This window comes from Zosterops lateralis (assembly GCF_965231275.1).
Source record: "Zosterops lateralis genome assembly, chromosome: 10".
NCBI lineage: Eukaryota > Metazoa > Chordata > Aves > Passeriformes > Zosteropidae > Zosterops > Zosterops lateralis.
This window is the reverse complement of record NC_139770.1, coordinates 15,017,049-15,161,227: the sequence shown is the minus strand read 5'-3', so window position 1 is coordinate 15,161,227 and position 144,179 is coordinate 15,017,049. Positions and strand designations below refer to the sequence as shown.

Sequence of the window (144,179 nt, the reverse complement as noted above, 5' to 3'; positions counted from 1 at the left end):
GGCCAACTACAGTAGCCTAGCTTTATCTTACCACTGCAGTGCAGTCTTACTTTCTTCAATGTTTAATTTTTTTTTGCAAAAATGGGCTGGTTTGTGGGTTTTCTTGTTGGTTTGGTTTGGGTTTTTTGGGGTGGTTTTTTTTATATATTTTTGTTAGGAAAACTACATGGCATCCTAAGATGATACAATCAGTTGCTGTGTAATTGCAGCTTCTTCCTTTATGTCAAATTTGACTTGGATCAAACAATTTTAGTATTCTAATTTAGAAGAAAATGAATCTGATGAGATATAGGTTGGGTTGTGGATTTTTTTGCGTTCATTTGGGTTTAGGGTTTTTTTTTCTCTTTTATGCAACTACAATGTCTGCTTTCAGCTGTACTTGAAGAGACAGATGCATGGACACTCACCTGTTAATCACAACTGCAGGGTTTTTATCTGTGCAAATTATTTATATTAAATAAGAGTTACCTTAAAGTAATGTGAATAAAACAATCAGTTACACACCCTTTTTTGAACTGATCTAATCTCTGCTGCAGTGGCAGGTGGTGCAGTGCTATTTCATCTGCTACTAAAGCTGTAATGAATAATAGAAGCATCAGGTACCAGTGTGACAGCTCCAGGCTGGGTTATCAGTGTGCCTTTTGCCTTCACCTGCTTCAGGGAAATCCCTAAGATTGAACTCTGTATCTTTCTGGGCCATATGCTAGGAAGTAGGGACAGTTCAGCTCTTGAGAGGGCCATGCCTACTTTATTCCATGTGTGCCTTGTCCGTCCTTCAGCTGGGGCTGGATTCAGCCTTTGGTGATCCATGGCTTCGGACCTCCTGCAGCTCTGGCTCTTGGCCATGGGTGGTCACTGCCCCAGGGCCCCCAGCCAGCAGCTGGAAGGAGCTGCAGTTCCTGCAGGGGTCCCTCCCCCAGGGGACGCACGGGATGCCCTGGGACCAGGAGGCAGCTCTGGAGCATTCACAGTTCCCAGGCCTGGCTGAGCCGAGCCCCTGTGGCTGTGTAAAGTGTCGTGTGTTCTCTGTGGAACAGGTGGCACCTAAACTTTGTTTGAGGAGATGGAAGAGAAGACTGAAAACTAACTTGGCTTGTCTGTTTTGACTGGGGTAACTTTCAAGCCACCTTTAATAATAATCAAAAATTTAAAAAATTTTTTTGCTGTGTTTCTATGAGAATAATGCAATCATAGCTTCACTCTGTATTGCATAAAGCTTTGAACTGTTGCTTGAAGTTAAGGTTTTCTGGGTATGCTTTTGGGTATTTTTTCAATTATTTTTTAAGCTTAATTTGCTGAGTGTGGAAAGTGGATCAGTAAAAATCTTTGATTGAAAGTGATTGAACTGCTGATTTTGCTTGTCCTAATCACTTGGGTTTGGTTTGTGAATTGCAGTTATACATTGGGTTGGATTTAATGTTAATTAATGTAATGCTGATTTTGATTACTGGCTTCAAACACAAAGTACCTTCCAGTACGGTGGAATATAAGGGTAACATGAATGTTTCTTTACAGATGATAGACATTTTCCAATTTATGGATATTCGAGTAGGGGTTAAAGTGGTGAAGGAAAAATAAGTTGTTTAGTTCCTAACTTGAACTTTTTCTTTTTAAGGACTTATGATTTCACCAAAGCCAGACACTGCATTGGAATTTTACTTTAACAGGAGTGACAGCCAGTCATACTCAGAATATGTTACTACACTTCAAAACTTCCTTGAATGTAAGTTACAACTGCCCGAGCAATTTAGGAGTCTTAATCTTGAGTAAATTATTTCATTCCTTGCTTGTAGTTACTAATTGCTAATGGAGACTAATGCAAGTTCAGGGTTACTGTAGGTGTGTTCTAAAAGTCTGTACATTACAGAAAAAGTATAATGCTTGTATTGGACAGAGAGCCTTAGTATGAGGAATAGTTCAGTACATAATGGAGAGTTTGGGGTGATGTGGTTAAATATTGTAAGATGTAGAAATTACGTATGCCAAAAGAATTCAATTTAAAATAAGATGGGTCTTGTATTTGATGATATAATAATACTTTGTTAGTATTCAAGACTATCAAGTTCATCAACTTTATCTGATTAGTCTTAATCTGAGGTTATCAAGCCTTATCTGATTAGTCTTAGTCTAAATTATTTGTTAACTGAGTGAGAATACTTCAGTCTGAAGAATTTGAGTGTCTGAAAAATGATGTACAAAAATATGAAATTGCAGTTTATTGATTTTTCACTCTGATACACAGTATCTACACAGAAATATTAAAACACTGAATTTAGAACATGGAGAAAAGGTAACACAGGACAAGTCTAAAGGATGGCAAAATCACTGGTTTGTCATCCCGTATTTTACGTATGTGCCTATATGTATGCTTATTCTTACAATATGGAAATCAACTGAAAATATTAATAAGTTTAAGCCCCCAGAAGTTAAAAGTCAGAATAAAGGTGCTGTGAAATCTCACCTGTGTGCATGAGTTGCTTTGTTAGCTACAGTTATGCTTGAATCTCTCCATATTCATGGTTTTGGAGCCTACTAAAAGCTTCTCTTAGTAGGCTTTTCTTTCAGAGCTGTGCCAAGGGTTCCTGGGAGGAATGCTGCATTTCATGACTACCTGCCTCTCCTGCAGTTCTCTGGGTCTTGCATTGAGGATGAACTTTCCCTTTCTCCATTTTACCTTACTAGCTGGGGTGTAGCGGGGGAGAAGAAACCACAAAGTATCTTAAATGGGTGTAGTTTAGCATTTCTGATAATGGTCTGTGCACTTCAGAAACAAAAGTGAGAAACAACTTGAGACGTTAACATAACATCAGTTATATTACCTGATGTAAGTGTAGAGATAATTTAATACTAATTATTGAAATACTTCTAAGTTGTCATGTGTATTTGTAAAAGAAACATATGCAGAGGGCAAATTGGTTGAGTTTCCAGGTAAAATTTTGATTGTTTGTATTTTAATACATTATTGTCTTAGAATACATATTTAGTTTATGTACAGAAGTTAATGAATTTGTGATTATTGTTACAATTTAAAAAGCAGGAAATTACTAATTCTTTTGTTCAATTTTTCATGAATTTTTCATTCAAATACACTGCTATTTGTCTATAGGCTTTGAAAAAGTGTTTGTTAAGATGGATGTAAGAGACAGTGCTCTGAAAATACTTCTTTGAGAAAACTATTAGGAAAGTAACATGATAATTATTTATATAGGCATCTTCAGGTTTTGGCTACTTATATGTTTTATACCACTGATTTACAAGCTGGTTTTGTTTTATAGCATATAATGATTCAAAGCAGTCCCAAAACATCGAGTGTACCTCAGGAAAGATCTTTGATCAGAGTGAGGCTGCTGTTAAAAAGGCTTGTCGATTTAACCTCTCTGAGCTGGGACAGTGCTCTGGGAAGGAAGATGCAAATTTTGGCTATTCTAAAGGAACTCCCTGTGTGCTTGTGAAAATGAATAGAGTAAGTGCCTACTTATTTTTTAGTTCTTAGTACAAATGCTCCCAACTACTGCTGTATGTAAAAAACTACTGTGGAAAGGACTGAAATATGTGTTCAGTTTGCTACTCAAGATGCTTGCATTTCTTGAACAGTGTAATTTATTGAAACATTGAGCAATTTCAGAGTAGTATGAAATGACCTTTTTGAGCGTTCTAATACAATACAAAGTATTGACTTCGACTACTTGCACAAAAATATCTGAATCCTGTTTTAAGAAGTTATATTGTTCTTTGCTTTTACTTACTGTTCTGTGGAAGAGATTCTAGACCACTCTGCAAAGTGAAGTGTTTTACTTCATGTTTGTGTTCCATAACTCTTAACTTGAATGTAATGCTTTCTATAACTCTTAAACTATGAAAGGTGAAGAAAACTTACAAAGTATTTGACTCTTCAATGATGTTACCTGTTACTTGAATTGCTCTCTGTTTTGAGCTATTAAAGTTACATGCTAAATGTAAAATAAGAAAACAGTACTTTCTGTGACTACTATACCTATTTTGAGTTAGCCTGAGTAAACTATTTAACTTAACAATACTTTAAATCTTAGTCCTAGTTTAAAATTGTGTTCAGATAAAAATGACACTGGGTAGATTTACTCCCTGTATGAATTCATATTTAATGAGGGAAAAGTTCAAATTCAGTCTGTAAGAATGGAAAGGTGGAAAAAACGGTCTGTAAATATTTTAACTTTGTCTCCTTTAGGTAATTGGATTAAAGCCTGAAGGAGAGCCGCATATACAGTGTACCCCTAAGGTCAGTTCAGAATGTAAGAAATAAGTGTGTTGCTTATTTTCCTTGTGACTACAATGAATAATGAAGTAGTTTATTTCACTCTTCCCTTCTTAGAGATTTTGTATTCCTGTTTGTGTTTTTCATCTTACTGTATGTCTAATTTAGTTTTAGTGTCTTTAATTTCTTCATTGTACTTATAGAAACATTTTTTGGTTGTTATTTCCTCTTTAGATGTGTTTGACCTCTCTGACTTTGTTTAGAGTTGAGGAAAATGCATACATGTGTATTTGTGGTCTCGTTTATTTATTTATTGTGAGTTATATTTTGTTTTCCCATTTCATAACCTGTATTTTTATTTTTTCTCCATGCTGCAAGTGCACCTTATACAATTTTATAAATGATGGGTAAGACAACTGTGTGTGGAAACTAATGTTACCGCTCAAGTAAAAGTTGCCTTCAAATCAAGTATAAACTACTTATAATAACAGCTAATCTTTGCATATTTGTTATGTACCAATGGATTTGCACAGAATGTTTTATTGCAATTATAATAATTACTTTGACTTGTGGGTGTTTTTCCTAGACTGCTTGGGGAGCAGTGAAACAGTTGGTAAGTTTGTAGCTTGAGCAAGGGGCAGTCCTGGCTTTTAGCTTCTGGTGACTGATAAAAGTGTAGGCTGGGAAATATCAGCAGTTAATGAGACAAGCACTTGTAAGGGTTTCTGCCTTCATCCTAGATACCTGTGGTAGGCACAGATTTTAATACTTGATTTTTGTGGAGTCTTTGAAAATTTTGATCTCTCCGTCACAGTCCATTGCAAATTAAGGTGATTTGTCCTCTTGCTTGAGACTGATTTCTTTGCTTCTATTCACAAACCTCACATTGTTCTCTTGAATAGAATAAAGCAATTAAGCTCCTTCCACTTCTCTAGTACTCTTTTTTTCTTTGACTTGTCTAATTTATAATTTTTTTTTATTATTTTTGCAATGTGATATCCCAGACTGGACAGTAGTTTGCCTGAGGTATTGTTAATGACAGCATTTCTCCCTTTGTGATCACATTGAAAGCAAGGTGAATTTGCTGTTTGTAATACACCAGCCTTTATTTTAATTGTTTTATTGTTTGAATCATTCTTCTGGTTATTTCCCAGTCTGTATTTGTAGATGTGATTTCGTGAAGTTCACAGCTTTGAGTTTCATAGGGCTATTTTGGCCCCTCCTCTGTCATCTTTTGTGATCATTTTAAAGGGACCGAGTTCTCTGAAGTGCTTTGCACTGCTTAGCTTGGTACCATCAATAAATGAACTTGGGTTTGCATCTCAAGTCTTTGTTGAAACACAGAACGGGATCCAGAGCAGTCATCTTCATTTCCATCAGGAATGCCTTGTGATGTGTTGAGAACTAATCTTCAAGTGATTTATAAAATACTGATGGCAGTCCTATTTTATGATTGTATTTCTTCAGCTTTCTTCTATGGATGCTCTATGAGACAATAGTAAAAATTATACTCAGCAGATGATACTTTTTCTTACTCTCTTAATTGGTTTCACTAGCAAAACAGTAAGTTTGATAACAACTTGGTTCATCATAGTGCCTCTCTTTTTTTGCTATATTTTTACCCTTTGGGACACATAGAAATGATTTGTGTGGGTTTTCTTGCATCCTCTTTCTATAAGTACAAAGTTCTGCTACCATATCCACTTAAAATTTTTGTGATCTAAATGTGATGGTTTTGAATTTTAAAATTGCTAATCTTACTAGTTCTTTACTGACTTCCAGGGAAGTATTTGTCAGGCTTTGCTACTTTGAATGCATCTAATTTATTAGCCTAGCCTAGCTTAGCTCGTCCTAGCTCATAATAATTTACTTGCTTCAGAAAGGTTTACTTGCTTAGGAATTCATCCTGGAGATTTACTGTTCAGTGATTTTTTATTTCCCTTTCATCTCTGTTTTTAAATATTTCTTAGCATTAAGAATCGTAGAGTGGATAAGGTTGGAAGGGACCGTAGTGCTTACCTGGTCCCACCTCCCTACTCAAGCAGGGTCATCCCAGGGCTCATGGCACAGGGTTGTGTCCAGACAGTTCTGGAATATCTCCCTTGAGGAGACTCCACACCCTCTCTGGGCGATCTGTTCCAGTGCCCAGTCACTGCACAGGAAGAAGGTTCCTCCTCATGCTCAGATGGAACTTCTGTGCATCAATCCTACATATATTGAGAGGGATTTGTAGAAGTATCTGCCTGGAGTGAACACACCATCTGACTTTTAAATGGTATTCTTGCTTTTACAAGTCTCTGAAATACAAAATGAGCTTAGTAGCTTCTGTCTGCACATCCTGCTAGTCTTGGCCACCTGAAATATCGTTTTAAGGTTTTCAGTGTGGAATTTATGTTCTTCGGATATTCTCCTGTGAGGTGATTCTTCTTTGTTCTCCCTGCACTTTTTATATGGGACTTTTTAAAATGGAAAAAATTTAGATAGATGGTTTATTTCAGAGTCAGCACACTTACAGCTGGGAATGCTTCCCCCTCTGCCCTCATGCAGTTGTACTGTCATCACTGTAGATGAGGGAAGTGAGTATTTGCAGTGTCAGACACTCATTACAGCTGGTTCTTCATACTAGACCATCTAGGAACTAACCTGCTACAGTCTTGAGAATCTGCACAAAGAGAAACAAACCAGCAAAAGATTCTGTCTTCAAGCAGTTTGAAGATCAGCATTTTGAGTCTTTAGTTTGGGGCCAGAGTTGTGCAGTTTCACATGTGCTAGAAGATCTTGCAGCAATATTTCTTTCAAGTTAAAACAACTTTTATTGAAAACTGGTAAATTTGATTTTTTTTTTTTTTTTTTTTTTTTTTTTTTTTTTTTTTTTTTTTTTTTCGTTTTTAACTAGAGGGAAGGAAAAGAGCCTTAATTCCAAAATACATTTGGAATGTATTTTCTTTTTCTGCTGTTTATTGACCATCTTGACTTTGTTAGGTATCACTTTCGAATTGACAAGAATGAAGAATAGCTATATGAATGACACTCCATGTGCCTTGCTTCTGTCAGCACACTCAGAATCTGAGTTAACTTGCTTTTTGTGACAGCAATGTGTTGGTTTACAGTTTCTACTTATGAATGCTGCTCTTTATCCTCTCAGTTTCTTCTTCTCAAGTGATTATAGACCATCCCTGCCCAAATTCTTTTCTTTGGGTCTCTGTATATTGTTTCACCACCTGGTAAATTTCTTCTTTCTAAAGTACAGTGTTAATTAAGACCCAGTTAGTGAGGTGGAAGTCTGTCTGTCCAGCTAAGTTGTCCAATTTTTAGATTTGCTGACTGTCAGCAGCTCTTTGTGGAAACTTAATGATAAGCAGAAAAAGTGACGCTCACTAATGGACTTACTCTTGAAGTTCTTCAGCAAATGCGGCTTGTTTAGGTGTTTTTTGGTTGTTTTTATTTGTGTAGGGATATTAATTAGGCTTGTTTAGTCAAGAAGATCTGGAACTCCCCTGGCAGTTGCACTAGATAGAGGCAGCTGCATGTCCCAGAGCCTCCCTGCTACTGCACTGATAGCCTAATGCATATATTTAGTGTATAGTGATGACTGCATGCATGCCTTGAATTTAGCTGCTCCAGAAAGCACTACTCCTATTTACTTTGCCTATGTCATTCCTTATGCTGATTATTTAACCATTATTTCAGCAACACACTTGAAAAGTATTTTCAGCTGCATGAGCTTTAAATAAAATAAAAAATAATGGTGAAAATCAACATATTCCTTCTTAATAGTTGTATATGCAAGCTCAAGGTCCAAAATACTTTATAAACATTTATTAATTATTGCAGTAATTTAGACTGCAAAAGAATGAGAATGTGGCCATATCCTAAAAAAATATTGTATGTTCTTTTGAGGAGGTAAAAAGAAGGTAACCTTGAGCCATGCCTTGTTCTTAATTATGTTTTGATCTTCCTGCAGTTGTCTTTTGAACTTTGTAGGGTATCCGTTTAAAATTACAGCTGTTTTATATGGTAACAGGGAAAAACAATGAAACTTGCTAGTACACTTTGAACTTGTGAATTAAATGGAACAAGCAGTGATGTTCTGAACTTATATTTGGCATTTTGGAGGGGTTGTTTTAGTGAAATTTCCCTTGGTTGTGGCAATATATTTCATTTATTACAGAAAGGCACATTAGATGTGGGCTTTTCCTAGTGGTTGGAACTTGCAGTAGTTTGATATTTTGCCAGGATATGCGGTCTCGAAGAGTGTTGTATATAGGGAGAGGTGTTTGTGTATTGCTATATTGATGGCCTGTGTCTGGATACCTCAATCATCCGTACATATTTTGTGTATTTTATGGATTGAGTGACTCCTTAATCAGAAATTAGGCAGCAGCTTTGTAGGTAGCTGCTTCTTACTCTAGGATTTGGGGTTGCAGGGGCCAGTTGGGTGATAAGGCCTGCATCTGTATATACTGTTCCTCAGAGGTGGTGGTATAACTCCAGCAACATCACCATTTTAACCATTTGGATTTTCTCTTATCTGGCCTGTATTTGAAGGATAGAGGGCACCTTGTGTTTGGGATGACACTGTTACAGAGGGGTATCTGTGGTTCGTTGTGAAGGCTTGTATCATTACAGGCTTGAGAGGCTTAAAAACCTGGCTTTTAACAGCACATGGTTCACCAAAATACACAGGCTTGCTTGGGGGTACTTGGGATTTTAATTATATATGAGTGGGTTTGGGTTGTTAATTACTCATTAAAATGAACACACTCTTATGAGTCAAACACACTTTGACTCATAACTATGAAGGCAAGCTGTCTTTGACTTGACTGCTGAGTTAAGTCGCACTGCTAATCCTGGCTGCAGCAGATGTGTGCAGCATGTGACTGTTTGCCAAAAGAAATCTCATTTGAACTATTCCATGAGTTTGTAAGTCAGTTGCCCCTTTTTAGCTATTTTGCACTTTATCACTGGATTATCATTTTAACTTTGTGTTCATTTTTATGCAAGCAAATGTTAATTTCTCCTTTTGTTGCTGTCTGCAACAGGAAGAAGGCATGGTTAACATAAATTATTTTCCTCCTAATGGCGCGATGGACTTGAAGTACTTCCCATACTATGGGAAAAGCTTGCATGTAAGTATCCCTTAATGATGGTCTTCAGTTTCAATGTTTTGTTTCTGTGTGCATTTACAGCTGCTGGTAGCAGATTCATTCTGAAGTTTGAACTTTGTACTGAGGTACTGCTAAGGAGCAATGCAGATGCAGATGCTGCACAGCGCTCGGTGAGGCTGGAGATGTGCTTTGGCAGATGTGAACAAACTGGGCATTGCCCTGATGGAGGAATGGCTGTACACAGCAGTCTGAAGAGGGGCTGCTCTTTTTTGTTCATTGAAATCTTTTGGAGTCTTTCTGAATGCAGGGAAAGGCAGGAGAAGTAAACTGGGTCTTCATATTACAGTACACTTTCTAATTGTTAACCCTTGGTGTTTCTATATAGGATATTAAGTTTGTAAGTCCTTATGGTGTTGTTAATTATATTTCTTTGTGGATCTGCATGTCATGTTTTCTGTTTGCCCCATTTTATGAAGGACTTCAAAGTTGCAGGTAGGTTTGGGTTTTTTTTAATTATTGTTGTAAAAACCCCAAACTCAGAACTTTATGAACTTTATGTACTTTATGAACACAGAATACATAGAAGTAAAGCTCCATTCTTTGAAACTCCAGTCTTTTGAAACTTGAATTTAGTTAGTTTTTTTTATTTTCTTGCATCAATTTGTGATCACTGTATGCAGAAAATATTTACCTTCTATAAAACAGAAAATTAAATTGCCTCTTACTATTATTTAGTCTAATAAACATTGTTCACCATTGAAGACAGAGATACTTTTAAAAATATAAATCTATTAGATCCATAGTGTACCATCGTGGGTGATTGTAATCTCACCAAAGTTATTTTTGTATTAAATTACTCCTTTGTCAGTTAATTTTCCAGCATACTCTATACTTGCAGCAGTTCCATAATTTTATCTTCCCATGGCTTTTACTAATGAGGAAGGAGTTTGTTTTTCTTCAGCATTTGCTTTCGTATTACTTCTGGGTGGTTCTGTATTTTGCATTTTGTTGCCATGTTGGGAATTGGTATCCCATCTATTCACTTAGGCATGCAAATTAAAAAGAGGTTGCCTGTGCTTCCAACAGCTGGAGTCAGTACAGACTCTGTCCTTCTCTTGGTATGAAACAATAGGGAAGGAGAGCACTGGTTCCCTAAGAAATGCAAAATACAGCACCTGTGGACCTTGACATGTCAAAACCCAGTTTGTAGCAAGGATGGGATGAAGAACTTTACTAACAAAATTCCCATCTTGCTGATGGAATATGAAAGACTGTGAAAAGACACTAATAAAGATCAGCAGAACACAGTGCTATTCCTTGCTTGAATTAGGTGATTTAGAAAAAACTTTATTTTTCACCTCCCACCCCCAAGTTTTTAGTTCATTGTCATTTCATGTTCACTTTGTCATGTGGAACAGGCTCTGTGGTTTTAGGGATTCTTGTGTATGTGAGGCCTAATTCTCCTAACATTAGTATAGTGAGAAAAAGAAGAGGCAGTAAGAATTGTGAAAAGTTTTGAGTATTTTACAAGGTATCAAGGGTATGGATTGATTTCTTGGCTATGCAACAGAATTATGTTATATCAGTGTGGAACTGTTAAATTACTTTATTCTGCAAAGGAGTTAAGATGATTTGAATAAACTTGCTGCTCTTGTTCAGGTAGGAGCCAGAAAAGTACTAATATCTACAATTTTGTGGTCCAGGATAGTTCTTTGTCTTTTGCTGCTTAGTACAATAAGCCCAGCTCTCTGACTTTGGAGAATGCTCCCTTTAGATGATCTGACATTGTTAATGAGGATGCTGCCTCTCTTCCCTCTTCCTCCTCCAAATTTTGTACTGAATAAAAGTTCTGGTATCATCTCTTTTCAAAACATCATAGAAATTTGTGGACCCCTTTGGAAAAATCTTAATGGTCAGAAGACTTCTCTCCCTGAAGAAACATAGGAATTTTAGTTCTGATTTTTAGAAAACTTGAAATGTGGGATCACCCTTATAACTGGAAAGTTTTGAGGGAGCCTTGCCTAGCTCCATTTCCTCCCTTCCAGTCTGAAGTTTATGGGAGCACATGAAAATTTCTCATCTAGAACCACTATTCAATGAAAGCAGCTATTTCAATCTACTTCTTACTAGAACTTCATATTAAAGATTTTAGCACATCTACTTCCATGATATAATCCTTTGTAAATGAGACTTTGAATACTCTCTAGTGCTCTTTGGTAGAGAAAATAGTCTAAAACCAAGAGAAATGTATTGAAGAGTCTTTGAAGTTAATGAGGAGGGAAAAAGACTTAACACAAAATTTTATCCAATTAAAATCTAAGTTTTTTACTTACATAATACTGTAGTGTTGTATTTAGTACACTGACTTACGTGAATTTTTACCTGGAAGAGACTTTTGCTTAATCAGCAATCAGCAGTACTGACCTAAAAATATTAATAAAGTATGTAAATGCTTCATGAACATTGCATAAAATTGCCTTAAAAGTGTGTAATAAGCTCCTATTTAATTCATAGGCACTTTACAAGAGAATGCAAGTTGTTTTTACTGAATTGGATGTCAGGTACAATATTGGGTTGACAAAAGAAAGGAATTTGATTCTACTTTCATTCTTAAATTTTAATTTTGTAGTAGTCACCAACTGATATTGTTCCACTGAGAATGACTGACCAGGAAGGATACTGTCAGGATGGTCAAGGAAAGGTTTCTGTGTACAGCTATTAAACAGATAACACCTTTCAGAGTGGTTTGTTGCTGATGAAGTAAATGGAATAGAGGAGAAGGGTATCAGATTTATTAGTATTTGTTAAGTCATGCTTTTGGGAAAGAAAAAAAAAAAAAAAAAAACACCCCAAAAACACACCCCCCCCAAAAAAAACCCACCAAAAAAGCCACAAACAAACAAAAAAAACCACTTTAAACCCTACTAGTAAAGTTGTTTTCTGTAGCAGATTACATACACGATGCCAAACCAAACTCAAAACATGCAGAAGAGTCAATAGAACAGGTTGCAAGACATTAATTTCTGAGGTTCTTTCATTGAAGGTTTCTAGAAGAATTTGACATAATAAAATAGAAAGGATTAAACTCATGTGCCTCTTGAAGATACTGTCTGTGACTCTAATTATGTTGAATATATTAGTTAAGAAATAGTATGAAGAATGTATTTCTAACCTGGGGAAAAAAAGTGTCTTACCTGAATCAGATTGGGCTTTGAAAAGTTGGGTTCTTAATTAGCTTTTTTCTACCTGTTCTGATTGATTAAATGTTAATTTAATGCTAACTTATTCTGGTGTCTCAAATATTTTCCCCATCTTTCTGTTTACTAGGCTCACTATTTGCAGCCCCTAGTGGCTGTCCAACTAGCAATTACCCCCAACGGTACCAAAGAAGAAATAGCAATTGAGTGTAAGATCCTGGGCTCACCTAATTTAAAAAATCAAGATGAACGTGACAAGTTTCTGGGACGAATTGCCTTCAAAGTTCTGATGTCTGAATAGCTGGAGTGAAAACTCTCCACAAAGTAAATGTTGTGTTGTCTGTTTTGTATCAGCTGGACATGCCATTCTAGGATATGAGACCACCTTGAAGAATGTTAAGGTGGTTTATGGCGTTCAGGGTAGCATAATAATATGCTTCCAAATTGTATGTTTAAATTCCCCTAAAATAAATGCCTATCCTGCTTTTTGCCTGCCCCGTTGGAACAGTGTACAGACTATAGTTATGTCATAGGGACCTGTAAATAGCTGTTTTCAAACACATAATGGTGACCTTTGTCCTGCTCTAAAATGTGGTTTTATCCTCCAAGTGAGTGTCTCAAGCTTAATGTGCTGTGCTCTGTAAATATTGTATTGATTTAACACTGGTTTAACTGTCATATCTCAATGCTGACACGGTTAGAGGGATAAATAATAAATGGTACCTGATTGACATAGTGATTTCTTTGTAAGAGTAAACACCTCCAGCAGAAATTGTGTGTGTGGGAGTGGGTGGGTCAGTGGATGGATGGCTGTGTGGAGATGCCTTAAATTGTGGACTGGGTGGCGTGGGAGAATTGGATTTTAAGAGTTGGTATGGATATCTGAAAGTAAGTGCTTAACTAGTACTTCCTTGTGCTTGTCACTGTGCAAGTATTGTGTACATGTAATACTTGGTATAGAGTTTGGTGTTCTAGCTGAGGAATTGAACCTTTCTTTGTGTTGTTAATTGCTTGTAATATGTGGAGCACAAATAAAACCTATACAATATTTTGAAACTTTTTAGTTCAGAAATATCAATAGAAAACAATTTAAGTAATGTAGGATCCTGGTAACAGTTGTACAACAGAGCTGCTTGAAAGAAGTGGCCTCACTATTGTGGGAATAGGCTTTGATTTTCCAACTAAAAAATTCTGGAAGAACTTCTGTTTAAGAAAAAAAAAGGAAAAAGAAAGGATTGTCTTGATTAAACATTTTTGTTTAATTTATACATCTGTTTTGTCGCATCATTTTAACATCTCACATCTTCATCTGATCTTTCATCTTGGACTTTCTGTGTATTTCATCACCATCCATTTAGAAAATTGGTGTCATCAACTGCTTTATAGAAATACTTTACTTGGGATTAATTACTTACACTGTAACTTAAAGTGCAGCTGCTAAAATGACTACAGCCAGCCTGGTTTACTTGTGACTGCCGCTCACTTTGAACCAGGCTGAGCCATGCTCTTGGGCTGACTTGGGCAGTTGAGCTGACATGCAATTTGTATTACTCTTCCCCAAGGTTTTTGTGTCTTTCAGTCTTGGGGGGTTGGGCTTCAGCACGTGGTTCACATTCTGGTGTCTTCCCAATATTAAAGACCACAGCAAATCTGCATTTGTGTAAATACCTGTATGTTGTGCTAGTTAGGCCCAAATTTGTTACTTAACAACTTTTATACTTAATTATTACAGTGGATTTTAATGTTTTATTTAAACCAATGAAGGATTTCTAGAATTCAAGATCCAGTTTTAAAGCCCTGCTTTAAGTTTGGGGCTAGTCTAAGCCACATTAGTGAAAAACTTTTAACAGCTGTGCAAGCCTACACTAATGCACAGTTGGAGAAAGCTGCTCTTAATGGGACTTGAACAGTGTCTTAAACCTCATTAAAAATAGATTTATATTGATCTGATACCATTCAGCATGCTTTTTGTTGTCTACAAAAGAAAGTTGTTGTTCCTACAATATGCAATGAATATTTTTGTAATAATGGCATGCATTAATACTGAATGAGATGTTCTTTCAAAATATTCCATTACTAATGTTTTAAATGATGCACTTTTAGAGCTGGGATACCTGGCTTCTTGAAAATATGACTAATTGCTTCTCCGTGTATTAATACTGCCTGAAAGTATTTTAATAGTTGTGAGGGACCTTAAGTGTAGATGTTGCATCTGGTAATGAAAAGGACTAGCTTCATGTAAAAACTTCTCACATTTGTGTTCGCTTAGGAATGGTAAGAAGTTCTGGAGAAACACTCAGTTTTCAAATGAGCTTGTTTTTTGCAACAATTTCTCTTTTGACTTGTCTATAGACAAAGCATGAAATGGCAACTTTTCACCAGCACTTTTCAGACAGGTAAAACTCAATAAACTCCTGTTCTCCCTAGATTCTGTACAATGTTGTTTTTCTTGTTGTTTTTTTTTTAATTGAATCATGTAAGGATTATCAGTTGTGGGGACGGGGTGGGAGGATGGAGAAAGAAAAAAAACCACAGCTTTTGGGAGGGTTCAGCTATCAAAGTATGCATGTAAAATGTATGTGGGTAGTAAGTCTAGTGTTTAGCTATTTAATTAAACTGAACTATTTCTCATTTTTATTTCAGTGTCTTGAGTAGATAAAGGATACAGCAATTATACAATTACATCTATAAATGGGTGTACCGACTATTAGGATAGGATAAAATTACTGTTTTCCTTCATATGAACTTTAGAGTAAAGGTTTCTTAGCCTTCACTTTAGATTACGAGTAAAGATTTAAATTTACCATGTTACCAGAAACCTGAGATGTTTAACTTTTATACTAGTAAATTCTTACTATGTAAACTTTTAGTGCCTTCAAATCTAGAACAAGGACTTTAAATTTCAAACGTGTAAAATTGCCAGTGTGTGTCCAAACCAGCTGAGGTGCTTTCTCCTTGCCATGCCCCACTCCCCACAGACTCAGGGTTACAGGGGAAGCTGAGGAGAAGCTTGTCAAGAGACAAAATGAGCTGAGGGGTTTATTTACATCCCTCATGCAGTAGATAAGATGATTCCTTGAGGACTGATGACATTTAGCACTGACTGGCAATTAGTTCCAGCTGGGGATGATGCTGCTTGTAGAACAGTAGTAAAGAAAACTCTTTCCTTTTGTGCTGAAATGTCTGCTGTAGTAGTTCCCCAGCAGCAGAGAGAAAATCTGGATGCAAATGAAGAGTAGAAGGAAGAGTTGTAGACTAAAGGAGTTGTGAATCAGTATGGAAAAAAAACCAAGAGTGGGGAGGGTGGGTATTGTTTTTTGTGTTTTTAATCCCCTGCACCCTGCCTCTTTCTCAGTAGGAGATTTGGAAAGGGAAAATGTATTTCTCAGCACCAAGTCCTGCTGAATGATTTCTTACATTTTTTTTCAAATGCAGTGTTCTCAGGAACCTAGCACTGAACCTGGATTTGCCCTATTTAAGTCTGCCTCTCTGTGAAGCTTATTCATCATTACTTTTGGAGAGATTGAGTTAAATAGAGCTTGAAGCTGAACAAGAACTTTGCATCACAAGGTACACTTTGGTCTTCTAAAAAAATAAGATGGGAAATGGAGAAAACGGCATAATTTAAGGTTTTCTGGAAAAATCCTAGATGCTAAGAGGATGTGGGCAGCTCTGAGTATAGATTTCAAAACCTCAGAATGCTCAAGGCTTTAATTTTAAAAGATTTTTGCAAGTGTTCAGAGCTTTGACTTCCCTGCCAGGGGAAGTGCTATCATCATCTTGCTAGTTGGACACTGTTAAAACACCTCAGCATTCACACCAAGTCTGCCATCTAATTACTGAAGCCTTCTAATAAATTTAGGTTTACAGTTTGTGTTAGTATACCTGGAAACTAGTGCTTTTTTTCTTACAGAAAAAAACATTCTGTTACTGTCATCTACCATGAAAAATTCTTTCATTTAGACAGATTTTTTTTTAATTGTATTAATAGAATATGCGAGGCATAAATATGTTCAGAAACTACAGTTTAGTTTTGCCTGTAGGTCAGATCTAGATCTGTACCTGCTCGGAAGAGAAAATCTTCACCTGCAGTGGGCAGAACTCTGGTCTCCCTTTGCTCCAGGCTGTTGAAATGTGGAAATGGCCTGAGGTCATAGTGTGTTCTGCCCATGTACACTGGGGAAACAGAATTATTTCATTTAACACGAGGGTTACTAGAAGCTTGAATGTCACTATGTGGTTTGAATCAAATAGCTCCAATAATTCATGACAAAAAGTAAGACTTTTTTTGTCTCTTAAAATCTTAGGCAAGTACCTAAGCAAGCCAGTAAAGGGAATTTCAAAGTTTTGTTTACTAGCATGTACTTGAGTCTTTTTATGTGGTCTGAACAGTAAGTATTACATGGAGCTGTGGAAGCAGTGCCTCATCTTGATTTTTGCATTACCTGAAGGGAATTGTTAAAAGAGTTTCATGTGGATTTGGTGTCAGGTCCTGTAAAAAGCTGATGGTTATCAATGTATTTGGAACAACAAAAAAAAAATCAAGTATAGGAAGTTTACTTAGCTGTGTATATTGTGTAGTAGAGAGGATTATCTTCTTTTGAATTTGCTTTACAGTTGTATAGAATAAAAATGTGTCCTTCCAAGTACCCAAATGTTATGTGACTTGAAAGCATACTATGCTATTTCTATTTTTCTGACACAAGAGAGCCCCTACAAGTGATAAGTCCTCTAGGGTTTATTGTCCCTGACAAGGTCTCCTAAACCTCCTGGGCGGCAGATTCTAACTTCAGAAACTACCACTTCACTCTTAATTACAAATGGGACAGATGCACTAAACACTATAAATATTTTAATTGGCTCTTATTTAGTACCAAGGTGTCTTAACATTTTAGTGTTCTTGTGAATGCGAAAAAGCATAATACATCAGAGCTTGGGTGAGGTTTAGTGTAAGGAATTGGGGTTTTGCTTAACACCTCACTTTTTTTTAATGCTTCTTTTGACTTTCAATTTTCAGGAGAGGTTAGAACATAATTAGCACAGCACCTGTAATTCTGCAAGTTCCTCTCTAAATTTGTGTGGAGAAATTACTTGATTTAAATATTACTTACAAGTGGTTGTAAATTTCAGACCAGTCGATTTAAATCTTCGTTTAAAACAAATCCACAGATAACATTACAAAACTAAATGTGCTCTTGAGAAAAGTTGCAGCAATGGCACTGCCTTCTTTTGAGAGCAGCTCATTATTTTGTCCTCTAAGTTGCATAGTAACTTCTTTGTTGGGTATAAGGGAGCTTTTTTTTTTTTAAAGCTGATAGCATAGAAGGGTTTGCCCTGAGGTTCAAGGTAATGTATTAACCTACAGGTGAAGCTTCTTGCTTTTATTATCTTAAGGGACATAAAACAAGAATTCAGTGAATAACAACATTACATAAAACCTCTTTCATTTGACAAAGAAAGTAATTGACCCCAAAGCAAAAGTATACTAAAATGCTTGTAGTTTTCAGTAGTACTAATATCCTCACCTGAGGCATTACAGGAAAACAGTGAAAGAAGGATCATTGAGGCACTGTAGTAGTAAGGTACAAATTGGACTGTAATGGCAAGGGAAGAGTGAAAACTGTCCATTAAAGAAACCAGCTAAAGCAGCTGTTGGTGAATAATGCTGGATGTCATTTGGCCATAATTATTTTGTCTGCATGATGGTGTGTATGGTCTTTGCTTCAGCTATGCTTAGAACTTCCCTTAATAACACAACTTGGGGACGGAAAAAAACCAACCTTTCCAGCATTATTCTGAAGATCTATACTACTCTGTAGATTTTGAACTTCAATATAGTTTGCAGTGACAACTGTCTGCTGGTTCACTCAAACAACTGTGGCCAGACACCTTAATCAAATTATAAATTTGAAATTTCGACGCTGCCCAGTGAAATGTGCTGGAGTCCTGTTTCTCACGGGGAGAAAGAAGGGAGAGTAATCCAAATTTCTCCTGATTACTTCTCCCCTTTAAGGCTTAGTTCTAATTAATGCTAGGGATGAATTTATATGCTCTCTTTCCTTTAGTAGTGTTAGGTCCCTGTTAGTAGTTGGGTTCACATTTGGTAGTGGAATTAATAAAAGTGTGTCAAAGATTCTCTGATAAAACTTCTAGTTCTCAGAGATTTTCCATTTACTGCTGGAGTTTGGGAGGATGTGTAGCAGACACCTTTCTTCTAAACACAGCTGGCTGTTGGGAGAAGAGATGCCTGTATACTGCTAACCAGGTCATGGTTTATCATCAGTCACACGAGCTCTCATTTGAGGTGTTCTTCAGGTAACTGCAGCCTAGAAGGGCTGAGAAAGCGCTCGCAGGTCAGTGCCTGTGTAAGAGCTTACTGCCTTGACCTTTTGATCTTTTTGAAATAATGTGCTTGGTCTCTAGCTGAAAATAATATGCATGATGATTGATCTGGATTCTCCTAATGGCTTGACAAATACCTTGAAAATTATAGTCTGTCACCTGTATTTCAGTGGATCCATGTGTTTTGTCTAGAGACTTGCTCTTCCTGCTGCAGTGTCATGCTGTCAAGCAGAAAGCTGCTGCAGCGGATCTCATGTTTCCAAATGCCCCAATGTTATAAAGTAGGTCAGAAATTGCATAAGATGCCATTACTGGAAACTGCTGTAGGCTGACTTGCATATGAAAACTCAGCAGTGCAACTGGCAAATGCACTCTGACAAAGAGAAATGCAGCCATGGCTTAAAACATGACAAGAGAGCTCTCTGAAATCTCCCTAGGATATGAATGGCTGTTGGAATTGTGAGATGTCTTTGCCCCTTCAGTTCATGTTCCTGCTATCTGCCGAGCCAGACTGCCTGCCTGGCTTGTCAGGGGACTCACATTGTTCTTATCTGCAGGGAACTCAGGCACACGGCTCCTTAACTCCTTCTGCACCACAAAAAAAACCATTTTCTGTGTTCCCCTGCTTGCCCAGCTCCTTGAGAGCACACACAGTACACAGTGCACTGCCAGTCATGGAAAAGGCAAAATTCTGTAGTGGCTCTTCCACTGACTGAGTGGTTGCTGGTGGTCAGTAAAGGCCAGTGAGAATGGGGGTAAGTGCACAAGTCTCTGCAGTTTCCCTTGTTAGTTTAACACCACCAAGCCCAGGGAGCACAGAGCAGGGTACAGCATGTGCATTTTCTCTCCTCCATGGCCCTGTATAAGAGCTTCACTACATTTTACTTTCAGGTTTTTTATCTTTGAAGAATATGAACACTGGAAAGGACAGTCTCCTGTTTCATTGTGGAGAAACAAGAGAACTCCCAGTTGGGGGGATTATATCCATTAGTAATCAGAGTGGGGTATATTTGGCTGCAATAATATTTTAAAATTATTACTATATTTTAAAATTATCTTTTAGTTCAATGCATTTTTTAACTGTCAGTTGTCCATTAGTCAGAAAATACACTGCTCAGTGATACATTTTCCAAAGGTTTGAAATATGGGCACTCCTCCATGAAATGAATGAATTTGCAGTTATTTCTGAAAAATCTTCACTGTCCAGGACTGCTTTATTTCCTGGAATTGTTGCATCTCTGGTGGTGTATGTGCCCATTTGTCATCACGCCAGTCTCCCATTTCCTACAGATAAATAGATGGGTCAGTATGAGCCATCTCAGGAACACACACACACAGTTGTACAGTTGATGTGCTGAAAGGGTCTGCAGTTAATGAACAAACCTTAGCAGCTCTCTGCAGTGCAAAAGCTTCTGCTCCTCATTTCGCTGCTCGAGGGCCAACAATTAGTGGTCTGATAAATGCTCTGATACAGCTGACTCAGTCATTTGGCGATGGCCTCTAGACAGAGCAGCCCTATCACATCTAATCTTTATTTAAAAGACTTAATACATTGCCTGATGACAGAAAACGGTAGGTAGGAGCTTGGCAGAACATTAAATACAAGTCTGAAAGCCTAGACAGAATGGTTAGAACTTGGCTTTAGTCATGATAATGAGATGATGAGGAAATATCAAAAGGTGAGAAGGTTTAAAAGTAACAACAATAAACCCCTGGGTTTTCCCGGGGCCTACATCAGCCTGGCCACCTGATTGCAGAGCGCCAGCAGCTGTGTTAGCCCACCCCTTGTTGGCAACAGTTACAGCAGCTTTTCTAGAAATTGGTCAATTTAGTATTAGTAATATTAATGGCTTGATTATGGCAATGTGGAAGTGTTATCTTAGTGTTAGGATGCTAATTCCCAACTCTTCAGGAATGTTTATAAAAGGGCAGATTTAGGAGCAGTAGTCCCGGGTTCGCAGCGCGCGGGGCCCTCGAGGAGTGAGCCGGGAGCGCGCACGGCCGTTAGCGGGGGGCGCGGGGGCGCGCGGGCCCTCAGGGGACGGAGCGGCGGGAGGAGGGCAGGGACAGGGCCGGGACAGGGTACGGAGAGCACCAGGGCAGGGGCAACGCCAGGGCCGGGGCCGGGGCCGGGACAGCGGCAGGGTACGGACAGCACCAGGGCAGGGCCAGGGCCGGGGCAGAGGCAGCAGTCCGCTTGGGGCCGTTGGCGGAGCGGGTGCGGTGCCCGTGTCCCGGGCCCAAACGCCCTCGGCCCGCGGGCGCTGTGGCGGGTCCCGGGGCGGGTCCCGGCCTGTGGGCGCCCCCGGGGCCGGGGAGGGGTCGGGGCCGAGCACAGGCTCTGCCATCGCCCGGGGCGGGCCGGGGAGCGCAGGTGCCCCAGCGCTGGAGCACACGGGGAGGACACGGAACTCGGTACATACAGGCCGGGCCTCAGGTCAGGGATGCAGTTTGTTGGAAAGGAGAGTAGTGCGGGTGTTGTGGTGAAAAGCTGTCATTCCAACACAGTAAAGCACAAGAACTGCCTCCTAACGAAACACATGAACGTGCAAACACCTCTTTTTCTGATGCTTAACTAAGGTGCGGCCTTAAAACACGCTGGCAGTGGTGGAGGCTCCACGGGTTTGTTTTTCACCCCCCTAAGGAATAACTCTCCCCGTTACCCGGAGCGGGCGGGTGCGCTGTGTGGGTCTGCGGGCGCTCACACCCGCCTTGCCTTGCAGCGACTTGTTCTCCATGGGCTCAGCCCGGTCCTGTCACTGGAGCTCTGCTTGACGCTTCAATTTCACCCTGCAGAGCCGGAGGCTTGAATTGTACACAGGTCAATGCTGGGACATTTTCGTGGGGTTTTCTCATTTGAAATGTTTCTTAACTTCTAAATGTGCCAAGACACATATGTCCTTGTGGTGCTTATTTATTAAAAATAACTATTGTGATTATGCCAAGAGCTGCTGTAAAATGCAGTTTTGCTGCTTTTTACGTAATATGGTGTTAAATGTAATTTTTGTTATTTAATATTTGAAAAATAATGTTCGGTTAATGGTGGCAGATTAATTGAGTGTAATATTTATATGTAATGCTGTAATTGCTGCATAACCTGGACTTTAATGTCAGGATGATGAAAACTTGGGTGAGCACAGGTCATTTGAACCAAGGGGGAGTATTGGCTGTGTGGTTTCATGTGTTGTACATGAATGGTACTTAGATAATTTTGCCTTTTTTGTAGCTCTGTTTGCCGCCTTATGCTGGAAGAACACAAACCCTTCTGTTTGCTTACTTCTTCCTTTTGATGTCATCTCATTGTTGCAGGCTTTTCTATTGCTTCCTGCGTGGCTTTGCCTGGGACAGTGGTTTTCAGGGTTTTAATGGGTCTGTGAGTTCTCTGCGGGGCTAGTGAGGGATTCTTGAAATGTGACAAACCTGAGCCTGCAATGAGTTGTCCAGGGGGCAGCTGTAAGAACCAGTGGGCAGCAGGGCCTTCAACAGCTTGGGACTTTCAGTCCGACAGACTTGATTTAACCTTTGTGACAGATGGGAAGTTCTGTGAAATAGATAGAACAGCTTGTTCTGTTTTGTCACCTCTGAACTTGGTTCAGCCAGGAGAAGTCCCAGTGCCATTAGGTTTTTCAGCCTTCTGAATGATCTCAGTCGGAGGAGCAGAGCAGATTCGGTATCAGGCGGGCCCTCCCCCGGCACAGGGACCGGCCCCGCAGCTCAGCTGAGCCTCCCCAGGAGCGGCGACCTACACACGGGTCACACGGCCCGGGGCACTCGTGACAGGCCCTCGGACACTGAGCCTTTGTTCACATTTATCTCCTATCCTACACTTGGGCTTGAGACAGAGGTTAATGAATAATAAACCTACACAAATTGGGGGGTTTTCTGGTTTTCCTGAATGTTTTCAGATATTTTTGCTTTCTAACAGAATGTGCGGAATTCAACAAGATACAGTTTTAAATGCTGTTATTTTTAACCAAAGACAATATTCGTTGTTGTCTTAATGTTTCCATTATTAACACAGAACACCTTAATCCTGCAGCAGTTTCCATTGCTTGGTTCCTTTTTTAAAGAAACATACAGATTTACTTATGTGAAGAAAAACATAAGCTAGTTTATATGATGGTATCTGGTTGGACAGTCAGAGAAACTCTAACCAAAAGTATTTGTAATTTCAGAGAGCATTATTTGCAGACCTCTTACAGATCCATGCTGAGTACCTCTTAGAAAAGATGAAATGGGCTTTTATGCTTTCATATTTCCTCAGTTGCTTTGTTGGGTTCTTGGGGAGGAGATCCCGGCTGAAAACAGCACAAAGAACTAAGGATTCTTTAGAGGACAGTATTTATTCCAACCAAGTTCACCATCAGCTAAATGTTTCAGAATCATTCTGATAGCAACTTATGGAGCACTGACACAAACAAAGGTAAGGATTTTTAGACCCTTTTTTTTTTTTTAAGAAGCATAAATAAGCCCTAAATATCTTTATTGCTGGTATAAAGGCTATACCCTCTCCTCTCACTTCTGCAGTCCTGTTTCTTGCCCATAAAAAGGACATTGCAAGAGTTTTTAGGTGGTTATTTGCCAAATCTGTTAGTGAAAATGCCTTCCCAAATATGCCATTGCATATTCATCTAAAGATGAAAGGTGTTGATGTTAGTTTCTGTTTATTACACAAGAATGAACTCACAGTTTTGTAACTCTTCTGCTATTGTCTTTAACCTTTATTTTAGCTGGTTTGAAATTAAAAATAGTGAGTTGTGGGTCTTCTGTGCTTGTGGAGAAAAGCAAAGCACCATGACATTACTTGGTGTTTTTGTTGGAAAACCAGCACAGAGGATGAAGAGGGACTGCATCTAATGCTGCCTAAATTCTTGTCATTTGGATTCTTGCTGCCAAGATGGGAGGAAGGGGTTTGGAGGGGTTGTGTTCTCAAAGTCTATGGGTGTTTGAAGGGTGTTCAACAGAACAGATCTAGCATGAAACCAGGAGAACACCCTGTTTCTGGGGCCTTCTCTTACATATTGATTATGTGTTTATCTTGAATGGATAGGACAATAACATCCCTAAACATTTTGTCAGTTATCAAAATGTAACAGTTCCAGAGGTCCAGCATCTCTCCCTGGATAATGACAGAGGAGGTTTCTCTCAGTGACCAGCCAACGAGGATGCAGTTGCTAGATATTTTCAAGACCCAAAGGATGCAATATTTCCCATGTAAAGCAGGGCAGGTCCTTGTTTTCCTCTCAAGCTGTGCAGACTGGCAGTGTTAACCTTGAGCAACCTTTGCTCTGCAGTGTTCTTCTCAAAGACAAGCTCGGTCCTGTTGCCTTGAAATTCTTTTATTCAATTCTTCTACATTTAAGGTTTACATTTCAGTTCACATAAAACTGGATGTTCTTCTCCAAAGCATACAGAGCTTTCACCTCAGTCAGACTGTCTGCTCCCCACCCCCATTTGCAATGTACAATTCCCACTTGCAGCATTTTCAGTAAACATGGGATCGAGTATACAGAAAAAGCTTCTATAAAATTTCCATTAAAAAAATAACAAGTTTTTATTTACAAAGTGTTTGCTACTACAAAGTAATATTTCCTATTGGTTCAAATATACTATTTGCTAATGCCAGTGTTCCTATTAGGAAAGTAAAACTTTGTATATGCACTTTTCTTTATATCTTTGTCAGTGTTTAAAGCACATAAAATACTACCACATTCTTTTTTACACTACTCCTAGCCACGTACAATGTGGTAGTGGAAATTAACACTATTTGATCAGGACAAAAAATCAGCATAGCTTAATAGCAGACTTTCTGCAAAAATAAAACTTTAGTTTTTAACTTATAGGTATTTGGAAAGAAAGAAATCTGTGGAGAAATTCAAAAATATGCAGCAAATGAAGATGAATGGGAAACTTGGGCTTTCTTGAAGATACAAGAGTTTAGCAGAAGAAAAGGGAGAAAAATTTCCACTAAAGTGTTTGTGTGATGCTTTGTACCAATACACATATTAGGAGAGCAAGATGAGTAGATTAAAAAAATTATTTAAAACTTCAAATCCCATATAATTAGCATACCTGTAATTGGATTTGTCTCTTCCCACCCACCATGTTTACAAAACCCTGCTTTGAGTTCAGTGTTAGAGGTCATTAATAGCTTTGTCCATGACTGGCCTTGTTCTTAAAAAAAAAAAAAAAAAAAAGTTTAATTTAAAAGTTAATGGACTTTCAAGTGGTTTCTGCACTTTAAATATAAAAAGGAAGTGTCTCTATAATTACTTCCATATAGAATCTAGTGGATATTAAGAAGTGCTGCTGTAAGGGGGGATGGAGGGCTGGATCTGCCTTTTCTACCCCTTGCTGCATGTTGCAGCACCTTCAGATCATGGGCTGATGGCACATCAGCATTAAGAGTTCAGCATCAGCCCTCCTTGCCAAGGACTCATTCACTGCCAGATCATCCCCCAGGTGCCAACAAGCAAGTCCTGGTGTAAAACTCTGCCTGTGCTTGCTGGCCAGTTTCTCCTGATGCCGTGTAGGATATGCAAACACAAAGGCTGTGCCTTGGTCCCGGGGCAAGGTTTGCAGTCAGGGCCTGAGGACAGGCTCACATCCTACTTCTTATAGGTTTGTTCAAAGTAGGGTTCATTTTTTTACAGTAGGTGCTTGTGAGATACAGTGTCATAACGTTTGCATACGCTTCTCTGAAGTATTTTTCATGTATACAGCATGGCCTTTAAGACAAGGGAATGTTTCAGAAACTTGTGTGATGGATTGTGATTCAGCTGGTGTTTTCCTGGGGAAATTCTGTGAGATACACTTAATCCCTGCATTGCTACAACCAAATCCACTAATTGTTAAAGTTACAATAGCAATTTAACCAACCCACCAAAACCCCTGGAGACTGGTTTTGTGGACTTCACCTTTTCTGATCATTTTAACTTCTGCAGCCATTCAGAGTAGTTGTATGTGACCTGAAAATGTCAACAGAAAGGGCTGTGGATATGTGGTGGTTTTCCATCTCTGGCTGCCTGGCTCACGTGGGTGGGCAGCATGGGCAGCACAGGAACCAGGCAGTGTGAGGGACAAGTGTTCCACTCGGCCTGGAGAGGAGAATGGGCTAAAACCAACTCACCAGTAAAGATTCATTTTGTCTTGGAAAAAGTTTCTGCATAGATGAGTTGGATTTGCATCTACAACTGGACTTTGACATTGCTGTATCCTGCTATCCCATGGTGTCCATGTATCTAAAGTACCTATGCCTGGAGAGTGTTGAGTACTTAAGAATGGCATTTAGAGAAATCAGATTTAAGTGATTACACTTTTCTAGCTAATATAGAAGAAGAGATGCATGTTTGAGCTACTGGGAAGTTCCTGTATCTGCTTGGAATTATCATGGTTGTTACAGATACTGATGTGACCCAGGTCAGTCTGCTTTTCTTCTTAGATAAATGCAGAAGTATTTATTTTATCCATATTGTTCCCAAGCAGGAAGATTTCCCTTGGGATTTGGATGGTTAGATCTGAGCTGTTACTTCTGCCCAATTCTGAGCAGGGATTTTAGCCACCTGCAGTTTAGGTGGCTATCCTAAATGTTCGATTCTTTGGTACTGTCAAAAACATGGAAGCAGAAAGAAAGCATTTTGGTTTTGTCTGATCTCTGGGTGGGCAGACAAGGTATTAAAGGTGGAGAGTGACTACAGAATCTCCAAACAGCTGCAGTAAACAGCCCCTTCAGTTGCTACTGCCAGACTGCTTTAATGAGCATTCCCTCCCTCCCTGTCAGTGCCAGCTGGGGAGGGATCCACCAATGCCACCTCAGGCAATCAGATTGAAGGAGCTGTTGGGTTCTTGCACAAGCAGCTCTGCAGTGACTTGAAAGGACAGTAATCCTTTGCAAATGGAATGAACAACTGGAGTAGTGTTGATTATGAGTATTTTTTGGCAATATACTTGGATTGGGGGAAGAAGGGTTACTCACAGGCCCTTAAAATACCAGACAAAAATTCTAACAGCTAAACAGGGAAGAGATCATCTGATTCGGGAACTTTGTTAAGGAATGAGTTTCATGAAGTTTTATGGTATCAGGATCAGTTGTGTGAACTGCCAGCAGAAAATTAAGTATTTAGAGCTGTTTGTGTGCTGAGGTTGGTGTGTGTTGTCCACAAATTAACAAATGATTCATTGGTGCATTAGCTTTCAGACGGAGGCCAGAGTTCAAGAAGTGGCACATTTTAAAGAACAAATCGCCATAAACAGGTCCTTGGCCTCTCCCTGCTGTGCTCATCTCTAATGCTGCAAGAGGCACCACTGCCCAGTGCTGACACCTGAGACACCTTCAGCTTCAGAGTGACCCAACTGCAGCAGAAGGATGTCACCTCACAGTATGGCTATTATAGAATTTTTTAAATCACAAATTAAAAAAGCACATATAGTCTTTCCCCAGATCATTACATCTGATTATTTAATATCATGATGTTCCTGAGAGATTCCTGGAATGAAAATATATAAATGAGGTGGGTCAGGCAGAAGATAGCTTGCTTTGGTTTGTTTTCTCTATAACATACCCTATGGTACTGGCTTTGTTTTTAAATGAATCCAAAACATCTCAAACATCTTTAACTTCTTAAAAGGAAAGTCTTTACAATCAACTGCCTGGATTATTTTGTGCTGAAAAGGGCCAGTTAATTACAAAAAAGGAATATTGTCCAGATTTCAAATACGGTTAGGTTTCAGCCATGCTCTTCAATTAAAATGGTGGATTTGGTCAAAAGAAAGAGCACTTGACCTTTTAAACCTTAACTGTGGAATTCTAAATTCAAGCATCATTTCATGTATGAATGTGAACTTGAAGGCCTCATTTTTCTTTAAAAAACCAAAAGGATTAAATTTTGGTTATTAGGCCTTTTTACATAATTTTACTTCAGGCTGACATAGTTCATCAGCAGAAACCCTTCTGTGGGAATTCTGTATCCTCAGCAATTTTCAGCTACTCAAAAAGATGTAGGGGTATTTGTAAACTGTACTTAAAAAATTAAAACTTCTTAACCAAAATGGAAACACCCACAGCAGGGCTTGTATTGGGTTTAATGGTGTTAAAGTCTTACCTTCAGTTGAACTGGTCTTATTTGCTAGATACACACACTTTCTGAGATAAGGTGGATTGTTACAATTAATTCCAGTGTGGAAATGAGAAGACTGGTGTACTTTAATAAAATTTTAAATATCAAAATCCACAAACATTATGTCAGATTTCAACATAATAGAAAACTGCTGTCTCCCACTTGTAGTTTTTCATCTAGATAGTGGAGCTGACAAGTTTTTCTAACTCAAATTTAGATTTGTCAAGCACCACAAAGTTAGTCCAAAACCCAAGTTGTTTACTGCACTATAGCTATAAAGGCATTTACATACAGCATTACATTGCTTGCAGTCAAGTTCCCCCTGAAAGTATAACCAAGAGAGAGTGTTCCAAGACACAAAAACATCACTTAAATTTATCTTAAATATACATTGCATGAAAATTTAAATGTTAACTTTTTCTTACACAAAGTATGATATAGTACCAGTTGTGCTTGATTCCTGTCAATGAATATCAGGGATATTGCATGAGACAAGAGATGAGGACAGGAACAGAATAGAAAATGGGAAAACCATTCTTGGTCTTGACTATTTTATTGTGGAAAGTGTTTGCTGGCTTTCAGCAGGAGGGAGGGCCTGTGTGCGGAAGCAGCTCAGCACAAGCACTGCCATGAGCTTAGTGGGAGCTCTGTGGTTTAATATTCTCAACCCCCTTACTCACAATTTGCAGCAGCTGCTTTTAGTGAGGTCTTGCATTTACCTGTTTTGGTTTGTGGTTTTTGTGTGTGTTTGTTGTTTCTTTTTAAAATATGGCTGCTAAGATCACCAGGAATGATTGAAAGGTTTGTCTGGGATCATACACAAGTGACTGTGGCTGGATAAGGCCCCAAATTCTCCTAGTTCCCAGACTTTAGTGTAGCCACAAAACCACTGTGCTTCAGTTGAACTTCATCCTCAGCTGGTACTTGGCACAAAGAAGCCCAAGGAAAGAATTTACTTTTGAAGTCTCTTCTAAATGTTCTAACTTGTTTTGTCCTTTGTATTCAACTAGTCCAGGGAAAATAACTTTTAAATTCAACTGTCAAATAAATGTTATGTGCTCCCATATTTTTTATCTTTAAACTTGATAGTTTGATGTTTGCCAGAAAGCTGTGCAGGCTGCAGCTTTGAAGGGCACAGACATCAGTGGAGGAAAGGTGTCACTGAAGATCTTTCCCCTTTAAAGCAGAAAGCCCACTCACTGCTAATAAAGTACATTCTGTTTCTGGGCTGGAAGCCTTTTTTTGCCAGGTTCTTATAGTTCAAAGTGCTGGTCTTAAGGAACCGATTACTGTTTTGCTAGATTTTCTTTTTACACAGATCTTGAGTGAGAAGTGTGAAGAAAGTGTAAAGTTAAATGTGTCCCTAATGTATTGTTGGGAGAGGGAGGTATAACTACTTTGGAAGATATTTCCCTCTTAAAGAATTCCTTATGATCATGCATATATAAGTTATCTTTGATCAGCCCTCTCCAATGAAGCAGGGCAGTTTTTGAAAAAGCAGTGGGGTTTTTTTTAAGAATGAAAGTGATGATCTGTTTAAATGAAATGTCAGTTATGAAGCTGACAACTCCATAGTAATATGTGTGGAGTAGCTGTTCCCTTCTCCCCCCATTTCAAAAGTGAGCCACTTGGCTCAATGCCCTGACTCCCTCAGCAAGAATATTCTTTTGTGTCTGTAAAGCTTTTCTGGTATGGAGGTAGTGTTACAGACTCGGTGGAAGTGAGGAGGGGTGTAAAGCCCTTGGTCTGCTGTTATCTGTGAGCCATGAGCACAGGATAGTCTTAACAGTCTTGCCCAAGGGTGAATACCATGGTAGGCATTTTAGTTTGGGCATTTGCCATTCAATTGTGAAAAACAGACAGCTCAGTCAAGAGTCATATTTATACACTGGTGCTGCCCTCACAGTACTCCTCACCAGCTGGAGTCTGAACTATCTGTGAGAAGTTTCTATCTGATGTTTGTAATGTAAACATGTGGCTGGTGCTTGTCTACCCCTCACAGTTTTACCTGTCTTGTGAACAGCCAGCCCTGTGCTAACTCCTGCACACAGCCAGGCAGCTCTTGAGCTGGAGCCTCATTTCCTCTCTGTAGCTGAGGCTTGGTGCTTTTGGATCTTGCAGGCCTGAGAGAGTGCAGGTTTGGCTGTGTAGATGATCAGGACACAGCCCAGGCTGTGAGAGATGCTGCCAGCAGCCCAGGGGAAACTGCTGCCATTGCTCAGATGAGCAACAGCACAAGCTGCCTCATCCCCCAGCACAGGAACAGAGCCAGGACAGCTGCCCCAGAGAGCTGAGACATGGAGCAACCACCTACAGACAGTGCAGAAACTGGAAAGATTTACCTCATGAAAAATAGTTAACTTAGAGGCTAGGCAAAGTCCTAGATACTGGAACACCATGGGAAGAGCACATCTACAGCGTATTCTGCATTGATATATTCAAGTTGGCTTTTTTTTCAAGGTGTTTATGATTGGATGTGATGTTAGCCATGAAGAACACAGCCTCCTGCTGCAAGTCTAATTTAACAGTTCACATGGAATATGTGTTAAGTAACTTGAGCAACAGATTAAGTGGTTTGATACAACTTTCAAAGGTACATCAAGGTGAGTGCAACCAAAGTTACTGATAAGAAAGTCTGTCAGAATCCAGGCTGACCGGAATGCAAAACATGAAGTGATGTATTGCTGACATTTTATTTTCTTTTCCTAAGAACCTCAGCCTATGACTTTAAAAGTTATGTGACCTGCCCACCCCAAATTTGAAAAGACTGCCTTGAAAACACGCTGAGATCCTTAACATGGTGGGAGGTCTTTTTTTTTTAAAACAAGACATGCTCTAACATCAAAGGGATTATATAAAGTTAGAACAGTAAAGGAGAAGCTACACTGAATACGCTGTAATCTAGAAATACAAATTTTTTTACATATTTTCCTTGAAAAAAGCTGGTGCAGAGAATACTGTTGGTTTCCTGTTTTAATAATGGCTAAGAATAATCACTTATAATAAATTAGGCCTGCAATATAAATGAACATATGAACCTTTTATACTAAAGTTACTTTTAGAGTATCTAAAATGGATATAAGCTATTTCAAGATTCATTTAATCACTTGCAATTTATATTACTTTAAGAATCTTCTATACAGCAAGTTGAACAGAAAAAAAAGCAAACATTTTAACAGCCCCTTTTCCCTATAACCACTTTCATACAAGATAGTTTTAAATAACGATTTTACACACACGTCTGTGTGTGCTCACTCCCCCTTTTTCTAAAGGCAGCACAGCCAAAAGACAATGCAGGGATTGGCTTTTACTGACTGACTGTTTTCTTCTCCATCTGAAAAAGACAAGGGGAAGACAGACAGCCCCAAAATGGAAAAGATGAACTTAAGGTTTACTTTGCCAAATCTCCCGGGACTTTGTTCTTTTCCTTGTTTATAGTTTATAAAACCCACTTTGCTCTGCCGCTGCATGTCAGTCTGTGTTCAGTTACACAGTTCTTCAATTTCACCTATGGATAAACTTGTTTTGAAGCTTCCATTTTGGTTCACCGAACACAGTGAACACCAAGGCAAGAAACCAGTAAAATCCAAACAGGAACTCCCTTTAAGAATATCTGAGCAGCATTTTGTGTATTCCATTTTCTACTATCCTCATTCTGGGGAGGAAGAATCCTCATCTTCATCCTCTTCATCCTCCTCATTGAAGGAGCAGGGCGTCTCCCCCCGGGACGCTGCACTGCTGGACTGCTGACTGCTCGGGCCCAGGAGCTGCCCAGTTGCTAAGGCCACTTCAGCATCCAGACACAACCCTGGATTCTCACTAGCAAAACAACAAAAAGGGTAAAGTTTAGAGAGTTTCTCATGAGGTTTTAAGCTTTTGCTTTTTGGCCTCAGCTTTTCCTTTAGTCAAAAAAATGCTACCAACAAGGAAAAATCCCAAAGTGTTACAGCAAACACAGCTATTAGATAGGAGAGATGATGAAATCACGGAAAAGCTGCATCAAAAAGATTATTGGGTGACTTCTTTTTTTTCATAAACAACTAGTAGAATTGCTTATGCTGAAGAAAAAAAAGGGAAATCCATCACAGTTTCATTAATAGATAGAAATGCTTGCAATATAAAATGAAGCTATTAAATGCTATCGGAAAGAACATGCTCCAAAATAATAATCCCTATAATAATCCCTATTTCCATTTTTTATGGTACAGGTAACCTCTAAGCAAAGTCCAGCTGCTGAGATGTATTTTAGGTTGGAGTTTTGCACGTGGTGTTTTTTTGTTTGATTGTTAGTTTTTAATTTTAAATTTTTATTAAGCTGTGTGGACTAAACTTTTTTCATGACAGCTTAAAGAGTAGTGCATTTAGAGAGCAGACATTCTTATGCATTCTTTAGAATTATTACCAGGCTTTTATCCACATGTAATTATCTATTTGTAGTCCATGCCCAGGCAGGAATTTAAGGTTAATCAGGAAAAGGGGCTTGAAAGTGATTCTATTCTTATGAAACATAGGTACAAAATAGCTGGTATGTTCAACATTCAAAGCATGTTGATTTGACCTTTCAAATATAATTATCCTTCAAGAAAGACAGAATTAGAGACTTTTTCACAATCAAAATCAACCATGATAGGAAAATATCTCAATTCCTGCATGCAAATGGTATGAAATAGCAAGGTTACTAAAGTAGCACAAGCATATATAACAATCCTTGAATAAAAAATTATTTACCTTGATTTAGCATCATAAGTGCCTCCAGCTGCCTCGAAATGGGAAACTGCTTGTGCTGAACTTGAAAGTAACCCTTGGTTTATCCATGAAAATCCAGCAGACATATCTAGATGAAAGCATAACTATTTATGTTACTTACATTTTTTCTTCCTTTTACAATTTTAAACTTTGCATTCTCTTTGCAGTTACGATCCCTTAATTTAATTTAGAAGGTACCAGTAGCTTGAGTTTTCTACTGTAGATGTGTCCTGTTTAATCAAAATGAAATTATATCCTGTCTTTGTGGATGCACTTAAGCCTTTCACTCAGCTTTTCCCTCTGTGAAGAAGATTCACCTGGCTGGTGGCTGTATGCAATCACAGGTATCTGAAATAAGAGCTCTGGAGTCCTTCATGGAAACTTACTGCCACAGCCTAACACTGTGAAACGTTCCTGCAGCTCCAAGTGCCTTGGCTGCCCCACTTGGTGAAGGCACAAAAGGAATTGTATTGAGTTGAGTTTGAGGTAGTGCAGTGAAGCCACCCAAGCAGACTCTGTGTGTGTGTCCTGGTGGTCAAAGGCAGTTTCAGGCTGGCTGTGGGGCAGCCTCCTCATCCACTCTGCCACCAGCCAGAGCTGTGTGGACATGCACAAAGCATGGCAAAGGGCTGGTGCCAAGAATGAAAGAGAGAGCCTGTTGTACACTGCATGAGAGACATGTAAGGCACTCTCCTCCCTAGGGACAGGAAATGGGGGGAAGGTAAGACCATTAAAATGGTCTGGCAGTAATGCTGGGTTTCTTGAAGTAGTTTGTTAAAAGTCCCCTAAGGGATGTGAAGAGGTTACTTACAACCCCCATAGTAGTTGTTTTCAAATTCCCTAACAAGTTATGCCTGTCAGTTGTTTCCAGTTACGCACATTTTTGCTAAGAGAATCAGCAAAACAAGTCCACTGACCCAATTACATTTATGGGAATTTTTTTGTGTGTGTGTTTTTAATTTGTTTCTTAGATAAGGCATTTCTATTCACCTACACAAATTCCATCTTGACACAAAATTAACATCAAAACCAAGTTATCAAGATTGTCTAGTTCTTTACCATGATATTTATATGTGGCTCCAGCTAGATGAATTAAATCAGAAGTTAGGGTTTTTACTGTTAAATTCTATGCCTAGCCAAGCCTCTGCTTTAGACAGTACCATGGCAGTAACTGGGACTGTACTACTGATAACTATCTAGGACTGTTCTATAGCAGCAGGTAAGAGGAATAACTGTGTTTGTTACATACACATTCTCATTTGTCCTTCTGCATTCTTGTCAAACTTTGGTTCCTCTAGATTTGGCAGTGCTGCCTAGCACAGGGACTGTTTTAAGCAGGTTGACACAGCCATGTAAACTGGCTCACCATCCACTGGGATGGATCCACAGGCTACCTTGGTTTGTGCTGTGGAAAGCTGTTGCAGCAAGGTACTTAAATGTCACATTACAAAGTAAGGCTAGCAAGGGTGGTGTTCCTGGCAGCAGTCCTTGGAACATGACAGCAAATGTTAATAAGTGGCAGTTTTAAGGTGATCTCTGAAGACAGATTAGATGAGAGCAGTTAAATCTGGATGGAGCTGGATGTCTTTCATCAAGATTGCCCTAAATGAAGGTTTTGTGTTACAGAGAGCATGTTCCAACAGCGTCCTCCTGTCTGTGCAGGAGAAGGCTAAACTATTTGGAACGACTGCATTGTATTTAGATTAATAGAGCTGTACCATAGTGTTGTTCCCTGGTATTTTGAAGGAGTGTACCTGTGTGTACATGTTTAATATTCCAGAAGAATAACAAGACACCACTAATAATCTTGTGGTTTATTAACATTTCTGGATAATAGCTTGTTAGTTTTCTTTTTGAAGAGCAAGGTAGAAGCATGGCAGAAAGGTGGTTCATAAATGCATATCCCTGCCTTGTATTTTCATTGCCTTATATTTCTAAATTCAATTTTCCAGTGGGCTCTGAGGAGCAAGGGATAAGTTTGTGAAAGATGGGGAGTTGAAGCCATTTCCAGTATGGCAAAGTCTGTCAAAACAGAAGTGTGCCTACAATGAAGAGACTTATTTATTCTGGCAGTGTAGCTCAATTACTAGTAGCTACACTTAAAACCAGGGAAAGCAGTTTGCATAAACTTTCCCAAGGTGGTGCAGTCCAATCTAATAGTGGCATTGTTATGTACTAGCCATATCTTGTAGCAGATACACTTGGCAGAAATTTATACTTTTTTTGAGAAGGCTCTAAATCAATACCCTCAATAGCTTTAGCAGTTAATATACAAATGCTGCATGGAAGTGTTGTTGACATCTGAACAAACTTGCTTAGGCAGTGGGTACTCCTTAGCTCATTAGTTTCAACTCCAGCCCATTTTCTAGTCCTGACTATACAGGTAAACAGCAGAGCACTTCTTCACACAGGGTAAAAAAAAAAGCAAAACAACAAAACAAGTCCTAAACGGCACCGTGTCTGCCCACTGCCTTAGTGGGATACATAAGATGAGCTGTTGTTACCCCAACTGTTAGTGCCTCAGAATTTTTATTTCCTGCCTTTTTTTTTTTTTTTTTTTTTTTTTTTTTTTTTTTTTTTTTTTAAATCTGTAGCCTCATTTCTAGTAGTCAGGACTCAGCTAACAAAGGTGGGATTTGGTTTTGTGTTAAGTGCCTGTAGGATGTGCACAGTCCAAAAGACAGAGGTGGTACTCTGGCTGCTGTTCTGCAAGTTTATGCTTGTCCGGGGCAGTGGAATATTTCTGCTCCCCCAGTAACCTCACTCCCCCCGTTTCCACTTGAGCTGTTCTGGTTGGAGCCCTTTGCTACATAGCTCTACTTGTTTAATTGTTGCAAACTCCTCTGCCAGACAAAGCCTGCGGTTTAGTACCTGGAACCAGCTCAGGGAGAGCACACAGGAAAGCACTTGGATCAAAATGCAGAAATAGGCAGGAATGTATAATTAGGATTGTGTCCTCGGAATGTCCTCTTAAGCTGGTGCAAGCGTCATGTTTTAGACATTGTCAGTTATGACAGTCAAGCAACAGAAAAGTGTGTTACAAAAATAATTTAAGATACACAGAATATTCTTTCTCTATGAGGTCAGTATGCCTTAGCTTCTGCTGATTTCAGTGGCAGTCATACCTGGGGATCACACCAATGTAGTATTTAGAATGCATATTACAAAAATATTTATTTTTAAAAACATTATGAAACTAGCAAACCTTGAAGACACTACTTTTATCAAATTTGGGCACTTTAAAAATGGCTAAAACACATGATCCTCTTCAAAAGAAAATCCACCAATAAAGCTTTGATGGGCACATCATCAGTTCAGCAGTTCCAAGCAATTTATGTGGCTATTTAATGCAAATAGAAAGTTTTTGCTTTTCAAAGCTGAGATTGTCCAACATTTTTTGTCAAGTTAAAGTTCCTTTAATTGAACTGGTTTAGACTTAGGATTCTTCCAGTTGCTTCTCTAGTCCTACTAGTAAGCATTATAGTACAAACTATTGTTAGTGTTTGGAAGTCGGGAACTACCTGAAAAAAATTACCAGGCTAAGGTCAAACTAACATTGTACAGGAAATAATTCACCTACTTGGACATATAATAACAGGACTGGTTTCTGGAGCAGTTGTCCATGGAGTCAGTTACTGGGATCATAATGAATCTTGATTGCAGTGAATAAATTGACTCAGTGAATAAATAAGAGACCTGAATCTGTTTTTCCTGTATAGCAGTAACTGAAGTCATTGTTCTTGAAAGAGTCATCATGACAATGTGGAAGTAACCATGAATTCTAGAAACCAGTGATGACCCTTTTATTTCCCTACTCTTGCTGTGTAAGAAAATGTCTAAAGACTCCCAAGGTTAATGAAGGAAGAAACCAAAAATATATAATGAGGCAAATGCTGGCTTTTTAAATATTGTGCAAAACATTTAAATCTGTTTCCTTTATTAGTCACTTACTGCAATTAGAAACCACCACTACGCAAGTCATACTCTTAACTGTAGATTTGTATAGCACAATTAAGTAATATGCAACAGATACAATAAACCTTTAAAATTAATACATGTACTGATATGTAAATTAAAGTACATTTTTGAAAAAATACGTGTTCTAGTAGGAATACTTCTGAGCTAATTTTTACAGAGGCTGAAACAGCTGAATGTAACTCATGTATGAAGAGTACATTACTTGCCTTAATGATTTCTGAATAAAAAATAAAATCAATGCATTTCCTATGATTAAAACTCTTCCAGGCTGCTGGTTTGCTGCTAGGGAAGTACTCAGCAAATAGTGTCATGACACAGGGTTTTTTGCAAATATAAGGAACCCCTGTTCTCTGGAGGTAAATTAATGCAGGCTTAAAATTAAAAAGAAATTTTAGTTTAATATTCCACATATGGTAGCAATTAAGTAACTTCAACATTGCAACACTATTAAAAGATATAGGTTCTGCTCCTTTCCCCTTTTTACATTGGTGATAAATCACATGGTAAATAATGTTGAGCTGAATGAACCTGTGAGGAACAAAGATTTCTTTCAACTTCTCTTTTTGTTGTGCCATCTTATAAAGACTTCAGGTGTAATTTCAAAATTGACCAAAAATAAAATATGAAATCTTAGTTTTAAAACACACAGGACAAGAGGACCAGGAAAACACAAGTAAGTGTTAATAAATATAAGCACATTTGATGTAGTTTGAAATGTTAAGCCATTTAAAATGTACTACTTTTATCAAATGTAACTGAATTATACATAATTTACACATAGCAGTAGAGAAATTAGGGCAAGAGCTTTGTTCCCTTTCCTCAAAAACAAAGGTATGTGTGCAGTAATTAATTGGGTAACACTTCCTTTACAGTTAAAATCCCTCCAGAAACTTGAGAAAATGCTGGGCTATGTTTAAGCTGTGAGTACAGCAAGAAGAACACACTGACAATAACCATAGGAAGTGATAGCAAATTTTGGCAGCTCTAGTCCAGTGATGCAACACTGAAGGAGTTCTAGTTTTGTGTCTAAGCACAAACAGGGGAGGTAAAAGCCTGAAGTCTTTGGAGCCTCTTGCTTTATTTAGAGAAGCTTAGTTCTCAGGTGGCACCTGCTGGCTCCTGAGGGATTACACCAACCAGTTCAAAATGCTCATATGTTACATACGTAAGTTAATATAATTATATTTGCTTCAGTTAAGTTAGGTTATGGATTTGATCAGGAACAATATTTAACTTACCTGTGATGTAGCCTTCTAAAGCTTTTGGCACCAGTGATTTTGCAGTTCTTAGGTCCTCAGCTGAGCATTTGCCTGCTTCGAGCCCAAAGGACATTCCCATTCTCTTCAGCACCTCACTGTCGTCATGAATCTCGAAAGTATTATCGAAATTAAAGAGGTATTCAAATCTGCATGTAAAAAGTTAAAAGTGAGATGATTCTGAAAAGAGCACAGCTGTGCCCTTCTTGCCTATTCTTTCTCTGGTGGTTTTGGCATGCACTGAGGTAAGTGTCTACAGTCCTGATTTTCTGTAAAGAGTCCTTAAGGAAAGAGAAGTGCAAGAAATGCTTTCTCTTTTCTGTGACTGGCATGCCTACAGCTTTAAAATTGCACATTCTCAATTAAAGTAACTTCACCAGTGCAGGAACAAAGTTTAACATTTTCTACCTCATTGGGTAGATTCAAAGGGGAAGAGGGAGGCCTTATTAAACATGAACCTTCACTTGCACTAAAGCCAATAAGGTCACCTGAAGCCCTGTCACCAAAACAACTATTTTGTTTTTCTGCTTTTACATTTCACTTTCTGTTCTAATGTGCAACACTCCTCCTGTGAACTGACCTATTTACTTTGGTATAATTTTTCTTTTTTGGATGCAGCTAGAAAAGCTGTCTGTTCAGAGTCCTGTGTGTTCACAACCCACTGTTTCAGCTGCTGGACTCTCAAAATGTTTTAAACTGCATTTAAAAGTGGAAATTGAGATATAAACATCAGACAGATTTAAGAAATGCAGGGGCATTTAGGCTGGCCTTACACTGTCATCACAGGTATTAAAAGCCTGGACAGTTCTGGTCTGTAAAATAAGACTTAGTTCCCAGTACCTCCTTTTTTGCTGACAAAACCCTTATCCTTGGAAAAGCAACCCATCTGTGAGATACAGTTTCTAAAAAATAACTCACTGGTGTGTCTTCCACTATCTCTCCAAGCTCATGTTACCTGTCAATTTTCTTGCTAGGTTGTTTTTTAATACTTATTTTCTTATACCTGAACCAGGAAGTTTGAAAGCCTTACAGCTCTTGAATTTATACATAGAATTTTCAATTGGTAATTTAATGCTTTGTGCTGGGTGTAATTGTCAGTTACACACAGCCTTTCTTCTGTGGTTCATACCATATTACTTGTAAAACCTATTGTTTATGCACCTTTATTTACTCCAGCATAATCACATTATGAGGGAAAATAAGATGTGTTGTTATAATTTTAACTAGTACAATTACATTGCTGCTGCCTAAACTGGCACAGCTTGGTGTCACACCAAGCTACTACCAGCAAGCTGTAATTAGTGACTCATAACTGAATTCCAATTTATGGCACAGGATCAAAAGCTGCATTTATTGATAGCTCTGCATGTCTTCTCCCATGTGCTGTGGCCAAATACTGAATGTTAAAAAGGAAGGTAACTTATTTTCTTTTCCCAGCAAGTTTCCAAACCTGAAATTTACAGTCGTCAGTATTTTTCCAGTTTAGTCTCTAGCAGCCTGCAGTCACTGATACAGGAAATCTCTACACATCTGTTTTGCTGTTAGCAGCTATTGGAGGATTTTCTTTCAGGTACTTGACATGACTCCCTTCTAAACATATGTAAACTCTTGGCATGAACAAAATCAAATATTATAATTTGCATAAACTGTTACAAAACATTCTTTTTGTCATCACCTGGTATCTTCTCTTAATATCTCTTAATTTAATAAGCAACTGTGTGCAGCTGTTCTCTATGCATGTTCACCATATCACCAGTGATTTTTGAGACACCTTGGAATCCACTGTCCTCTCCTTTCTAGGCCAAAGAGCCCATCTGTTCTTCTGTCAAAGCCTTTCCATAGCCTCAGTCCTTGCTGCCCTCCTGTGTCTCTCTTGGTTAAACCATACTTTTTCCAAGAACATGAGAGTGTTTAGTATTCCACATAGAAAGCACTATATGCATCTAGTTTTATATTGTAGTCCTTACTGTTCTTCCTAATAATTCCCAGTATGATTTCAGCTGTTATTGAGAAATCAACTTCTGTTCTCACAGAATGATCTACTGGGCTGCCATGTTATTATTCAGTATCTTAAGCCAGGTTCAGAGGCTGTTAATACTCTGTATACAAAATTTAGGTACACTTCCTGTCCCTTTCCCATGGTAAGTGCAAATTTGATCACCAGTGATTTTAATCTGGATTTTCTGCTGCCACAGGCAATTCTTTCTGTAAGGGTACAAGAGGCCACTTCCTACACATTCTCTCTAATGTACAGCATTGTATCTCCAATGCTGTACAAATTCTTCTGCATTTCCCTTAGAGATGTTCTAATTTTCCAAGTTTCTGGTACATCTGTTGTGTCTGAATCCTTGTTTAAAACAAGGTACTCTGGTTACTTTTCCTTCCTTTTTCCTAAAACCAACAGCATTTATACAGAAGTACCATATTAAATGGGACTTACTTATTTAAGTGCCTCATCCTTAAAATTAGTTCTTAACTACTTTCTTTTTACCTGAAGACTTTGTTTTTCCTACTCCAACTTCAGAAATGCCATTCCCAGTATGCTGCTTGGCACCCATCTACCTTCTCAAACGCTAAACAAAACTTGCCCAATAACCTCTCTTTTTTTATTTGAGAGAAATTTCATTCTGTTTTGGCTATTCTTGCATAGGAAAAAAACCTTAGAGGATACAAACCAATTTTTCTTTTGATACTAAATCACTCTTATATGTATAACATTTCCAAGCAATTACTTTCCTTTAGAAGTTCCTCTGTGAATACAATTTTGAGTAGCTAATGCTGTGAGCTTAGCTCTTCTCTGGACTTACTAACATCATTACTTTATATAAATGTTACTTGGAGAAGAAAGGAAAACATAAGCACTTTAAAAAGTGGCTTTCAGTGTGGAACCAAGCGCAGAGCAAGCACTCAGGCTGACCCATGATGGAGTCAGACAGCACAAACACTCTCCAATAAACTCTACAGATTGGGAGTTCTCCAAACCAAGTCGGCACCTTTGCTAACTGCCTTATTTAGCAGATCAGTGTAACACTGGTTAAAACAGAGCAGTTCCTGGCACTGTTTACCTATTGCTGCTGCCACTAATTAGTTGCACAAATAATAACCACAGTGAAAAGCTGGCTTAATTTGGGTTGTACACTTAATGACCTCCAGGTGACATACTACCAGAGCTGAGTTACATAAATTGAAATATCAACAGCTTCAATAATTTTGGCATACTCATGTTTAGCAGGAGTGTTTTTACATAGTTGGAGAGTGTAGAAGCGTGTCACGCTGCTCTGGATCCCAAATGCCAGATTAATCTCTGACAACTCAAAGCAGCAGTTCTGAAGTTTTGGTATGAAATTGTTCAACTTTTTAACAACTTCAAACCTAAATGTAGACTCCTGTTTAAAAGAGCAGGAAGACCTCTGTAGTGTGACTACAGAATAAGGGTATAATTATGCTAAATCAAAAATGATCTTAAAATTCCCAACTTGCTGAACCGCAGTGCTCATGAGAGTATTCCACAAATTTTGTCACAGAATATATTTGACATCATTCTAATTTTCTACAAAAATTCAACTTTTCATAGTATTTTTGCATGCTGATGGGTTACTAGAGCCTGTCTATTTTTGCTGTGTGATTGACTTGAAGTTCAGTACAGGATTTGCATACCACAGAGTGAAATCTATAATCTACAGTATTAGAGCAAAGCCAGCTATTTTCAGCTAATAAACTGATTGTGAGCCGATTACCAATTAACGTAACAGCACCTCAAACTTCAGCCATATTTTCACAGGATGAAGAGCACAAGCACTCACAATTATGTAACTAGAAGATTTTCAGATTAATGTGAATGCAACTGTAGCAGTTTGCTTACAAAGACAGTATTACAATCTTTTCCTTTCAGAGAAAACTTTCTGCTGTTAAAAACCACTTTTAAAGTTGTTATCACCACCTGGAGTATGTTACTTTTGCGTCACATGGATAACCTTGTGTTTCTGACTGTGTACATTTTTATGGCATTAAGAGTAAGAATTCACATGGCTGCTTTAAAAGGTAGTGCTGTCCTAGTAAATAGTTTCATTCAGTTATTTCTTCCGTGCAGGGAATGCTCCTTGAATGTCAGCTGAAGTGCCTTTTACAACACTGAAATTCTGCCTGGTTTAACTAGAGACTGTAAAGCAGTGTTAATAAACTCATTCATATTATTACTGCAGTTGCATTAAATATTAAAAAAAGCAACAAGCAACCCCCTGAAGTGACAGTTGCAAACATAAATACAATAATTACTTCTAGTAAGCTAGAAAAATTTCCCTCACTTGTTTGAGGAAAAATTCCAGTCCACAAGGAAAGTAAAAATATAAAAATGAATTCCATATACACTCACTTATCACTTGATATGCTGCAATCTATAACTGTTCTTTTGCTAGTGTTGACTATTAAGAAAGGCAGCTGTATTGTGGAGGTCAAAGATGGAGGGCCTTGATTTTGCTGTTCATTTTGCTGATTTCTTTGTACCAAGTTTTTAAATGCTATTTGCTGTAAAACAAAAGAAAAAAAAAAAGATCACTGACAATAAAAGAGCAGACATCAGTGTTTCCAGGAAATGAAACCTCATAGGTCTTATTTATCAACACTCAATACCTTCAGTAATTTTTTGTCAAAAAGTGAGTTGTGGCCTGACTTTCTCTTGGCACTAGTAAAGTTCACCAGGAGCAGAAGTTAAACCAAATTTTTGCACACATGTACTATTGACTCTGTCCCCCTCACACTCCCTGAAGAAACAAGGAAGGAGCAATAAGGCTTGCTGCAGACTGCTTCCCCAATCCCTTTGAAATGGCTTTGGAGTCAGAGGTTTTCTCTGGTACTTTTTATGTGTAATTGCCTCAGGGTAGGAGACAGTTAAAGTGAAACAAAAACTCCTCCACTTCCCATTTCTGTATTTTTATTCTCTTTCCTTTCTCATCCATCACCACCTTCTCTCAAAAGAATTAGTCTGGAAATTCTCCTCTGGAAGTTATTAAGCAGTTGCTGTTTGTGACGCCACTCGCTGCCTGCTGGTTTCTTATATCTGACTGCACATGTATGAAAATGAGTGGATTTAGGAAATGTTATTTGAGGGACTGGAAGTCAGTGTACTTACCCACCTGAGACCCTGCTTATTCCATTTAAGGGGAAAAAGATGGATAGCCAGAATCCCAAAGGACTGATAAACCCTTTGGCTAACAACACAACAAGGGCAATAATGACAGTTGTGGACAGTAAGGGACTCAACTCTGTCAATATTTGGACTAAAAAGTTAAGAGGGCCTGAGTTGCCTTATTTTCACCAGTGTAATTTCATGTTACTGTTGGAGGAATTGCTGATATATTGGGTTAGACAGATAGAATCCCAACTGTACCCTAAGCAGAGAAACAGCTTTTGGTGACAAACGAAGAAGAAGCATCAGATACTTGAAAGTTTCAGCGAATATCATGAAAACTGTATCAGTGTAGTTGAACCAGGAAAAAAATACAGCCTTATTGCCTGTAATCTCATAAAATCATTTGATTACATTAAAATTACTAAAAGTCTCCACAGACTAGAACTTACGGAATGCTCATAACTGTGTTTATAAGATGTTACCTTATAAACAAGATGCATTTGAAATATATTTCAGCAATTAAAGCCAAAAGTCATCTCAAAGGTATGTGACTGAAAGTAAAGGTGTTGGATTTGCCAGCCTTCCACTCTTAAAATCCAGAAATATCTATATCCCTCCAAACAACTCTGCAGACATTTACACAAGTTCTGTTGTGAACTTCATAGCTTAGGTCAAAGAGAAAATGTGAAGAATGACTCAGGGTAGCTCTGGGGGAACTTAGAGTCAACAAAGGGGACTTGTGAGTTGTTCCCATTCCTACTGAGGTTGGCAGAGCTTCAGCAGAACACTTAAAGCTTGTGGCACACAGATGGAGCGTGCTGGTTTAGAGCAGGCAAAACTGAACCACAAAGTATCGGCAAGAGGTCCCCATACCAGAATCCAGAAAGGTCACAAGGGTCAAACTTTCCTCCTTAGTATGCCACAGCTGTTACTTAAATCTAGAAAGAACTCCAAAAGGTCTAACATGCTGGATTTGCACTCAGTATTTTCATTTATGGGGAAAAAAATTAAATTAATTATACCTGCAGTAGTAGTTCTTGCAGTTGGGCTCGCTTCTGTTTTATTCTTTCAATCCGCTTCTGTTTTTCTACCTTAAAAGATAAATGTAAATGCATCAAGATACTTTGTTACCCTGTCCATTCCCTAGTGCCAAACTGAGCAGGCTTTCTTTATAAATGGGGCAAATTGTATGGGCATAAGAGTTTCTCCATTAAACAGGTCTGGCAGAATGCAATGTCTTTCTCTGTCAACAATTTTAACTCCAGTAAGGATTTAATTATTACAAGAGACTATTATGTTCCCCCCCCATTCTGCCTCTTCTGTCTTGCACTGAGTGCCAATTGGCACCAAATCAAAAACTTGCTCGAGGGGATGCTTTGGGGTTTTTTTTTCCCTTCTGCCTTCCACTCTTTTGGAATTGTGCATGTCCCACTGTTCTCCTAGCTGCAAGCTACTAGACATAAATATATGGAGGCTGGGCTTATGATCACCTATATCTTACCAGGGACCTCCAGTTTTTCTTTTCAGACTTGATTAAACTGACAAGACTGCAGCAACAACAAGAGCTAGAGGTTCCATTTTCTAGAGGAGCACAGCTCTGGCAGCAGTTTAGTTACTGATGTGGCAAGCAGCCAGGACAGACAGAGCTGGGACAGGGCAGTGCTGACCCTGCAGCTACAGCAGTGTTTGGAAGTGTCCTCTGGGGCAATGCTGAAGAACAGGATAACAGTCATTGGGGCTGAAAGGGGTGTTTGCTGATCATCCTCTTGGTGCCAGCATGCATCACTGGCTCCCCAAAACACTAAACTCTTAAATTACATTTTAATTCAAGTGTTGAAACTAAATGATGTGTTCTTTTAAAACTTAGCTGGCCCAAACTCCTCTATCTTATTTATAAGGTTGCTTTGTAGTGATTCCCTCCTCACACACTTTAATGTTTAAAATAAATCTTTCAGATGGCTTTCTGTGCTAGGACTCTTAAAACCAGTAAGCAATACAGGTATCATTCAGGCATGGTTTCTATACAACAAGCTCTTTTGCACTGATTTTTGTACTGGTAATGTTATTATGGACTTACTCTGTAAGAACAGCTGCCACTTTATACAGCTTTAAAAGCAAAATTCTGATTTCCACACCATGGAAATGCAGCTTTGTTTTACATTCTTTTCTATTATGTCAGAGGAACCAACAGTTTTTGAAAAATATGACTGGCTTCCATTTTGTGCGTGTGTAATTAAAGTCTGAAACTGTGAATTGCATATGATTATTGAAGATGAGACAATGAAATTCAAGTTCCATATCTTTAGCAATAACCTGTACTGGAGACAATGCATTCACATGAATGCATGCAAAATGTAGATTTATCCAGTATTAAAAAAAACCCAACAACATCCTGGAGCATTATGATTGAACACAGGCATTCTCCTTGGGTGGATGTATTTTTCAAGTTGCTGTAATGGACAAGGACAGTAAAAGCTTTTCTCTCACCATATCTAGAAAGATAATTGATGTAAATGACCCTGCACAAAAAGAACTGTTCTGCACTGGAGAGGCACCCACCCACCTTTTAAGATACCTAATGCCCAAGTGTCACAAACTGAGATGTATTTGCAGACAGCCATTACAGCACGCTGCAGTAAATACAGTGACTTGTTCTTTTTATTTATAGCACATTTGGCCTGAAGGACAGGCAACATTTGTGCATATAAATTCTGGCATCCCTGCAGAAAACACTGTAACTCTTAGCCTGCTGAAAAAGTAATGGAAATAACCATTAAGTAAAATTTCTTTTTGCCTTCTCTGGCAGTTCATAACTAGTATTTGACATCCCAGCCAGATCCCAGACATCCCAGAATTATTTTACAATTTAATTTCCTTTGAAATAAAAATATTTCCAAGTACAGACATTAATAAAGAATTTGTCTCATTTTAAATATAAGCCATTTTGTGAGCATAACTGAACTGTAAATTCTTTTAACTTTCTTCCGATTCAAGGTACTACAGACGTCAATCTTAAAAATAATCCCTGATTTAATCAATGCCCATTCTTGTAAGGTAAAGAGCTTGGCTTTTTTAAAAAACTAAATATAATGTATACTAAAATAAACTGAACTAAGCATATACAAACATATTTTTTCTGTTTATTCTAATATCAAAATTTATATTTTCATAGTGCACAGACATCAAAACCAATCAGGTTCAAACTGAGGAAAAAAATCCCTCTTCTAAAGAAGAGCAACTCAGTTATCACAACATGTGAACAAAACAGAATTTCCCATGTACCTCCCTTTACCTCTAGATTCTGACATTCCTGAGCTGAGTTTGTAGGAAGGCCAATCCACCGGATCTCCTTCTTCTCCTTTGAAATGATGTTCATTGCCATCAGGACGTTGAGGGCATCGTAAACTCTCCGTCTAATGTTTTTCTGATCATAAGCCTGCTAAGAAAGCAATACACTAATTACAACAAAATAATTGGATTCAAAAAGGAAAAACAATTGAATACCTGCTCCATAGACATGGAGATCAAATGCCAAAATGGCAGTTCTGGTGTTAAACTTCATCTGTGACACCCCTTGGATACCACATGAGTATCCTTGATTGCAAATGGAAGCTTCAGGCCTTCCTGAAGCATCTCTGCAGGAAATACCATCATGGCAAGTCTGGCACAGTTGAAAAGCCTGACAAGACCACATATACAAGAGTAGCCCTTTCTTAAAGTTAGTTATTTTGGTGGATTCCTCTATTTTGTTGATAATTTAGAGGGAGTTCAATTCTTCATCTTAATTCTGTATTTTTAGATTTCAAAAAGTAAGTCTTTATATTTGAGAACTGGTTGAGTGAAGAAGAGTATGGACTGTGGCAGGACAGTAGAGTAGCACAATTACATGATAAAACAGATAAATCTCTATTGGTGTAACAAAATTCAACACATATTTGCTTACTGAATCTGTTGGTAGGTGGCTGTTAGAATTTGTGAATTCTGATACGAGCTCATCAGCTACTTCGTTGTATGAAGTTGTTCCTTTACGTTGAACTTTTTCACAAACTTTCATTGAAAAATGCCTCAGACCCTTCCCATTTTTATCTCCTTTCTTGCTTCTCTTACTGAAAAGAGAAAAGTATTATTTTAATACATTGAATGTTAATAAGCTACTTTGTTACACAGCAAAAGGTCTACCTTTTGCAACAGAAATCTGGACTATGTAAATGAAAAATAAAACTTTTACACCAGTTTCTTTTTTCTTACAAGTTTACAAGGAAGTGCACTAGAGCCCCTACCCCTTCCCTGACTATTTCTACATTGAAAGTATTTGAACACATGCTGCTGGGAAGATACTTAAAATGGATTTGTAATTCATCTCCAGGTAGTTTCACAAAAGAACAACCAAAGAAAAGAGGAAAATCTCCCAGGGTGCTTATGTGCCTGGAAGCCAGGTTTATTTGGATCTCTTATGTGTGTGCCTAAAATAGAAAGGCTCAGACATCCCTGTTTAAAATACAGCAGGAGATACTAAACTTGGTCATTAGGGGAATTAAGGTGTGTCCACCATAGAATATATCCATATATATACATCAGAGTATATATATATATATATATACACACATCTTTTCTATGATGTGTCCATCATAGAACAGATTCAAGAATCTCTTTTGTCGAGAGTAAGTACATATTCATTGGGTTTTAAGGTGCCAAATTAAGAACTGGCAAACTGTCAGGGTTATTTTCCATTCACCTTCTTCCAGAGAAGCGAGAGCTTAGGTAATGATAATTGAAAAAACAGGAGCAGTTGTTTTTATCACACAAACAAGATCTGGATGGGTAATTCAATAGAAGCCTTAAAAAAGTTCAGCTGTGTTGGGTTTGGGTTTTGTTGTTTTTTTTTTTAAATTAGTGTCATGATTTCGTTTGACAATGTGTTCCAGGGAGAGCTGTTCTTTTACAGAAAAAGGTCCCCCATCAGCAGTAAAAAGCTAAAGAAGCTATTTAAAAAAACAAGAATTGTTTTCAAAATTGTGATTTTATTTAAGAAAACAGAATACAGGTAAAAGAAACAAAAAAGAGTAAAAAGGAGCATCAGCAGACTAAACAAAAAACCCCAACACAGCTTTGATGTGAAGGAGTGAAAACTGCTGAAAGCAGGAACTGGACAGTTGTCTTTCTGAAAGGCGAATCTGAAGTAAACTAAGTACGACTCTGTACATAAAATACACATTCAGTAACACTCACCTTTCTGAAAAATCTGACTCTATAATTTCTTGACTCCGTTTTCGCTCCCTAAGACAAGACAATTCAAACTTAAGTTGAAAATAACATTGTATCTGTAGACCACTAAAATCATTGTATATGGAGCCTAGCTGGTTCTAGGGTTTGCTCTTACATGTTACTGAAAGGGAAAAATACAACACACAGAGATTGACAAAATTTGAGGGAGGGTAGTTAGGACTTGTGGAGGAAGTTGTCCGAACTCACTGCCAGACAAAATCTGTTCCAAATTTTACCATGCTTTGCCCACAGGAATTGAGGGAAGTCACTTCACCTGAAACTACAGGAAGTGCTGGTGTGAGCTAGATGTCCAAAGCCCATCAAAAAGGAGAAGCTGGGCACCTTTGAAAATTCTTATTTAAAATTCCTCCATGTGGAAGAAAAATGTCTTTAAACAGTTTGTAAGATACATCCTGTATTTTCAAGCCAGTGAATGTTCAGGAATCTTTAAATGAAACCCCAAGGTAAAACACTAAACGTTCCTGTTAGAGCTGATGCATACAGAGCTGAAGACTGACTCTGAAGAAGCAGCTGCCATGAATTTTGAAGAGCAGCAGCAGTCTGCAATCACTGGCCATTCCTTATCATCCTGTTAATTCCCCACAGCAGGCAGGAGCTGTTTTCCAGAGCTGCCTTTTCCTAGTGCAGCTGACCCAAGGCAGGGCCTGAGAGCTGTGCTGAGCTGGGGAATGTTTTCTCCCCACGGTTTCCAAAGCAGGGCTCCCAGCACAGACAGACACACCTGACACTGCTGGGAAGGGAGCTGAACAACAATGATGGGTTTGAAAACCTGTGCTTGAAAGCCAGCACACTTTGGTTGTGTGATCCAGAATGCACAACCAGGCCTCTCCCTCAGCAGCACCGAAGGGATTTCTGTCCATGGTGCTTAACTGGGGGCTGAGCAGCTGGGCTGGGGCTGCCCTGGAGCGGCAGTGAGTGAGAGCTGTGCCCTGCTCTGCACACCAGGCTGCCACAGCCTCTGCCCAGCCCTGCCACTGAACCTGCTCCTCTCATTTTAGAAATAATTTAGAGTCTGTGAAGTAAACAATGGGTAAAGCAAGCAGTCTTCTGAAGTGTCTTCAGCAAGGGCTCCCTGCCTCAGTTCAGGAATACCACAGACCCTTCCTTAGCTCTGTTCCTCAACTGAAAATATGGCCTATTGTATGGACTTGTGCACAGATCACTGTTGGTCTGTCTGGAGTCACCTCGAGCCTTTTTATGGATGAAGCAAAAGATAAAGCTCACTGGAAATCCAGTGTCTCAACTTGGACAGTACACAAACAGAAGGATGGTGCTTCTTGGTGGTGGTGGGTGATGCACTGCCACAAGGCTGCTCTGGGAATCCCCATCACTGGATGACACTTTGGAAAGTGAGGCACGTTGATTCTTTGGTTTAGCAAGCTGTGACCAGATAGGAGGTTTGTCCCTCTTCTAAATACTGAAGGAATATCTGCTTGGCCTCCACATTTCACAAAATTTGCAGAAAAAAGTAATCTTTGACAACTCCTTTCTCAAATAAAATCAGAACTAAGTACATTCAAAAGGCATTTCAGGAAATGAACATATACTCAGCAAAAAAATATTCAGCTTAAAAACTGTGTGGCTAGGCTTGCAGTTTATTGACTCTTGGGGGGGAATACAGTAACTGGGAAGTACAACCTGTAACAGACCTTGCTTACACAGTAAAATGGAGAAAGTCAACGTACAAACATGGAACTCTCATTTCTGTTCTTTCCTAGATGCTCCATTTCCCACCTCTATTGTTGAAAAGGTAATACTGACATTCATTACTGATTAAAAAAATTAATCTAGATGCAGAAATATATTACTTTTTCAGAGGCAAAGCACTACATCTCTTCTGAGACAGCTAAGCTCAGCAGTACTGATATTAAAGCAAAATGCCAAGAAACACTGTAAAGACCAGATTTAATTAGAAGAGATAAAGAAAGTCATGTTTGGCTGGAGCACCTCAGAACCCCATGAAACTTGTTGTTAATGTAGAATAGTAATATAAATACCACACTGATTATATTCAAAGTTTTCTGTTAGAGTTTATTCTTAAATGTCTGTTGAAGTGTTTTTGACAGTCTCTCCCCCTATAGGCACTTGCTGCTGTGCTCAGTAGCAGTGCTACATGGATATACCATGAACTTATGGAAAAAATAAAAGCTTCTTTTAACAGGAGTCATTGTGACTCTCCATTTTCACCAAGAAACAGACACTGTCAGAAACCACAATTAAAGCCAACAGTGAAGTAACTGGTGCTTCTAATTTGTGTCCACATGCTCCAGACATCAGAAGTGCCTCCCAGTCTAAAAAGCACATGCCATACTCCATTTAGTTGTGCAAGAACTATAAACTGTAAGTCAGTGTAGAGATTCAACAGTATAAGTAAAGAAAAAGATAAGAAGAGATGCTCAGACATCTTTAAACAAGCCAAAAGCCTTACCCTGGGACCCAGCCGGACGCTTCTGTGATGTGTGTCTGTGTGACCATTGTTGGAGCTGGGTTATATGGACTCCCAATCAGAACACTCCCTGAACTTGTCAGTCTTTGTGGTGTGCTTATGATCTGGAAAATTTAGCAACAAAAACCAAAGCTCTCTTAAGAAAACAGAGGTTACTACAGCCCAAAATTCATACTAAGCATTACACTAAGAAAAGTAATAATAATTCTGTACCAGAAGCAGTCATAATTTACAGAAGAGATGGCATCAGATCATTTTCACACAGCAAAGCCATTACAGCGCTAAGTTTCCTATTAATTGTACCATATTACTGTATTATTCAAATGACAAGAACCAGACAAATGATTCCAGGTAATTCCTAGGTATGGCAGATAGGAGCTATACCTATAGACACCCAATTGTTTCTTCATGAGTACATCTAAACAACTTCTTGATCAATGCAATCAATACAGCCTTCTTTCTTTCCAATGGATTTGTCTCTTGGAATTGTCTATACAAGAGACAACCTGAGCTGCAGGCAAAGCCCTGCAGTTTCTAGCATTCACAAGATCCCAAGGCACTCAGGCAACTATTTGTACCTACAGAATTCAATGTAAAGTCTTTACAGTATAGACAAAATCTACATTTATGCAAACCTGGTGAAATTGAAGGTACACTGGTAAACACCAAGACACTCAGTCTCGACTTTTTAAATCACATCCAAGCTCCTTTTTCAAAGCAGGTCACCAGAATAATTTAAATAATATTTTAAAATGACACAGTATTGATTAGCTAATCTTTAAAACAAACCACATGTAATTATTTTGATTCCATTATGGTAAGATTCATATCAAAGCTTCTTGGACAGTGCTTTTTACTTATACCTTGGCTAATTTTTTGAAACTTTGTTTTACTTTGCTCCATTTATTAGTGACATTTTGGGTAGTGACTGTACTAAACTTTGTAGTTTCCTTTACTGTTTAACTTACCCAACACCCATGTAAGCATCCCAAGGCACTCTGGTAACTAACTGTTGTAGGTGTATGCTGTAAGTATACAGCAGATATATAGGTACTGCAAGTGTGTATATATATATATATGCATATATAGACAAACTATAGATAAGTATACAGCATTTGTTTGGTATCCATCATTATTGTTTAGACAAGTAGAAAAATGGTATGTGAAGAATTCCCCATTTCCTTAGCTCATTGAGCATTACTTCACATCCCCCGGTACAACATTGTGACTACATAGATGTCTTTTTTTGTCTTAAAGACATAAATTTATCTCATTTATTGTTTGCAAATGTGCAGCCTGACAGAACCAACGGAAAAGAGAATTTTAGAGAAACCAAAACACAGGTAGAGAGGCACAGGTTATGTATTTATTTCCTGATACCGGAGAACCAAAGGCGCCTGGCTTTACCCATGGCAGGCGCAGGAAAGGTGTCACTGCTGTCACCGAGTGCTGCCCGGCCGGAGGCACAAAGGGGTCAGGGCTGATGGGCCCCGGGCCGAGTGCCACCTAGCGGCGCCCGCCCGCTCCTGCAGCCCCACCGCGGCCCGGCCTCTGCGCTGCTCCGAAGGACCCGGAGCGGCCCCAGGCGATGGAACACACAGGGTAAATAAGGTCTAAATTAATTATTAATTAATTAATCAATCAAACAGGGTGTTGCTGACACAGGCAGATCTGAGGGAGCGCTCACATTGCCACTACTGAGAGCTCGTGAGCATCCGCTTTTAAACAGCCTGGCACAACACAGCTGTATGCTGGGTGTCTTATAAAGCCTGCATTAAGGCCTATTTATTAGGAAAATGTCTTCTGAATATAGATCTATCCTTGCAAAGCAACAGAATTAAATAAATAAATAAATAAATAAGAATAAAAATTCCATGTCTCACAGCACACAGTAGCTTTTGCAACTTCTACCTGCTGTAGAACCTAACCTGCAAGCAGGACTCACTGAAACCAAAAGCACGGCTTGAGAAGTCAGTTGTAACAGTAGGAACTGCATAAAGTGAGTGCTCACTCTGTTGAGGGCTATTTATTGCACTGCCAGGACACATCCTCAGTGGCAGGGCTGTTCCAGTGCAGGGCCACTGGGCACGGGCTGCGCACTAAGCTGTTCTGGCAGGCAGCCCCTGGCCAGGGCTGGGGCAGAGCTCTGCGACCAGGGAGTGCCCCGGGAGTGCCTGTGATGTGTGTGCCCCTCTGCCCAGCTGGACAAACCCCCCGAGGAACAGCAGCACTGCCCATGTGAAAAAGGCCCAACACCATTTTTATGAAACACATCAAATGGTTCTGTACTCAGGCTAAGTGCTCGGCAAGGAGGTATTGGGTTACTAGAAACTGTTCACAGTATTGCCTGTTTAGCTCTCTGGCCATCAGAAAAATCTAAATTTTTTCTCAAAACTAGATCCAAAATCCCTGGAACATCAATGTACATATACAGTTATCACGGACAGGAAAAGAGAGTTTAAAAGAAGAGTAGTTTCAACAAGTTTAGAATTTCTACCAACACATCAAAGACACCCTCTGACAATGCTGGAGATTTACTGGTGAGAACATGACTTAAAACATTCAAAGAGTATCAATAATGAGGAGGTTTTCTTAACACACTTTTGAGTAATAGTTAAAATGTCAGCTGGTAAAGCTGTTTCAATTTCCACTCAAAGCCAGGAAGATAGGTACTCCCTCCCTAAGGGCACACACAAGAGCATTGCTGTGAGTGGCAGTTCTGGCGTGGCAGGCCTGCTGTGCCCCAGGTCACCACCCTCCCGTCCCGGTGGGGCACTTTGTGGCTGAGGCAGGAGACAGCAAGTTCCTGGCGTGTTCCTGTCTTGCACCACCAGGAAGTCACAGCCAGTTACACAATGCCCCACTGGCATTACTGGGGTTGCAAAACTTACCATTTGGGGTCCAACATTCACATTGATTGGTCCCAAGGTTTTTGGCAAAATCTTAGTCGGAGAGTTGGTGCTGGAAACTGGCAATGTGATTACTGAAATATTACCTAAAAAGTGTGTTAAAAGAAGAAGTGTTAAATTACTTCCTTAGTAACCTGTGAAAAACACTTCGGCAAATTCTCACACCACTCTAACACTTTGCAGTCAGGTTGGCTTTGTTTGTCTCATTTGCTGAGAACACACCCTCACATAACCTCCAGACCTCTCAGCAGTTGTCACAGGGACATCTCATAAAACTACACCTTCACTATTTTACTTTTTAAATTACATTTTATTTCCAAAAACAATTCATTCTTGCTTAAGACAAAGAGCACACAGACTGACATTCCTCAACATTAGAACTGAAAATTATGAGAATACTTGTAAAAGCCAACAATATAAATAAATCCTACTTACAGTCATAATCATGTATACAAAATATGCATCCATAAACCTTCAAAGCCTTAACCATTCCTCATCTGGCTGTCCCAGAGCTGTCATTACACAGTCATTGCTGATGTAAGCCAACCACAGCCTGCCACTGTACAGATGGAGTAAGTGATGCCTTTACAACTCACCTAAACTCACAAAGCAGGCACCTGGATGTCACAATAAAGTCTCCAGGCCATCTCCAAGGCAGCGTGTTCTCATCCCAAGATGTTTATTGTTTTTGTGTTCCCAAACCAGTTATGGATCTAAGTCATCCTGTCTTCCACAGAGAAGGGCAGCTCTGTGCTGACAGCCCCAAAATACTGTTACTCCTCCTCTATCCCAAATTGCATCTTGTATCTCGATTATTTGGAATTAACGTTTAAATCAAAACTGTTGCAGCACCACTGCTACCCCTCCAGTGTTCAAACTGTTGTGCACAAGCCTCTGCAAGCCCTGAGCACACAGGCTTATCCACAGACACTGTGGTGACAGCAGCTCCTTTCCCTGTGACAGCTTCAAAGCAGGAGAGCTGGGAACTGATCAATGAGCACCGGCCCCCGTTCCTACACACAGCCTGATCCCGCCTGGGGAGGGGTGGGCTCTGAGGAACAACCAAATATAAGGAAGAGCTGCCACTGCCTGGTAATCCAGAGTCAGCCTGGGTCTAGCTGGGGTCATGAGGACAAGGATTGGTTCCTGGAGAGCTGCTAATGTTCTCTGGCACTGCAGACAGCAGCTGAAGGCATCTGAGGTGACAGGTCCCTTCAGAGCAGTGCAGGCACCAGCCCTCCTGCACAGCAGCCAGCCAACACTCAGCTTAGCCCACATGGCCCAAGATGACTCAGTGCTGTTATTACACATCCCTGTTCCCCTCTCTTTTCTCATATCACCTGTTCACCTCCACTACCCAATTTTCTTTTCTCACTTGGTCCTGAATCATGGTCTCTTTTTTTTACATTTTATTTTAGTATACCTATGTTTTTCATGAGGTTACTGAAAAATGATAAATTCAACGAAGTACCTTCTCTGCGACAGGAAGCAGAAGCAACACAACTGAGAGAAAAAAGGATCTTATCTTCTGTAGTTACAGCACAAAAGTAGAAAAGATGTAGACTTATGCCAAGTCTCACCTTCATAAGAAATCTTCAACAGATATATGAGAAATACAAACTAATTGAGACTAAGATGTTCTAATGTTCTGTGTAGATTCTTTTGGCATCTGGAGCAATACTACTACTTAATTTTACAAAAGCCCAATCTGTATCTGAAAAGATCTTCAGAAGCAGCTCGCATCTCTACTCAAAATGAATAAATTATTCAGTCATGTAACTCACCTAGAAAAACAAATATAAACCTCTCACACTTGCAAATCCACCTTCCCAGTAAATCTGCTCTGTTATGAAACATCTTTTGTGAGATAGTGCCAGAGAGCACAAGACAGTAATTTGTGATTTACATACACTGTGTTCCCATGTTGAGCTCAAAATAGTTCTCTCACTTGCCAGTTTTACTTTTGCTAGAGGATTTTGCCCAGGATTTCCCAAGCTGTGCCAGCACAGTCCATCAAAACCTAGTCTCTTCCCTCATTCCAGGCTGTTGCCATCAATGACGTGTCACTTCCCAGTATTGCTGTAGGAATTTTCCTCTTTTCTGCTGCAACTGAAACTTTTAACTCCATTATCTCCAAGTTCAGCTCTCATACTATTTATCCTTGTCCCTTTTCTTACCAGGGAAAAGAAATAAATTACTTTCTCTGGTGCCAACAGCATAAGGTCACACGGCCAAATGCAGTAAAATTGTGAAATGTCGGTTTTGGCTCCCAGTTCTTTTACCACAGGGCTACACCACAGAGTTGTCTCCAGCTGCACTTCCCAGCCTGCAAGAGGCACTGGGGTGTCATGTTTGTGTGTGCCAGAGGGGCCAGGTGGGCTCACGGCTCTGGACCATGAGCACAGCAGCACAGGCAATGCACACGGGCACCCCCACACCCAGCACTGGGCACAGCTTGTTTCTTTCTCAGCAGGCACCGCACAGACTGGGATCCGTGGGATCCGTGTGCTCCATGGGATCCAGCTGCACCTGGGATTGCTTTGAACATTTGTATGGATGTACTTCCCTCACACACATGCAGACCCATGGCCAAAGCCACACAGACCCACCAGATTTACTGAGCAGCCCTGGAAAAACCACGAATAAACCACTAATTAGCAGCTACTGCTGCACTGTGCCTTCATTTACAAGGATCCTTGGATAAAGGAACATGGGCACCATTGGGGTAGCTTCAGTAAATACAAAGGTCATTCAAATGACTTGATTTTAAAAAGACATTTGCTTACATATGGTGGGTGTTTAAATGTCTTTTTGACCAGAGTTACTGTCAATAAAAAAGATTTTCATCTTCTAATCCCTACACAAATCCCTCATTTGGCAGCAGTACTGTCAAAACAATCTTCAGAGTTGACCAAGTTTTCAAAGAAATGTTTCCCTGCCCTTGTTCTTATTTTGAATTTTCTTCATTGGCAAATATAAATACGTGAACATGTGTAGATTTTTAAATACAGATAGAACGAAAAAGAACCAGTATGAGTGAGGTATTTCTTATCCACAGTGGCCAGAAAGAAAGAAAAACCAAATTTTTCACAGGACGAGGCTGCTCTTTGTGTTTGTCAGCAGTTGAAGAAATAGTAAACAGAAAGTTTTATCAATTACAACTAAAATATCCCTCCCTTCCATTTCCTTTTTTATCAAATAGCATCATGGTCCAGATACTCATGTAACCTCAATTGCTTCAAATATTATTATTATATCATATCATTATACTAGTATATTTGGAAGGAAGTAGATGTGAGAAAACATTCAACAGATTTCTGTGTTCAACTGAAAGCAGAAATATCATCAAAGTAACTATATATACTATCACAGAGCAACTGCAAAGGCTTTAAACACAACCAAATTCTAAATAAATGCCAAGTCTTAATAACACCCATCATTTGGGGACAAAAAAAGAATATACTGATTTATGTCCTGGGGCACAAGAGCAGTGAGTACAGTGATAAGCTGAACACAATGAGACCCATCAGCCTTGAGTCACGGTAATCTCACTGCATGGACGGAAAAGGTCAGCACAGATGGATCAAACTGGAATGATTTGTATAATAATACTCAATTCTTATATAATGTTTCTCAGCAGTACTTTCAAGGCACAAAGGAGGTCAGCGTCATTATTCCCATTTACCTATGGAAAACCAGGCACATGGGAAAGAAACCCACTTAGAACTCTCATAGCGGGGCTTTAACTGCAGTACACAGAAAGCCATCCCAAACTGAGCTTCCTTGGCACTGAAGCAAATTCAGAATAAGAATCTGCCAGTGGATATATGTATGTTTCTCTCAGAACAAAAGCACTTTACTTCTCCATAAATTATTTTTACATCCTTCAGTCACCGCTATTGTTTTTTAGGGAGAGAAACCAGTGTTGCTGTAATTTCGTACTTTAAAAAAAGTCATTGCTACATAACTATTATTCTTCCTGGCATTTGTGTAATGATTTTACTGGTGTACAAAAAATAAAATTCAATTTAAATGATCTTCAGTTTCAAGCAGTCATAGATGACATGTATGCTCACCAAATCAGTTTAAATCATTACGTGCCACCCTAAATAGCTTAATTTCACATAAACAACATGCACTCCTATACAAATATGAAGCTAAAGAGATTTCAGTGGTTTTTTTCCCTGTATAACTAAATGTGTTAGCTCTGCAGCTTAGTTGCAAAGATAATCAGAAACAATGTCAACTGGAGAATCTATAGAATCTGTCACAGCCAGTTTGAAGGGGACCATGGCTGATGGAAAGCACAGCCCAACCAGCTGGGGTTACACACAATGCATACATCAACAAAAAAAGCCATTGAATTTTCAAACAAAACACCAAGGAAGTGTTGGTAATTTGGATTTCATATTCAGAGCTCTAAACAAATGTTCACTTTTTAAAAGTGTCTCAATGAACAGCCATTTTTAATAACACAACCTACAGCTTGATGATGATGGCAAAAACCCCAGCTCAGAGCTGTGAGATATCAGCAGCCCATTAGGATATTTTGCAATAACATATATTATGTGTCCTCAAGCTCCTCTATTACACTAAGATATTTGCTGATCTCCAAGATCAGTATTATAAAAGCATACAGAAAAATTGAATTATCATCACATTATTAGTATGCAACTATTTTCTTGGTACATTTCTTCATTTGTGCATTGCACAAAATTACTGGGCTACAAACCTAACTTTAAAAATTCCATAGAGATGAAATCAAAGAGATCTGTAGAAAAGAAAAAATAAAATGGGACAGAGAGTTTTTCAATGTACTTCAGGCTTATAGAGTAGCACAATTTCAGTCTTTTACTGTTCAGTTTGAGACAAATCTACAGGAGTAAACAGCTGTATGAATCTGAAAGTACCAGGCACAGGCCTATGGATAACTGCTTCTGATGTCTTGGTCATTTTGGCAGATCTCTTCAAACATACAATTAAGTACTTCTATTACAGCAGCCCTGTGCATTAAGTTTTTAGAACACCAGCCCTGGCAGGACTTAGTAAAAGATAGGTACTGTGTAATAGAAGGATGCATTGAAACAAAGTTCATTGTGAAGTTGTATTAGAAGTGAAGATTCCCACCCAAAGCAAGCTTATTATTCACCATCAAGGCATGAAAGGAAGGGGTTATTTTAGCCTCTTACTATTTTTACTACACCTTTTCCTCTCTGAAATTCTGAAGACCTTCCCATCTTTGCTACTGACACTTACATGTTGGCATTAAACAACTACCAATGCAGATGTATGAAATATATTCTAAACATTTAAATTCTGAGTATCCCAAATGTGAACCAACCATATGCAGTGAAATAAATTTTAATGTATGTATTGAATAGAATTCTCTTACCTTTTGTTGGACTCTGGTTCTGATCTATAAATCCTTTCAAGTCTCCATTTGTGGAAGTCACACCAACCTGAACAAAACATTTTTGAAGTCTTAAAATATGATAAACCTTTCTATGTTTTCTAATATGCAACTAATAATATTATGAAAGCAACTTTCTGCATTATGAAGCATCATAATCCTACAGACAATAGAGTCTAATAAGAGCATGAGACTCAAGGCAAGGTATCCAGGACATTTACCATGTATATATGAAGACAAACTCTACTTTTAATAAGTTGTTATTTAAAAAACACCCTGAGTATTCTGACTATGTACTACATATGATGCAAGCAGCCCATTCTGGCTATTATGGTGTAAAGGCACCGACCCCTCCAAGTCAGAGGGAGCAGCTGCCACCAATACCACAGCAGAAATCTGCCCATGTCCAGTTGCCTCAGTACTAAGCTGCACAGTCTACAGGTCTGAGATGTGACTATTGATGCATTCTAAATACATTCCCTGGTCTTCAGAGATACACTGATTTACTGAGGGTAAGTTACTGGAGACATGGAAGACTTGAATATTATACAGAATAGTGCAACTCAGACTTTGGGCATGCACACAAAGCATAGGAAAGTGTAGTTTGTACAGAAAAATACAAGATCACTGCTCCTGGACGAAGAAGGGAATAAACAGGAAGTCCCTCATATCTCAACTTCTTTTTAAAATATTATAAAATTTGAGTACTTCCATAAATCATTGGGACAAAGGGTTCCACTATCCAAGTTAAAAGAAGGCAATCATATGATGGAGGATCAAACATTTTGCTTAATTTTACAGATGTATGTAGCAATAATGGAACCTATGCTAGGGCCACTTGAAGAGATTTAATACACTCAAGCTGAAGCATCGTTTAATTTTAGGTAAACAGTAGTAACTTAACTAATATAAACTAAACAAGACAAAAGAATACCTACTATAAGCATTTCAGTCGCTCAATTCTGATTAGAGACCTTGTATTCAGCAAATAATTTTTGTAGGGGAAGATCTGCACATAGCATTGTGACAGACTCTTGAAAATACTTCTCCTAAGATTTCTTCCCCATCAGGAGACACGTAAGAAGACCAACTGTTCCTGCACTACTCTGATTGTAAACCACTGCCCAAATGAGCTCAGTTATGTGCTTCTACAAACAAGCCCTTCGAGATGCTCAGTACAGCTCCTCAGTTTATCTCAGACATTGTCAGTATGGGACTGGCTCTTTCCTGCCCTTCCTGGCACACCCAGCTAGACGCCCCCACACCCCCGGGCTGTCGCGGTGTCCCCGGGGCTGTGTCCAGAGAGGGCTGTCCCATGTCCCGGCCGGTCCCGGGCTGTCCCCCAGCAGGTGGCGGCGGTGCAGCAGCGATGCAGCAGGGCTGGGGACGGCCCCAGCAGGAACGCCCAGACTGGAGTCGGGCGAAGGGAGGAAGACATAAAAACAAACAAAAACCTCTCCTGAGCAGGGTTTGGTAGCAGATCCCTACGGGAAAGAGCAGCACTCCAGGATCTCTTGTGCTTGGGCACAAGGAACACTCATGTGCTAAGAGGCCACTGTGGTTCCTTACAGTGAGGATGTGGTTTTGAAATGTTTAACCAGAGGCTGGCACGGTGGAAGCTGCACGGTGTAAAGCATTGCAAGGCCATTCCAGGGCCCAGCCAAGGGGAAGAGGCTGCACTGCTGGCTCACACCTCTGCTCCTTCACACAAACAACAGTGTCAGCCTCTCCCAGGACCCCTGCCTGCCTCTGCAGCAACTAGAACAACACAAATGGGAGAAAATTTAAATTCAGGGAAAGAATAGGGGTCCACAGGGATAAATAACATGTTAGATTATGGGCCTCAACTCATTCCAAGAGAATGGATTACAAGGAACATCTTCAAACACAGCACTAAAATTTGTTCACAATTGAATGTTCAGCTTTAGATCTACCACTGTACATTTCCTTATCAATTCAGATCAGTTTTTTAATCAAACATGAAGTTGACATACATATATAGTGTAGAATGAAAATTCTAACCTTTACATTTAATTCTCTGAAAGATTTAGAAGGAAATGCAACAAAGTACTTGAGAGGTTTTTTTGTGTGTATGTTGTATTTCAGTGATCCAAATGACAAAAAATTACAGAACTTCAGTTTGCACAGAAATATGTTGTTTTCATTACAATGGTCCTGGTAGTATTTATAAAGAGCAGCACTTTTCTCAATTTTATAATCCTTGTATCTAAGTTTAGAAGAGCTTGAAAACAAACTTGAATTTCATGAGAACTGAAGTGAGAAATGTCGCAGATCGAAAGGAATTTGTTTCTCTTGCAGAGGAATGATCCTAACTAAGCCCTCAAAAGAACCAACGTGTGATGCAACATTATGTTACTGCTGCTGCACAGCAAGACCTTTCTAGGATTCCATCTCAGTGTTCAGGAGGTTCCAGGCCACGTTATTATCTGAGACAGACCACACACTGCTTTTGGGAATCTTGTACTGTTACAACTCCTAAACTGAAACCAGCAAACAATCCAACGCTTAACTGGTATAATTTGTTACTTTCTGTACTGCTCTTCTGATATTTCTACTTTATATCACTGGCCCAGAGTGTCTGGATTACTGGGGATGGCAGGAGCTGGACTCCTGCTCCTGTTCATCTGCTGTACAAGAAATCCATGAAGGATTCCATCTTCCATCTTGGATCTTCCATGATGGAAGATGAAGAAAGGACTTGGCAGGCCTTTGCAGACTACTAAATACCTTTGAGGTTTGTCTTTCCTGTTAGGTGACTAAGTTTCAAAACAGAGTGAGGGGAGAGGAAAAAAAGTCACAGCCAGAGTCTTGGATGGGGCCAACTGCCACGAGCAGCTCTTGTACCTTGCCTTGTAGTCCAGCCTTCTCTACTGCCTGGGTGGGCAAGTCTCTGTGACCAACCTCAGCAGTTAAACTTTCTTCCATGCTGACATGTGAAAGGAGAATATCACAGCCATTTAACTGACTCATCTATGGCAAAACAGCCACCCTATGAGAAGCACTGACAAATAATTTTACAATCAAAACTAACCGTCTTATTCAAAAAACCGGCTGAAGTTGTATCACTCATTTGTTTGAGTGCTGAAACTAAAAATTTATTTGAGTAAACTAAACTAAAAATAAATTTACCATGAGTATTTGCTCTTTGTTTTCTCCATTTGTTCACACTGTTTTGGTGTCTTTTTACCTGAAGGACCAGGATGGGAAAGGAGATACAAAACAGGCAAGACAGAAGAGATTTTCTCATATAAGTAAAGAATGAAATAACCCAGTTGGAGAGGGTGATTTGAATTACATTTGGATACAATGTATATGGTAAGCACATAAACATCTCTTTCCCAAGAGAACCTGAAACTTTTATTCAACATTTTTTTTTCATAGCTTCTTTGGTAGGATTACTATTCTGAGGAAGGTCAAATTACCCACCAACAATATTCCACAAGCAGATACAAGGAAGGGTCCTGCACTTATAAAGAAAATGAGCAGTGAGCCCAGCCTGGATGATTTTCTCACCACACACTCAAGGAGTTAGGAAGGAAAAACACTGATGGGGAGGGTTATTTATTCATCTTGCACACACATTAAATCTACAGAACATTCTGGGATGTGCATGAAGCACAAGCTGCCTTGGACAGAAGGTTGTTCAACACAGCTTCTTGCAGGGTGAAAAGCCTTTCCAGCCATAACTCACTGCACGGGGCTGTGATGCAGCAGGAGCACAGACATGCCCAGCTGAGGGCAGTGAGAGAAGAATGCAGAGGTGGCAGCTTCCTGCTGTGCACATTTAACTGAAGATACATGCCCTTCAAGAGTTTCCTGGAAGATGTCCAAATTCCAGTAGTTTAAAATTTCCTTTCCTTGATGCTTCAACATAAAGGAAAATGATGGAAGTAGTCTCACAAAGAAACTCTCTCCCTCAAGTCATTCTGCAGATCACTAAACCATTTCTGACACTGTAACAAATACTAAACTTATATTTAAAACAGGTTTTGAGCTGCAGAAACCCCCAGGCATATACAGATCTAAACCCTGCAACTTTGCAAATTCAGAAGCATTATTGTCTCCTAACAGCATCAGGAAACACCAGGGCTGACACTATTGCCCTGAGTGTGCAATCCTGAGTAACCAAGGCTGGGAAAACCCAAGAAGTGCTACCAATAAGGACACAAAGTATATGACCTCCATATGAACAGGGAAACATGAAATCTGAGTCCTACATTCATCTGCACCACAGTAGCTGATTTTTTAAAAAATAAACCCATCAATATTAGGTACTTGACTAGGTTTGCACGAGTTTGATATGCAAAATTTCAAAGCATGCATACCAATAAAATATTTCTTCTCTAAAGTACCCATAGCATTGTGCTGAAGTAGACAACAAAATTATATTTCTATATTCAACACAAGAGTAGGTTACCCAGACTGAATGTCACGTCTGTCCTCGGAGATTTTCAAAACCCAAAGCCCTGATGGAGCTCTGAACAAAGCACCAAGCAACTGAGTTCCAATGCCAAAGAGCTTTACAGAAAGCATCAGAGTAGATGGCTCCTGAAATCCCTTCCAACCCATACCACTGTATGCCTATTACACAACACTCCATGGATTTTATTGGGATTGGTATTTATCCTTTGACTGCATCAAACAAAAGGTCAAAGCCACAAATGACCTGGATTTGTGCAGCTGTCCCACATACATCAGTAGAATTACTTATTTCTACTAGAGTTGAATATGACCTATGAAACAATAAGCAAAGGGCTTTGAATATACACATCAGTTTATTTTATGTCTTGGTAAGCTTGAATCAAAAAGTGAGATATAAGACACCTCAAAGCCTGGATCTACACACCAAATGAAGCCATTAATAAAGCCAACAAAAAAATCCAACACCTGAGAATTAATTTAACCAAACTATATCATTGGCACCAATCTAACCCAATATGCACAAAAGCTTTTGCATTTACTGAGCAGAGCACAAAACTAGGCTACCTGCACTTTTATTGTGGGGCACTTCTTTGGTGGCGTTGGTTCCTAAACCCACTCAGATTTAACTAGAATGCAGGATGTCAACAGTCAAGTTGCCCAGGGCCCAAAGTCATACTCAATTCACTGATCACCAGGATTAATCAGAACTGCTCTCTATACAAGCTGTGTACCTCAAGAAGCACAGCTAATTAGGCAGAAAATTAAGGTCAGGGTGCTAATACTTTTCATAAGCTTCCTCAGAACTTGGGATAGAGGAGTCAAATATAGAGCTTGGAGACACCACTACAGGCTGGTTAATGAGCAAGCACAGAAACAAGAAGGCCTTCAGTCTTCTAGAAACCAAGAGTGTACCAACAGTAGCAAAATAATATGCAGGCTTTCTATACTTCCTTGAGATCTGAGACTCAGATTCAGCAGAAGGATTTTACAGAGGTGCAAAGGTGAGAAGATTCAACAAAAACATGCAGCCTTCACGTAAGTTTGAAGAAATGTTAGAGAAATCACAGAATGTCTTAAGTTGGAAGGGACCTGCAGGGAACAATATGAAAACAGCATAAAGCATTGCCTCAGTTATCAACCTGACCCACAGCTGAGTAAACTCCACATACTTAAATAAATTTATCAAAGATGATGGGGTACATATTTGTAGTACACAAAACCAGACAAGATTTCTGAATGTGAAGGTCTTTTTGATTGATTTCTTATATTTGTCTACACAGTTCCTAAAGTCAGAAGTGACTGGCAGAATGCCAGTATGAAAAGTAACACATTGAAGAGTTAGACTTACATTTTTTGCCGTCATGTCAGACAGTATTCCTTTATATTTCATAAAGCCATAAGATATTTCTTTTCATCTTCACAGAATCTTTAAAACGAACATCCTGTAAGAAAAGTTAATGAAATATCTTAGTTGAAACCCAAGCTTCTAATAAAATAATCATCACAATAGTCAGGTTCTGCAGAGATACCAAAATGTTCACTGCTTGGAACAGGCAGAGATGAAATACAAAGGCCCAACTTACATAAAGGCCTGACTACATTAATGTGGTAGCAAAACCATGTAATATTGTTACTAGAGTTTTCTAATTAAAACCATTAAAATCTTTTGCATTTAATGCAGATTGGCTTTAAAAATGGAAATTAATTACTTCTCTCCACTGTTTCTTTAACCACCAGCAACAGAGAAGGCTTTTAATGAAATGCGTACATACAGAAAACATTCAGAATTTTTAGGAAACATGCAAGAAAAAAACCATTCACCTCTAACTCATCTTTTAAATATTTTCATGCTTTTTTATTAAACTTGCGTAGTAAGAGTTATACTAGAATTCCAGGAAAAGACAAAAATTTTGGTATACCAAAAAATAGTTTAAAGTGACTTATTTTTAAAATGAAAGCTTCCAGAAGTATTACAAAAAAAAAAAAAAAAAACAACCAGAAGAAAAGTTACAAATCAATGTTGTCAGCACAAATCATTTTAAAGATAGAATTAACTTGACAAAGTGTTTAGGTACCTTACATGTACTTTAAAAGTGCTACTTACAGTTGAAAAATGGACTACAAAAGACATTTGAATTGCATTTGGATGAATAAGGGAAAGAGAACTGTTCACACTTTGAAGTGTGGAATCAATTCCATAAAATTAGGGAGATACCTAAACTACTTATCAAAGAAGAGTCATGACCATTTACAGCAGAAGTCACCAGCTACAAAAATAGGGTGCAGTTCATGCCATTTCCCCTGTATTTTAACCTATGTGAAGTTTGTCTTCACCTCCCTTCAGGAAAGTGCCAGGGCTTGTTTCAGTAGTGTGTGTAAGTAATGAGGAACTCTACCATCACATCCCACCACTGCTTTAGTAGTTTTGGATGACCCAGGAGAATTTTAAATTCCAGGCTGTTTCTATAAATTTTTTGGTTAATTCTGACATCATACCAATTAAATAGTTAGTGGAAAACCATTTTATTGAACCTAGAGATGTCCTCCACTTCCTGTTGACTGAATTGTACTTATCTTCCTTAGTGATTCCCTTTATTGCAGCCATAGTTGAGCAGTTACTCCAGAATGTGAACACCAAACAATTCTACTAAGACATTCCCCTGTGAAAATCTGTACATTTTAGTTTCACCACAAAACATCCAAGAAAATAATACCAATTTTTCTCTGGCTTCAGAGAAGATACTATGAAGAGGTATCTGCTGCCACCCTGGGGAAAGGGGTGACTGGATCTGTAACCTGAAGCCATAAAGCTGCAGAGGTCATGGCGAAGAGCAAATACTGAATCCTTGCGATGCATCTGAAAATTATGATCTTTGTGCCTCTCCTTTGTTGACATTTCTGACCCTTGCAGACAAACTCTCCAAATACCTCATCCAGAGCTCTGGCCAAAATTCATGTTGCAGTCTGATTGCCCTCTCTTTATTTAAGAGGCTTTACAAGTAATTTACTCAAATAAAACATAGTTAAGAACATAATTGCTAAGCAGTTTTAAGTCATTTACAGATAAGCAAACTACATTCATCTTTGACAAGTTATTTGCTGCCAAGCTTAGTGATCCAGAAGGTATTGTCCATAAACTATTACAATCCTTTGCCACAGTGCTCTTCAGCCAGTATGAACAGTTGGTATTCTTCCAGCTTTATGAACACATTTTGTCAAGGCCCAGAAGCCAGACTTTGTGACCCCACCATCTGCCATGACCTCTTGTCAGGTTCAGACAAAAGAACCGACACAGATGGCCTCAAAATGGAGATTTTCTTCATGCCCAGTTGCTGCATGTGCTTGCACCACACAGACAGAAAAACATAAAACTCAACTTTTTTTCTTCTTTAGCTGGGTTCTAATGAAATGAAGCTGCATAAAGACAGGTTCAGGGCCCAGAGCACATGAGACACAAAAAATTGCTTTATTTGAACTATGTTTGTCCCTTCATAAGCTAAGCCTTGGTTTATAATCCACTCCCATAAATTTGCCTTTTGGTCACATATTGTACAGTACAAGGAGCCAACCAAACTGACTTTGTAAACTCTGACTTGTAGTTTCTTCTAGAACATACTTCCTAATCACTTATGCCACTGACATTAAAAAGCCAGTTTGAGCATTAAATTTACAAAAGCCCAGGTAATCACACCCTAGTTACAACAAAACATACAGGAGTTTTATCTGTACCTATTCTCACTACGAGCTAAAAGCCAGATCTATTCTGAAGCTTTGGTGATTTTGAAGCTGAATCTTCACCACTGCAACAAACAGTGCAAAACAGAAAACGGTTATCTGCAGAATAACACCGCATTCCTTCTTATGTTAATTTTCTATCTATTGTCCAAAGTCTTATTTTTAAATTATCCCTATAAGACAATATAAAAGTCTATTCTCTGCTTTACCAAACTTACCCTGGTTTCCCTTCTTAAATTTTATCAGTACTTCAAGTCACACCTTCACCTAGACCAGCACCAAGCAAAGATCCTCCTCAGTGCCAGAGGCCAGTTCCCAATAGAAAGTCATTTATGTAATATTACATCAGTACTAAACATCTACAAACAAAGACAACTATTGGACAATCAACTAAATTGTTATAATGAAAAGTCTTTTATGGAACACATGAAAAATAAAAAAGAGATATTTTAGTACACTAGAATGATTTTTATCACCACTAAGAAGTGCTTTTTTCATTTACTTGATAAATAGTATTGCAAAGTGAAAATTATTCCAGGTAACTGTGTCCGCTAAGAGGAAAGTGTGATGAGTTCCAAGAAAAAGAAACCTGTATAACACCAGCCTTTCCACAAGAAAGCAATTTATACTCTTCACATCCCTCTCCATAGTACTGACTTTCAACTATTACAAGACTGATTTCAGAAGACAGCAGTAACAAAAAGACTCCTTATTAATCAGTACAGACTCAGATTTAAACCACTAATTTATGCACAGCATCTACATAGCTTAGACCACCTGTTACACATATGCTGCTTCAGTGTGTCTCGGTTTTTAGATCAGTAAAATTTCAAAATTATTAAGTACTTTTCAGAAATCCACCTGCTCTCAGGAAGTGTTTCTCCAGCTTGCTCCTAAAAAATGTTTCAATATCTAATTCCTTTCTGAAAAAACTGAGATGAAAAAAAAAACCAAAACAGGAATGCTATATAACATCCAGCTCGTCACTCATGAAGCTCTTCAAAAAAGCCAACCAAGGTATTTATTTGACAAGTCACATAGGATGAGAAATAAGTCACCACTTTCAGCTGTCATACAGTAAATTTATTTTGAAAATAATGTTAGAAAGTACCTCTAAGAAAGCATTTGAAAGTAACTCCCACCATGACAAATATGATAAAGGTCGGGCATGTATAACAAATTATTTTTCCAGCTTTTACCATGAGCAACTGTATGCCTTCAAAAAAGTCCTAGTAGATAATAGACAAAGTGATTAGAGAGACTGAACAAAAGAAATTAGGTACCTTGACCACTGAATGAGATTATGAGTTTTTTACAAAATAAAATAATTTGAGAAGAGCATTCAGTTTAAAAGTGTCATTGTTTAATCACCTTTACTTGACTTAAAAGGCTGCAGCCAACAAATCCAAAGTACAGAAGTTCTCCCAACTATACGACACAAAAAGGAAATGAGGATAACTGCGTAAAACCAAGATGCAAACGAAAGATAAAACTATCTGAACCTAATTTCAAAGAGAAAATCTCATCATGTAGTTACCATAGAGCAAAATGTCAATGTATCATCAGAAAAAATTAACTGACACCTCCTGGCAACAGCAGTAATTATGACTCAAGTTTACACACCATAAAGAACCTGGAAAAACAGACTAGACATTTGTGCAAGTTCAATGTGCAAGTTCTCCCTTCTTCTCCATGAGGGAGAACCACCAACTTGTGTGGTTTGCTAAAAGCAAATCTGGCCTCAAGGACTTTGTGTAGCAAATACTGAGGCAACAAATGAATTGGATCCCATTCAGCACTCTTGGACTCAATCCCAAATGCTGCATCCCCATTACTCCCACTATTAGCTGTATTTACTCACTACTACCAATGTACATATTATATGACTGTACATGTCTGCATGACTAGCAACAGCACTGCTGATGGAGGTACTGAATATCCCGAATCCCAGGGATGAAGACAGCTCTGAGTGAGAACAACACATGACATGCGAAGAAAATCCAAAGTTGGATTCAAAGTCTCTCCTAGATGAAAGTGCTCAAAGTCTCACTTTCACTTGATTGCTCTGCTGACCCACATGTTCTGCTGCTTGTCCAGTCCTGACAGTGCTGGGTCCCCAATTCCAGCAGCCTGGGACTGGATTCTCCTTCCCTCAAGGGACTCTGTTTCTTAGGCATGTTCTTAGACATGCTCCATGTCAGTACCAGCAGTAAACTACGTGGCTAAGAATAGGGGCAGCACTCATGGCTTCTCTCAGAATCAATGAGGTGAAGCATGTCTCTAATTGTTCAAATAAGGAGAACTTCACATTAAACATGTGGAATAATTCCCAAGCACTTGAACTTTTGAAGGCTCTTTTAATTCCCCAAACCAGCTTACTGTCATTCACCTGACATCAGAACAGTGGCTAACATTCATGCAGCACTTAAAGCTCTGTAAACTCATTTTTTGTTCTCTCGCTGGGTTTCTAGCCCATAGCTGACTCCTACACAGAGCACAACATTTGGGAGTCCGCTGCTTCAGCAGTAAGAGGCAGGTACAACTTCCTTTCAGAGTAAACAGCACACTGTATATTCACAAATGCATTTTTGCCCTAAGAAATTTCATTTTCACAATGGATTGACAAAATTTTAGTGATCTACGTGATGACTGTAAAATACCTTGGTAAGATGGTCTTTGTGCCTTGCCAAGACAATACTGGCTCCTCTTTCAACCAAGCTCAGCTGAAAACAGCTTCTTTTTGGCTACTGAGACTTGACACCAGCTCATACACTGTATGATACATCACAGAATTCTCTAGATATTAATCTGGTCTTGTAAGATTTAATTTTGAGATTTCAAAATTTCCAGAATTATCAGTGCATTGCCAAATACATGGAAAAGTTTAACCACACTGTTGAGATACACTTCTGGCTACACCTCACAGCTGGAAGGATCTTAACATCCAATGAACTGAAGATAATTTTACATTTGCATTTTACTAAAGATCATCAAGTTATATTGCAACAAAAACTTGATGATGAAGACTTGGTAGCTATTTCTTCCATTTTCCTTATAGTTTGCTGGAAGCTTTGCTCTAGTTTAATGCCATTATTTGACTCTGTTCTTGCATGGGTTGAAGATTATGACAGCATTCACCAAAGGGTGAAGGTTACAAGAAATTTCATACTTTTCTAATTATAATTTGTGTAAAGACAAAAAAGGATTTTTCTGGTGATGCACAAGCTCACAAATACCAATTACAGCACATAGAAATACCTGAAGAGCACAGTGCCACAAAATACATTGCACTGCTCTGAGATCCCACCCCTGCTAAGATTGCTAAAAGGGATCTTCCACTTTTACCCACTTCTTCCACTTTCCACTCCTTCCCATTGCTGCACACTCTGAACAGCTCCCATTCCTACCTGATCCTCAGTGACCCAGTTCAGTTCTAACACTGTCAGGATTCCAGCAGTGGGGCTGAAGGGGGTAGAAGAAGGTTTTCCACCTGCTGCCCCCCCTGACAGCTCCAAGGGCCTCCAGGCCTGTGCACAGGACAGGACTGACCCTCAGATTTGATCTCTGACTGACCAGCTCAGTCTGGTTTTCAGAATCACACCATGATTCCATTTCTGAAAAACAAGCATTCATGATCCCTCAAAATTTACTTATGGATTGAAATGTGACAAAAGGCTTGATATGGATTGTTCATATGAAGACTACTGCATGTTCTTGAAGAGTTTACTGGGGTTTGTACACCCTTCAAAAATCCATTAGGAAGGGGGATATTTATCACAGCTTTCTCAAGTTCTTATACAGCAAGAAGCAGGATGAATAATTTGCTTTTGACAGAGAGCAGAAGTCTGCTATTATACCAAATCAATACACAGCTTGAAATTGTATCAGTTGTATGTATGAAGTTATTGATCTAAAAAAATGTTTGAATGTATTTGCAATTTTAAGTTGAATTTTAAATAAACTGAAGGTTACAATAAACTGATTGCACCTTTAAGAGAACGAAATATATTTTCACATTTCTCAAATCTCAAGGTCAAGTTTATAACAAAAGGAAGTTACCTAACTCCTTCCTTCCAAGCAATGCAGAGGCCATGCACACACAGGTTTCTTATTTCATTCTGAGGACATAAGCTCACTTTCACTCGCAGTTTCTAATCTCATCCATAATTACTGCTCACGTTACCACCACACATTCTTGGATGACCACTACAGTTCACAAGTGACTTTCAGTATGTCAATGCATTGGCATTCACAAGCCTTATTGAGCAACTACTGATATATTGGCTTTAATTCCCACAAATAGCATTATAATAGCTGCTACCAAGTTGAAGAATTCATCTATACAACTAAAAATTCACAGTCTTAAAGACAGTGGGTACCTGTTGCAACTTGCTAATTTCTTTCTGACCTTATTTTTCTTTTTTCCCTCCCAGAAATTTGCAATAAGAAAACAGTAAATGAAAATGGTCCCTTATTCACACAGAAAACATTTGCTTACACTACCCATGGGTAAATGGATTATGAATTCCTATCAAATTAACCTTCCCATACAGATGTCACAGTCACCCAACAGAGGTCAGTGAGGGACTCTGTTGAACAAAAGTATTAAAGAGGTTGTAAACCACAACTGAATCATTTGCTCTTCCCACCCAAACCAACACAAATCTGGCAGCAACAGGAACCTGATGGAACAGGAGAAACCTGCCTTGCCAAACAGAGGAGCATACTCTAAGCTCCACAGGAAAAAAAATAAATAAATTAGGCTGCAAGACCAGAATTACATTCACAAATGGATTTTGATCTATAGATGTCAACAAAAATTCCATGTTTTGGACACAGGCACTCCATTCATTGTTAGCCAAGAATGGAGGAACAGAAGTACAGCCTCAGCTACCATCATTGCCTTCTCTGAGCACTGTTTGTGTAAAACCTGGGGGTCAGGGCACATCCCACTGACTGAAGTAACACAAAACGAGACAAAATATCACCTTTATAAAGTGGATTATTTCTACAAGTCATGTTAACTAACAGCAGGTTCAGAAGTTTTGTGAAAAACCTGGCAGGTTTTTTTATGTCAGTCAAATATCCTACAGACTATAAACCAGGAAGATCCCAGTGCTGTGACAATTCTGGATAATGCCTTCAAAGATACCTCTAAAGAAACCCCTTCTAGGATTTGTGCTTAAATGATTTGGGAAGTTACCAAAAATCAAATTGTCTTCTCTTTAAACACTATCAAGTCAGAAAGAATGAAACTGTGCCAACACCTGAATTGCTGCAGTTCACAACCAAGCACTCTAACAAAACCAAACACTCATCTTTTCCCAGCTTAGTTCCAGGCTCCATAGTGACAGCCAATACTGGATGTGAGCTGGCTAAAGCATTATTTTTCACCAAGTCAGTGCTACAAAAATCTAGAAGTTACTTCAGGTTTAAGTAAAGACAAATATCCTCAAAAGCCTCCTGGCTTCACAGTAGGCTGTGGAAAAAACATGCAAACCATGTTCTGAAAGGCAGAGTTTCTTCAACAGTACTAAGTGAATAACTGGACCTTGAATTATCTTCAAACATCATCCTTTTTCATTTAATTACTGTTCTGTATTTCACTAGAACTATGATATTTTAAAATGCTGTGCTTTTGTTACAGTTCCAATAATGTATATGACAATATATTAACATATATAATGGTGTTGCAAACTGAACTATTGTAGCCTGCAGTTTGACTTGCTTAGATTGATTTTTATGCTATAAATATAGAAAAGCATAAAAGTAAGGTTGAACGGTCTGTAAAGGCCTTTATTGGAAACTATCACTGTACACAGGAAATCAGATCAAGGAGCAAAGGAGTTCCTTTAAGGAAACTATGAAAGTAAGATCACTTACAACTGCCTCAGATCCTTGCAGAAGAGTCATAGTCTACAAATCAAATAATGGAGGGGGGAAAATAATTCATTTCCTTCTAATACTGGATGTTACAAAACACACACGAAGAATAAACCCAGAAAATTGTTACAAAACTGTCACTCCCTACCACACCTGCACCGTTTACAGTATTTCTTTGCATATCCCTGGTTTCTCAGATCCTGCCACAGGCATTTGTGCTCTCAGCTCCACCATGGTATGTGCACTATTACCACACCAAGACATTGGGATTGTTTTTCACCTAATACCTAAAGTTTTGTGATAAACCCATCTGATTCCAGTAGTTTCCTGGCTTTATGCACAAAAAATCCACAAGTGCATTTCCTTGCAGCAGACCAGACAGCTGATTTTCCCTATTTTAAGATTCACTGTTGGTTCATTAAGAGTCATGTAGAGAGTGAATGTAACTGGAAAGGTAGTGGAGAAGGTCTTAAACCATTACATTCAAAAAATGAAAAAGCAAACAATTAAAAAAATTATCACATATCAGAGACAGCCCTAAGAACATTATTTTAAGGTAGCACATTACAAGAAATGCAATTCCAAGAAATGATATAGTGGCTATAACTAGAACTCATGCTGCTCCACATTACGATGCAGAAATTTAAATATTTCTGTCTATATGGGATGGGCTGCAACAGCTTTCCCCTCATACCATGCAAGTCACTATTCTTATATTGCATTTAGAGATTCAATTCAGCTTTCAAAGGCACAGTGACAAGGCCTGCACATCTAAACCAAGAAACATCATATACTCTTAAAGAGGATGTAATGCTGGAGTTTTGTTTCCTGTTTCTTCACTAAACTTATAACAATTTTAGCCAAAGCTACTGAAAGATCTTCACTGGGAGGGTGCTCACAACTGCTCAGGAAGTGTGTCCAGATACACCAGAGGTCTCTACAGTTCTGTCCAACATAGACAAGAGTAGACAAAGATAAGAAATTCCCTTGTACTACTGACCTCCCCTGCTAAACAGCACTGCTGCTGCCCAGCTGGATTTGCTTGGCTTGTGTCTTTTACACTGGAGAGCGGCTGCCAAGATGCTGCTCTGAAAACTCTACCTTCCCACTCTGTAAAGTGGGGCTGCCAGTCAGAACCCTCTGCAGCAGTTAAGAGCATTCCTCTCACTGGTGTGTTTTCTGTAAAATTAATTATATTAAGACAGTACAAGTCAAATGGTTTCTTTCTCCTATGCTGCAGTAGTGATTTTTGTTCAAAGGGGAAGCAGTTAAAAGAAAGCCAAATAATTTCACAGTAATATAAGATCACTCCTAAATTCACCCATGAGATGATCTTATTAATATTTAATAATTTTCATTTTTTCCCCTAGTAAAGAACTACATCATTTGATCTGTTACTCTGTCCTCTTCTAGAGGCACTAGACTCACTTCACAGTAAGAAACTTTTCAAAGGAGAACTCGAATTTTTTCCTCTTGACCACCTCTCCTGCCAAGTTTTTTCTTTTCTATAATGTAAACTTGTCCTTAGTCCTCCATGTTTTTTTCAAAGTGCTATATTTAACATCTTACATGCTACTTTCAACTGAAATTCCTGAAATTCAGTACTTCACTGTACAAAAAACACCAGTCAGTATACACAGCACTGGCATAAATATGGGCTGTGAAATAGCTCTGCATTTGCCCTGTAACACTGGTCCTCTTGGTCTTTGCCTCACTTATACAGATCCTTTTTTGTGCATGACAGGATATAATATAATCAAAAGAACTGAAATTAATTTGGGAAGGGTAAAGGAATAGAGAAAATTTATTAATTTCTTCTTTAACAGCATCCATTTTTACTAGCACAACATTATTTTTGAATCAAAGACTGTATCAAGTTGCAATTTGCTACAGCACCACACAACCTCCAACATTTTACTATCTTCTGTCAACATAACTAAGCCACACCAGTGATAGAAGTTGAAAAAAAAGTCTCTGTGACCCACATTAATGAAGAGTCAAAATATAATTGAACTGCTTTCAGAATTATGAAAACTGACCAAGAAATATTTTGTAAAAATTTTTTTACCCAGTCTACTACATCATATCAATGAAAACTATTCATTTTCTCTGTGAAATCAAGAATTTACAGAGAAAATAAACTCCAAAGTCCTTTCTCCATAGGAGAACAGCTTAAGCTGTGACAGGCAGCTCGGCATCCCCCCTTTACTCAGTGAGGGAGCAGCTCTCATCTGCGGTTTTCCTCCGCATTTCAAGGAAGTTTCCTTATTCTGTATTTTCCTCCCATTGTTTGTATTTTCAGCTCCAACACGCGTTGTTTACACCGGGTTCCCTCCGCCGCGGAGCCGCTTACAGCTGGGAGCCCGGGCAGGCCTGTAACTCCCAGGAAGAGGCAGGCGGGGAAGTTTTGTGGTTGTTGTGCCGGGCTGACCCTCTCCCGATAAGAGCGGCGGTGAGAACCGCCCCGACACGAAGTTCAAGCCCCGCCGAGCAGGGCCGGGAGCTGGGCCGGAGCCTCCCCCGGGCCGGGCCCCGCCGCCCGCACAGCCCGCGCGGCCCGGGCCCGCAATGGAGGAGGCGCCCGGCTGTCACCGCCGCCCGGGCCCGCCGCAGGTGCCGGGCACCGCTCCCGCCCTCCGGGGCGCCCGCCCGGCCTGAGGCCCCGCGGGGACAGGACGGGCCGAGCCCGCGCTGCCCGGGGCACGGGGAGGGGGCGGCGGAGCCGGGGGACCGCGCTGCCCGGGGCAAAGGGGGGGCGGCGGCCGCTGATCGCTGAAGAAAGGGGCTGCCCTCCCCCGCACGGCCCCCCGCACCCGCCCCCCGCTCCCCGCTCACCCGCGGGCCCGGCCAGGGACGGAAGGTACGGCGGGCGCGGCGCGGGCCGGGCCCAGACAGCGGCGCTGAGGCGACGAGACGGCGACGGTCCCTTGGCAGCCACCGCGGCGAGGAGCGATCCGGCCGCGCCGACGACGCCTCTGGGCCGGGCGGGCGCCGCGCGCTCGGCTGTGGCGAGGAGGCCCCGGAGCCGGGAGCCCCCGCAGCCCGGAGCGTGGCGGCAGCAGCGCCCCCGGCCCGGCCCCGCCGCCCCCCCGCGCCGCCCCGCGCCCGGCGCTGCCCGGTCCTGCTCCCCCGCACAAGCTTGGCGGCGTCTGCCGGCCGGGAGCGCCCATTGGCCGCCGCGCCGCGTGACGTCCGGTGCCCTCCCCGCGCCATTGGCTCGGCCCCGTGTGTGTACACACACCGCCCGCCAATCCGCGGGGTCGCGGCGGGGAGGGCGGGGCGGAAGGGCGTGGCCGGCCGGGACCCGCGGCCGCCGCCTCTCCCTCGCGGCGCGCGCCGGCCGCTGTCAGCTCGGGGACCCGGGTTCGATCCCCGCCTCGGCTCCGGGCGGCCGCACCTGTCCCGGCGGCGCCCAGGTGCTGCGGGCGGAACGAAGCGTGTAAATACACAAACACATAAATATATATAGGCCTGTATTTACACACAGCGCGCGGCGCCGCGCTGGCTGCGGCCGCCGGCCGTGCCGCTTATCTGCGAGGCGCTGGTGGGGCTGCCTTCCGGGATGCAAAGTTCAGCCCCGCCGCGGGCCCGGCGTAGGAGCGGGCGGCAGAACGAGCCCAGGGTGGCCTCTGCACCGGGCCCGGGCCCGGCTCGTTCCCCCTGCCAACAAAGGCTGCCGGGCCAACAAAGCGGCGGGGCCGGGGAGCGGCGACCCGCCCTGGCACCTCCGCCCTGCCCTGAGCCCCGGGCCCTCCCCGCAGCCGCCACTGCCCGGGGCCCGCGCGGCGCCTGCAGAAAGGCCCTAAGAACTGTTTAACATTTCCTTACCCCTTTAAAAAGCTGTTTCGACAAAGCAGGGTTACCTATTCTTATAGAGACCATATAAATAGAAAGCCTTCCTGGGAGCAAAAAAATTATCTCTGCACTAGTTCCATTGAAAGCAGCGATGCAACAGTGGTTAAGTCTTCCTCAGTGCGGCCAGGCACATCCAAGGGTGCAGTTACCCATCCTGCACATTCCTCTAGCACAACTTCAGCTTAATGCCACTGAGCAAAACAAGGTTTATGGGGACACTAACTCTATTTACGTGCTTTAGCTCCCTTGCAGATCATACATACATTACTAGATTAAATATGATAAACTTTCATTCTTCTTGCATTACAGACATTAAAAATGCTCTAGAAAGATGGGGTTTTTTTGATCCTGTCCACAAAAAAAAGAGGAAGGAACATCAAGAAAACAGGTGTTCAGCCTATAAAATCGAGTTCCTGAATCCTGAGTCAGTCTAAGGAAACTATTAGCAAACAAGACCTTTATATTTACTTCAGTGGGGCAGTTTACAACTGAAAATCTTGCATGTGCATAAGAATTTCCAGATTGTGGTTTTAATTTCTTTTCATCCTCTATAAAACACTCCCATGACATGGAACAAGACCTTTTATCAATATTGGCAGTGTTATGCAAGATACATTCACAAAAGCAACAGAAATACACAAACTATTGTGTATTCTCTTGGAGCCCCCTCTAACAGGTACAACCACAGCCACTGAACATGACACACACCCTGACAGAAATGCAGAAGGCACACACTACCTTAAAAAAAGAGGCAAACCAGAGGCAACCAGGCTGGCTGGTTTACTGCACTATTATTAGTTACCACAGCTAAACAAATACTTGAACCCAACCTCAATAAAGACACTTGGGCTTCACACATCTTTTTTTGGTTCATTGGTTTATTTACGTTTTTGCAAGAAACACTGATGAATTGAAGTCAGATACTGGAACTGATTATGAACATGAAAAATAACCATTTTAATCCCCAAGGAGAGAAACAGAAGGAAGGTCACTGCTGTAGTTTGCATTTGCTTTCAGCAGCAAATTGCAGACTAACTATATACCCGCTATTGGAGTTTGAAGGTGGTGAAACTATTAATTTGCATGAATGTAAATACACTCCCGATGTAACATTCTAAACCAATCTTTCAGAACTTTCACAAATCCCAAATTTTACCCCAGAATGAAGGCTGCATTGAAAAAAATAAACTTAGAATTGGGGTTTTTAGACATGCTGAGGTGTGGGTTGAACAGCTACACCCGCCCTGCAGGAAGCTCTCATGTCTCCCTCCAGAACCCATCTGGTGTCCCAGTGGCTTCACCACTTTCCTGCCAGCCCACAGCCCTTGCTGTGATCCTGCACAAACATTAACCCCAAACAGGCTCTCCCTCCACTACCTCCCCTTCTCTCCTGCTGAACCTGCCCTAACTCCCCATAAAGCCCTAAACTAACACACTGCCCACCTGCTGGGTCACAGCACTGCCATATTCCCCAACTCACCTGCAGGACTCTCACCTCTTTGTTTCAAGAGGGGCTCACACCTTTGTACTCTTTGGCTCAGCCCAGTAACACAACCCCTGGACTGGCAGGAAATGGTTCTTACCTCTTTCCACAAGGCCTCTCTTCAGCTGGTGAGCCTCTTGTGCTGTGCCCTGATCCTGGAAATACTAGGACTAATTGAAGGCTCTTGCTACAGAGATTATGTCAGTAGAAGGTAGCAGACTTTCAGCAACTCAGTATTTCACTTTTTTTTACTTTCTCCTGACAGGAAAGCAAGTCTACATGCTCTTCTTAAAAACAAGTGAGAGCAACAGGATTAATTTAACATAAAATTAGCTGTTAGAGTAGAGCAGAAAATACTGCTTAGAAGAAAACAGTACTCAAAAATCTTGGTCAAGTTCATTACAGTAAGATTTTAAACATAGCTGACTTGACTTTTTTTAGCTACATAACAAAATTCATACAGCTGCTCAGTATTTTCAACTATCTGAAGACATTTTCATCTGCCCTTTCTCTTGATATACAACAATTATTCCAATAGTAGCGAGATTCCTCCAACAATAGAGGGATTATTATGAGGCATTATTTTTCATGCCCATAGTCCCCACATATTGAAAAGGATTGTATGTTATGAATGATCCAACTGCCAAACTGATATGACATTATCTACTATCAGCAGTGTGGGATCTGTGAAGGCAGAATGCCCAGAGATCATTAACACATCTCAACTGAATTGCCAATCTTCATATCCCAATGAGCTGCATTACTGTCCAATCTCAAGTAAAACATTAAATCTCAACTGAATATCTTAAAATTACAAAACTACAAACTAGTTAATATTCGTGATTTTGTATTGATCTTTACTATCAAATTCAGCTGATAGAAAATGTAAAATTGCATATACTTACCAAACTGATGAAAACAACCTTGAGACAAAAAAATTAAACACAAGTGAAAATTAATAGCAGTAAAAGCTGTCATATTTTAAATAAAAGTTAGTATGAGTGAGGTTCTAAAATGGCTTTAATGCTCTTCTGTGTAGTAAAAATTGAGACACCACAGCACCTATAAAATATACCTAAAGCTTATTTCAAATCCATTATCAATTAACAGGTACCACTTTTAGATATCATCACATTAAAGCTTTCCTGGCAAGATAAAATCAAATTCTCTTGTGAAAGATCAGTATGCTTTGATCAGTAACCAGATTTCTTCAAAATGTCTATTAGTTTGCTCAGTCTTTGGGCAACTTCATGTCACAAGCTGTGGCAAATACTCAGATCTCTAAAGGTTGCACTATTATCCTGGGAGGCTTTCAGACACCCATCTTTGTTTCAGAGCCTTACTCCCTACTTCGAACCTCTCCACGACAGAACTCACAACTCTGCAAGCCATTTGAAAGGTTCAGCTGGTAAATACACCAAGGCCTTTGTGCATCCTTAATTTGTAGTGAAGTTTCTCTCCTGCAGATTTGAGGCTAGTGAAAGGAAAACAGCTTAAATTCCTGCTTCAAATTAAACAGTGACAGTGGTAAAATGGTTATCCAGAGTGTGTCCTCTAGGACACCACCTAGAGCAACAGGACTACATAACGTCTTGGGTATCTTCTCTCTCTAGCTGTGCCATTGCCAGAGTGAAAACCACCACCACATAAAGGTGCAGTATCAGGCACTCGGTGCAGAGTTGCCTTCAGCAGAGTGATTTGAACAGAATCAGGTTCAACTCCCGTTAGAGCTCTGTCTGGGAGCACTGCAACCTTGCCTTCTCAGCCCAACAAAACCTCCAGGCTATTGAGAGAACCTAAGTCAAGGAGTCTTCAACAAAAGGGCACTAGGTGGACATTATACCCAGGCAGATGTTGATGAAACTAAACTCCCTCAGTAAGAACAAAGTGTAGAATACCAGTGTCTGAGGCACAAACTTCTGCCCAGAGTGCCAGACAAAGCCTTTCTGCTTGGCCTTGGAGAGAGAACCTTCTTGCTAAATGAGCATTTTCTTTACCAGTGACTTTGTGATGACAGAGGAAAATCCCAAGCTGAATACAGGTGTTAAAGCAAAGCAATTGTTTCACATATCCTGTAACTGCAGAATCTTACCTTACAGCAGGAGGAGTGGAGGGAACCTCATGGAGGGACTTTATATTGGAGTCCTGGCACTACAGCCTGGCGTATTACTAGAATTCAGAAGACACACTTGCTTCTGCACTTCATTTAAGGATTCACATTAAAGAAAGTTAAGGAGAATTGGAAAGATACCCAGAGAAAAGAAAATTGGCAAGATGTAGCTCAGGTTGAAGGGCAGAATGTAACAGAAGAATAAGAAAAATGGCATGTTAAGCTAGGGCTGACAAGGAAATGAGATGGAGTCTGAACACAGCTAGAGGAGATGCTCTAACTCAAGAGTACATGATTGAAGGAAAATGAGGAAATTGTGTATGATTTGATCTTCTGTGTATCAGCACAAGAAAATGAATTATAGTTCTTCAGCCCTCTTTCAATGATGTTAAATCTATAAACATTTCTTATCTCCAGCGTCTGTGGAATACAAATCACCCACAGCTTGAACTTGATATTATTCCGAAATTAAAATGTTTAATCATTTTACATTTTGGAAGCTGATTTACACAATCCCAAGAAAATTACAATAATTTAATATTAGAAATAAGCGAATATATAAGAATAATAACCTACACATTTCTTTAATTACAATTTATTTGTTTAAAAAATACAAAAGTTATTTATAGCTTCAAAAATAGACTTTTTACTCCCTTTTAGATAATAATAATAATAGGATTTAAAAATGGCCTTGAAGATACTAAGAGTTCAGATTTTTACAAGTTAGATAACATACTTGGAACTACTTTTAATGTATCTGTGCTGGCCACACCAGATAAAATTACTTTTGGTCTTTATAAAAATTTTAAAAATTGAGCTACAAGCTAGCTACAACGTATCAGCTACAAAAATCCTGGATTTTTTAAACGGAGTGTTGAAAGCCTATTTGCTTTTGTATTTCATCTTGATCTAGTGCACAGATAATGTGATCACAGCACCTAATGTCAACCAAAAGGTGGTAAACAGGCTACTACCAAAACAATGACTTTGTACACAATTGAATTCCTCACAACACAGCCCCAACAATCATTTTGTTTCTTACCAATGCCTAGGGGAGTAAATGTGCCTTTTACCCTTCCTTGATGATTAACATGATTTTTAAGAAGCGAAGGGAGGCGAGCTGCTCAGCAGAAAACCCATCGCAGCTCATGTGCAGTACATGGTAGGATTTGAGCAGCTGGGCCACCCAAAGGAGGTCACTGAAGGGACACAAATGCTGCAGCTGGACCACAGCTGCCACAGGGATGATGGGAAGGTTCATTACAGTATGGTAAGTAATCCAGCAGCAGGGGGGGGAACTGAAATACCACACAACTTATAATATACCATCACAAATTCCAGTTATGGTTTTTTACTATCCTGTTAATGTCCAGATGTTATAAAATATGAATTAAACCGTTTCAATTCTTCTGAAATTAAAATGCCAGTTTCTACCAGTGTGGTGAGTGCTTCATTGCTTGCAGCCATGCATCCATAGCAGGTCTGTATTCCTCTGAATCCTTTTGGGGCTCAAACACTGCTTCTATTTGTCTTAGCTTCTTTAGTTGTTTTTTGTCAGTCCAAAATCCTATAAACAGAAAATTCATTCTCCAGCTCAACTGCAAATATGTTATTTTTGAGCTGTTTTAATCTATTTCCAAGAGATCCAAAGCAGAAACACAGTAAGAAATAATGACAGCTTTTCTTTACTCTACCAACAACTTTCTCAGAGGGAAGCATATTTTTAATATTGTGAAAATCCTTTCCAATAGGATCCGCTTGTTTGGAATCCTGACAACAGCGCATCTGCTGAACTGGGATGGTTTCCAAGGAACAGCTCTGGTACACTGAAGTTCCCTTAGGTTTCATCCACAAAGTGCTTTTGGTTGCAGGTCCTTCTCAATGAAGAAGGGCCACAGAAACCAAGACTTAGCTGCTTTCCTACTGTCTTAAAAAACTGTATAAATGGCAAGAAAGAGCTGGGGTGTTACAGATTCCTATTAATTTATGTTATTAAATCATCCTTGTCTGTCAAGGGTCTCAACTTTCTTGCACTTTCAACTGCTGAATAAGTCTTATCCAAGCATACAGTTTTGATTTTCATTTGTGTTATTTACATCAATGCACTTCAACAAAAACATGTTTTGTAGGTGCGTATTAAGCAAAACCATCAACAGTTTGTAGCTTTCAGTCTGGTTAAACAATATGAAACAATTCTGTGTGAGTAGAGCTGTTTTTCCTGTTAATAATTGATTTTGTACTTCCATTCCTGTGAAAGTCTCTAAGGATAAAGGCTGTGTTCACAGGCCACAGGACAGGACAGGACACAGTCTCAGTGGCAGTGACAGTGCTGCAGGAGAGCACGGTGGCTCCTGGCCATGTGGTCCATCCCCAGCCAGCACCACTCAGGCAGCACCAGTATGGGAATGGACAGGAGTGCCTGAGTCAAGGGACAGGAGGCTGCAAAGGCAGGATTCACCTTTCTTCTCTACTAATACATCCTTCTAATTGTATTGTACAGAGAAATATAAACACTATTTACCTTAGATTCATACAAAAATGGCTAAAATAATCCTTTGGGGGGGGGGTGGTAGGGGTGGTTACAACTATTTGAAGTTATGCCCTTTTTTTGTTTGATCTCTTTTCAGTTGTATTTACAACATGCTCTACAAAGGGGGGAAAAGCAATTTTTATTGTTTACGTACCTGAAGCAAGGCCTGCTAGAAAAGCTGCACCAAGACTAGACATGTCCACATTTGCAGGTTTTTCTATTTTCTTATTAATTAAATCTGATGTCATCTGCATAACAAAACTATTATTACTGACACCTCCATCAGCCCTATAGGGAGAAGGGAAGGAGTAGTTAAAAAAAATGTGTTAAGTGCTTATTGCCAGCATTTCAGAAAACAACGTTTGGTATTTCACACTTATGCATAAATCTTCCTGTCACTCATGCACAAATGCATTTCCATTTTATGGGTAAATTTAGAGGACAGAACAAGGTGCCAAAAAAAAAGAAAAAGAAGAAAAGAGTTTATAAACTCGGAGAGGAATGGTAGACATATGAGGACACAGGACACGATCAAAAGCTCGGAAAGTTCTGTCTTTTAAAACTATCTTGGCTGAAATGTTAGGGTTTATAACAGAATCTTTACATAGTTACCACCACAATATGACAACAGTCAAAACCATTACACTAAACAAACTCTTTCACGTGTTCTCAGATCTGGAAAAATTCCTATTTCCTTACTACCAAATCTTTGTATTAGTTAGCTAAAATGCCTTCACAGTTCCTTCTTTTTAAGAGGAAGTTCAGAATGAGGTTTCCATCTATTTTCTTAATTTGAGACCAATTTAATGGAGAAAACCAGAACTTATCAGTGCTGATCTTTAATCATCTGAGATTTCAAAGTAACTACTCTTGCAAACAAAATAACTGTAACAAAAACCAATCTTTGAAATGTCCTAGATAGATTCATTATGCTCTTGTACTCCAATACCAGCTATGTATGGAGCTGTTGATCTGTCAAATGTGGTGCAGAGAAGACATCTAGTGTTTATTGCTACAGAAAGTGTTGGGTAATAAAACTCATTAGTTGTAGGACATGTGGACTAAAGCTGAGGGCTCTTTCTCTGTGCTTTCCTTGATGGTGTTGAGACAAGCAAAGAGAAGTAATAGGAATCTATAGAGGACTAATGAAAAGAATGCCCAGAGACCACAAAGGAAGGAATATAACAACTAAAGAAAGGAACAAATGAATTTATGGTATAAAAAAAAAAAAAAAAAACAAAAAAAAATCAAAGGTAATTGACAGATACGTAAGATGTGCAGACATAAGGATGGCAGAGCACTTTGCAACCTTACTGAGAACCCCACTGAGTGTCTCATTATGTTTTAACATTTAATCCACAAGCTGAATTGCTACTGATTTTATTTAAGTAATACAGACACTATATAGAACTGCAATTTTATATCCATAAATAAAAAATAACATGATCATGCAATTTAAAGTTTATGTTGCAATATAAATGGAATCAGAATTCCAATGCTCCCTAGGCTGTATTTCCACACTTCCCATATTTTAAGAGTTTTTAAAGAGTTTGCACTTTTAATGTTACTTTTTAAATTTTGGATGTAATTTTCTATGTTAAAAAGCTTCCTAAGTAATCAAAGTTCTGGCACTTTTCATCTTTTCATTAAACCCTAATAACCCCGGCTGTTTCTTCACCTTTGCCTACTCTCTCCCAATATGTGATGGAAAGCAGAAACTTTAACCTCCTCCCTTTTCTGTATTCTTGCTTTTTTTCCACTGAGAGTTGATTTCTGTCTACATGCCTGGAAGTCCATTATTCCTCTGCAGAGGCTCAGGAGTGATGGAAATGCTCACCTCTGCTCCTGGCAGCAGTGCCATGCTGACCCCTGGCTGCCCGAGGGAGGAATTTTGTTGCTGAGCTTTCTAAGCCTCTGAGGGCTGGAGCTTCTGACAAGTAGTGTGCTCAAAGAAGGTCCCTACCAAAATGTGAAATGTGGTCTTCCAGCAATGTTTAATTCAACTAAATGTTGTGCTAAATATTATAGGAATTACAGTTACCTCACTAAATTTGATATGGTTCTTCAAGGATTAAAGCAAAGCCAATGTCTTAACAATTGAATTGTAAAACTAACCTCTCTTTCCCTCACAAATAGATCCAGTTTTAACCAAGGTCTTCAAAAAATTGTCAATGAAGGACCCAGCACAGAAAATGTCAGTATGAAAGAATGATGACAAAGGGTAGAATGATCTTTGTGGTGGGCATTGCTATATGCACTCTAGTGCTACCTGAAAACATGGATATGCCTTCTTTTTAATTTCTGTTTTAATAATTAGAGCATTTAATTACTGCCCTACTAACAATCATCAATGCCAATAGCTGTGAGTAGACTCTACTCTGCTTAAGTTACATTAACATTTGACTTGGAAATAATCTACTTATAAACAGCAGCATTTTTACAGAAAGATAAAATGCATAATAAAGCTCAAACCTGTTTAAAAATCAAATTCTATATATCAAATTTAAAAGTTATGAGGAACTTACCGAATAGTTCGAAGAGGAATGTTCACCTTCTCCACAATGATATCATAAAGCAGTTTGTTTCTTATAAAAAAAAATTAGTTGAATTATGCATTATATATTCCATAAAGTGTTTTCAGTGTCTACATAGTCAGAAAATAAATGCAAGGCAAGAAAAGCCTCAGTTCTGCTAGAACTGTTGCAATAGCCAAAAAGTTTCTAGAATGCATAAATGAAAAGCCCAAACCCACTGAAACTGGTGTTTGGTTTCTGTCACTGTTACAAAGGCACAACTATAAGCAAAATCATGGCCCATTCTATAGCAAGTCATTGTAGAAGGTTCATTTTTCCCACTGAAAGTTCCTGATAGGTTTCTAGAGATGCAATTGTTGATGCAACAAGTGGCTTAGAGTGAGGAAAGTAGGCCAACAGTGCTAATTGGAGTTTATCCAGCTATTCTGTAAGGAAAATATCTGAAGCCTTTAAGTTTGACTTTTTCTTGAAACCATTTCATTTAAAGGGAGAAAATCTAAACACAAAGGCTATCTACTTTATTCTAGTTATTTGTATGCAATATTTGAATGAGATGGATGAATTCTTAACATCCCTTAACATCCTTTTCAAGACACCCATATGTCTGTTCAGAAATGACTGCCTCTCATGTTCAGGCTTACAGTGCAGAAGGAAAATGCTTTAAAAACCAGCTGCAGCAATTCAGAATGTTGCCCTCCTCCAGACATCTTTTCTGAGCTCTTTGCAGGAGGTTTCTATGCCCAAAGCAAAGCTGTTGACTACATGGAAGGAATCACATCAGTGCTCCCTAACTGGCCTCAGTGCAGTGTGAGCTGGCTCAATCCATACTCAGCTCCAGTTTGAGGCATGTTGGGGGTTGGCAAAGCAGTGAGATACTGGTGTGCTGTCAGCAGTGACATCTTTAGCCTTCACACGTCTGGAAGCTGCTGTCCATTCTCATCTTTAAGATGTTTAAGAGGCCTGTTATTTGTTTTATAAAACACCAAAATTTCAGACTTTAAACAAAAGCTAACATAAAACTTCCAGCTTCACGGATATTTTAAACACAGCTGGAGAGGACTACAGCTTCTGACAAAACACTGTCAGGAGAGGAAGGAAAAACTCCAAACAGAAAACACTTTTAAAACATGTAGAAATCAACATCATTTAAGAATCATTATATGGTTACTTAATGACAAAACTCTGAACTAACAAATATACATATATTTATATGTAAAGTGTTAAAAAAAGGAAGTAGCTAAAACTCCTTTCCAGTGTAACTGTAGTGTATTGTAAAAGTCCATGTATTCATTTAAAACTGTGAATCTAAATAAAAGCAAACATAAGAAAACATAAGTCAGATCATTTAGGAAGCAGTACCTGAAAGCTACGGATTCCAGTATAGCTCGAACAAGATGGTTTCTGTTAGTGGAAGGATTCAGCCCCATGAAAGAGGCACATAAATATGGGTCATCCCCAGAAACCTGCAGAAAAGATGTCACCATGAGTTCAGTGAATTGCATTTGTAAGCTTTTGTGAAAGAAGTTAAAGAGTAAGAAAAAATAACTTACGACAATTACAGGCAGCATAGTGAAAGAAGAAAATGGAGAACAACATGTAAGAGGTATATAGTGTTATTTCTTACTCAGTGAACAGTCTAAACTGCTTCTTTCAACAGCAAAACATTTAAGTGACTTCCTCCAATTCAGACAAACTAAAAAATACTAATACATAATTTCCCTTTAAAATACACTGAAAGTGTACACTAAGTGTCTAGGACAGGGCACACTCATATTACTGATATTACTTTTCTCTAACAAGATTTCACGCACGCCCCCTCCTGAACTCCTGAAAAAAAATGAATTGACTTTCAAAAGTAATACTGAAAAGGACAATATTACTTTTTATTGATGTATACAACAGCTGTTATCAGTGACACGGAAGGAAGCTGGGCTATCTGGAGAAGAAATTAAATTCTTCTTTGCTTTTTTTCATTAGCATACACAACTTAGACAAAGGTAAGGTAAGATGTTAAGTTTCTTCATAAAAAACCACTAGTCCTGGGAATGATCAAACTGAGTATGGCTAACTCAAACTTTTAGCAACACACCAAGAGATGGGCTCGTATCACTGAAGCCAAACAGTTACTAAGACTTCAAAGAGAGAAGTGTATTATACTGAGTTTGATCATTCCCAGGAGAAGTGCTTCAGTATTATCTTTGCTTTTCATAACACCAGGACTTGCAATCTTGCTAATATTTACATACTTTTAAATATTCTGATGAATTATAACCTGCACCTTGAAAAAAGGCAGAATAAAATGAATTATTTTAGAACAGTGATTAGAAGTGTTGTCTCAATGAAAGCTCTGCACTTCACAGCAGGAAAGCTTGTGACATTGGTTTGTCTCTCTGCAGGCATTGTCTGTGTTCCAGGGGCAAATAATTCAGTTTATTTGTTCATCACTAATTTTCCTATTTGTTAGGGTTTTTCTCAATGGGAGGGAATGGCATTTAATTATTCTGATATGACAATGGCCTTCATGCATCATGATGAGCAACAGACAATAAGAACCACAACAGTACAGAATAAATACTGTGATAAGATGTAAATTATTACCTTTTAAAATTTAAAAGTTAATTTTAATTGAGTTATTAGAATATATTCTTGATTTTATTATTAATAATAATTTTACCTGCAAACCAGGAATGAAACAAACACCTTGAGAATCAGCAACACTCTTTGCCATTTCTGCCGTTTCATCTACATTGGTGAGAAGTTCTGTAAAGATATATAGGTTGTACAATGTTATTATTTCCTTCAAGGTCTTCATTTTGTGTCACTAAGAGAAAAAAATTTAGAGTCAAGACTGCTCCTTTTGTAATATTTTCAAACTACATGTTCTAAGGGAAACCATTTCTTCTGTATTTCATGTCCATCAGTCACATCAATAATCCCAAACCATTCAGATGAAGGCTAAACTCAAAAGGAACTCTCCTATCTGCTGTGCTATAGCCTTTTAATCTTCAAGACATAAATGGGAATTAAGAATGATAATGGCACCCTAAGAGTACTAAAACCTTAGATTCCTGGAACATACTTTTCCCCCCTATGTTGTTACTGTCAGTCCAACCACTTAACAGCTACAGAGAAAGTCCATATTTTACCAGCACCCTTAGTATCTCTGCAAGTGACATATAAGGTAAAAGATCATCTCATATTGCAGTAATACCTCTTGGATAGACACTGCTTTTATTCTCTGTCCAGACAGATGACTCCTTTCATAACTCTACAGACATTCCTCTTTAGCTTGTTCTTCATCCACATGCAACTCATGTACTAACATCCATCTTCCACAGTTGTAACTAATGACGTCCTTATGTGGCCACATAACATGATTTTACAGAAGACTAGAGGTCTCCTGTGCATAGGAGCTGTTGCTTTTTCTTGTCTAAAAAAGTGAAATTTTCCTATTAAAGGTAAATTAGTTTAATCTAGCTCAACTTGCCTTTGAAAAGCCTATCTTAGTAACTTACCAAGAGTTTCACTTTACCTTTGTAACCTTTATGAATTTGTGGAGAAACTATGGATTCTACTGTGCTCAGACTAATAAACCTAAATCATGTTTTTTCCTTCTTGCTGTCTTTGCTATTACTGAATTCTACACATAGTACCTCTACACCAGGACAGAAAATCAAAAATTAACTAAGACTGACTTCATGAGGAAATTCCACATACTACTACTTCTTCAAATTTTAGAAGCTGTATGATTCCACTAAAAGAAGCCCACTAAACTAAGTTTGCCTTGCTGCAGAAATTACTACTTCCAAACCTTTACCACTATTGTGTCTCATCTTCATCCATGTTGAGCCTCACCACCCTTATTGAGGACATTAGCTGACCTTGTGTTTTGGCCCAATTCCTTCTGTAGAGCTAAAGTTTTTCCATTCTCTAAAACTGATCAAAATTTCTGAATTCTGCTTCTCTGCAACAATATCTTCAGAAAATAAAGGCCTTACTTGTTACAGAGTTTAAAGTAGCTTGCCTTTTATTTATCCCATCTATAAAACATCCCTCCCCCCCTTTTTTTTTCCCTATGGTAGCAACTGCAGGTCACGATCATTTTACTACTGACTAGTTAAAAATCCTTTATAATTCTGCATATACCAATGATATGCATTTTAAGTACAGATAAATTCCATATGAATAATTACCCATTTTAATAATGGAATCTGAAGTAGCAAGCTTATAGCACTGACACTTGAGCCTGCAGCACTGAACTGTGTATTGAACTGAGTCATTTCCTCCAAAGCCTAGTGGCTGTTACTCTCTTTGCTTAGTCAAATGTTGGATGAAGATGTGAGGACCAATCTGAGTCATACTTAACCCTTAGGGACATCTAAGCACATACATGTACACATGCACCTAAAGCTGACAGCTTCAAGAAGTGTGGAATTTTGTGATGAGTCACACTTGAGGAAAAGCCTTCCCGGACAGTCCAAAGTTTGACACACTAATTACATTTTTCTCATCTTAGTAAAAATGTACTAAATTTCTAAGTAAGCCAAGTAAATTCTGAAGTTCTAATTAGAACGCTGAGAACAGTTGTCCTATTAACAGTCAGTGGGTTTGAACATCAGCTACTACACAGGTAGTATTTTCTTAATCTGTCATTAAACTGGAATGCAAAACCTTTCATTACGAAATAGTAACAACAGCCAAAAGGCACATTACTTCCATGTGAAGCAACTTACTGTTACTTGCAATATTCTTCATGTTATTTTCATATAAATCAAACCTGTTATTAGTTATGAGATGTACAGCTCAAGACCTCTCAAAAGCAAGTGAGGAGTAAAATGTTTCAGGAAAATAAAGGCTAGTTAGGCAGGATGGTCTGAGGCAGAGACTGAAGAAGAGATGATTGTGCAAACCAAACTCCCTGGAGCAAACACACTCAGCAGAGTGTCTACTAAAAACTCTGTGCATTTCTGCTGTCCAAAGCATGTTGTCTACTTCCTTCAATTATGAACAATAAAATCAAATCCAGTGACATAACTCTGAACCCATAAAACAGATTCTTAAGCAGTTATATATTTCACCCTCTATAAAGAACTTACCTATATCCTGAGCCCATTTTATGGCAGTGCCAATGTCTGATATAGAGCCTTCAGTTAAGTAAACAACTTCTTCTCCAATCTTCCAACCAATCAGTGGATAAAGACCTTAATTATTTTCCATGAAACAAAACACTCAGTTAAATTAAATGTTTCCAGAAAAACACATACAAAAATTTCTAACAATAAATTCACCTAAAATACATGTATTAACTTTATTCAATTCCTTTGTAGAATCCTAGCTAAAGCAGTAACTGGTAGGGGTTAAATGTTTTGTTTAAAACTTTAGTGATGGGATTACAAGAGAACTGAGAAACAGGTTGTTAGACCAAATTTAACCTAAAAAACTGCTACCAAATTACAAAAAAAACCCAAACAACAAAACCTTTAAACTGAAGAACTATCTGTGCCTAGTTTTATTTTTTATATAAGAGATTGTGCATACCTAAAATTTTATTAATGTTTTTCTATTTAAGTCTATCCAACTTTCCCCAATGGTTTCTAAAAAGTAAGAGTGTTTTTCCCCAAAACATAAACCATGAAAGCTTGTCTCTCAGATGGGAAACACAAAACTGAAACAGACATATACACACAAAAAAAGTAACAGGAACTTAGAGCACAGATCTTATTCACAGAAGAGGATGAAAGTGATCTACTTTTTAATTCGCTCTTTAATATGCAATGCTTCCTCATACAGAAAGTATAAAAGAAAACAAAATTCACCTGCACTGCAGCTAGAGAAATGGCTTTTCAGGTCACTAGATGAGAACCCAAGCAGTCAGTGTCACTGCAACAACTTCACCCAATCACAGTAACTGCTGGAGTGAAGAAAGCACCCAGACTTCATGGAAGCCTGCTGAGGACTCAGAGATCATGGGTAATGCAACCAAGGTAAACAAGTCCCTGTGCACCTTTACAAGGACCAGAAAAACATCAGAAGGATCCAGGGGTTCTCTCTGTTTTCCCAAAGTGACTTTACTGATGTATATGCTCCTCACACAATCATCTCCAGTTTGCTTGCCTATGTCCAAATGAGTTGTGTGGGAGTCCCAGTGCAATTGCAGAAATGTGTTAGTGCTAGAGGCACTCTGCTGCTTACAATATAAAGCCATCAGCAGCACTGATTGAAGTCTGTATTTGTCTCTTGAAAGGGAAATGTAATATTTATAATTCCAGATCATCTGTGCAGGAGTCCCTTGAAATCATTGGTTTTTACCAAATATAAAGCCATAAAGAAAAAAAGCCCAAAAGATCAACTGAGCCACAGATCCTAAAGAAGAGCAGCTAATTAGGGACAGAGACATCCATCCATCACATGGCCTCCCTAAAGATGCCCACACCAGAGTCTCTAGCAATGTAACGTAAACCTACCTCTAGAAGGGATCCCCATGACACTTGGCATGACCACAGGTATTAAGAACCCTCAGACTACCAGAGGTAGCTTTTAAACCTATACAACATAATTCCATCACTGAATTGTGAGGCAGCCTGCTCTTGAAGGAACCACTTTATTTTTTCTTTTTTTCAAACTGTTATATGTAGGAGCGAAATGCAGACCAGAAACTAGAACAGCAGTTAATGAATAGCTTGCACAAGGATGCTGCAGGGATTCATCTTTCAGTCTTAAATACATATGTCAGCTTTAAAGATTGAACACATTACATTTCATGCCCAGGGCACTGAGAAAGCCAGGCACTTAACTTCTCCCACTAACCATACCTCACAACAGCCAAAGAACATAGGGAAAGTAATTTTAACATAAATAAAAGCCTAAAGCAGTAGAAGTTTCACAGCACTGCCTTAGAAGATTTTACTTCCTATCAGAATACAGTATCTAAATTGAGAAAGTTTACAGCCTGTTTTTGCTATTATATTTTAACATATGTATTATTACCTAAGTAAAAATATCATAATAATGACAAAATTAATTAGCATAAAAAGCATTTGCATTCATAGGGAATTCAATATCTATGCTATTCAGCTCTGACACATCTCATGTATTTGCCAAGGGTCCTTCAAGACTTGAGCTGGTAAAATTCTCTCTAGCATACTCTGTCCTCCTTCCCAGCCCCACCTCATCTTAAGCAGTAGACATCCTGAAATTAGTAACTTGTTAAAAATACAACAAAGAGAGACTGTGTAGGCAAGTTTACTTCAGTACCATCTTCAGTGTTGCTCCCTTGACAAATAGCTATCTCTGACAAATTAACAAGTTTGACAGACCACAGATGTTCAGAATGACAAAGTTTTAAGCATTAGAAACACACTGGGGAGCCCATTTTGAAAGAGAGCTAGTAACTTCTAACCCTGCATTATCTCATAGCAGGTGCTTCAATGCATAAGGGCTCAAGGGGAGGAACTTGCAATCATTCACTGCAACATTTTGATGTGAGAAGCCAGAGGACCAATCCCTTTTTTTTCTCCAATCCTGTACAATCCTGCTATGAAGAACATGTGAAGGAAAAAACAAAACAGGAGGGATGCAGGTAGCAGATATAATTACTAATGATGCTACTTAAGTTCTTTTCCTGAGAAGCTCACTTTAGGATAACCAAAATTTACATTGCTAATTAAAATTTTCCACAGTCTTCCCTTCTGAAAGAACTCCCAAGCTGTTTTTCTACGCCTACAGACAGAAGGAAAAGCACAGCCCTGTTTTATTCTTTTGTGCACTTTCAGCATTAACAGCTATCAAGGAACAGCTGAAAGAATAAAATCCCTTAAAACCAAAACTTCACTTACTTCCCCGTGATGCAAAGAGATGCTCTCCAGTATTGACATTCCAGAAACCACCTGTTCCCATTGTCAGTTTAACATCTCCTGGGTGAAAGCAGCATTCTCCAAACATAGCTGACTGCTGATCAGCTACCTGTCAATGCAACAAAAACAATGGGACAAGTTAGCTACTGACTACCGACCTGCAGTGTTGGGTTTGAAAACATCTCTGTAAACAATTTGGAGTTCTGAATACAAGCAACCACTCAGCAACTGAGAATTCAGTGAGAACTCATTTAGGATTTTTAAAGTATTTGCAGGGCATTTCAACAGTCAGAATTATTACTGGCATCAAATTACACCAGGTTTAGACACAAGGTGAATGTCTGTAGTACTTCTTGCAACACTGAAAAACATTATGGAAACAAAAGAAGTATTTTGTGGTTTAATATTTAACAAGGATAAAGGGTGCATCTACAATCCCAGGGAGCAGAACAGAGTAGCTTGGCCTGAATTCTTTTTTCTCCAAAAAGAAAGTTGAAGTTCTGAGATCTTCCCTTTCTTTTTCCTTGATACCCCTCCTGTACCAAATTATTCCATGCTCCATTTTTCAACAATGAGGATGGTTATTAAATGTATTTACTTATGTTTCTGCATTGGTGAAACAGTAAGTTTACAGATAGATTTAGTCCACAGTTCTTTAAAACAAGACAAATTCATTTTAACTAGGGCACAGTTTATTTCATTTAGCTCAATTCAAGCAGATTTTGCTCCAAATCATCATTTTAGGTTTTCTTATCCTAATGCTAACTACTGAGGAAAGAACATGTTATTTGCCATTTATTTTTAGTGAAAAATAAAAAAGGGACAAAAGGTACCACAAGTGGATCTATTAACAAATACTTTTACAGTTGTTTACTGAAGTCAAGCCAGAATGGACTCTTTTATAGCTTTATACAGAACAACTGATTTTAAGCCAGACAAACACATTACCAGAGTTTAGTCCTACATTCAGTACTGAATCGTTTGATCACACAACCTTGATGGACCTCAGCCTCTAGAAATCCCTTCTTGATCCTTTCTCCTCCTTTCCCCTAAGGTTGTAGACTGAGTTTTTGGAGAAAAATTCAACAATCAATTCCACTGTAGTTAAGCCACAGAGAATGAACAGAGAATACTAACAAAAGAAGCAAGAACTAAATCACAGCCAAATAAATAGAGTATAAACACACAGATTAAAGAAAATATTTTCACTTACCACTGCCATTATTGGAATAGGTATCCCAAATATTTCAGAGTCAGTTGATCCAAAGTTGAAGCTTAAAACAAATCACATTAAAATGACCTTTTTGTTAAAATGAAATCTAGGTACATACAGCCTGGGTCTGGATCACACATAAAAGGTAGTGCTACTGATTTATTTTTAAGAAAATATTAAAACTGTAACTTTAAGAAACACAGTAAAAAAGTTTTTGACTTCATATACTTTTATATAAGGCATAACTGCATATAATTTTTTTTTGCGCACCTGTGTGTTATTTGGCCTGTGCAAAATATTTTGTATTTCTTAATTAATCATAATTAATTTAGCAATTAATTTAACAGTTATTATATTCTTTTAGTTATGCCTTTATAGTTACCTTGTGTCTTTCACTGGTGGAAAAATAGACATTGGAATAGAAAGTAGATTACACAAAGTGGGACTCCAACATTTCTGAAATGAAATGGGAAACGCACAAAACGTGAGCAACTCTCTGAGAAGCACAATGAATAACAACAACATTCTTTGTGAACAGCACATACCGTAAAGGGTTCAAAAATGCCAGTAGAACTTGCATTTGAGTAATCTGTAGCATACACAGAACCTAGCATGAAAAGAAATAGAACAAAGTAAGATTTTCAGATATGCAAATGCTTAAAGAGTTCTCTTTAAACATCTCATTGGCTGCCATGAAATATAAATCAAGTGTGTACGAGCAAAATCAATGATACAATGAGCAGAGAGATTTCACCTGCTGCTCACTGTAATGTGCACACATTAATTACCTATTTCCTCTCACAACCGTGTCTAGAACAGCCAACAGCACCACACCAACTGCATCACAGTCATAATCTGACTCCTCAGGCATTAGTCCTCAGGACAGAAACCTGTCATTCTTCCACATTTGCAACCATTTTTTGTTCTTTTCCTTTCACAGGTACTTTTCTTCAATCAACACCAATTAGCTGTTAGTCCTCTCTAAATCTTATACTCTTAGAAGGCTGATTACGCTGAATAAATATTTCCCTTCCAGGCAGGCCCAAGAATAATTCCTAAGCTTTTGTAACAGTAAATACATTACAATTTTTACTGAATATACAAAACACAAATTGCAAAAAAAGTATCTGAATTCTAGGATATAGAAATAACAAGTAATGAACATAATTTCTTAGATTCCAGAGTGTTTTACTGATATCTAAGAGGAACTGTAATGTTCACCTTTAGTCAACCTGTACAGTAACCACGTGTCAACTGTTCCAAAGCAGCAGTTGTTTTTTTTGGCAGCTTCTTCAGCCTGGGAAAAAAAAATACAGATTAAAAAAAAAGTATTTACAACTGGGTACAATAAGAGAAGCGTATTTATTGATTTCTTTTATTATTTTCTTCATGATTAATCAGAATGTCCTCAGAAAATAAGTCTCTGATTGTAAACTTTTCTTCTAAAAAAGGCTGAGTTGGCTATTTAACTAGTATTATCCTACGAGTTCATGCTCCTAGCAGAAAATAAGAACACTTTCTTACAGCTGTTGCTAAGGAAAGAAAAGTAGCTGATCTTCTACTCTAGGGGCATCATAGCCTTATGAAAAGAAACTTACAGTCACAATTATAACAGTGATGAAAGAGCGGTGGATAAAGAAAATAAGATCCTACATGGTGAGAATTAGAGCAATGAATATGGCAACACATAGCTCAGGGCTCATTAGTGCACTAGATTAATCCAGCACAACTTATTCCATGCATTTTCAAATTCACAAAAATGCAAAATGAATTGTACAGTATGGTATTATTTGTGAAACTGCAAAACACTGGAATAATGCAGAGTGGAAAGGTAAGAGGTCTCATTAAAAATAAATAAAATCATCATGCAAAACCAGAGTGCAAACAGCTTTAAAACAAAGTACAATCACTAACTGTATAAATGTGTGAAGTGAAATAAGATGATTTTCTTATGTTGCTTCTATATGAAGAAAGCTTTTTACTACTACACATTTCCAGAATGGGAGAAAAAATTCCTACAAATGTAAATCACTATTTAGGTAGACAGGCTTTGAACATTAACACAGAACACGTTCTTCCTGGTTTTTCTGAGAAGAACAAGCAAGACAAAATTGAAGCAGTTATAGCCAATAGTCACAGAGCCATGGAATGGCCAGGACTGAAAGGGACCTGAAAGAGCCCCATCCAGCCTGGCCCTGAACACCTCCAAGTCACAAGCCATCTTTATGACTTAAGAAACCTACTGTTCTTCCCTTTCCAGCTTACCTCATGTATGTTTTTAAAAACCCATGACAACTTCATAGAAGCCCGATGTGTTGAAAAAGTAAGAAAACTGGGAGCCAAATATCGATCACTCCCAGTCAAGAAATGAAGCACTGTAAAAATAACATGGATTACCTGTTTCAAAAGAAAACAGTTACTTAATTTTAAATCTTGCTGTTTAAAAGTTACTGATCAATTACCTTTAAAGGATGACAACACAGATGAAAGCTGTTGACATGAGATTAGATTCAGAAAGCTAAAATTCCTTTAGAGGATCCTTCTGTAGGATTATGTAAGGATCTTCATACTAAGAGACAGCCTTCCTGCAACACATACCACAGGAAAGAGCAGCTGCTCTAAGCAAGGCTGCTGAGCATATTCTGCTGGAGCACTGACAGCCACTGCTCTGCACTGCCAACACTGGTCACCTCTGTGAGCACAATGCAGCATGTGGCGGACAGCATTACATACTGTTACTCCAATGGAAGTTCTCTTAGTTGACAGGCTCACTCATTACTTAATAGATTTACCAAAATTTAATCATTAATCAAGTTTTCACAAAAGAAGTAACTGAAAAACCTAAGAATTTAATTTCTTATTGTGACTGTGCTGGTTAGTTTCCACTTAGAGGAAAAGCAACTTCTGTTTTTGCACTTAGAGCAGATCTTTCTCATCTAAAGGTATGAAGCACAAGCCACAAATAGCATAAAATGTACCTCCTATAGATAATCTGAGCAAAGGGTACATAAAAAAACAAAGCAAGAAACCAAAAGCCCAAACTACTTCCAGCCCAGACCTACCTACATCCAAAATCTACGCTGTAATGGTGTTAACATGCAACATTTTAATATAATAGGCTAAAAAGTAACAAAATCAGTCTTAGACATACAGGTATCTTTTTCCATAATTACTTTAGGCTACCAGTACCAAACTTTTTTCTTGGTACTATCTTCCATACTAATATGTTAAATGTTTTTAGGCCACAGCACATCACATCACCATGCGAACAGGACACTTGCAGTATTCCATATACTGCCTTTACTTGTCATAGAAGTTAAACAGCTCTAATATATCCAAGCAGTATCTGGATTAGCACAGTCTTACCTTCAGCAGAAGGGACTTATTCCAGGAATTCACAAGTTCAGCACTTCTTAAATCTTGCCAACTTATGAAATTATGAAAGGGTTTCCCTGTCTTCCTAAAAAACAGTATTTGAATGTTTAAAGCTAGAGAATACAAATTGCCCAAAACATTCAACATTTCCAGTCCAGAAAATAAACACTAGGTCAGTTCCTATAATAACTGCACATCCTCCTGGTGGATTTGAGGAATTACTAAATCAGCACACAGAGTTTTGGAGTGTCAGACTTCTCACCAGAATTAAAAATATGTCTGCGTTCACCTGTTTCAACGTACAAAGAACAAAAAGGCCACATAGAGTCTGTTCTGAATTACCCTAAGGTGTGGCTGTGCAAACACAAGAGAACACAAGTGACTTGACAGTTTTACTTTTGAGTTCAACACCTCTACAGCCTGCTTCCACCCAGTCTGTAAATACAAATGAATATAAATTCATTTTAAAGAACACACAACATACATACTTGTGCCATGTAATGAAAGTTACTCTCTGGGTAGAGATGCCAAGACCAGCAATTTGCCTCATGTGAAGCCCTGCAGCTAAAAACCGGAAAAAAATGACAATCACAAAAAAAGCATTTATTTGGAGAAAAAACCAAAAATATTACTTCTTCAATATAACTATAAAGCCTATGGAATACTTAGGAAAATAATAATTTATGAGAATGTAAATCTCTACAAAATGTCCAACTAAGTGTTCAGAGCAGTGAAAATAGAGACCTCTGAGTCATACAATTCGTTCTAAAGCAGATAAACAAATTTATGTATTTTCCAAAAGCACAGTTGTGGCACACTGACCCTTTCCACCCTCTGAAAGGCCTGTTGATACTTAATATGAACAATCCCAGAGACAGGCAGGCAGATTATACATGGGCACGTAAATAATTAAAATGTGTATTTCATATGGATGAATGTGAATGAAAGCACCAATGAAAGTACCTTCACAAACTTATGGAAAGAATTCCTAATAAGAAACAAAACTAGATCAATCTTGGAGGCAGTAAACAGACAAATGTGAATATGCCATGACTTTTTGCATCACTTTGATAATGACATGTCTAACTTCAAATAGTTCTTAAGGAATGTTTCAAAATTCCTAAGAATTCATTTACTTAAACCAGGTACCACTGAATGCAACAAAGTATACTTTAAAGTCAGAAGTACAAATATGTATTTGGAAGTACAAATATGTATTTGGACATATACCAATTTTGTTGTTAAACCTTACCTTCAAATAACTGTTACAGAACATTTTTTCTAATGTAAGTGTAAATAATTAAGTATGTCCACAGCTATTTTCAAAGCAACTCTGGTCAGCTTACTAATTACCTCCAGCCATATTTACAGAAGCAAAACTACATGAAGAAAATACATATTAAAAAATTTCCACTTAAATGACAGACTACCCACCCCGTCTTAAGAACTGTTACTCTGAAGGGCTTTCAATCCAGCTCCCTGAACAAATCAAGGTTAAGTAGGTCTTGCTCATACACATTCTCATGTTCATTTTCTCATGCAAAGTTGCTCATTTGTGTGAGCATGTCCTGCAGACTCTTCACCCAGCACCCTGTGTGACAATTACAGAAGGGATTTCACAGAGAAAGCGCTGTGCTGACCAGCTCTATGTGTGCTTCTGCACCTCCCATTAAACTGGGTGCTTGCACTCCTTCCAGCACTGCTATCAATTCCTCAATCAGCTGAAAATTAAACCAGTGCTTTCACAAGGCAACCTGCTCCACCTGCCTGCACAAGTGCTGGTAGCAGGAATGTACAGGAGGAGGACCTGGGAGGAGGTGGCCTGAGAACAGCATTATTTATTTTTCTGGCAAAGCCATACAAGCGCTTCCACAGCTCACTAAGGACTACTGGCATGTGTTACTCTTCCCATCTCCACAATCTGCAGTCCCACCACTTTCCTTGTGTCAGCTGTCATGTTCTCCAGACACCCACATAAGTGGGGCTAACTTCCACTGCAGACAAAAACAAACCTAGAGACAAACATGGATATTTTTCACTTAAGCTGTCTTTTGGATGGAGTGCCACAGTAAGAGATTGAGTGCAGCCAGAAGTTTCCACCTTTAGCTAGTACTGAACTACAGCAGCACATACACACGTGCATGGAATCACAGGTTTAGCTCTGCAAGCCCTGCAAACCCAAGTGTCACTGTGCTCCTTCTGCTTCCAGACAGCCATTCCTGCCCCTGCTACCACATCCTCTCTTGCGTCAGCACAAACATTGGTGAAGCTCTGCTGGCATAAACAATCGGACAGTGATTCGCCTCAGGAAGCTGCCCTAGACTGAAAACAACTCTGTAAAAAAGGGGTGGCACTGCTTCTTTTGACAGCACTGTGAGTTATGCTTGCTTACACACCCACTTAAAAATGACTTGCCAACAATGCGCGCAGCTTGGCTACAAGGAAATCTTCCCTTTTTAAAACTAGTCTTGCTTCCCGATTTGTCCCACAGAATGGAAATGAAGGAAGACAGTGAGGTTTTTGGGGGTTGAGGTGGCATTGCTGTTCTTGTGACCAAACAGTTGTGGCTGCTGACAAAATAAACCAAGAGCCCAAAATAATCAGCTTCAGCTTACACCTGGTGATATTTACTTTCCTTGCTCCTTAGGCAGCCTTCCAAAGGAAGGGACAAGCATGAGCCATTTTTGAAGGCAGAGCAACACTGGAGACCAAGCAAGAGGGGCTGAACAGGGGGAACTGAATGAATTGAATGAAAGAGTGCAATGTACACACACAGACCAAGGAGGCTGGGGCACTGTAGGAAGACAAGCTGGGGTCCAGTTGACAGGTTCACAGCACCAACATGGCACAGAAGGGGATCCAGGATGGAGGTGGATTAATATGAAAGCTGTGAGAGTTGTGGAGAGTAAGAACTAGGTTAGAACAGCATCCAGAAAAGCAGGGGAAAAAATCCATCATAGGCTTGTCAGAAAAGAGAGTTGTATGTATTTAGTGTGTGGAGTACTAGGAATTTTTAGGCTAAAGTACAAATAGAAAAGAACAGTAATACAGGAAGAGGACAGTAAGAACCACTGACAGTTTGAAAGGGAAAAGCAGGAATATCAGGTTGCAGTGCTGTGAGCACAGCTCTGCAGTGTCCCGCACTGATTCCCTCACACACACACACACACACACACAGAGTGGCACTAGAACAACGGGGCACTGGCAGGGAACAGCCTGCTCTCTGTTCCTGCACACAGGAACTGCAGGAACACACACTGGGGAAGGATGATACACAGAGAGCTGGAGCAACAAAGCGCTGGCACTGATGCGGAAATCAAGTATTCACATTGATTCTGCTTCAAGCCTAATCCGGCCCCAGTGAAAGGAAAAAGGTAATTAAGTGTCCTATTATATATAATGATTGAATAGGCCTTAAAGCATGTTGTAGACCCATGCCCAGGTTTTCAGTACTAGGTAAAAATAGTTTTATTATCCAAGTATCTAACTTTACTAATTTTCATAAATAAATAGCTTCTCAAAGTTTGAGCCCTTACCTTGTACAGTCTCTTTTATTACAGCTATAAATTGACTCCATAGCACTTCAGGATCTAATTCAACCCATCCAGGATGAGGATAAAGTGATTCTACCTGTTCGGGAAATACAAATAGCATTATTATGATCCCTAGTTTACAGAAACCAGCAAATACATTTGAGTTTGGGTTGTTTTGTTTTGTTCTTCATTTTGTGAAACTCCTCTAAGAGCAGAAACAACAGTGTAACTTCAAAACATTGTTCAACATGGGTGTGTGATCTCTAGAAGACCTCCTCTGTTCAGGGGAAATGAAGAAGCTCAAACCTCTTGAAATAAAGAAGTCCAAACCTCTTGGAATAAAAGAACCTGTAAACCCCCTTTTAGAGCTGCAAACAGGAAAGCAGGTGTCTCAGAAAGCCCTTTCTGCTGCACTGCTTAATTCAGACTTGGATGCCTCTGAGCCTCTCAGGGCAGCACAGCAGGCCAGAGACCACCTGTCAGACGAGCCTCCAGTGACAGGGAGGGTCAGCTCCACCGGGAGCAGCCCCTTCCATCTCTGAAATCCATCAGATTTCTTACACTGCTCCTCGCAATAGGTAACGGTAAAAAAGTTAATTCTGGAGATTGCCTTGATCCTAAAATCACGAGCCGTACGAACCAAACGCAGCCTGAAATTCCTGCTCTAAAGCTGACACTTTTTCACACGGCGCTGTTACATGATGGGAGGCGTGTGAACCCAAGTCCTACGCAAATCTCAGCTGTGTCCTACTAACAAAAGCGGGTTTGTTCAGACAGAGATTAGCCGATAAGCAACCAAAGGTAAGGTAACGGGGAAAGGTGGGAGGGGGTGAGTGCTATGGCTGTGCCGCGGGGGTCGCTGTGAGTTTCCCTGCACCCCTCGGGAGGGGGAGCCGCTCCTGTCCGCCCGGCCTCGGGGATGTCCGCGCCCCGGGACCAGCCGGGCCGGGGAGAGCCGCTCCTGCCCGCCCTGCCCAGCCCCGACGGGCAATCCCCGCAGCCCCTCGGGGGCCCGCAGGCCGGAGCCGCTCGGGGCAGAGCGAACCGCGGCCGGCCCCGCCCGGCTCCCGAGACAGGTGCTGCCCCCGGCCGCGCTCGGCCCGGCCCCGCACCGGGCACTCACCTTCCTGCAGCTGGAGCCCCTGACGGCGGCCGCCCTGTCGTAGACGTGGCACTTGACCACCGTGCTGCCCACGTCCACCCCCAGCACGTAGCGCGGCGGGGCGGCCCCGCTGTCGGGCTGCCCGCACGGCATCGCCCGGCGCGGAGCGGGGACTGAGGGCGGCCGGGCGGCCGTGCCCGCCTCACCCGGCGGGGCGGGGCGGGGCTCCTGCGGCCTGTGGGGCCGGGCCGGCAGCGGGGCCGCCGCGCGGGCAGGGGGCGCCCCACGGGACAACGGGGCGGGACAGGCCGCGGCCTGGGAGAGCACCGCCCGGGGGGCACAGCAACAGCACCAAAACAAAGCCTCGCGTTTCCTCTGTGCGGGCTCTGATTAAATCTACCACATGCACGTAAAAAAACGCCTTTAGTTAAACACTAAATGTTACGGCTTTTCTAAAAGGCTGAGTTGAGCGAGCCCCTGGGAGAGGTGCCCACGGTGCTGATCCCCGGTGGCCTGTGCCTGACCCCAGCTTATCCTGACAGTAACCGAGGGGTGTTTGCTCCTGGGCTTTTCCCTGAAGGCACTCAGTATCTATGAACAAATTGCACGTAGTTACACAAAGTCATGAGCTGCAGCAACTCTCTGGTCCCATCATTTTGCTTTATAGAGGGAAAGGCATCTAAAATTACTGTTGAAACAGAGTTAGTGACAGAGATGTTCCCATATTGCCCTTAGATAGCCTGGTAATTTTAAAACAGAATCAACCAGAAATATTCACAGTAAACCAATAAAATTCAGAATGCTCATCCCCAAACTATTATCAGTAGAATTTAGTTTTAACTCAGATGTAATCGGAAGGGTTAATTAGTTTTAACTCATTTAATTAGAGCAGAAAAAGCAGAAGAACACATTGAAAATATTTCCCCCTGACACTTCTGGTTTGGCCTCTCAGAAAAAAACTGCACTATGAACAATGTGAAAAACAAGGAAACAACAAAACAGTATTATGAGAGGTTAGTCTGACATTACTGGACCTTTAAACCAGGAATGCCACTGACAGTGAAAGCCACATTAAGAAGAGGCTTCTCACCTCACGTGGGCAGTCGAAGAGGTCACTGGGACAAAGGTGCGGATCAGGGCAAGTGAAGGCACATGAAAGAGAAAGCCAAGAAATGACTGCTTTACCTCTCCTTCCTAAGGAACAACACATTAAAAAGTCACAATCTCTTAGACTATCTCTTGACATACAGCTAACAGATGTATGTCAGAAAGGTACCGAGTACTTCAGTATCTGACAAAGAGTACTTTCCTTCAAACTAATTTATAAAAAGTAACAGCATTATAACAGTAATTAATTAAAACTTCAGATGAAAGCTCCCTCAGTAAGATTCAACATGTGTAACTTTTACCAAAGGCTAAAACCTCTCCAAACATTCAAAAATTAAGAAGCCTTAAGAAAAAGGCATCTAGATATCCTTTGTATTCTTACAGTATCAATACAAACAGGGCCTGCCTCGTGCAAGATTAAGCAAAACTTCAAAAAGAAAATGGATGAAGGTTACTTTCTTCTTTCACAAGCTCTTAATATAATAAATACATACCATTTTGATTGCATGGAAGTGACCATGTAAAGTCATTTTTTTCTTGCAGATCTTAAATTCTGTTTAATATATTAACAAAGAACTTAGATGTATGGAAAAAGGTAACCTGAACCAACCTGCAAAGTATCAATGCATACATAACCTGTATGAAAGAGCATGTATTAAAATTGCTTAATTTATGAGAGGCTTATGAAATACAAAATTTTTATTATTGTTTTGTTTGTAACTTCATAAAAGTGATGCAATAAAAGAGTCAACGTGCTTTGATATATGCAGAGCATGTCCATACATGACTCATCTGGCATTCATATTGTTCTGTCATAAATAATATCATTTCCACACATGCACTTTTTGTCTGTCCAAAACCTCTGTCACCCTCAGAAAAAAAATCTTCTTGTCAATGTGCTCAAAAGCCGCAAGTTCATCTTAGCATAGGCAAGAAACATTCAATTTGAAGTGAAAACATATGGACACTTTCCTGCTAACAAGCCTCCATAACCCATACCAGGACCCTGAGTCCTGTTTGGGTGAGAGCATTGGGTGCCATGTCACTGCTCACAGAGGAGCTAGCACACCTGGGGTCACATACCAAGTACCTCAGCAGCCATGTCCTGTACTTCTGCATCTTCTCTGCTGAAATCCTCAGTTTATTTCTCTCTGGAAAGCATGGCTGGTCTTATTTTTTACTGGGTTATCAAACCAAAGGAAGGAGTGGTGGCACTCCAGGGACCTGTACAACAATGCTGTAGCAAAGGAAAGAGTTACTAAGTAAAAGTAAACAAATGGCAGAACATCTGGATCATGAAGATCCTATACTGCTAGCAGGGACAGCAAAACCTCTATCATGAGTAATTTATATTGAATATTTCTAAGCAATGTCATCACACTCAGCATGTTTCAGTCAGCAAGAAATGCACTTGATATGATGATTCCAAGCAAGAGACCTTGAGAGATGGAACAGCTACAAACCCAGCAGACCTAATTCCCAGAAAGAAAACATGATCTGATAGTGTCAACTATCTTGATATTTTCTAGGACCAGATTATTAAATACAATTTCCAAATTACCTGTATTTTGAATAGTTAATTTGCCTTTTTCTTTTTTTTTTTTTTTAATTAAATAAAGTATTCTGGGGTGCATTTCTGTTGTGTGACTGATACACTGGAGCATCTTAATTCACCCAAAGCTTCCAGTATGAATCAAACTTGCCACCGGCTCTGCTAACAGGATTCCACACACTGAAATCTTGTAGAGTAAGACCTAAAATTTGTAATGCATGGGGTTTTTTTCTTCTCTTCCTTAGCAGCTTTTTCTGTCAAGGTGCATCTATCCTCCTACTCTCTCGTCAAACTGTGAGGAGTTTGAGGAAACAGTAGACCCACTTACTTAGCTCTAGCTTTTTAACAAGTTCTAACATTATGAAAGCATTGACCTGGGGCTCTTCATCAATTGGCACATCAACAAGAAAGAGCTCACTAATTCCTGTTGCTCCATTGGCTGGTGCAGCCCACATCCATCATTCATTAAGATTCACTTGAAAACTTAACAGATGTACCAAAATGAAAATTATGATCTTCACACAAATGTTGCTGCAATAATTTACCATATGACCCTTTCTCATCAGTTCCTCCTATACTCCTGCCAGAAGTTACCACTCTCCTTGCGGTCAACAGACAGAACCACATGCAGTGACATCACTTGATGAATCATGATAGATTTGTGGGTCATTTGAGCTTTAGGCAGCCATGGGATGTTTCTTAGGGAGTTCCATTCTTGCTAAATCATCCCACCCTCACACTACAAACAGCAGTTCTTGGGGCTCCATGATGAACTATTATGAAAGATAACACAGGGAGAGTGCCAATCAGATTAATTCCTTGATAAGGTTCATAAGGTGGCAACACAGTTTGGCAGGACCCAGAGAGAGCAAGTAATAGGAGACTGGTTATTACAGGATTATCACTAGAGTATTGCACATCAAATCTGTGCCCACATTCAAGAGGTTTTGCACTGCACCTGAGGCACAGAGAGCACTCTTCCTGTCAGCTCTGCCACACAAGTAAACTTTGACAGGAAATGAGGTGGACTTTAGGACAATCAAGTTGTAACCAAGAATTTATCTACCAAAACAAGGGAAAACTGTACTTAATGTACTGTACTTAATAATGAAACATTAACAGAATACTTACTCTGTTTATGTTTCATTATTTGCCTGTCATTTTTATTTGGCCTAAGGAATATCTGCATTTGGAGAAGAGCAATGTATATTATCAAGAGAGTGTTGATCATCCTCTGGAATTATTGTGTGGCCTGAAAATGACGTAACTATGAATAATATTAAGAAAATGAGTGATTGAGTACCTATATATATGTGTGTGTGTGTAAATGTATATGATGAATGGTCATGTGTACCTAGAAAATTCAGGGCTGAATAACTCTTTAAAAGAACATTTATTTCAAGTCTAGAAATTAACAACAACAACAAAAAATTAAAAAGACAGAAAAATGGCCATCAATGAGGCTTAATTAGAACAAGAGAATGGCTATACTAGAAGCTAAATGGATGAAAAAGCACTTAAGAACTGATGTTTCAGTAAGACCTAACCATTAAAAATAACTGCAATTACACAAGATACAGGACTAAGTGTGATTATCAACTTTCATAAAGCACTGCCAATGCACAGATGGCTTTACTGACCAAGTTTTACCTGAAAAAGTTTCAATGAAAAATGTTTCTGTCCTTTCAAATAATAGGAATCAAGTTTTCTATATGCACTGGATGGCATTGTGACCATTCCTTTGATTTGTATGGTATTTCAAAGCAGAAATGAAACAGGAAATTTGTAAATTATAGAAAAATAAGAGTAAACACCCACTCAAATATTAACAGCAATAAGGAACTGTTGTTGGAATCATGGATTCTTTTAACAAAGAACAGCCACTTACCTCATATCATCAGATTCTTCAAAACATTTATCAGTTACAGTCTCAATATTCAAGGGTCCTCATGCACCTGAATTTGAATTCTTTTGGCCAAGAGTGTGTATTCAGACTGCCCTTATGCCCTTGATGTCACTGTGTCCCCTTTCCAGATACAGAAAGAGAAGAACATAACTGTCTCTCAATAGTAAGGAAGGCTGATTATGGAATACATAAGGAGATCACATTGTAAATAGAATTTAAAAACATCCTTACTGTAAGTAACAATTACTTCTTTGAGATTCCTCACTGTTGGGGTCGTCTAAATAGTAGTTTAGATCACCTCAATTAAATTGAACAAAAGTCTTGTAATTTTTGAATGGGAGTGCTCATACAAGATTTACTCTGCAATAACTGATATATTTTTAAGTTATCCCATCATTTAATTTGCTTGAATTCTCTTCAGTGCTATATATTGAGATGGCAGAACTCACCATCAGGGTAACAGCAGTTAAGATTTCATTGCATTTGAAAGCAGTTTATGAAATGCAAGATTTTATCTTGGTGTCTTTAAGTTGGGCAACATGACCTGAACTGTTTACACCAACCAGACTTGTTCAATAGAGAGAGACCAAGTTGCATACATAGTTACACCAAGTTGCAGCAGCTGGTCATGCTAAGAATTCACTCCATTCTTTATGCTGGTTGCTTTAAACAAGCAACTTCACACTAAAATGTGTAAGAAAGACATTAACATTCTGCTTCTCAGCCACCAGCTGGTTCTCCACCTCATTAACAATCACTAGGACTGAGCTTGCTGGAAAATAATCTTTTTGACTTTTCTATGGGGTTCATTTTTTAAAATCTAATTGGTGACAAGGCCAAAAAAATTTTGGAAGATCAGTATCATGCTAAATGCTTTTAATTGCAAGGTGACCAACAGCGTTTTGGAAAAAATAACTTTGTATTTTGATCTCGGTTACAGTTGAAAGCCATAAAGAAACAGTCTGGAGGGCAGGTCCTGCATCTGAGAATCACAGAAACTGAGTTTCATGAGATTTAATTCATATAGTAAACTTCTGGGTTGGAGCATACACAAGTTCCCATGTAGCATTTGGAAATAAAACAGTGAAAATAGGTAATGTTTCTTGTTTCAATATTTAATCCAAGCAGACACAGACACAGTTTATAAAATTACTCTATTGCATTAGAGTTCTATATAGCATTTAAGTTTTATGAATGTTTTTCCTTCAGTGTAGCATATATTCATATTCCAAAATATCTTTGCACAGTCTTTGTGCAACTACATGCTAAAAATCTGCAAATGCACACTTAACACTAAACAGCACAAAAAATACATTCTGTATCCATTCATATGCAAATTTAAAACATTTCACTTGGCAGATAAACAATGAAAAGTTATTTTAAAAAAATCAGAAACTACAAAAATGCGCACATAAAAGTCTTCCCTTTTGGATTTTTAGTAAAATACTGCTCTGTATAAGATCTAATGAAAAACTCCAGTGCTTAGAAAATACTTTATATCTATGGGAAAAAGAAATGCTTAAATTTGTATCTGTATGAGTTAAACATAATGACCTGGTTAAAATATAAAAATGAAATCAAAGGGGACAAAGATCAATGCAGATGTCACATCTACCAGGACATGTAAAACTGTAATTAACTGGGCACCAGGCAGTCACTTTCATAGAATAGAAAAACTAAAAATCAGGTTCTAATACAATATGCAGCAGCTACAGAATAAAGGGTTTAATCACCTAAATATACTACACATAGCAATTCCACTTGAAGAGGGACCAGAAATCTTAGTTTGAAGTAGAATAATTAATAAAAATTGCTGTGTTCACTGGTACATATGAGTATAGCATCCTCCATAGCTTGCTTTCTCAAAAATCTCCATAAATTGGCTGTATAGACACATCAAAATTCTGTGATCCAAGAGCCAACATCGCCTCATCTCTGCCACGGCAATTTTCAAACAGGTATTTTCTCTTATGATCAGATCATCCAGATAGATACAGTGGACTAATTAAATGTCACATAACCACTGGTAAAATATTGGCATGGCAGCATAATATCAGTCTTATGTTGCTAATAAGAATAAAAGAACCAAAAAATACAACTTTCCCTTCACAGAATATGGCTTTGAATCTCTTGAGACTAGATCACTATTAAGAGAACAACAAAATCAATGTAATTTTAGACTATATGTAAACTATTCCACAGGTTTTGTGATACTAAGTAAAATAAAATTTCTCAATCTTGTTTTTACCTCTGTGATCCTTTTATAGGGCTTGCTGCTATTCTACAAATACTGCTGAGACAACAACTGTTTTAGGGAAATGAAAATTTAAAAAACACTATAGCACAGTAATAGTGTGAAACTTCATATTACACCAAAAAATGGAGGCAAAAAACCAAATGAAAAAGTCTAAGGACTTGCAGATCCAGAATGAAACCTGTTCAGAAGCAATAAAATCAATCAATCAAGTTTGCTTTATTTCTGGTTCCTGGGCCTTAGAAGAAAAATACTTCTTTTTCTAAAACAGATGAAAAATGAAATTTAATGAATGCCAGTAAGCAGCACCAACAGAGGTTTTCAAATTTTTTCTTAGACTAAAAATTTCATATTAATGTCCATAAGAATGGTACATGTGGGTTAAAAACAGCACAAAGACCTTCTTTTTTTCCTATATGAACAAAGAATCCCATGGTTCTGTCCAAAAATTCAAGTCAGATTTTTGTCTGAATATTCTTGAAGAAAATAGCAACATTTCCTGATAATTTAATTTTGCAACACAGAAATTCTCTCACAAACTAAAAAAATAAATATTAAAAAGTCACTAGTACCAAAAAATAACCTACTATAGAGAAGGTTTCAGGACACAGACTATTAGAGGAAGAAACGGACTCTAAGTAAACATATCTTTGACAGTGATCCAGCAAAATGGGGCGTCTTTAAGCTCTGGCCATTTTTATAGTTTAGAAAAAAATCAGGATATCACAGGCATTAGGAGGCTATGCACACCTTTAGTAGATAACTTTGTTATTTTATCATCAGAAAACAGTTACATTGGTAGATTAAAAAAAGTTAAATGCACTTGACCAAAGGGGCCTCTGCTTTGTGAATATTTTTTTTTACTCAATACATCCTATAAATTAATTTCCTGGAACAGATTGTGCAAGAGCAACCACTTTTTGCCACTCCAGTACCAGACACAAAATAATACCTATGTTCTGAAAGTTCTAAAGCTGTTGCCCTCTAGTACAAAACCTAACAGTTTGTGCTTAGAGTGGATTTGGCAATTTCTTTGTAGTCAGCTTTTACTTACACTGATTCAACTCAGATGGACCTGGAGTGCCAATACAAAAGCTGCATTTAAATAATTTTTACTTTCTGTCTTATTACACTATTTAAAATCAAGCTAGAGTACAAAATGTCACGCTGAACACTGTTAGATGCCCAACTTATTACTGTTCCACATTCCTTCCAAAAAGCACATCCAACCTGAGTTAAGGTTGCCACTGTTATTGCTGCTTACCCGATATTGTCTGTAAGCCACTGTGTAGAAACCTAGGCACAAGGGATGGCATGGCAACCCTAACTTAGTATTTCCTGGCTTTTGGTAATTTAAGTGAAAATAAAATAAAGTTTTAACATAATTTTTATGGTTTTAATGACAACCTGAAAATCATAGCAAATAAAATGTACTTCCTTCTATACTATACTTAAAGTGGCTGGTCTTTTTCATAGAGATTTCTGATTTTTTTAAATGATAGAACATAGCAGTGGGGAAAGAGTTCAAGATAAAATACACCTAGCTACCAGGTTTATTCTGAAGATTTTGGTGCGCCAAAATTGACAGCCAGTTTTCTTGGCTTTCGCTTGCTGGAAGTGTTTGGTGTTGATTTGTTATGAGGAACACTTGGAGTAGCCACATTGTCTTGAAATGAAACAGTGGATTGAGCAGCTTGAGGAGATTTTAAAGGAGCTGAAGAACTATCTTGCTGAATGTGGTCAGAAGACATTGGCTGTTCATTCTTTAGTGGTGCAGCTTGAGGGGAACTCTGAAACTCCTTGAGTTCATTTTTTTTCTTGCTAGCAGCCCTTTTTTTAGTTACCTTTAAATTAAATAAATATTATTTAACAGAATGCATTCTCAAAAAACTGCAAATATTCCACTTCCAGAAAACATGCATACATATCTTAACAATAATTTTCTAATACTAAATAGTACTTCACATTGGGGGTGTTTCTGTATTCATCTTGTAGTCACATTTTTTTACAAAAACACCATATTAAGACAAACTTGCTGCTCTTACCTGCAGAGGTATAAACTGGTTGTGAGAACCAACTGGTATAGTTCCTGCAACAGACACATTTCCTGGATAGGAGCCAGGATAATAATGCTTAGGCACTGGAGTTCCCCAGGACACTGGACCAAACATGTGAGATGACGGAGGCATCATATTAGCTACAAAAACAAGAAGCTTTTAGGTCTCTCCTCAAAACAAAGATACCAATTCCTCAAAAGCCCAGGATTACCCCAACTACATCTGTCTGCATGTTGTTCTTCTTTCCAGCAAAGCCTCACATGCTTCATTTTTACCTCAAAATAGCTAAGTATTTATTTATTATCAAAAGCCCTCAAACAAACAGACTTACACCTAGATGACAGCACAACTGAGAACACTGAAGTCATGGTATCTGCATTCCAGAGTGCACATAATGTGGTATCTCCCCATCCACAGATGAGCCAACTGTATTAGCAGAAAGCTGCAAGCTTAGGCCATCATTTTGGAACACAGCAACAACAGAGAAACTCCATGGAAAAGAGATTTAGCAGCTGCTGTGTGAGTTTCTAGGATGCTACAACAGTGCTGACTCATTAATTCCTATCTGTGAGTGGGAACATCAGTAGAATACAACACAACTGGGAGTCAAATACAGCACCAGGACTTTTAGCAATTTTTGGGGGGTTACTTACCATGCTCATGTTTGGCAGAGTACAAGAGGATTGTGATGTGGCACTTCAGTGAAAGTTGGTTATAGACAAATAAAAACAGCATTGCATGGAGAAACATTAACTAAATGGGATGGGGGGGGAAAAATCCATGTTAAAAATCAAGGAAGCTATTTCTTACAAATTCTGGACTGAGACTATCTGCTTTCAAATTAATACTGCTGTTTTAAAGAAAAAATAAACGGAAAAAGCACCTAAGACTGAATGGATAAAAACATTCTTGAGAAAAAGAAACAATTAATAGAGATGATTCTTTATACTGAATTAATCTGCACATTGATGTGACAATGGTCATGAACTGTTTTCAAAACTGTTCAGACATACAAGTACACAGATGAAGACCAAAAAACGAGGCTTTCTGGAAAGCATTCATTTTCATATAAAACCCACCACAATTAGAGGATATATTGATATGATCTGAAATGTATACTAGTCAAACACCTACCAGGGGGCTGTGCAAATACTGGAGGAATTGATGCAGGTGGTACAGGAACTCCTAGTGGCTGGTAATTTGGAAACACTGGGGGAGGCAGAGGTGGAGGCGAAGCGAAGTTTACTCCTATGGAACCCTATGAAGAAGGAAACAGAGGTTTACCAACAGCTGCAGCGCAGAGAGACAAAGATTCGAAGAGATCTTTTAAATCCTCACCAAGCGCTGTAAAGCAAAAAGCGCGGCTTTCTCCTTTGCCTCAGCTTCGGAATGACACTGCGGCCCGTGAACCAGTAAACCATTTGAGAGCTTTATGTGGCAAACTGTCATGGTCTAGAAAAACAGAGAGAAAAGAGTTTTGAGGGAATTTGTATTGCTAACAAAGTGTGAGACAAAAACAGAGGTTTGTTTTTTTGTTTGAAAAAAAGGCAACAAAGGGAGCTAAGCTTTATTCTCAGATTTCAGCGGTCAGTCCAAATATTTAATATAGAACAGCTGATAGAAAATTGAGAACTTGTACTTTTGCAGAAAAAACATTTTACCTGTGGTGTTTTTAGGAAAGAGAAATCTGGTTGTGACATTCCAAGAAGAGAACAAACACGAGAAAGCTCAGAAACAGTAGACAGTGCAGGCTGTGGACAAGTGAAAGGATGGCCTCCAGATTCTGTCGCTGGTGTGTTCTGGGGGCCTCCAGGGCTATGCTTGTTCATATAAGCAGCTGACAATAGGGGAAAAAAAAGAAATTGTATCACAATTATTTCATTCACTAAAAGGATGGCAACTTGGTTATTAGCCCCCCCCCCCCCCCCCCCCAAAAAAAAAGGTTATTTGGTCTTTTTTCCTGATATTTTCATATTGTTGAACAAAAACTAAGAGACTACGTCTGAAGAGAGTTTTAGATCCAAATATAGAATTAGAACTAAAAAAAGATGGAAATTTTATTACTGTATTTTGATAAACAATACCCTGCTGAAACTGTGTTCTAAAATGTCGCTCCAAGGTGAAGCTCTGAATTATGAGCTGATGGTTAAACATACCCATTTTTTTTGTTGGTCTGTATTGCACAGCAGCTCCATGGCAATCCTGTCTACCAGAGGGAGCAGGAACATCATTAACTTGTGATTTCACTTCATTCCTTGTTTGCAGATCTGAGCCATCTATCTTCAAAATCTCTTTGAGCATCTGTGTTCCTTTCTTTAAAAATAAAATAAACCACTCAGGAACATGCTGGCATTCAGGTAACATGACCTTCTTAACACTCATTATCATAATTGGTAACAGAATCTGGCTTTTTATTTTCCAATCCGTTTTATTTTATCAAAGCAAAGATAACAGCATCTTAGCATAAACAAAGGTGCTTGCTAATTTTTTTTGAGAATAGCTAATTAAAAAATCATTAAAACACTTTAAAAAGCAAACTGAGGTTTCATGGAGATTCTTTAAATAGAAGCATTGAAGCTAAGACAGCAGATGCTAAACTACACTGAAATGATTCCTGCAATATACAAACCATTGCAAACGACTGTGGTGACAGATGTTCCTCGTTTGTAGCTCTTGCTTCCTTGGAGTAAGTCTGCACTTCATTTTCTTTGGAAACTTTCAAAGAAGCTAGAAGGCTTTCCAGTTCATTGTCCTTCTTAAATTAAAGAAGAAAAAAGGTATATCAACTAAGTGTATTTACAAGCAGATGCAAGAGGAAGGGTGTATGAATTCTAGGTTTATTTTATTCTCATTCAGATTTTTCCTTCCTTAGCTTAGACAGGTCATGGTCACGTCTGTTCAGAGTGTGAACAAATATCCAGAGACTGCACCAAGTTCTGCATATTAAATATGCAAGTATTGACCAAGAGAGAACTGATTTAAAGAACAATCAAAGTTAGACAAGTTTGCTGTATTTTTTGAACATGAATTTGCAAACAAGTAACCAGGAACAACTGGAACAAACTGGACTGGAAACTAAAGTTACTCCAAGAACACAAGACAGTCAATTCCTTAGATCCTACCTTTCCACTTGTGCAGGGACCATCAACTGCAGCCTTCTGAATTAAAGGCATGTTGGGACTTCCATTCCTCTTCAAAAGTTTGACATTGTACTTATTCACACCTGCGAAATTCTGAAGTAAATTGCAGCAAGTATTATTGAACAATCTATTACTATCTATTATCTATCTCTAATTACAGTCTATTACACAATCATATTAGAAATGCATCTGCAAAGAGCTTTCACAAGCTAATATTCTTAGAGGATTTCAGCTTACTGAACACCTAGCATTTGTGTTTTCCCACTAGAGCTTAGATTTTAGAGTCTAAGAGGAATAGCAAAGCTGTTTGGTATCATCATACATTTTATGCACTTTCTCTCATATTCTGTCTATAAACCTCTAATAAAAAAAAGAATAATCTCCAAAATAAATTTTGACTGAAAGAATCAACTAAGATGCCAGTTAAAGACAAATCTGTAAAATGATAAATCACATCAGAGTAAAATTAAAAGAATAGATTTACTCAGTACAGACAAAATTACCTGTTGGTTTGACATTTTATTATGTGGTTGACTTTCACCTCTTGTAACTTTGGAATCTTCTTTAACTACAAAAGAATGCATTCTTTTGAAATGCTCTTAAAAACTCTAACAGTCAAGACTCAAAACAATTAGTAACTCCATACAAATACACAGAGTTGCATTAATCTGAATGATTTTATCAAATGTTTAATTCTTATTTCATAGGTCATTTGGTCTATGCTTTTCTTCTAGGATAAAATGAAATTAAATGTATCCAATAATAGATCTATTTTTTATTCTACAAATATGATCATAAGCAGATTTTCAAAGACATGTGGTTTTTTTGTTTGTTTTTTTTTTTTTTTTTTTTTTTTTAATTAGATGGGTGGCAAGCCAACAGAACACAGAACAACTTGCCTAAAAGGTTCAGGATTAAGTGTGGAACCATCTAATATGTACTTCAAGGACATTATTTGACAGTAACAAGTGCAATGTAGTGTTTAGAAAACTGTAATAAATTATTTCCTGTCTATAACTACAAAAAGCTCATCAGACATTTCAATGAAGGTCAGATAAAGCAAGCAGTTCCTCTAAACAAAGTTTCTAATTATAGTACTTACATTTTTTATAAGGCTCCTGTTTTCTTTGCTGACATTTAAAGCTGCCGTCATTGAAGCCTGGCTTATAAAACTGATGGCCAGTTCCCAGCTTGATTTCCTGAGGTAGAACTGCACCCTAGGATTTCAAACATCAAAGCTTAACCAGAAAACTGGGTATCTATTATTTACATAGTAGTGCCCTAAGCCTACCCCTTTCCAGTGCTGTGCATACTCCATGTAACACCACTTTGATATTAAGTACCTTCATATTTTGAATGCAGAGATCTGTTTAAAGTTTCTATACAAACCTTCTCGTGCATGTTTTGCTGAACGTGATGAGACTTCCCAGAACTCTGCAATGACTGCCATATGCTGCAGAATTCATCATCTTGCTTACTCTGTGCCTGAAAATTTAAAAAACAAGACCCTTAAACTCAGTAGCAATAAATTCAACTTTTGAACAACTAAGTATATACCAAGACATTCTGGAAAAAAGGTTCAAGTTTAACAGTTCTCAGATGACAGATATTTTCATACTGACACTAGTACAAGTTGCAGGTAATTAATAATGAAACAAGCTGTTGTAGTGGATTGCAGTTACAAGTTTCTGCAACTACAAGATTGCAGTTACCAAGAATCACTACTAAACTGAAATGAGCTTAGTTTGATGATGAAGTATAATGAAATTCAGGTAACAGTTCAGAATGGTTTCAAAAGCATGCATTCATACTGGGAGTATTCTTAGATTTTATTATTCATGATTTATTTTGTAAGGCCTTGCCAACAAGGCTCAATTACTTCATCGCATTACAGGTATGTTACCGCAGAACTATAGTGCAGCTATGCAAAAAAACACTTTTAAAAATCTAGTATCTAAACAAGGATAACACAGGATATTATATTCATCCAAGAACTGAGAGCAGTTCTGCTCCAGTCTGTATCTGAACTAAAACATCTGATGTACTAAAACAAAGCAATTTATTAATCATGAGAAAATGACACCCACCCTGAACAGAGGGCCAAAACAGAGACCTTTGGGTCCGATACTAAATGAATCCGAACACTCACTTTATTTTTCTGATTGCCACTCAGAAATGATCCTTTCTGGGGTGAGTTAGAGTTGCCCTGATTTTCAGCCCTGAGATTGTAATGCTGTCTTCCATTCAGTTGCTAAACCATTGAGAGAGAAAAAAAAAAATCACAAGTGTTTCAATGCCTTACATTTTCTTTTGGAAAGTACTTTTTCTTGTATAGACTTGAAAAACATGAGACAACTATTTTCAAACACACTTAGAGCAACATGAAGTTACTAATTAAGGTAAGTTTCTTTAAAGAGATCTCCTGTTAAAAAAATAAACTACCATTAAACCACCAAGAAACTCAATTCACTTGTAATTTTCCTCATTTATTGTAATTTCAAAGTAAATTATAACTGAGAAACAAAACTGATAGGGAAATTATGTTTTCCATTTCTAAGCATGGACAAACAGCTTATAAGGAAGTACTAACTGAATCACAGCTTTAAGGAAATAACTCCATCTCTGTCCAAACACACTATCTGTTGACACCAAATATGGTGTCACTGCTCTGAAGTATCCATCTCTCAGAAAAGCAACTGGAGCTACTCAGAGCAAAACCACTGTCAATAAGAAAATTTTAGTCCTTTTCATTATTAGATTGTTTCATTTTTCCAGCGTAAGAATTATTCTACTTCTAATATACTGACATAAAAACTAAGTTTTGTTTGGACCAATGAAGATAACCATGTCACTATTTCAAATTCTATAGCATAACATTTTTGTACAAATGCAAGAAAAGTCTTACTTGAGTAGGAACAAAAAGGGAGCGAGGAGAATGGTTGAGGCCTCCCAGATGCATTTTTTGTGAGCATACAGATGAGAGATCAGATGCATATGAGTTGTAGTTATTCACTGCTGGTTGAGGTTTAACTATGGCCATCAGCTTTTGATTTCCCATTTCAGACCGACTACCATGAGACAAGTTAATTAAGGCACTTGAGGGCAGGCGATAACCTCTGGCAGGTGAGCACCTTGAGAAAAGTGAATTTCAGAGTTGTTTCATGCAGTTTAACTGTTGCCAAAAGACAATGACTCAAGTTTGAAAAACAGAAGCTGAAAACTATGCAATATTGAAATCTAGTAGCATTGCAGACAACCTGAAACCCATGGCTCCCCTTTGCCCTCTGGCTGTCAAACAGTAATTAGCACTACTCTCAGTTTATATTGTACCTTTCAGTGCCGAGCTTAAAGAAATTTTTAAGATGAGTGAATTGTTATAGAACACTTCTGTAGTAAATATTTCTGTAAAAGAACCAGAAAACAATATTCTTTTAGTTTTCAGAAATGAAAACTGAAGTTTCAGGTTCAGTAGCAGAATTACAAATTGAAATTAAGCAGCATTTCTGAACACTGAATATTATCTGTGTTACAGGATGTGCAAGGCCTATGATTGCTGAACGCAGGTAGTAGGGAAGAATCTCCTCTAATTTCCATCATTAAAACCTTAATGTTTAGGTAAGAACAGTAAAATGAAGCCTGCTGGATATATCTGAGCACTTAGAAGTTTAAGTGTTTACTTCAATACAGAAGAATTATCACACTTCAAAAAACAACAGCACCTTCACCTCCTGAAGAACAATTCAGGCTTTTAATCGATGGAATTTAGTGTCTAAGTATTAGCTATTGAGTTCAGAGTCCCTTCTTCAGAGGAACAGTTTAATCTACATGTTGAACACATACTGATAAGAACTTATTTTCTACATATTTGTTTATAAGGACATCTGGATTCAGTGCTTTATTCTGCTTGTTCGTATTTTCTTTCTGCAAGTCAGAAGTTCATACACCAAAAAAGCCTAAAGAGCATTTCCACAATGTAACATGCTGCAAAGAAATTATCACTACTCAAAAGAGAATCGAGTAACACAAAATAAATAAAAACTGACCAACACTGCCAAAAAAAATTTTAAGAAGAGGCATTAAACATACTCAACCAAATCAAAGCCAACAATTTCATGCCGTCTATAGGAATAGCATGAAATAACCCTCAACTCCCCCACACAAACCTTATAGTGAGGCCTCCAAGGAATTCTTCATCAAACAAAACTTCAAAGAGCACATCTGTTTCTCTAGTAGCTGTAGAAAACAAAGCAAAATATCATCCTATACAGTTATTTCCATCTATACTGTATAAATATCTATCTATAGTAGTTATACAATAAATAATGAAAAGACCAAAAATCAACAACAGATCCCCAAATAATTTCTCAGTTATTTCATTAATGGGATTTTTGGAAATGCTTCTCAAGGTCTCAATATGTCTGCCCTTTAATGTACCATACATTACACCTTACCAATGTGGATTAATAGAACTGCAGTTAATAGCAGTATGTCACAGTTGTCAGAAACTGGCAGAAAAGAGATGCAAGCCACTTCTACATTCAGGCAGTCAGAAAATAATGGCTACTTGCATAATGATAGACTAATACAGCTTTAAAATTATATTAGTATCTAAGAATTATGGAGAAAAGAGCATTTTTTTTAAAAAACTGCACCCAAGTCCAGTCTATTTGAAATTCTGTTAGATGCAAACTAAATGAGAAAGCAACTTCTGAAATGGCAGTTATAAACCATTTGTAATACTTGATCTAAAACTGCTACACTCCGTGGGGCTCAATAAATCCTTCCTGATATACATTTATGGCTAATCTTGTCAAACAAGGTATAAATCCATGCCAATTAATGGAAATGGAATATAACAGAATAAAAATACAAATTCAAAGTAAAACTATTTTAAGACAAATCATACTTGATCAAGCTTTATGTTCAATGTAAGTATTAAGACTAATACTTGGTTTTTTGAGTACTTCACTTATCTTTGCCCGTGTTTTCCCATAACTTAATTTTGTTCCTTTTCTGATCTGCCTTCTTCATATTAAGAAGAAATGAAGAGTAATTTCTAATTCATATAGGAAGGAACATAGGGTAAGTAATTTCTTATCCAAATAACAGCTGTGTAACACATGAAATTAAAATAGAAGACTTGTAGGTTTGATTCAAAACAATAAATTAACAGCTTCAAGTTGCATATGCTTCATTGTGAGAAATACATGCATTCACAACCATTACACAAAACACTATCCTGAATCCTGTTTTCACATTACTAGCTGAGCTGTTACACAGCTATAATCATGAAGAAAATATTACCTCCTTTAATTCCAATAATGGTGCCTCGCAGACCAATAGGGACAGAAAAGTTCTCTCTGACATTGACAACACGGTCAAAGAGCCTGTACTCTGCATCTCGATCTGGAACAACCCCCTTCTGCTGCTCTAATGGCTGACAATAACCAAAAGACTGTGTTAATGTATGCAAAACAATAAAGATTACAATAAATTGCATTTATGACAATATCTGAGACTATACACTACAAATTAAACTTTCTAGGAAAAAAAACCATAGGAAGTCCCCCCAAAAACCTTCCCTGTCCAGATTCAAAGCAAACTTTCTTTTTTTTTTTTTTCCGCTTGCAACTCTCACTCAGTGCTTCTGCCTGAAAACGTGTTGCACACTAGTTGATCAAGAGAATCAATTCAGACAGAACCAAAACATCACGTGTGACCTGCTTATAGTAAAATAGGCAAGATCAGCAGTTGGTCCTATGTGAAGAACTGAATAAAAAGTGAGAAATGGGAAAAGAGACAGCAGAAAGCACATTTTATTTTGCCTTTTTTATAGAGCCAATAAGAACTGTAGAAGCATAAAGGACAGAAGGTAGAAAAAAACCTGAAAGTCAGTGCCTGACATGAGAGAGCTTGTAGTTAGAAGAAATTCTCTCTCCTTGTAGAGACAGATAACTGTTTTCAAAATTGTTTTCTAGAAGGCATAATAAAATCTTTCCTTTCATCAATACTGTCAAAAAATTCCATTCTCCTAAAGTTGGTAAGCTTAGGTAAAATAACTAACTTAAAACCCCCGCAACCCAGTGACATCACTTACTCTGTACAGCAAATGGGGTTTCACAGTTACTCGCACCTTCTTGTTGCTCTTCCTCTGCTAAAGGAAAGGAACAGAAAGTCTTTACAAACCAGTGTAGGAACAAGCACTTGAACAAGTAAAACAAAACTCTTGAAAAGATCATGTAGAATTCCTTCGTTTCTTTTAGATAATGGTAGAGAGCTTTAATAAAGTCTTTAGGGTAAGTCTAGTTTTTAAAACATGTTGGATTTCATAGCAATCCATTAGCTGTCTAATTCCAGATTTCACATCAATTTTCAACAATGTCCTTGCAAGTTATTTCAAAAAAAATCAGTCAAAAATCATTTGGCTTTGTCCTTAGCTTTTACTTTAGTAATTTCCTTGGCCACTTTTTTCACCTGTAGCCTTCATAAAATAACTTTCTAATTTTCTGCAGACCAAAGAGAAACTGCAAGGGAAGAATAGCTGGGATTGCATGTAAAAAGAGCACTTTAGTATTTTTCAATATATACTGATACCTGTTCCTTTAGAAAACCACCAAAAGGCACAGCTCAGAGTATGTCCCACTGCTGATAAATCACCCCTAAAAGGATGAATCTCTTACAAAGATTAATAATGAGCTCTTCTGAATTTCTGGCATAACTCATATTACAAATCCAGATTTTACATTATATTCTGTGTTCTTTTTCTTTGGAATGGCAAGCAATCTTCAAATGTCTTATTTAAATTCAAGAACTTCAAAAACAACAAGCACTGCTTTTTGGTTCACCCCTGCTCACAGTGACACCAAGCTGCCTACCTTGCATTTCTCTATTTCTTCTTCAATTTTCTCAACAATGGCTGCATCCAAAATTTGCAAGTCACAAGATGAGCGAGACAAGGCAGACACAGGATGTGCTTTTAACCAGGCAACAATTTCTTGTACTTTTTCAGCTCTGAATAAAAAATGGCATGAATGAAAGCTTTTAGCTGCATAAACCTGTCATTTTACCATGTTCCCTATTTTAATCAGTCAAGTATTATCATACAGGCACACTGATTGTATATATTCATGAAGTAATGGAATCTAAAGGTTCTGTATGATTTAAGAAAATCAGAATTATACAGTACTGTTTCAAAACCATAACCTAAACTTTTGTTTCAGGAAAAAAAAATTAATTAAAAGTATTCAGCAAATGAAGTTTGCATCCAACCAACAAACTGCGTCCAGATGTGATTACTAGTTCTGTGACCAGCTGTTTCTCACAACACAGGAAGAAAGAACTTCACAGGGGAAGACTCTCTAGTAAAATGTCCTTTTTGTAGAAGAGTCCCACACTGGTGTATCACCAGGTAAGAGTCCTGCAGATTTACTGACTGAAGCCCATGGACTGGGTTTATTAACTAAAGCAGTTTCAAGTTACTGTACTGTGTCAGGAACCAAGGTTGCTATTTTTCTCCCTGCTAAATATTTACTAAAACTGTGCAAAATACTTCCAACTCTGTAGGACTTACTTTTCAAATTCCAAGTGATTCTAGACAATTACCACAGTTATTGTCTTTTTTTTTTTTTAATTTATAACTAATCAAAGCTATGCTTACTGAAGGTTATTTTAAAAGCAAGAATTATGAAATAGCCACTGAAATTGATATTTCTCATTTACTGGACTTGAGGTTGAAGTCTGGCAGAAACTCCACTACTGAAAAGTACAACATCCAAATAATGTTTTCAGCCATCACTGAACAACCAGGCGGCTGGAGGAACAGTAAGGTTTCAGTTACAGAGCAGCCACTGCATGATCACTACCAATTTCACAATTGTCAGTCTTTACTCTCCTTACTGTCGGAAAGAGATAAGGACGATGGCTTACCCATTCTCATCCTCTCCAGGCCAAATGTCATCTTCATAGCAGATATCTTCCTGGCTGTTCTTGGCTACATAATTAAAGAGTTCAGGCACCCTAAAAAAACACCGAATATATGGAAGATGACTTTAGTTTCACATCAGCACAGATCACAAAAAAGACCCATCAAATTCAAGTCTGGTAAGCTTCAAAAGTTGTGAAGCCCAGATGGGTTATTTTTTACAAAATTTAGTATCATACTGCTAATTTTTCAAAGGCGAGCTCCTAACAAAATTGGTCTATCACAAAATAGAACACTAGAATAAAAGAAACTAACTCATCGTTCTTAGCAGATCTGTGACCAGAGAACAAATTCTAACAATTGATACATAGGTGGGTAATTTGGATGAATCTCATATCCAATAATTTACCTTTCTAAATACTCAGCAAGTAGTTGTTCTACTGCAGATGAATACATCCATTCATTTCCAACTTTCTTAGTATAGCCAGGAACTTCTTCATTTTTCTTATTGAATTTCAGGTTTAGCCCCACATTTGCTTTGTGATCACCATGAGGACTGGGAATAAGAAAATGTTCATTAGCTTACAATAATATTTGTGTGTGTTTACATGCATTAAAAAAAACCTCCTCCTAAACATACATTCCTGACCTTACACCACAGAAAAATTAAATTCATTGTATTGTTTACTTGTTAACATTGTGTCAGTTGTAAATGTCACAGGCCAAAAGCTGTGCTATGGTAGCTGTCCAGCTGTGTGCCTATACTTCATTGCAAAGGAGGGTAGAAAATGTTTTACATTTCTTTCTTAATTGAGATCTAATCAACCACAATCAAAGTGGCATTTAGCAATGTGCAGAAGGATGCGCTTGAAGTTCCATCAGGAAGAACTGTACACATTAGATCACAATAAGATGCTTAGGCATCAACCAGATCTTTAGAGAGGAACCAGAATTTTGACCTTCACAGGATTACATGGATTGCCTCCCTTATTTATTTTAAGCAGTCCTAACTAGTTCTGAAAATAAGCTACAGGTACAATTAATCTCCCTTTATAGTAGGAGTAATAAGTACAATGAAATTAGATCCTGATTCCACTTTTTAATTCTCAGTATGGCAAAGTCAGTTTAAATTCTTAATTCAATTTTGTAAATAGCTAACCAGGAAAGACAGTTTTTTATCTGCCTACAATATGAAAGCAAACAGAACTGTCCAGTAGAAAAAAAAATTAAAACATGCTTCTGGTAGAAAAAAAGTCCTGCATATCAACTTAGTTTACAGCAAATAAACTTCAAAGAAGGCCTCAAATCACAAAAGAGTGTACACTTGATAAAAACAGCACTTAAACACAGCAAAAATTCTGTAGAGTTATAGCAGAATTTAGAAGCTTCTCTACAGTCAAAATTCACAAAGACAACTTACTTCTTCTTTGATCCTCTTCCAATAAAGATACTCCCTGTAAATCTGGAGACAAGATATCCACTTACTCCAAGACGGCTGGCCAAAATATATGCAGGATTGTATTTCACAGAATATTTCTTTAAAACAAACAAACAAAACATATTGGCAATGCCCAAAGGATAAGAATTTTTATACAAAGGGCAAATGAATGATATGGAAACATCCCATAAAGATATTTACCATGGCAAAATCTATTGATACATTGTTAAAGCTTTTACTAGAAAAGCAGAAGCACTCACATGCTGGTTCTGTATTAAAGTTTCAAGCTGGGGTTCACATGGAATATTAAAAACTACCCGGATTCTACCTTCTGGGATCACATCATGGGAATCCTGAACCTTGGAGAGAAACACAATAGGTTAAAAATATTAAAAGGGCTACTCAAAACCAGCAATCTTGGATTCACAGACCTCATGTTCTACTTTATCAACAATTTTGCTGCAGTAGGCACAGAGATGCTTTGGGATTCATCACCTTGCCTTGACCTGTACCTTGTTTCCTCATAGAGCCAATCAGTCAGCATTAAATCAGAGGAATTCATGACTGAAAATAACATAAATGGGAACTTTATGTATTATCCCAAAGAACCAATAAAAATAATCCTGCATTCAAGTTCTGCTTTTTCCTCTTACACAATCAAAAAGGACAGGGAAAACAGAAGATCTCTCTCTTTCTCAGACCAAACCACCAGGGAATCCTAGATTAAAAATTTTAGCTAGCAAACGGCCACTACTGTCACACAACATTTTAGATTATTTTAGGTTTGCAGAAAGAAAAAATCTACAGGGAAAGATGATGAAATTACTGGAACTAACTTCTCCCATGCAGCCATAGTAAGGAGATCCAAGCATGAAGGCTGTACTTCCAGGAGGAAACAAATCATCCAAAGTTTTGATGTTGGAAAAACGAGAGTCAAAGGCTTTGATATCCTGCATGAAAAAGACAACAGTGATAATCTTAAATATCATTCAGATCCAGAAGAATTATTAAAAAGTTTATATAAATAAACACTTTGTTTAAAACATAGTCTGAGTCTGAAATAATTCAGAGAAGATCCTGAACTTGTATATTTACCTTGACGACTGTTTGGTAAACAAAAGGAAGAACTTGTTTAGACCACTGCTTCTCCAAATAAACTTCTCCATTTTGTTTTAGTTGATACCTATTGCCAGTGAGTAACTGTGCATACACAACTACTGACGTTTCATGGATGATTATTCCTTTCCTTCTCTGGTACCTGAACACAAAGCAGAACATTTAGCTTGATTACAATAAACAGAACTGAACCAAGAGGTTAGAATTAATTTATTGAACTAAACTAAACTAAACTACCCACTTTAAAAAAGGATTCTAATAGTTTTCTTCTTATTTTACAAAAAATACCCAGAATAAATGGCTTAACCAACTGCTTGCCCACTGTTGCACAACAATCACTACAGAGCTCGGAGTATTAATTTAAGCACATTTAATCTTTACAGTAGAACGGTTAGGGGTAATTAAATTAGTTAACTTGAATGACAGATAATGAAATGCCAAACTGGTGTCAAATTGATTTGTGCCTTTTTGCTTTTATATATTCTCTATATTCTTTATGTATACATTTGTAGCTCTGTAGCCTATCACAGTACCTGTAGCTAGCATTTTACCTACACTGATAGACAGAAAGACAAAATAAATTCCCCAGCAGCTCCAAGCTGGAGGTCCAAGATTAGATTGTCTGGGAAGCCAAGGTTAAAACCAGCTCTCCAAGACACACTTTCATAAACAAAGTTTAGTTCCTGTCTAAGGGAGGTGGAGTGGAATTCAGAAAGGGTTGAACCGAGGGGAAATGACCTCATCATTTATGTCTCTAACTGGGGACTTGTCAATTATGCTAATTGGCTAAAAACATAAGAATTGTTTGTGTTTTATGTTATGGGTGCATCTTCAAGTGCTTTCCATCTAGAGAGCCGTGCACCTGAGGATCCTTAGAAAGGCAATTCATTTTTATCACATAACTGTGTCTGGCTTGTGACTTAATGACCAGCAAAAAGCATCAAAACTACTGTAACTCATCTACAGTCTACTGAGTACCCACAGTTTACAAGAGCAAGAGCTGTATTCAAATTTAACAAAGCTAAGCTATTTGAGTTGCAAGTTGATTCTGTATTACTTCATTCTATATACTTTCTACAACTGAAGATTGCTAAAACCAGAACAGAAAATTGAGAGAGAATACTGAAACCCATTCATTTGAGAGTTCTTTTGTAACAGCATCTAACTTAATTACCTCAGAACTGACTCCATATATTCTGAAATTTCAATATAAGCTCTTTTATGTTGTTGTTTTAAATTTAAGCAGACTTGATTAACCTTTATCATCAAGTATGCAGCAGCTCTTCTGTGCTACTTAGGTCTGTAATACAGGAACAAAACACAGCTAAGACATAAAATGCAAAGCTACGCTTTAATTTTTGAAGTTACTTACTGTTCTGAAATGCCTTGAACTTCTTTTACCCACATGCTTTGTTCCTTATCTCCAACATAAGCCACTTTAGTTGGGGGCACTGCACTTCCCATGTAAAGCTTCTGTGTCCCATGTGGTTCTTCCAAATAAAACCTTGAGAATATTATGATAGGTAGGAAATTTAACCAAGTAAGATTAACATAGAACATAACCAATAGTGAGAAAAAGTCAAAATAGTTAGAAATGTTTTTAATAAAAAATACCAGTATGTGTGCTATTTATAAAGGAGTATTGTATAGAAACATTCGCTGTGTGGATTCCTGTGCATGCATTTTTCCCTCAAAACTAAGAAGGAACTCTCCCAAGCTTCTACATTTACAACAAAACAGTGAAAGACTAGACTGCTACAGAGACAACCAAACCTCAGAACAATGTTGAACATTCTTCACCAAGCAGCCTTTGTTACAGCTGGACTAATTTGTTGTTAGTTTTACCATAAAATCAAGATTTCTGTGCAGTCCAAGGAACTTAATTTGAAAAAAAACCAATAAGATAACAAAGAACTATATATATGAAGTAACTCTTACTTAGTTTCTCCATCTGACACTGCAACAACTCTGGCTTCTTCAAGATGGGGCCAGTTCACAAAAACTCGCTTTCCAAGTACCAAACTGGCAACATTTTCTACCATCTGAAAAAAAACCCAGAAGTTTTATTACTAATTGTTTAACATATTAAAATATTTTTGTTACAGTATTTTCTTGCTGTTTTTGCAATAAAAACTACAGTATTTAAAGAACAGATTTTCTTGCAGAATAAAAAACTTGTTTATCTTACTATATTTGATACAGATTACATAATCCCTGATTAAAAATGTGGCTCTTAAAATGTTGCATGTGTTACCTGGAAGACCTGGGACAACATGTATGTCTCATATAAATTTACTAAGCACTTATTTTGTTAAATCACTTAGAACTATTTGTGTCTCTGGGACACAATAAACAAAATGACAAATTGGGATTACCAAAGTATTTTGTATGATATATTTTACTTAGTTATCCCTTTGAAAAAAAGGAACAATATTTATGTCCACAACTTGCTAGCATCTGTAAATTCAGTCTCACATTATGTTCTTTTTTCTAACAAGTCTCTGCTGTTTTTTAATATATTAATCGGATTTGATTTTTCTTGCCACGTATCTTGAATATGCACTCTCCCTATCTCACTACTGTAAAATCACATCATATTACATGGTTTTCCTCCTCTCTCCCTTATTTTATTTATTTTTGATTTTTTTTCTTTTCTGCACCTGTCATTTACTACTTTGACTCTTCCCTCTAATTCCTCTATCAAACAGCCTCCTTAGAGTGGAAGGTGTTAAGTCTGCTTCTATGATTAAAAGCAAACACTTTTTTCCTTTGAAATGGTCATCCCTTCAGTTACATAAAAGACAGACAACACTGGTCTGGAGACTGTTCCCTTGCACTTACACCATTCGTTAGCCACCAGCTCCTTACCCAAGAACATCTAAATGCTACCACAGAGAAAGGCCAGAAACTCAACTAAGGAGATTGATTTTTCATATTGTGAAGTCTGGAAAAATTTTAACCCTTTAGCAGATACCCAAAATTCTAGACTGTTTCCCACACAAATGTAGCATTTTAACACCTCAAATCTGACTATTTAACAAATTCAGACTTCTTAACTCGTCTTTAGTACAACTGTGGGGCATTTTTTTTTTTTTTGTTAGATTTTGGTCTATTGTTAGGAGCTGAATGCTTACCTGGTCTTTTGAGTTCTCATCAACTATGATTTCTAACATCATGTTCTCTCCATGGCTGCTTTGCTGAAACACTTGTACACCACTTTTTTTAAGATAGAACTGGGTAAAAACAAAACAGCACATTAACTTGAGCTCCTACATAGTTATCTATTAAATATAATTGAAATGTTGGAAGAGAAAAATCTTTTACCTTATGTTTAATGTGCTTTAAAGTAGGAAATCCACAAAAATATAATGCACTCTTGTTGATTTTGGTTATCTTATTTTGGGTTATTTCTACATGCCAAGCATCCAAAGGTATTGTTTTATACCTAAAAAAGAAGTTGCACAAAATTTGCTCATTCAGATTGACCTTCAGCTCTAGAAAAATTCAACACTCATTCAATCATTAACTGACAAACCCTTTGCTTTCCAACAACTAATTTATGCCACATAGAATATATGGAAAGCACCATAAAAACCCCCATGCTACTGCTGCAAAGAGACTATTCATTAGGAGAAAGACAAAACTTCAGGATATATGCCAAACTCACTATTTTAAATAATTGTAATTACCAAATTCTAACTAGCAATGATTCCATACAGTACCATTCATCTTCACAACTGTCCATTCTTTACCAACTATCCAGCAACAGGAATTCCTCTCTAAGTTTGACTACTGTTAGGCTTATGTTTCCATTTCATCTTCAGTCTGTGTGAAATAAAGCTGGCTACTTTCAGTGGGAAGAAGGTGAAAAACAAATTTGTGTTTAATTCTCTGATTCTCTGCTCTGCATCCAAATGCTTACATTTTTTAAAAAAACACTCTGGATTTAGCATGCCAGTAAATGATCACTATTTGTCAGCTACTTGTACCAGTCTTTCATTCTCTGTCATACAAAGTTTAGTAATTCTCTAGACTGTTCTTGATGATTTAGCATTGGTAATCTGTTTTGCAAAGTAACATCTGAAGGGACAAATACTTTTACTGTGCCATCCAAAGCAGGCAACGTCTAATTCAGTATTTTTCATTTCTCAGTTTACATATTGGCATATGTAAGGCTTGGCTAAAATCTTAGGAAAAGTCCTCTGACTGCTTTTAGCCTGCTCTAAAATAGTTACACCAGCATTACCTCGTGTGACATCGTTCTATTGCAGGGAATTTCTCTGGCCATGGTGACAGGTACTGGAACTCAGCATCTTTGTCATACCAGTACATTAAGCAAGCACTGTGAGTGTTTCTTCGTTTCTCCTCTTCTTTTAGGCCCTTATTACAGGATTCCATGGCTTGCAGCAGTCGTTTCTAAATTTTAGAGGAATTAGCACATGTCAAACTGGCAACAAAAATTACCATGGAAAAAACTACACTTGGAAGGAAACCTGAGAAATCCAGATACCCAATGTGCTCATTGCCCAGTTGCAGCTTCACTCTTTCTTATGTACCTGATAAAAATCTTCTCTGAACAATTACCATGGAATGGCTTTGGAAAATAACCATCTTTCTGCAAGCCTGTTTTCAAAGGGTAGCCTTGTCTAACACTGTTATCCTATATGCAAAAGTAAAGTACTATTTTATGGCTCTTCATTAGTGCTTTCCTATTACTGGTGTCTATGTGAAAAGATTTCCTGTAAAAATACTTTTTTTCAAGTGTTTATTTTATTTTACTTACAGATGTTGTCTGTACAGATGTCTGTCTATACATGTTTATATGTACATAAAACCAGAATATTCTTCTCAAAGGAACTGAACCAAAATATTTGAATAGCTGATTAAAATCATGATCAACAGCAAGTCCACAGCCCTTACTTAGGACTTCTGCCACCTGAAACTAACTTTGTGGTAACTTAACCTAAACTTACTTCCCAAATAGAAACATTTATATTTTTTTGTGGTCTTATCAAGTGTTAATTTAAACTTCCACCTAATTGCATGTCTAACTGTTTATGAAATTAAGAAATTTAGCATTCTTGCTACGCAGCTTTTACGGACAGTATATGCTGAAAAGAACTTACCTCATCAATAAATGGGATTAATACTACAGCTTCCCATTCCTGCTGTTTACCATTTAGGTCAGTTTTAAAATCAGGTGGATAATATTCTATAATAGGAGAATCTTGACTAGTCATCAAATGCTAGGAAAATAGAATAGAGATGATATGAAAGGCAGTTTAGCACTAATTACAAGATGACACAAAGGAAAGCTACTATTAAAATCAATGCAATGCTGTACAGAAATAAAACACTTAACTGTCCTAGTTGGAAATTGCTTAACAAATGTAAAATTTTGTATTTATTACTAACTTTACAATGCACTACATATAGTAACAAGTAGAATATTTAACCATACACCTAAAATGTAGAGACAGAATATAATTAACAAGACATGCAAAACCACCGAGACTAGAGTAAAATAAAATAAAGCAGATAATGAGTAAGCAGCAGATAGATAATGCATTTTAATTCTATACTTTACCTGGTAACATTTAGGTAGCAGATCTTTGCTAGCTGCTGGAAGTACAGCAAGAAGCTGTTCAAATGGCATGAAAGGTTTTCCAAGCTCAAATTTGATCTTGAGTTCACTGATGTTGTGAATATCTGACAGGTAAGGTGCATAATGATAAGGGTAATACCTGCAGGTTAAAAAAAAAACCCCAAAGTTACTTGACTTAATTAGAGCACAACAGCGTTCACAGATCATTAAATGTTTCTAGCATACAAGGTGAAATATCTTTCAGCAGTTTCTCATTTGATGCTTTTTCTTACCAGCTCCATGATTGAACTCCATGGTAATAATAATGCAGAATCCATTGTATTGCCTGGACATAACATTCAGCTTGATCAGCCAAGAAGGCACTTAAAAGAAAAAGGAAAGATACTTTCTAGTTTTCTCATTTTCACTGGTATATAAAACATACTTTGGACCTTGTACATAGGGGATGAAGATAGAAAATTTTGGGAATCTAATAATACCATAGTTTTCTAGATTCATTTCCTCTCTGGTCCTCAATACTTTTTACAGAAAATTTGATTTGCAGCTCTTGTTGCATTGGGCAAAATCATCACCACGGCAGTACTCTGCCATGTGTTCTCCACTTTTGACATGGGATGAATATTCTGTTTTTTATCAGAATCACAAAATGTTCGAGGTTGGAAGGGACTTACATATCCCCTTGTTCCAACCCCCTGCCATGGGCACAGACAGTTTCCATAGACCAGACTGCTCAAAGCCCCATCCAACCTGGCCTTGAAGACTTTCAGGGATGGGACATCCACAACTCCTCCAGGCAACCTGCTCCAGTGCCTCACCACCCTCACAGTAAAGAATTTCTCCCTTATTATCTAATGTAAACTTACTCCTTTCAGTTTGAAGCCACTATGCATTGTCCTGTCACTACACATTCTTGAAAATAGTCTCTAATACCTATTTACAAATGTATGTCTCTAATAAATATCTACAAAGACTTGTCTTCAGCATTTAGGAATAAAAAAAGGAAGTATATACTTACTCAGACACTACTTCTACACCCATTTTAGTCATGTAGTAAGTTCTTTTGTATTGCCTAAACTCAGTTTCAAACAGATCATCATCTTCTGGTTCATCTTCCAATGTGGCTGGAAAATCAGTAATGAAAAAAAGGATTAACATTCATTTCTCTACTACAGTAAGGTTTGAAAACATTCACTTCTGACATAATGCCTTAACTTTACTCCTCAATTCAAAGCTATAGGTGCTCACACCTTCCTTGCACTGTAAGTAACATGAAACATCAAACAAAAATCTTTACCCAGAGAAACACTGAAATTTTTAAGACAGGTAACCCACATTTTTAGCCCAATTACAAGAACAGAGAAGATAATATAAGCCATCAGAATATATCTGAGAAAACATAAAAATAAATTCTAAAATTTAATTATGTTCAGCAACATCATCTAACATCATGTAGTAATAGTCATACATTTTTGACAATTAATTTCAAAATATGAGCAAAAAACATTACCTACAAGTAGAATGGGTTTAAAAACAACCACAACCAAAAATCCTAAAATCATACAAAAATCTGTTCCCCTGTCCTCCCGTCTAAGAAAATACCTATGCATACAATTATCAAATCCATAATATTGTTAAAGGTTTGTTCACTAATTCCTTTAACTCATCATGGAAATACAGGGCAGGGAAAAAGCACCTCTAAAGCTTTAGCCCCACTCTCTCTCATCAGAGCAGTTCCACCTCCCAACAGCTGACTACGTAAGTCTTGCGTTCAGATTAAGCTTATCTCTGACATGCAATTCTTACAGCTCTTTGAAATCTATACACTTTTTTTTTAAATATGTGCATGGAAAAATTCTTTGCACTTACTTTTAGGGGTCACTTCACCTTCATTTTTTTCTAGAGCAGCCAAAGATATAGAATTTTCCTGAGCCTATTAAATTAAGATTTGAGATAATGTAAAAATACAGGTCAATATGCACGAACCCTATTCAAAACTTGCAGCTCAAAGTGCTTCAATCAAAATGTATAAATATTATTTATTATAAACCACATTTCCTTCTCTTAAATTTGCTTTAAGAAAATTATTTAAGTAGACAAAAAGGACAGGTAAGACAAAAGGAACAGTCTCAAAACATGAACTACTAAAAAAATACCTGAATATTTGTGTTCCAAAATGCTACTCTTTCCAAAACTGCTCTGTACACAAAGAACAGGATAACAATATACAAAGATTAAATGCAATGGAATTTTCTCCTGCTACTCTACACCCTGCTGAAGCACATAGTGGAGGGCAGTCAGTGCAAGTGGTGGTGGGGAACTTGACACTGGGGCAGAGACAAGATACTGTTATGGAGTAGTACACACATATATACAACGCTGTTCCTTATTAATTGGTTTTATGTAGAACTGCAAGTTTAATACTAATCTGAGATAGCTCACCAATGAAATTGCTCTTTCCCTGTTTATTGTCCAGTAGTTAGCCAATACTAAAACATACACGAATGTTCTATCAGTGTATCTGAAATATCTGGAACTTCCAGCAGACCATGCATTAAAAATTAAGATTATGAAGCATAGCAGATTTGGTCATAACTCACACAAAAGTTAAGTTCTGCTGCTTTTGAAGAACAGCAAAGTATTAAATACAGATTTATGAGACTTTAAAAATCAGGAGCACCTGTCCCTGACTGAACCATTTCATCACTCACAAACAGCAATGCATACAGGCAGAATGCAAATGGTTACAATTTATTACCTTTTCTGGTTTGAAAAAAAATCTCCAAACAGAGGTTTATGCCACTTAATTTGTCTAAGATCAAATTACTGATTTGCAAAAAGTAACGTTCGTATTTCCGAAATTGTGCATATGAAACACTGACCTTTTGTTTCTTTTGTTTATTTTTTCTGGCTTCCTCTGCTGCAATCCCAGCTGCCTCGTTGAGGTATTTATTGCCCACTTTACTTTCAAACCATTTTAGGTCAACAAAGACTTCACTGAAGTGCTCACGATCAAACTGTGAGATTAAAGTAAGTTTGTAAATATTTGAGAGATGTCAAATTTAGAATGCCAGATTAACAATGTCTTTTTAGTTTGTGCATTAGATTACATCTGGAGTCATTTGTACATAAACATCTTCCCTAGAGATATAACTAAATAGATTAATAACAAAAATCCTGTTTCTCAGCAATATGTAACATACAGCCAAGCCATATTTTGTTTTCTTTCAGTAAGGCAGCAAGGTGGAACAAAAAAGAATTAAATAACTTCTACATTTCACTATCAACTCTAGAAGCAGCACACATATAGGGTCTGGTTAATATAGCCTTGTGCCGCAGACCTAACACTTTTACAGCTCTATCCAAGAACCAGAAAACAAGGCTGAAGCAGGGACAACAGACAATGCCCCTCTTCTCAAGTTCAGCAGAAGGTTTAATCCTTTCCATTTCTATATGGCCTGTACCTTACCTCATCTCTAGGATGGCTTACTGCACCAGCACTTAACAGGATTACCTCCTGTACACCAGTCAGTTAATGAACAACACTCATGCCTCCTTGATCTGTACTAGGGATCTTCATAAAACACTTGCAAACAATTCTCCCCTCCAAGGCCTTCAGATATAGCTCAGCCCACAGGAAACTACCAGCAGGGGAAACAACATCACTGCCTGCAGCAAGCTTCAAGAATACACAGAAATCACAGACAATCCTGAGCTGGAAGAGACCCACAAGGACCACTGAGTACAGCTGTTATGTGAGTGGCCCTAGAGGGACTGAGCCCACATCCCTGGCATTGTGGCACCTGCCCTAGAGGGACTGAATCCACATCCCTGGCATTGTGGCACCTGCCCTAGAGGGACTGAATCCACATCCCTGGCATTACTGGCACCTGCCCTAGAGGGACTGAGCCCACATCCCTGGCATTACTGGCACCTGCCCTAGAGGGACTGAACCCACATCCCTGGCATTGCTGGCACCTGTTCTAACCAGCTTTGCCCAATACTGCCACACACTTTGATGGAAAATGAACACCACAATTCTACTGCTGAATCCTCATTTGACTTGCAGTATCAAAGCACTGTGCTGTCTAAAGCACAGATCAAATGATTCAATCTTTTTCCTCTTATGCCATAAGATCAGACAACAACTGATTGGATTCCATCTGTTCAATGCTAAAACAGCTGATTAAACCACCTGTAAAACACAGGCGTTTAACAGTTCATTAAAACTACAGTATGGTGTATTTTAGGGTACAATATTGAGTTTAAATTCAACATTCTCTAAATTTCAGAGTTACTTACATCTGACAATCTTGTGAGATATTTCTCAAAACGTTCTAAATTCAGATGCCCATTCTCATTGATGTAACCTGTTGAGAAAATTCTGGTTTTGAACTAACAAATCAACAATTTTAAAATTTGCATTTAAATGCTGCAGAGATAATAAAATGCAATCTTGCTGCCTCTCTAAGGAAACTGTAGTAAATGCTAAACATTCTAATGTGGCAAGGAAAGTTAATAAATATAAATACACCAATGTTAATGCTTCTACTTTCCACAAGTGGACTTAGTTTTCTCACCTCCCAGTTCTGGCAAAATAGCCATGTATGTTCTATAAAGTAGCGGCAGTGCATCATGATTAATGTGTAAATGAGGTAGATGAGGAATAAAATCATTTCCTACAAGGAAACCCATTAAGATCCAATCATCTATTATCCTTTCAATATCATATTCAAAAGAAATCTTGTCCTGGAGGAAAAACAAAAAGGAAAAAAGAAAACAGTAGAAATTTTGTTATCATTTTGCATAAAGACTTCACACATTGACACATTTTTTTCCCATCTCAGCTCCATTAGAACTTACTTTTACTGGGGAAAATTCATAATCAATATATTCTCTCATCAGTGATAAGTGCAGTAAATGAAACGTGGTTTCCTCTGGTGCACATACTCTGTAAATTATTCAAACCACCAAGTTAATTATTTATAAACACACTTTCGACATTAATATTAATAAGTCCAAGGTTACGTAAACTCAAGAAATTTTACTAGGATTGTATTTCTTCTTTGCAGAAGAAATAATGCATAAACATTTCCTTGAATCTATTTTAGGATTAATCTGGTTTGGTCTATAAAATTCTGCAGTAGAATCTTCTGAACACCAGATGTGATTGTATGGAGAAGAACTAACTTATAGAAGAACTTTGTGGAGTTCCATGCTGCAGTAACTGTTTCCTAGATCCTTATCCCATTGCTCTTAAAATGCTTCTTGTAAGAGATGAATATGCTCAACTTGAAAATATGTTCTGTATGGATTATTTCATGGCTTCAATGCAGCACTAAAAGAATAACAAACCTACTGTTTGTTTATGGCACAGTCAACACATTCTGCCTGCCTTTCTTCTCTTCACTAAAACTACTCATAAAAACCCTAAGCCAACATTAGCCCCAAATCAGTTAATGCCTACACCAAAAGATTAATGAGCTAAAGGATGTATTTTAAATTAATATATACTATAACTAGCTGAGACCACCTCCAATGACAAACTAGCATAAGTACTTGTGTCTTCACACATAAATAGGAAATTTTAGTAATAATCCTTTATTAGGAAGATGTGTGTGATAGCAGCCTTCAGATAAACTTATGTAAGACAAACTCCAAGCTACACTGGGCTTCAGTACCAACTGTGTCACTTTTTAAATGCAATTTTCATACTGGTATTAAAGAGCTTTGGTGATCAGGTTGGTGCTATAAGACTCTAGAAACATTCTGCCCTTTCTCTTCATTACACTGGACTTGAAAATCCTGATAAAACAAGCAATTTCTCTCAATAAGTAATTGTGGAGAGATATTAATTTGTACATATTTTTAGGATTTTCAAATTTGCAACTGAAAGTATCCATAGAAGTGACAATATTAACAGAAGGCAATTCCTGTAACTTACAGAAGTTCTTGTAATGAGCAAAATTATTCAGAAATTAAAATATGGAACAATGCTGGGGGGGAGGGGAATAAATAACACTTTGCCTTTTGATTTCATACTTTCACCAATTAATCTTTCAGAAAGTAACCACACTCTTATTTCACTTTATATTTTAGAAAGGTAAAACCAAGGTTTTACTTCGATTAGATGAAAGGTCTTTAAAAAATACTGCAGTGCTGCATGCCAACAATACCCATCAGTATTGGTGAAACATTGACTACAAAGACTGAAAACAAAGCTTACTTCAAATGTTCATCACATTGTCCTTGACAATAAAATATTCCTTAATTAGCAAAAATTACACATATACCTAAACATTTATGACTTATCCTGTGCTATTCAAAATCCTTCCTGTGTCAGAAATGTTTATTTCTGTCTCTCTCATGTTCTCCCTTTATGTACCCAATATATGCTTAAGGTTCTTCAAAGAAGGAACCCAGGCACAGTAACAGTTCTAAATAAATTCCCGTATTACTTCAGAACAGCTCCAGGTACATGCATAGCTCTGGAACAAGTCACCATCTTCTGACTGTTTACAGACTATGAGTTCTTTCAATTGGGCAAACCTTGAATAAGAGCATCTCTGCAGCCATTTTCAGAGAGTTTCTTTTAGTAATTATCCTAGTAATTTATTTACATGCACAAACCATCAGATAGATAGATACATATATATTTTAGTAAGTTAGTATCTGCATAACACAGTTATGGAAACAATGTCAATACAGCCCAGGTTGCTTCATTATAACATGAAGAAAAAAGTTAAACACACCAAAGCTTTAAGGATTTTTATAAGCTGTTCTGACAGCATACATTTTTTCATGTAAACCAATTGAAATACACAATTCAGCACATTGATTTCTCTAATTTCATTACTTTTTGAACCCAAAGAATAAACTAAGACTTCATTAAATTACTATCCAATCAATAAAAAAATCCCAAATCACCAAACACACACCTGTTTTAGTCACCCAGTATGTTTTGGATTTAATTTCATCATAAATAAAATAAGAGTAAAGTTAAATCAATTCACCTTTGAGCCTTTTTACCACCAAATCTGACTTCTTCTCTTAAGAGCGCAAAGTGTGCCTCATGACTTGTTAATCCCAGCATTATCTATTACAAAGAGATATCAGAAAGATCTTACTTTTTCAATTTTTTTTAACCTTCCAAGCAGTATAAAGAAATTTCAATGTTTGTTTCATTACAAATTCAAAAGTTTGCAGGAATACAAAATTACATGCTTGTTTCAAACCATTTCAGAACCGTAGGAGCTCAAGAAGATATCAAAATGTACACACTGGACAAATCCCTGTTATTTGCATTATTTTAGTTGCACATACCAAGTCAGCATCTAAGCCATAGAGACAGTGTCTTGTGTTTGGATCATGATGGGGCTTTGCTTTTTCTGATCTGATGAACTCCATAATTTTATGCTCACCTTCCCCTGGAGTCTGGACACAAAAAAAGAAAAAATTCAGCAGTAAGTATTATTATACTAAAAAACCTATTTAAAATAAGATAGTAAGAAAATATAATGACTGACCTCATGGCCTGATAAGTAGACTGTTATTCCTTGCCAGGATTTGTCTGTGGAAATCTTCATATTTACAAAATATTTAAGATGCTCATTCAATCTGGCCATGAATTCAGTTCCTGAAAACAGAAACCTAAGTTAAAGCTTCTCACTAGTTTGCATTTACATATCAGAAGTATTAAAAAAATGCCAACAAATAAAACTTCTGCCAGAGATCAAGGGGATGACTGGTTTCTTTCCTAAGACATTTCACTTTTTACTTAGTAATCTAAAACATTTTTAGAATAAGACAGTATTCCAACCATACTGAATGTTACTAAAATTGTTGTTACAACCTTACTAAAGCATTTATTGATTCTGTCTTCTATTTTTCAAAAAACATGCCTTAAGATAGGGAAACAGTACCAAAATACAGATGACAAACCATAAACACTTAAATTAAAATAACTGGAAAATTATCTTACCTGGTGTAATACAGTTGGAGTCGAACCTGGCTTCTGTAGGGAGAGTTTCTCCCTTTTCCAATGCCTTTTTTATTTTGTCCTCTGCCTCTTTTGCTGATCTAAAACAAAACAGCATTGGAGAGAGAGTAAAGAATGAATCATCTTATTCAAATGTTAATATCCTAAGTACAGCTTTTTGACAAAATAAATATAGCTGATTTTTAGAGTGCATAAAAAATAAAAAAGGAGAGAAATTGAGTTCCTGAATAGAGACTGAACTTACTTCTGATACAACTACGGTGGGTTAAAAATAGCACCTTTTTCATAGAAATGTGACAATCTGTCACTATTCAGTTGCAGTTAGGATTTAGATTATCAAGGTGATCTTAAAATGGTTGATCAGAATGAATGGATATTAATGTTGAAACAACAGGAATATTTGTTCTCTAAACATCTGAAAATGCTACCCCAGAACAATAACTGTAACACAGTTAAACTAAGCAGCAGGTGTGGAATTCCAAGGGAGTCACGAGTGAACTAACAATTTATCATGCCCAGTAATGGACAAACTAACAAACATCATGCCAGACTTTCTTGGCCAAGAATTTCCTAAACTCTTCTGAATCAGAAACAGAGAAACCACTAAAATCTTAGATCTGACTCTCAGTTCTGCTACAATTTTTTATTTAGAACTCTTAATCTCTGCTTCCTCTCAACCTCTTTTAGTCCTTAAAGAAAAAAATACATCAAACACCAGACCAGAAAAAAATCCAGTTGCTTGAAAATGTTTTCCCTTGTTCCTTTCCTGCAGCTGGTTTATGCTGCATTTCACTCACCATCCCTGTACTGTCTGACTTCAGACATTGGCTTTTTTTCCCAACAGCAATCTTTAAAAAGCTTCCAAATCTCCCAAAACATTACTGTAATTCTTAATGTACTTGTAGCTCTGTATCTGAGCTAGCTTGGTAACTGGTATCAATTGGAAATAAGTTTCATTAGAAATTTGATTTTTTTCTATGACTTCCACTGCAGCTACCAAATAGGCATATCTAGAATCAGAATTCACAAATACCAAAGACTCTCACAGGTTATGAAGCATTTGGAAACATCTGCAAGAGCTCCACTGCAGAGTGGTTTCACAGAAAATTTCATAAGAAAAAGCTCCCCTTGTCACCAAGTTCCACATACACAGAGAAAAACTTACGTAACAATCAAACTTTCCTTTTGGAATCCTGATTTGAACATTTTACAGGCAGTTACTCTCATTCAATTAAAACTACTGTCAAAGGCACAACCAACCACAATCTCTTTTACTTTTCATGGCATATATTTCAGTGAGTGGGTTCTTTTAAGGGTTTACTATTCTCCAGACAGAGTCAGAACTGATCTTCTTACCTGAAACGTCTCCCACGCTGCTGATTCATTTTTGCTCTTGGAGCTACTCCATCAACTGCCATGAAGAAAACCTTCCTTGGCTTAATAATACGAAACAGGACTTCCAAATAGTGAAAAATATTGGCAAAAATCTTATCTTCTGAGATTCTGAAGTGGACATCGTCATCATTTGGATGTGAACACTGATGTATAATGCCATTCATGTCCAGGTATAAGTTGTCAAATTCTGGAATCTACAAATGCCACAGTTAGTATCACTGGGTGAGTGCAGGCACTGCCCAAGGCACACCTGAGAACACTCTGGAAATGAGCTGAGGTGGGAAAACCTCTGTGGAACCCCCTCACATCAACAGGCAGAGTAAGAGTATCTGGACTGGGTATGGGTTTGCAATCTGTTACTATCATTTTTCTCAGTGATCCAAGTCAGCTGAACAGACTCCTACTTTATCCAGGCTGTTTCTGGCACATCAGGACTTTTGTCCACGGGTTCAGAATATCTTCTACATTGTAAAATGGAAAAGCAAACCAAAACCACATTCAGGAAGATTTTTTTCTTTTTAATAAGCCTACACTTTTTTCTTTTTTTAGAATCGATTCAACCTTTCATAGCTGCACTACAAACAATAAAAACTACAAAACTGAGTATGCAATTTCCAACAATATTTCCAAGCAAAGCTGTTTAATAGCTTTAGAGTCCTCTCCTTGTTCAGCAGCTCCTGCCTCAACCTCTCCATGCTGTCTCTTCAGCTATGCTTGTGAGCACCTTTGAATCTAGGGAGTGGGAATTAGCACCAAAAGCAGAGAGTTGGCAACAATAACATCAATTTCTTACCCAGACTTTCCAAACAGACTTTCTTTTTCCCTCTAGCTCTCTGCTCTTCTAATAGCCTTATCTGTAGCAGTCACAATTTCTTTAAAGGGAAAAAGAAAGCCTTCCCAAATGTACACAAGCAACGTACAGAGAACAAACACTGGTAAACGTGTGACACAAAGGGGCCAGTACTACCTCTGTGTTACCAAAATGCACAAGAACAACTAACATTAAACAAATCTATTCCTCAAACCCCCAGTAAGACTGCTCACAAAAATCCACCTACCATCACACCTAAAAAGAGGCACTGCCAGCTAGTTACAATTTTCTACAGCACTGCTACTGACACATCTTTAAAGGCATCTTGTTTGGCTTGTATTTATCCTCCAGATGCAAGAGAAATGTAACTGTTTTAGAAAGAGGAAACTGTGAAGAGAAGAAATTAGAGGCAGGATCAGGAATGATCCCCACTCAACTGCTGTAACTAGTCCTCTGTTGCACATTAGGATCCTTAGTATGGTTAAACTCAGTAACCAAACTGCCCTCAATGCTCAAAGTGAGCAGGGCAGTGCACAGGCAGCATTCTAAAGAGAAAAAACCTAAAGCTTTCATATGGAAGCAACATACATAAAAGGTCCTATGTTTCCTTCAAGAAGCACAGCTATAACATGATTTAACAATAATACTGTTTTACATAGACAGGCCTTTTAATTTGTTGGTTTGTTTTAGTTTTTTATTTTCTCTATTTTGTCTTAGCACTTAAGTCTGTATATTCAAGTGATCTGGAAGGGTTAAGTCGTGTTTATTGTTTATCTTAAGAGCTCTAACTGCCTCTTTCAGAAGGCACCAAGGGTGGCAGCCCCTGCTGCCATCCCCCTGGTTAGAGCAGACACTGCTGCCTCCTTGTAGGAGCATCCGAAGAGGAGAAGGAACTCTGCAGACCTGAGATATTCTAGAACACGTGGGTTTATTGCAAGGGTCGTGGGTAAAGAGTGCTTTGCCTTCAGCCACCAGCCTGGGCTGAAGGGAAGCCCCAAAGAGAGGGAGAGAGAGGGTATGAGGTAAGGGAGGTAAACCAGCTAAGAGGAGTAAGAGTGAGGTAAGAGCAAGAGAAGTGTCAGAATAGGAGAGCGAGCACCTTGTTACAATACATTATATCTCCTCTGGTGTTGAATATTCTAATTTACAGTGACCAACTGGTACGAGATACAAAACCTACAAACTCTGCATGCAGCCTATGAGAACCACTTTATTACCATATCATCCTATATTCTAAATTCTAAAGACTACTTTTCTTATCTACTTTTTCCCTGATGCCTTGGCAGGGTGGAGAGGGGCTGCATTCTTGGGTCCTTTTGTTTTCTGTTCTTCAACCTGACTCCAGCTAATCACCGTTTTCCTGTCTGCCATGATCACATCTCAAAGCTGGCTTTCATTTCTATTTCACTCACCTCTAGTATTTCCTACCAGGCAATCATATCCGCAAGCCCCACCTGTCCCATTTTTCCCAACACCTCCTCATCTTGCCACAGCTTTTAGCCACAAGTTTAAGAAGTGTGAGCAGCTCAGGCTTCTAAGAAAAGGCAGCATAAACTGCTGCCGCCGTGCTACACAGATGGCATTAGACACCTCAGAGAAGCCCAATAAAAACATAAGCAAAGACCTAAGCTCTGAAACTACAGGAAAGACCAAACGTGCAGGCTGGGAATCACTTGAGCTGGGCATCTTAGTTACACTGACACAACAGCTATTTAATCTTTAAAAATCACAGGTACTTAGGGAAAATGTATTAATATTCAAAAACACACTCTGAATTATCACCTATCTCAGAACATTCAATCTATAAAACCACATCTGACACCAGTTGAAAATGATAATTAGAAGAGCCTGTATCCAACAGGTACCAAACATGACCTCTCTGAAAAAATGACGTCTTTCTCCAGCTATCAGAAGTATCATTTACAGCTTTCGTTTTCCAGGCTTGAACACCCCTCCCCGCTGAGCTGCTGACACAAACTGTCCGACGGAGGCGACAACAAGGAAACGCAGCAGAGCTGTACAACCCGTCCCCCGTCATTACCGCGCCCCGGCCGGCAGCAGCTGTAACTTTTCTGAGCCCAACAAGGAGTAAACTCCGACCCTGGGCGCCCGCGGGAGCTGAGGCGGAGCTGCCGAGGGGCCCCGGAGCGAGGGGAGCGGGGCTGCCACAGGCCGGGAGCCCCGGCTGGCCATTCCCCGGGGGAACGGCGCACTCCGGCTCCGGGACTGCCGGGACCACGGCCGGCCCCGCCGCGGGCTCCGGGCACTGCTCCCCGCCGGGGCCGGGCTCGGCCGGACCGCCGGGCTGTCAGGGGGCACCGACCGCCTCGCCCGCTCCCCGGCGAGCGCCCACCGCCGTCCCACCGCTTTCGGCCGCCCCGAACGGCGAGTCCCGCCGAGCTGCAGCCGCCCCCTTGGCCGCCCCGGCTGTCGGCGGCCCGGCCCGGGCTGGCACTCGGTCCCGCAGGGCTGGCACTCGGTCCCGCAGGGCCGGCCCGGGACGAGGCCCGCGCTCGTCCCCTCCCTCGTCCCGCCGAGGGGCCGCTCGGGACCCCCCGGGGCGAGCCCGTGTCAGGCGGCGGCGCTCCGCCCTCAGCTCACCTGATGCTCCTTCAGCACCTGGCTGAGGCAGGGGTACCGCTCCGAGATCCAGCGGTAGAACTTGGGGACCCCCATGGCCACAGCTGCCCGCCGCCCTCAGAGCCCCGCCGGAACCAAACACGGCGGGCCGCGCTCCGCCCTCCTTCCGGCGCGCCGCGCTGACAGCGGCCGAGCGCCCGCCCCGCCGGGAGCCAGCGGGCACGGGGCGGGGCGGGGCGGGGCGGGGCGGGCACGGAGCGGGGCGGGGCGGGGCGGGCCCGGCCGGGGCGGGGCGGGGCGGGCCCGGCCGGGGCGGGGCGGGGCGGGCCCGGCCGGGGCGGGGCGGGGCGGGCCCGGGCCGCCTCCCGCCCCTCGGCCGCCTCACCGCGACCCTCGGCCGCCGGGCCCGGGAGCGCCGAACACACGGGAAGCTCTGCCCTGCCCCAGCCCGGCCCCCAGCCCAGCCCGGGCAGCGGATCCGCTCCCCGCGCGATGGCAA

General features: G+C 38.7%; 4 protein-coding genes across 14 annotated transcripts in view; 1 reads left to right on the top strand and 3 right to left on the bottom strand.

The window, feature by feature from the left end:
• ATP1B3 (ATPase Na+/K+ transporting subunit beta 3) overlaps positions 1 to 14,962 on the top strand; it is a 25,024-nt gene extending 10,062 nt beyond the window's left edge. The window contains exons 3-8 of one of the 2 annotated variants that reach the window (XM_083868577.1): positions 1,616 to 1,723; positions 3,276 to 3,463; positions 4,205 to 4,255; positions 4,818 to 4,844; positions 9,274 to 9,360; positions 12,667 to 14,962. In XM_083868577.1, coding sequence (XP_083724703.1) covers positions 1,616 to 1,723; positions 3,276 to 3,463; positions 4,205 to 4,255; positions 4,818 to 4,844; positions 9,274 to 9,360; positions 12,667 to 12,837 — 632 coding nt within the window. In that variant the 3' untranslated portion in view covers positions 12,838 to 14,962. The remainder of the gene's footprint in view (positions 1 to 1,615; positions 1,724 to 3,275; positions 3,464 to 4,204; positions 4,256 to 4,817; positions 4,845 to 9,273; positions 9,361 to 12,666) is intronic. The other variant, XM_083868578.1, reaches the window with a different exon arrangement.
• A 13,117-nt stretch (positions 14,963 to 28,079) lies between these two features.
• TFDP2 (transcription factor Dp-2) lies at positions 28,080 to 76,292 on the bottom strand. 3 transcript variants are annotated; one of them, XM_083868393.1, is made up of 13 exons: positions 76,050 to 76,292; positions 64,945 to 65,038; positions 59,136 to 59,202; positions 53,726 to 53,829; positions 50,817 to 50,938; positions 48,332 to 48,379; positions 47,046 to 47,208; positions 46,395 to 46,538; positions 44,125 to 44,193; positions 42,347 to 42,498; positions 37,957 to 38,123; positions 32,723 to 32,828; positions 28,080 to 31,813 (listed from the first exon to the last, which is right to left on the bottom strand). In XM_083868393.1, the coding sequence occupies exons 2-13, from the start codon at positions 64,984 to 64,986 to the stop codon at positions 31,645 to 31,647; spliced, it is 1,353 nt and encodes a 450-aa protein (XP_083724519.1). In that variant the 5' UTR covers positions 64,987 to 65,038; positions 76,050 to 76,292; the 3' UTR covers positions 28,080 to 31,644. The 3 variants fall into 3 exon arrangements, with proteins under 3 accessions (XP_083724519.1, XP_083724518.1, XP_083724520.1); XM_083868392.1 differs by having other exon boundaries at positions 46,395 to 46,541; positions 76,050 to 76,291; XM_083868394.1 differs by lacking the exon at positions 48,332 to 48,379 and having other exon boundaries at positions 46,395 to 46,541.
• A 4,373-nt stretch (positions 76,293 to 80,665) lies between these two features.
• On the bottom strand, positions 80,666 to 104,973 carry GK5 (glycerol kinase 5; the record flags this gene model as incomplete). Of its 2 annotated transcripts, none has more annotated exons than XM_083868845.1 (16): positions 80,666 to 82,229; positions 83,347 to 83,480; positions 85,718 to 85,777; positions 87,086 to 87,189; positions 88,401 to 88,486; positions 90,823 to 90,927; positions 93,562 to 93,688; positions 94,793 to 94,853; positions 95,175 to 95,248; positions 95,338 to 95,399; positions 96,014 to 96,089; positions 97,058 to 97,189; positions 98,159 to 98,252; positions 98,656 to 98,731; positions 101,704 to 101,797; positions 103,893 to 104,973. In XM_083868845.1, the coding sequence occupies 16 exons, from the start codon at positions 104,046 to 104,048 to the stop codon at positions 82,093 to 82,095; spliced, it is 1,578 nt and encodes a 525-aa protein (XP_083724971.1). In that variant the 3' UTR covers positions 80,666 to 82,092. The 2 variants fall into 2 exon arrangements, with proteins under 2 accessions (XP_083724971.1, XP_083724972.1); XM_083868846.1 differs by lacking the exon at positions 103,893 to 104,973 and adding an exon at positions 102,824 to 102,955.
• XRN1 (5'-3' exoribonuclease 1) lies at positions 103,904 to 143,914 on the bottom strand. 7 transcript variants are annotated; one of them, XR_014590815.1, is made up of 46 exons: positions 143,702 to 143,914; positions 140,251 to 140,483; positions 138,877 to 138,974; positions 138,422 to 138,531; positions 138,219 to 138,329; positions 137,909 to 137,991; positions 135,759 to 135,846; positions 135,476 to 135,644; positions 135,198 to 135,265; positions 133,778 to 133,912; positions 132,765 to 132,828; positions 131,914 to 132,019; positions 131,171 to 131,260; positions 130,881 to 131,037; positions 130,420 to 130,539; positions 129,540 to 129,709; positions 128,618 to 128,738; positions 128,428 to 128,526; positions 127,232 to 127,335; positions 126,666 to 126,797; positions 125,273 to 125,435; positions 125,014 to 125,127; positions 124,438 to 124,536; positions 124,160 to 124,275; positions 123,149 to 123,295; positions 122,745 to 122,834; positions 121,694 to 121,829; positions 120,916 to 120,972; positions 120,123 to 120,255; positions 118,982 to 119,051; positions 117,724 to 117,949; positions 116,968 to 117,069; positions 116,208 to 116,303; positions 115,921 to 116,035; positions 115,322 to 115,386; positions 114,801 to 114,911; positions 114,308 to 114,433; positions 113,835 to 113,991; positions 113,340 to 113,515; positions 113,017 to 113,130; positions 112,813 to 112,936; positions 111,667 to 111,818; positions 111,170 to 111,465; positions 107,350 to 107,487; positions 105,000 to 105,146; positions 103,904 to 103,996 (listed from the first exon to the last, which is right to left on the bottom strand). XR_014590815.1 is itself a non-coding variant. In XM_083868841.1 (43 exons), exons 1-43 carry the CDS (start codon positions 143,774 to 143,776, stop codon positions 111,175 to 111,177), a joined length of 5,313 nt encoding a protein of 1,770 aa, XP_083724967.1. In that variant the 5' UTR covers positions 143,777 to 143,914; the 3' UTR covers positions 108,462 to 111,174. The 7 variants fall into 7 exon arrangements, 4 of the variants coding, with proteins under 4 accessions (XP_083724967.1, XP_083724968.1, XP_083724969.1 ...); XR_014590816.1 differs by lacking the exon at positions 111,170 to 111,465 and having other exon boundaries at positions 107,350 to 107,517; XR_014590817.1 differs by lacking the exon at positions 111,170 to 111,465.
• Between the last annotated feature and the right edge of the window lie 265 nt (positions 143,915 to 144,179).

Excerpts from the sequence above, each read along its gene's own strand:
- TFDP2 (XM_083868392.1), bottom strand. The coding sequence starts at position 64,986 with ATGAAATATAAAGGAATACTGTCTGACATGACGGCAAAAAAT. Across the intron at positions 50,939-53,725 it reads TGAATGTTGGACCCCAAATG|ATCATAAGCACACCACAAAG; the intron begins GTAAGTTTTGCA and ends TAAATTTTCCAG. Across the intron at positions 47,209-48,331 it reads GAGTCAGATTTTTCAGAAAG|TAAGAGAAGCAAGAAAGGAG; the intron begins GTGAGTGTTACT and ends TTCTCTTTTCAG.
- XRN1 (XM_083868841.1), bottom strand. The coding sequence starts at position 143,776 with ATGGGGGTCCCCAAGTTCTACCGCTGGATCTCGGAGCGGTACCCCTGC. Across the intron at positions 128,527-128,617 it reads TAAAGCACATTAAACATAAG|TTCTATCTTAAAAAAAGTGG; the intron begins GTAAAAGATTTT and ends GTTTTTACCCAG. Across the intron at positions 126,798-127,231 it reads GTGTCAGATGGAGAAACTAA|GTTTTATTTGGAAGAACCAC; the intron begins GTAAGAGTTACT and ends AATATTCTCAAG.